At 40.2% G+C, this 144,179-nt stretch overlaps 1 protein-coding gene, 1 long non-coding RNA gene and 1 pseudogene across 7 annotated transcripts; 2 read left to right on the top strand and 1 right to left on the bottom strand.

Moving 5' to 3' along the window:
• Positions 1 to 27,546: 27,546 nt before the first annotated feature.
• LOC120249153 lies at positions 27,547 to 59,917 on the bottom strand. Of its 3 annotated transcripts, XR_005532783.1 has the most exons (4): positions 59,854 to 59,917; positions 28,952 to 29,059; positions 28,341 to 28,501; positions 27,870 to 28,252 (listed from the first exon to the last, which is right to left on the bottom strand). It is a non-coding gene; the product is annotated as an uncharacterized LOC120249153 (long non-coding RNA). The 3 variants fall into 3 exon arrangements; XR_005532781.1 differs by lacking the exons at positions 27,870 to 28,252; positions 28,341 to 28,501; positions 59,854 to 59,917 and adding exons at positions 27,547 to 27,667; positions 54,269 to 54,722; XR_005532782.1 differs by lacking the exons at positions 27,870 to 28,252; positions 28,341 to 28,501; positions 59,854 to 59,917 and adding exons at positions 27,547 to 27,667; positions 51,564 to 51,732.
• On the top strand, positions 59,477 to 134,941 carry AGFG1 (ArfGAP with FG repeats 1). 4 transcript variants are annotated; one of them, XM_039257629.1, is made up of 13 exons: positions 59,477 to 59,903; positions 76,590 to 76,683; positions 101,789 to 101,904; positions 105,105 to 105,267; positions 106,480 to 106,633; positions 112,761 to 112,880; positions 114,977 to 115,186; positions 116,698 to 116,878; positions 119,871 to 119,950; positions 120,158 to 120,250; positions 126,713 to 126,871; positions 127,852 to 127,937; positions 128,534 to 134,941. In XM_039257629.1, exons 1-13 carry the CDS (start codon positions 59,737 to 59,739, stop codon positions 128,591 to 128,593), a joined length of 1,683 nt encoding a protein of 560 aa, XP_039113560.1. In that variant the 5' UTR covers positions 59,477 to 59,736; the 3' UTR covers positions 128,594 to 134,941. The 4 variants fall into 4 exon arrangements, with proteins under 4 accessions (XP_039113560.1, XP_039113558.1, XP_039113561.1 ...); XM_039257627.1 differs by having other exon boundaries at positions 127,846 to 127,937; XM_039257630.1 differs by lacking the exon at positions 112,761 to 112,880 and having other exon boundaries at positions 127,846 to 127,937.
• LOC120249154 lies at positions 89,550 to 89,661 on the top strand (annotated as a pseudogene).
• Positions 134,942 to 144,179: the final 9,238 nt, after the last annotated feature.

Raw genomic sequence — 144,179 nt, 5'->3', positions numbered from 1 at the left:
TTTTTTATTTTAATTCCAATACATTTACCATGCAGGGTTACATTCGTTTCAGGTATGCAATGCAGTGATTCAACAATTCTATATATGACTCAGTGCTCACCACGATAAGTGTGCTCTTAGCCCCCATCAGCGCTTTCCCCCGTCCCCCCACCCGTCCCCTCTGGTAGCTGTCAGTTGGTTCTCTGCAGTTAAGAGTCTACTTCTTGATTTGTCTCTCTTTTTCTTTGTTTGTTTATTTTGTTTCTTTTTCTTTGTTTTTATTTTCGCTTTTAAAGATAAGGTTACAATCAAACTTGTTACTCAGTTATTTTGCTGTGAAGCTTGGGTGCCTATTTAAATTGATTCACTTCAAGTTATCTGCCCTCTGTACTAATTGCTCCTGGATAATGAAGACGCTGGTGTTCCAATTTTAGAGGTGAGATATTGAGACTCAAAGAGGCCAAGTACTTTGCCCGAAGTCCTCCAAGCAATGACGTCAAGCTGGGATTCTGAGCCAGGTGCCGGTGACCTCAGCTAACAACAGGCTCTGTCCATTCCATGTACACGTGGCCTGGACCTGAAGCCTCACTCCAGCCTGACTCCCATCTTGCCAGTCCCCTGCTTGTTACTCAGCTCTCTCTCCCATATCTGGGCCTCCTGCTCTCTTCGCCCCTAGGAAAGGGGGTCTGGTTTTAAGTTTCCTTTCCTGGCTTCCACCTTCAGGGCAGAAGCTCTCTGTCTCTTCCTCAGGCCCTACCCCCTTGAAGCCCCAGGTAAGGGACCTATAGTCTGGTGGAGCCTGATTCAAATGGGCCAGTCTCCCCCTGAGCCCAGAGCTGACAGATGAGAGGTGTTAGAGGCCACGTTTCTGAGATATCCTCATGACTAGCCTGGGGCTGAAACCTTGACCTGGCCAGTTGGAGAGCTGAGTCACTAATGCTTTGTTCTCTCTACCATTCCCTGACCATGGGTCCAGTACCTGGGTTCATGCCACAGACCTATCATGTGTTCTGTAAATAATTTATAATATGAATGACTGGTGACTCCTTACCTCTGTTGACATACATGGTTGATAACATACTCATAACAATGTTATAAGGTATATTGTTTCCAGATTATTTACTTAATGTACAGAGTATGTGTTCTGCCCCTCCAGGAGCCTAGACTTTCTGAATACACAAAGAGTAATAGATATACAGAGTTAGAATCAAGTCCCAATTTTCATGGACTGGGTGTCCACAGGAGATCAAATAACCAATGATCGTGTGGGTGCAGTTGCTAGAGACACTCAAACACTGTATTAAACTAGATTTCATCCATCCAAAAATCATTAGTTGTCTGTCTTATCCTTATAGATGCTCAAGAAAAGAGATTATTTAACCTCTCTCGGCAAAGATTTTTTTCCCCATGTAACTAACCTGAATGCTTCTGTAGCTTGAGGCTGCTCCTCTACCCACAGAATGGGTGGGAAACATCTGGCAAAAATAAGAAATCAAAGAGCCCTTCAGATTTTAGCTAATAATTACCAAATTACCTTTTAGCCACTTTTTTCTTTACCAGGATATGTTGTTCTAAGTTTTACTATTTTTATTATTGTTATTTACACTTCCTTAGTTCTTTCTGTTTCTTCAGTCTGGTCCTGCCCATTTCTCCTCTTTCCTGTTCAATTGCCTCCTCTTCCTTAATCCCCCAGTCTTGCCCCAGACCTTCCAAGATAAAATCCAGACTCGTTAGGGTACCTTACAAAATCCTTCCTGGTTTGGGTGTGGTTTGCCCACTACCCCTGTCCTTCACCACTTTCTCCCTGCCCCAGATCTGCCAGACTGACTCTCTCTCTCTCTCTCTCTCTCTCTCCAAAACATGTGTTCCCACCCTAGGACTTGGCATTCACAGTGTATATCAGTTGGAACTGAATCCGGCCAGAAGCTCTCTGTCTCTTCCTCGGGCCTTACCCCCTTGAAGCCCCAGGTAAGAAACCCATAGTCTAGTGGAGCCGGATTCGAATAAGCCAGTCTCTTCTGAGCCCAGAGATGACAGATGAGGGGTGTTAGAGGTCACATCTCCTATCCTGTTCCTGAGAAATGCACAGATTTCGAGTCCTTCCCTCTTGGTCCTCAGGAGTCCTTTGGATGGTTACTTACGTGTGAAACCTTTCTGCTACAGCAGTTGAGAGTCCCACAGGACCACCCATTAAGGCCTGCCAGCATGCATCCACGAATAGTGGATTGCATAAAGTACTCACTGGCACAGAGATTTAGAACATGGCTCTAAATCAGGTGGCCAAATTTGAATTTGGGCTCTGCATTTTCTTGTTCTGGAGTTGAGGGAGCTACTTAACCTCTCTGACCTCCACCGCCCTGTCTGATGCCTCCCCCTAAGGCCCCTAATGAGCATTCAGAAAGCGTGATCGAGTTCTTTCATTACTATTTCTCCTTACCTAAAGCAAGGGTCAGCAAACTACAGCTTATGGTCAAATCCATTGTTGGCATGGTCTGTACCGTCCCCAAGCTCAGGATGGTTTTTACATCACTAGAATGTTGTCAAAATAAGAAAGAAATAATAAAAGTATGTGGCAGGGACAGTAGGTGGCCACAGGGCCTAACCGATTGGCTGCCCGACCCTTCCAGAAAAAGCTTGTGACCCTGTTCAAAGGCAGAACTTCCTTTATTTGATTGATTAGAAAGAAACTTTTTTCTTTGTTTTGCAAGTTTATTTATTTATTTTGAGGGGGAGGGACAGAGAGAGAAGAGAGAGAATCCCAAGCAGGCTCTGTGCTGGCAGCACAGAGCCCTACCTGGGGCTCAAACCTACAAACCATGAGATCGTTACCTGAACCGAAATCAAGAGTCAGACGCTCATCCAACTGAGCCACCCAGGCACCCCAAGAAACATTTTGCTTAATTAAGAAAATAGTTACTAAAGTCTGGGATGGTGATGCCTCCCATTTTGGTTTTCTTCTTCAATATTACTTTGGCTATTCGGAGTCTTTTGTGGTTCCATACAAATTTTAGGATAGTTTGTTCTAGTTTTGAGAAGTATGCTGGTGCAATTTTGATTGGGATTGCATTGAATGTGTAGATTGCTTTGGGTAGTAATGACGTTTTAACTTTATTTATTCATCCAATCCATGAGCATGGAATGTTTTTGCATTTCTTTGTGCCTTCTTCAATTTCCTTCATAAGTTTTCTATAGTTTTCATCATACAGATCTCTTATATCTTTGGGTAGGTTTATTCCTAGGTATTTTATGGTTTTTTGTGCAATTGTGAATGGGATCAGTTTCTTGATTTCTCTTTCTGTTGCTTCCTTATTGGTGTATAAATAAATGCAACCGATTTCTGTCTGTTGATTTTGTACCCTGCAACTTTGTTGAATTCATGGATCAGTTCTAGTAGGCTTCTGGTGTAGTCTGTTGGGTTTTCTATGTAGATTATGGGGCAGTGGGAGGAAGGCAAACCATGAGAGACTCTTGAATGCTGAGAACAAACTGAAGACTGATGGGGGTGGGGGTGAGGGGAAGGGGGTTGATGGGCATGGAGGAAAGCACTTGTGGGGATGAGCACTGGGTGTTATATGGAAACCAACTTGACAATAAACTATTTTTTAAAAAAGAAAGAAAATAGTTACTATTATTCTGGGGAAATTTTGAAAAAAAAAAAGGGGGTGACTAGGCCAGTCGGCTTTGAGGAATAATGTCCAGATGGGCCTCACCCCAGACCCCAGAGATGCTGGATTCGTCTCTGTCTTGTCCTAGAATTGACTCCCACCCACGTGTGACTTACAACACACAGATTAGCTATGAATGTGCCTTAATGGCAGCTCTTGGAAACACTGAATGGATTACCAGGTAACAATTCATCTTGGGGGATTTCCAAGATGACATCTGCAGCTTCTGTTGTCAGCCTGGGGGGCCAGCTCATTCTGAGAAGAGTGGAGGCCGGGAGGGAGGCACTGCCTCTACATCTCCCCCTGCCTTCCTGAGCTCTGCCTCCTCCTGGGATCTGAGCCTGGACACTTGCAGGTCAGGACCCGGGTTGGTGGATGTCCATCGCACCAGATTCTGTCTTGATCCTGTCCGCTCCTATAGACAGCCCTCTTACGGACAATTCTCTGGTCATATGTGTCCTCGTTACTTGAATGAGAAATTCTTCGTGAACTCATGTTCAATAGGAGCTGAGTCATCAAAGTGTTTTACATATACAGGTGCATCTGCTCATAGAGTCCTGGGTAAACCCAATGGTTTATTGTAAATGCTAACTCCGTTCTTCCACAAGGTTTTTTCCAGTCACTCCATTGGGACCCTCTCCGTACCGTTTCCTCCCACAGCACCCACCCCCTGCCCACCTTTGCTCATGTGTCTGGGACTGCTAGAGAAACCCAGTGTTGTTACCTCCTACTTCAGTGTTCAGTGGAACATTTCCTTTCTCGCATCGACATTCACAGGCAGATTCCTTAAGATGCTCAACAGCCACTAGGTCCTTTGATTTCATCGGAAGGCAGTGGTGATTACGAAGAACTAAAGATGTGTTTCGGTTACAGTGGTGGGGGGTGGTATGAAGGAGAGATGTATAGAAGAGGGATCTTAACCTAACTTGTGGGTCAGGGAAGGTGCCCCTGGAGAAAATCGCTGATATCTGACGTCTGACCAGGAGGGGCCACAAATGTGGAGGAACGAGAACAATGCAGGGAAAGGCAAGGACACATTGAGAGAATCCAAGTTAGGAAGGTTCTGGACTTAGAGGAGCTGAAAGAAAGCTACAGCTTGTGGGCTGTGGACAAAGGGAGGAGGGAATGGCTTGCAAGGTGACGGCAAGGTATGAGGAGGACATGGCAGGACCTGTGGAATGCTGGACTCTGCCCTGAGAGCAGGGGGTACCGCAGGGCAGGGGTGGGGGTGGGGGAGGGGTTCCATGGGCCACAGTGTGGAGACGGCTTTGGAAGGGGATGAAGATGGAGAAGGAAAGACAGTGAGGGAGATGCTGTGACCAGAGGAGGGTGGGACGGGCCGGACGTAGGTAGAGCGAAGGTGGGGGAAAGAAATCGTGGGGTTGAGCATTTTCTTAGCAGGGACTCTAAGGTTGGTAAGGGAGGGGTGAGAGCCAGCCCTGCACCAGGTTCTGAGTGACCCGGCGTGGGGGGTCACCGATTTGCTGCTGGGTTGTTCGGGTGAAGACAACGTTGGGGGTCAGTTGTGAGGGATTGGAAATGCCTGTGCATAGGGTCATGGAGATGCCACGTAGGCTGTGGATGTGCCTGAGACCCAGAGAAGGACCAGATCGGGGGAGCCCCCACAGGACTCGCCATAGGAGAGGCAGAGCTGTGGTAGGAAAGCCAGGGAAGGTGCCAAGAAGAGAGAACGTTTCCAGAGAGAACGAGCAGCTCTGAGAAGGCAGGTCTTACAAAGAGCTAGAAGATGAGGAGGGCTGGATGTGACGCCTGGATTTAGCAACTTGGGGATCTGAAAGAACCTTCTGGATGGGGTGATGGGCTCGGTTAGAACCAGGCTAAGCAATAGCAGTTACATGTAGACTTCTCTTAGATTCTCCACCCAAGAAGAGCCCCCTCTCAGGTCTCAGAAAGAGGTGGGTGTCTTCAGAAATCACTCTGAAATGCTAATGGACCCACCAAGCTGGGCATCTTGCATCTTATGCCTTAGAAACTGGCCTGGAGAGGAAAGAGTCCTTGTTGGATTTTAATCTCCTCTCTTTTATAGTAAAAACTATGAACCCGAGAGCTCTGCCCTCTACCCTTAGCTTCTATTTACTTTAAAGAGAAATCAGGAAAAAAAAAATTCCCAGAAGAATGTAGTGCAGAGCAAGCCATACTTTGCCTGTGCCCATTACGCAGGTATAATCACTGCTGCCCATCAGAGACCCTTGAGGCAAAGACCAGATTTACACTGTCACTGGGGCCAAGTGTCCTTTGGTCAGTGAGTATGGGATAAGGAATAAAAAGAGAGAGGGTGTGGGGGGCACCTGGGTGGCTCAGTTGGTTAAGCATCCAGCTCTTGATTTCAACTCAGGTCATGATCTCACGGTTTTTGAATTCAAGCCCGAGTCTTGCTCTGCACTGGGAGCATAGAGCCTGCTTGGGATTCTCTGTCTTCTTCTCTCTCTACCCCTCACATGCTCACTTTCTATCTCTCTCTCTCAAAATAAACAAACATGTAAAAAAATAAATAAACATTAAAAAAAGAGAGAGAGGCTTCTTTTCACAGAGATAATAAAGACAGACATAGGAAGTGTGTTTAAAGGGGTATGAGAGATGTGCTACCCCAATATCTCGCTTATCTGCTGGTCACTAACATGGCCTATGGCTTTGCCAGCAGCGCTTTGCTCCTCTGAGGTAAGGGTTTATGTCCCATTAAAAACAGGTGCTTCTCAAAGCACTTTCTCCTCAAAGGCGGAGAAGGCATACGGGTGAGTAGGAAGGAGGCATAGTCCTGAGTGAATGAGAATCCAAAAAGGGACATAGGAAAGGCAAGCCTGACTTACTTCTCGAGTTTGCTGAGAGGCAGCCAAAATAGGGTTTTTAAAGGCATAGTCTGAGCATTCACGGTCTTTTGTCAGTAAGGTATTCTACCGGGACTGCTTCAAAAGGATGTCCAGGCTGTGCACTGCACACCTTCAGAGGCATTGTCTATACTGCATCCAGGGCCCCCTGCTGAGATCCTAATTGCAGTTTTCTGCCACTTTTGCACCTGTATGAGGTGTATCAGTAAAAAGTACACCCCTTCAGTGCCAAGAGCATCTTTATTCCTTATTTATAGTATGTAACCCAGGACAACACATAATTTAGTGTTCAGAAGATGGTTTTTATAATGTTGATGGTCAAAGTGTCTCAAAAAAAAGAAACCCCAATAGAACAGAAGTTTGGGGCCAACAGTCTCATCCAGGTCACGCTTGGGCCAGTGAATAGGAGAATTTCAGATTCTGGTGCTTGTCAGGCTATGCCAGAAACCCACCTTGCACCTGCTTAAGGGGTGGGGAGGAGGGGGGACAGGTCACGGTTAGAGATCTGAGGTCCTGCTCCCTCCCTGAGAAAGTATGTGAGCAAGACAAGCAGTCTTAACATTGAGATTGAGAGTAACCCAGCGGATGGGTTTATTTCTGCAGATTCGTGTGTGTGTGTGTGTGTGTGTGTGTGTGTACAGTGTGAGAATGAATGAACAACACAGAAAAGGATATGAAAGGTGATTCAAAAGGCAATACCTTGAGTATGAAAAAGCTGGAAAAGCATCCCACGCTTCTACTTCATAGTCTAAATTGCAGTTTATGGAGGGGCGCCTGGGTGGCTCAGTCCGTTAAGCATCTGACTTTGGCTCAGGTCATGATCTCACGGTTCATGACTTCAAGCCCTGTGTTGGGCTCTGTGCTGACAGCTCAGAGCCCTGAGACTGCTCTAGATTCTGTGTCTCCCTCTCTCTCTGCCCCTCCCCCGCTCGCACTCTGTATCTCTCTCTCTCTCTCTTAAAAATAAACATTAAAAAATTTAATTTCAGTTTATGGAAAATGTCCAGCTCCATTACAAAGTAGAATTTTCTGAGAACCCTTGAATGTGGATTCCAACAAGAATTGTGCCTTTACGTTATTTCTTTTAAATTTTCAAAGCTCTAGGTTGAGTAGTCGGTACTATCGTCACAACATTCTGGATTATTTTGGCCAGACCAGCATGTTTGCTCTCCCTCCCCCACGAATGCTGAGATCTGTGTGCCTGAGAGCTGTCAGAAGACTTCACTTTCCTGGGGCTTTAGCGGGAGTTGGAAAGGATTTTGTCAAATTGTGGTAGACACCAGAGGGCGGTATGTGCTCAGCCGTCAACCGCGCCAGGAAAAGGACACTACCGCCTCCTGGAATTTTTGGCTTACGTCCCGGAGCTAAAAGGAATGAATAAAATATGTTTGGGAGAGGCAAGCTTGGCCCTGAAGTCTAATCAAAGAAGAGGCTGGATGTAAAGTCAGCCTGTAGGCAGCCTATCCGGAGCCGGGAGGAATTCTTGTCCTTGAGTTCAGGACACTTGGGAAGTCTGTGCCGCAGTCCAGGCTAAGGATGACTGTCATCAGGACTTGTCCTCTGTTGGGACATTCAGAAAACAAAACAAAACAAAACAGACTGCAGAGAATCAGCAGCTGTGTCGATCACTGATCACAAAACTTTATTCTGAGAAAGCCCCTCATTCCTTCTAGGAAAATGTACCGTGTGTTTATCTGCTACGTGCCAGACCTAAGTCCTGAGTCTTGAGTCACCTGGCCCCAGCCCCTGCCCTCCTAAAGTTCACTCTCTAATAGAAGGGAAGGATGCATAAATAAGGACACGAATCAAAAACCTCAGGCATATATTTTCATCTATTAGCTTCTTTTCTCTCCGAGCCAGGCCCAACCAGCACTAGCTTACATTATCTATTCTTATTCTGAAAGAGAATGCAAGTCACACACATTCGTGATGATCGTCGTGGCTGCAGGCCACAGTTTTAGAGATGCCATCTGGCTCCAGGGGCTCCGACTGCACAGTGGAGAGTGGGGATCAACCTCTTACTGAACGCAGAGAGGGGATGCGGGGCATGTGTGTGGCCTTGGCCCTAGAGCCGATCCCTGGCTCGGCCCGCTTGCGCTCCACTGATTCAGGGGTGTATTTGACAAAGCGAACAACACGTGCCCCCCTTGGCGGTGCCTGTCCTCCTCCCTTTAGCCAGAAGCCAACACAGACTCCTCTAAGTGCCATGCAACATGGCACTTCTGTGGGCAACCGTGGCTACCTCAGATCCCTGCCTGTAGTACCATGCTTTGGCCCCCTGCCAGCATTGTTAGTATTCTAGAAGCTCTACTGCCATTAGTTATTTTGAAAAAGTGGGCTTTGAGGAAATAAGAACAGAAAGGCTCTATCTGTTACATAAACTATTACCCCCTTCCTCATATACACGGATCACCCATTAGATGGCAAAGCCCATAAACCTTCCCCAGAAAAGACTTCTTTATTATTATTATTTTTAATATTTATTTATTTTTGAGAGAGAGGGAGATAGAGAGTGAGTGGTGGAGGGGCAGAGAGAGAGAGAGAGAAAGACAGAGAGTCTGAAGCAGGCTCCAGGCTCTGAGCTGTCAGCACAGAGCCTAATGCAAGGCTCGAACTCAGGATCGGCGAGACCATGACCTGAGCCGAAGTCAGACGCTCAACCAACTGAGTCACCCAGGTGCCCCAAGACCTCTTTCATCATACAGTGACTGTTGTCATGACTCTATCAGGCCCTTCTTATCCCTACTGAGTCAGGGCAGCATGTTAAAGTTTGGGGCACATCACCCATAGCGTGTGGCTGGCCTTCCAGAAAAGGTCAAAGGGCATCACAAAAAGAGCTTTTTGGCCACGTTCCCCTACGTAAACCTTGACTCGTGTCTGACAAACAGCCTGATGGAAGTGCTCCCCTCCCCTCTGTCCACGTGTTGACTGAGCCGTTTTGCTGCTAATCCTTTCCGATAATTCCAGTTGCATTGCTGAGTTCTTCTTCTTTTTTTTTAGATATATCAATCCTTTTTATTTTATTATATTTTTTTAATTTTTTTAAATGTTTTTTATTTATTTCTAGGAGAGAGAGAGAGAGAGAAAGCGTGAGCAGGGGAGGGTCAGAGAGAGAGGGAGTCACAGCCTCTGAAACAGGCTCCAGGCTCTGAGCTGGCTGTCAGCACAGAGCCTGATGTGGGGCTCAAACCCACGAACCGCGAGATCATGACCTAAGCAAAAGCCGGATGCTCAACCGACTAAGCCACCCAGGTGCCCCAATATATCAATCCTTTTTAAATTTTAAAAATTTTTTTTATTTATTTCTCAGAGAGAGAGAGAGAGAGACAGCGTGAGCAGGGGAGGGGCAGAGAGAGAGGGAGACACAGAATCCGAAACAGGCTCCAGGCTCTGAGCTGGCTGTCAGCACAGAGCCTGATGTGGGGCTCGAACCCACGAACCGTGAGATTATGACCTTAGCCAAAGTCAGACGCTCAACTGACTGAGCCACCCAGGCACCCCAGCATCACTCAGTCTTGCATCTCTGGGCTCAAGGCATTAGCAGGTCACAGCCTGGGCACAGGGAACCATCGTACAGTGAAAACTGTGCCTGGCCAGCGACACGTTCCGAACCAGAGGCGGGACTCTTAGCTTTCGTGTCACTTCAGAAGAAATGGGAAAGATGAGGATGGAGAGTGGATGCCATGACTGAAAAGGCACCTTGATTAGTTGAATAAACTGGCAATAAGAAGGAAGATATAACCCTAAACACATTTTTTTTCCTGTTCTAGCTCAGTTTTGGTGTCAAGTCCAAATTCTGTCAGATACGCGTGTCTTCATCTGTCAGCACCATGTCCCTTGCCAGGAGTCTTCATTCCATCCATCAGGCATAATTTCCAGACCTCGTCTTTCCTGTCAGAAAAAGTTTGATTCATCATTTTCCTCAGGCCTCGAGAGAATTTCTTACTTTAGAGAAGTGTCAGAGAGAGTGATTTCGTGACAAAAATAAATAAGCATTACAGCTCTTTATCGGTATGTAATTTAAATAATTACTTAATAGGTAATAAACAGTGACTTAATTTTGAGTAGGGAGTGCATACACATGACACAAAATGTAGAAAGTTCAAAGGTGGGTACAGTGGAGAAACCTCCATGGGTGCTAGGGTCTTACATCTTCCTGAAGACAGTCTCTATATAAATTAGCAGAGATTAGTCTTCATTTGTCTTTTGAGACCATCTTTTTCTAATTTCTAAATTCAGATGAATTCTGGCAGCAGTATATTAAACATACGTTCTGGTAAAAAAAAAAAAAAAAATGCACCACCACGGTTGTCCAATTAAGGCTCTGATGCCTCCTGGGTGGCTCAGGTCATTTGGGCTCTGGACTCTTGATTTCGGCTCAGATCACGATCTCACAGTTCGTGAGTTCGAGCCCTGCATTGGGCTCCACACTATCAGTGCAGAATCTGCTTGTGATTCTCTCTCCTTCTCTCTCTGTGCCTCCCCCTACTTGTGCTCTCTGTCTCTCAAAAGAAAAAAGTAAACTTAAAACCAAAAAAAAGTTCTGAGGCTAGACTACATAATTTGTTTGGTTTTTGTTACACTGCTGTAACAGAAATGTGACTGGATGGTGAATCAGTCTGGAAACATCTTAGAGACCCTGAAGCCTGCTACAGCACATTTCCCATGACCTCCGATCCAGTTCATCATTCCTTACTTATGAGTATTAGTCATTTCCCCCTTGAAATGAAGAGAGGAACCTCAAACCTTGAAAATGAGGGAATGGAGACTTTAAGATGAGGTCTTTTGTTATTGTACCTGGGTGGCTCAGTCATCTGACTTTGGTTCAGGTAATGATCTCACAGTCTGTGAGTTTGAGCCCCACATTGGACTCGCTGTTGTCAGCACAGAGCCCACTTCAGAACCTCTTTCCCCCCTCTCTCTGCCCCTCCTCCACTTGCATTCCCCCCACCCCCCAAAAAACCAAAACTAACAAACAAGCAAACAAAAGCAGGGATAAAGCTAACTGGGATCCAAATGGCCATACTCCAAGAGGGGACACTTGGTCATTGGGAGCACATCGGGTGCTCCAGGAATTGGCTGGGTCTGGGAGGACACACTGGTTAAGCTCCCAAAACTTAGAGTTGAATGGAACCATAGCAGCTCGGTCAGGTGGTGTGATCTCAAGTTCATAGGCCATGGTGGCCAAACCAACACAGTGGCTCTGTCCAGCTTTTGCCCCCACAGCATCACTTCCACACAAGAAATCAGTTACCTCTTTTTCTACATTATGTTCTACCTCATACCAGCCCCAAGGGAAAGCTCTCCAGTCCCAAGAGTGGATCAAGTTCATCTTTCTCTTCTCATATAGCATCTGAAAGACTGTCCTATACAAAGTAGTGTCCCATAAATGTTGACCAAAATGAGGAAATGGGAAGAACCAAATTTCTTCTGCAGGATATACCCTTATTTTATTGATGTATCATTTTTAAATTAAAGTTCTTCACTTTTTTTTAAGGAAATTTTTTTTAATGTTTTATTTATTTCTAGNATTTATGCAAGCAATGTTCTTAGAGAACCCAAAATTTAACTAAGGAAAAAAATGCACCCACACAGCAGAGATTGCAAATAGCTGGCCCAGACTTTGGAATAAAGCAATGGGGGAATTGGGAACATTTCATTGCCGTTTATGAAGGAGTCTACCATAAACCATGAATATAATTTTTTTAAATATTTTTTATTTATTTCTAGGACAGAGAGAGAGAGACAGTGTGAGCAAGGGAGGGTCAGAGAGAGAGGGAGTCACAGACTGAAACAGGTTCCAGGCTCTGAGCTGGCAGTCAGCACAGAGCCCGACGCGGGGCTCGAACCCACGAACCGTGAGATCATGACCTAAGCGAAAGTCGGATGCTTAACCGACTAAGCCACCCAGGTGCCCCTAAAGTTCTTCACTTTGATCTGGACTCAAAGATACCTGGATGCTTAATTGTTTTTGTTTGATACTTTTAGATGTCAGAAAGAAGAGTCTGACTTCCTTGCTAAGGAATTGGCTTCAAGAAAAGATGCATCTCAACTTTTAAATCTCCCATCTCGGCACTTTGAGAAGGTCATTCTTGTGTGCCCACTCCCCGGCTGTGTTGCAGCCTAGAAACTATAAGGTGACTGTAAGCAACTTGGTGACCTCAAGTTCCACAAATTCTCAGCTTCTTAAAATTTTTCTTATGTTTATTTATTTTGAGGGAGAGGGAGCACAAGTTGGGGAGGGTCAGAGAGAGAGGGAGACACAGAATCGGAGGCAGTCTCCGGGCTCCGAGCTGTCAGCACAGTGCCCGACGCGGGGCTCAAACCCATGAACCGTGAGATCATGACCTGAGCCGAAGTCAGACGCTCAACTGACTGAGCCAGCCAGGTGCCCCCTCAGCTTCTTCAATCTTAATGTATCAACACGTTGTCTAATTTCTCAGCTGCTCCTGTGGTCCAACTGTTTATCTGACTGAAATGTTTTATTTACAGGTTGACAGTTCTTGGTCCCCCTAGAGGGCAAATTTACCCCTCACATAATAAGGACTCCCCTCCTCATGGCTACACTCTATCTGGCTGGAAAGGGATTGTGGAGATGGGAAGGAAGTCCTTTTATTCAAGTTTATCAAGGCCACAAAATAGATCTAGGTTCGTGGGAGATAGGATTCTTGGTCCTTCATTGCCTCACATTGACCAGCCAGAAGCAAGTGGGGACCTACTGGGGAAAAACTATGGAGTATGAAGATCTGAAGTCTTTCAAGTGTTCTCCGGGTCCAACATGCTGGCGCAGTAGCTCAGCCAAGGTACTCCTGCTCTTGTAGGAGTGGGCAGTGTGGAAAGACAGACAACCACACGAAGCATAGCCGACTCTGCCTCCTTCGATCCCTGGGGCCCCAGGAATCCTTGACAGTTACCAAGCAGCCTTAAGGTTCTTAAGGTTCGAGTTATTCCATTCCAGCTGCGTTTTGACTCATCTGGTTCTCTGTTCGGAGGCAAGCAAAGGCAAAAACAAACCTCCCTCAACCCCACTGAAAAGAGACGTGGGATTTCTTGTGGTTTTATTTTCACCTATTGTTCTCCAAGCAGAAGTTCCATTACACAGAAGCATTTCCCTGTGCCTAATCTGGTTTGCATCTCAACAATTCTGGAGTGTGGAAACCAAGCCCAAAACCTTGACCTTTAACCCTCTGCTAGGGGGGAACTCTCAGTGCCTAGAGCAGCCTGGTGCCCCCTGATTCTCCCCTCCTAGTTCTGCCAGCACTGCTCCAACCCAGACAGAAATGAGTAGGGGTGGAGGCATTCTCCCTGGTGACCAGGTGGAGTGGGAATTCTGTCTTCGGGGAAGCAAAACGGGAGAAGAATGAACATGTGTGGCCCTTGTTTCATTCTGGTGTCTACTTTTTAGCTACTTCCACTCAGCTCACCAGGAAGGCTTTCCCTGACCCCCACAGCTAACATGCTCCCCTTCTGCCCCCTCACTATCAATCTCTATACTGTCGTCTGGCTCTGTCTTCCTTTTCTAAGTTTATTTATTTTGAGAGACAGTGAGAGTGAGAGAGCGAGAGAGCAAGAGTGAGAGAATAAGTGGTGGAAAGGCAGAAAGGACTGATAGAATCCCAAGCAGGCTCTGCACCATCAACACAGAGCCTGACATGGGGCTGGAACGCACGAACCATGAGATCATGACCATAGCTGAGAAGAGTCAGACACTTAACCAACTGTGCCACCCAGGCCCCCCTGGCTTGTCTTTGGTACCTGTCTCCCCAACCAGAATGTGACCCCAAGCATACGACTGGGCTGACTCACTGCTGTGCCACCACCCCTGAAACAGTCCCTGTCCCATTTGTAGGCACATAAGAATTATTTGTTAAATGAGGAAGCATTGCTAATGCCAGCCCTGTGTCAGTCCCTGTCTGTAGGCCATAATTTAACACAGGTGTTAGCATCATCATTTTACAGGTGAAAAAACTGAGGAGTGATGAGATTCAGCAAATTGTTTAAGGTCACACCGTTCATGAGTAGTGGGTGTGGAATCTGAACCAAGATTGTCTCCAGGGTTCTAGCCTCCAGGGTTCTAGCCCTTCTTTTATACACAAAATTAAAGAAATACATAGAGTCCAGCATGGTCAGTCTTCAAACGATCTCAACTTTCCACACGGGCAGAATTTAGGAAAATGGAAGGAATGGAAATACACATGGAAAACCTTCCTGAGGGTCACATCTCAAACTAACCAAGCACAGGGCCACCTAGGTGGCTCCATCAGTTAAATGTCTGACTCTTGGTTTCGGCTCAGGTCATGATCTCAGGGTTTGTGAGTTCGAGCCCTGCATCAGGCTCTGTACTGACAGCATTGAGCCTGCTCGGGATTCTCTCAATCTCTCCCTCTCTCTCTCTCTCTGTCCCTCCCCTACTGACACTCTCTCTCTTTCTCTCAAAATGAATAAAATAATCTTAAAAGAAGGTAAACTAACCAAGCACAGCCTAGAACAAAATATTCTGAACTGAAGTCAAGTCACTCTCAGTACCTCAGAGAGTTTAATTATTTTACTTAAAGTTCTTCAAGTGCCTCACAGGTGTTGATGGAGGCTCCAGAGTGTGCCGGGCTCTGGGCTGAGTGCTCAGATATGAAGAGAACAAATGACAGGATCCTTGGGGTGCCTGGGTGGCTCAGTCAGTTAAGCATCCGACTTCAGCTCCGGTCATGATCTCATGGTTTGTGGGTTCGAGCCCCGTGTCAGGCTTGGTGCTGACAGCTCAAGCCTGGAAACTATTTTGGATTCTGTGTCTCCCTGTCTCTCTGCCCCTCCCCTGCTCATGCTATGTCTCTCTCCCTCAAAAATAAACATTAAAAAAATTTTAAACAAAAAGACAGGATACTTGCTTCTCTTGGGTTTACTGTCCTCCAAAGTAGACAGACCTCAGTCAAACACATAACTTTGTGATGATAAATGAAGAAGAAACGTATGGTGTGCTCAGAGAACAGGGGCAAGAGAGGCCCCTCCTGAACTGTGGGGCAGGGAGGCCAGCCAGGGCCCATGAGCCATGGAAATGGTTTTGGGATGGAACTAAATTTATCCTAGGGATTATTGTAGTTAACGAAAAGCAAATGATAAATAGCCAGGACGTACCACACAAAATTACGGAAACAACGACAAGTGGAACTACAAAGGAAGGGTTAGATGTACGGGCTGGAGCTGTATATTTGGAAGTCCTCAGCTTATAGAGGGTAACTGACATTGGAAGTGATGAGATCACCTTGGAAGAAATTACACCTCAAGAAAGGAAGGGAGCCCCTTAACGCACTGGGCTTTAAGGCCGTAGACTATTTAGTGGTTGGGAAGGGGAGGAGGGACCAGCAGCATAGATAATCGAAGGAGTGTGATCTCACTAGAGCCCAGGGATGAGAGACTCGCTAGGGGGTTGCCTGTGTGGAGCCAGCCCTGCTGGGGGCAAGAGAGATGAGGCCGTTGGTGACCTTAGGGAGAGGCTTTTAGGTGGAAGGATGTAGTGAGGATAAGGAGATGAAGGGACCAGAGGAAGGTGACAGTAAAGACCCGCCATATGCAAACCTGGGTCCACAGGCAAAATGTGGCTGCAAGCCCGGTTTTGCAAAGTTTCATCGAAGCACAGTGAGATTACCTACCTAACATGCCCTCTGTTATGGGCTGAATTGTGTCCCCCCAGAATCCGTATGTTGAAGTCTTAGCCCTCAGTCCCTGAGAATGACTGTTTTTGGAGATGGGGCCTTCAAAGAGGGGAGATGAAATGATTAAGGTGGGTCCCAATCCTATATGAATGATGTCCGTAGACAGAGAAAGAGATTAGGACTCAGACAACACAGGCAGAGATGAAACACTGCCTGAACATGGAGAAGAAGGCCATCGATAAGCCAAGGAGGAAAGCCTCAGAAGAAACCAGCCCTACCCACACCTTGACCTTGGACCTCTGGCCTCCAGAACCCTGAGAGAATGAATTTCTCATGCTGAGGCCACACAGTCTGTGGGGCTCCATTCTGGCAGCCCTGGTGGACAAATACAGTGTGTTCAGCTGGCTTTGTGCTACAATAGTCGCTAACAGTTGGGTAATTGTGACGGGGACTATATGCAGAGCAAGGCGGAAAATATTCGCGAGCTGGCCCTTTATAAAAATTGTTTGCTGACCCATGTTGCAGACAATAGCTTCAAGGTCACATAGCTGGTACATTCCAGAGGCAGGATTTGAACCCAACGTGGCCCCGGGGAAGCCCGTGCCTCCTGGAGCCGCCGCCTCTTCTCAGCCAGGAGGGCAAACGCTGAAAGGGTGAAGTCAGCGTGGTCCTTTCTTTTCTTCAGTTCATGCTCTGTCCTATGGGCAGCTGTTGTGCGGAAATGCTGAGTCATAAATAATTCTTACATTAATGCCAAGGCAGCCGGAAGGGAAATGTCAGTAGGAAATGGTATTTCAAATAAGTGCAAATTTCATAATTCAGCCAATCTTTTAAGACTATTTTTCGTTCAGCGGTTTTTCCTTAATTTGAGTTGTGGTGAAATGTTAAATGTGGAAGAAACGTGCCTTCATGTGGACATTTGGCCCAGATACATTCATGATATAAACATGAAGGCATTCTCCTGCCCTTTTAAATGGGCCACATGGACCAGAGCAAAGAGAGGGACAATCGGTCCTATTTATAAAACCTGATCCTTGGATCTTTAAATCACCCAATACAATCACAGTACTGTGACATCCTCTGTTGCAGCTTGTACTTGAAAGCCTCCAGGAAGCTTCGATTCCTTCTAAACAGAAGGGCTCATTAGTAGAATGTTATCCTTTCAGGAACAGATCACACAAATCTGCCTGCCCTTGCCATCAGCTTCATTCCCAGGAAAGCCCTTCCCAGGCAGTGTCCAGAGAAACAAGGGGTGTATAGGTGCCAGTGGCCACAGGGCCAGGCCGGTGGGTTAAAGAGAGAAGCCAGTCAGGTGAAGAAGGCTCCCCCATCCCCGCCCCCACCCCCAGCACACTGTGGCCACCAGGAAACAGGCCAGCTGTTCCCAGATCTGCTTTTTCACCAGAAGCCGGAAATCCAGATTTGATCTGAAATTTCTCAATTTCTAGATCTTGGCAATGAATGAAAATTTAAAAAAAAACCTATGCCAGACATTTTTTGTCTGTGGGCAGGATCCAGCCTGGGCCCCCAGTTCATGACTCTTGCCCTGGTCAGCCCGTATTGCAAAAGTGAAGGTCGAAATTGGCCTGAACTCATTTGTGTTCATGTTTATGAATTTCCAAACCTTGCTTCAGCAAAGGTCTGCACGTGTGTATTTTTGTGGCTGTATCGGACCCACCCTGTCTTGTGACCAATGTCTCTCTTCCCTGTATTTCTGGATACTGCAATTCGTGCGGATCTCTGAGCCACTGCTGTTGGAAATGTCAGCTTCTGAACTGTGTGTTCCCAGGCCAGGAGTCGGGCTAAGCGAGGCCAACAGGAAGGATGGGACTGGATTCTTCTGTCACCCTGACAATGTTTTCTAAACCTGGAGTGAGGCTTCCTGACTTGATCTCTGCCTCTCTTCATCCGAGAGTTGCCAAGAAACAGGAGAGGGGATCCTAAAAATACAAGTTTCGTCATCTCTCTGTTCTTTCTCCCCAAAGCTTTTCTCCACTAAACGCCTCTACGCAACTCCTGAATCTCCATTTGTTTTTCTCGTCTGTTCGTTTATTCATTCACTCAGTAAACATTTATTAAGCAAGTGATATGTGCCAGGCACTATGTTACATGCCGGGAAAGTCAAGATAAGTCAGACTCGGCCCCTGCCACCGAAAGGTTTATGGTGACACGGGTTCTCGGGTGATCCAGAACTGAGGCTCGAGTTTGTCTTGTGACCACAACTCCTACTTACATAACCCCTCTCCCTCCCCACCCCCTCCCAGAGATGGTGAATTTGGCTTGGGAAGGTGGAAGTGGACAATAGACGCCAAAATTGAAAGAGAAACCTGAGCTTCCTTAGGAGAATAATTTATCATCATGGTAGATGCCTTTAAACCAAATGATTTGGCAAAGGCGTTATTATACTTTTTTTAAAATTTTTCTTAATAGATTTTATTTTTCAGAGCAGTTTTATATATATTCACAGCAAAAGTGAGCAGAAGGTACAGAGATTTCCCATATATCCCTATCTACAAACACACAGCTAACAACACCCCCGACACCAGAGTTGTTTATTTGCTACAACCCATGAACCTCCATCGATACATTCTCCCCCGAGTCCATAGTTGATATTAGAGGTCTCTCTTGGTGTTGTACATTCTGTGGCTTTTGATAAACACATGACGACATTGATCTACCATTATGGTGTCACACAGAACAGCTTCAGTGCCCTGAACATTCTCGGTGCTCTCCCGATTGGCATTATTTTTGAAACTTTGAAATGCCTAAGAAGGGGCTCAGTAAAATGTCTGTTACCCAAGGGAAGGGTGATTGGGTCAAGTTTAGGGAGTGAGTCGGTTGTTTCCTATCCGAGTTCAGGGGGTAAGTTCCAGTTTCTCCTGCAGGAATATGAGAGATTCACTCGAAATAAGTTAAAATCATTGAATAGCATCAGGCAGTTAACTGATGAAACAGCAGCAAGGCAATCATGAAGCCATCACGAAGCCACTATCCCCTTTTTTTCCCTCCTGTCACATTTACTGTCCTGAGCACGGGAACCCTCGGTGATTAACACATCGAGAACACCACTTCTTTGTTCAAGAAAGATAATCCTAACTGTTAATTTGATTGGAAATTCCTTATTGCAGTGAGGAACAGCTATATTTGCTAAGCAGATTTACCAGAAAAGGAAGACATCTTCAGTCCAGGCTCTACTGGGCTTATATTTTTGGAAACCTTAATGAACAAAACTCAATAAGACATTTGCAAAACTGCTTTGATATTAAATGGTTGGATTCATGTCCTTAACTGTTTATAACTGCATCAATTTTTATTTTATTATCAGAATAAGTGTCTGTAGATTCATAGTTTAAATGTTCTAGAATTGAAGTCGATAGGGGAAATTGAGGTAGTAAATGCTGCATTAACAATTCCTGTGACCATAGCTAACAGACACATGAAAAGATGCTCAACATCCCTCATCATCAAGGAAATAAAATAAAAACCACAATGGAATACCACCGCACACCTGTCAGAATGGCTAAAACTCAGGAAACAATAGATGTTGGGGAGGAAATGGAGAAGGGAACAGTTTTGCACTGCTGATGGGAATGCAAACTGGTGCAGCCACTCTGGAAAACAGCATGGAGGTTCCTCAGAAAATTAAAACTAGAGCTACTCTATAACCCAGCAATTGCACCACTAGGTATTTATCCAAAGGATACAAAAATGCTGTTTCGAAGGGGTGCATGTACCCCAATGTTTATAGCAGCGCTATTGACAATAGCCAAAGTATGGAAAGAGCCCAAATGTCCATCAACTGATGAATGGATAAAGAAGGTGTGGTATATACGTCCAATGGAATATTACCCAGTGATCAAAAAGAATGAAATCATGCTGTTTGCAACAACATGGATAGAACTAGAGCATATTATGCTAAGCGAAACAAGTTAGTCAAAGACAAATATCATATGATTTCACTCATACGTGCAATCTAAGAAACTCAACATGAACATGGGAGAAAGGAAAGAAAAATAAGATAAAAACAGAGAGGGAGGCAAACCACAAGAGGCTCTTAAGTACAGAGAACAAACTAAGGGTTGCTGGAGGGGTGTGGGTGGGGGAGGGGGAGGGGCTAGATGGGGGATGGGCATTAAAGAAGGCACTTGGAATGGGCACTGGGTGTTACACGGAAGGGATGAATCACTGGGTTGTACTTCTGAAACTAAGACTACGTTCTATGTTAACTGGAATTTAAATAAATAAATTTTTTAAAAAACCTCACAATTACTGTGACCTAATTTATACCTGGGCAGTCAGTGAGCTATCTTCTCTCAGCCCCAAACCTAGCCATCCACACCCTGCTCTGTGATTCTGGGGCTGGACCCCAGTTTTGCTCTGGAGTCGGTTCCCTGGAAGGCTCTGCCCCCAAGATGCTGAAGGAGACTGCAGGGCTGGCAGAGGGAGGACTTGCTCCTTCCCTACCACTTCCTGCTCCTCTGAGCAGAGTTCTGGCAATGCTCCTCCCCTCTGACAGCAGCTTCCGAATTCAGTCCAAAGTACTTCCACCACCCAGAGAGCTGGTCTCATCACATTCCCTCAGGAAGCCATCTTTGGTCCTGGTCTGAGTTTCAGCTGGAGGGGGAGGGGGTTTCCTCCAACATCCCAGAGTGAAGAGTTGCAACCTCTCCTCTTTCCTTCCAAGCCCTGGGGTTGATGGCTGCTTCCTCCAGTTACCGCTTCCATGACAGTTGATGGCTATCTCTCTATATGCCATTTCTGTTATCTAGTCAACAACCCTGCGCTGAGTCAACAATTAAGTTCTCTCTGTTCAAATGTCTCCTGATTGGGCCCTGACTGACATCCACCTAAAGTTTGCTGTGTGCTTGTGTTCATTCAACTAGCACGTAGTGAGTTCGCTGTGCACCGGGTACTGTGTTAGGTGCTGGGGGATTCCGTGAGGACCAGGTCAGACAAGCTCCCTGCACTCATGGCGGGGGGGTGAGGGGGTGGGAGAAACAGACACTGCCAGGCTGACTGCTGTGCTCCGAACCCCCAGCTCCCACCACGCGACACCCACAATGATCCAGCCCCTTGGTGTTTGTTTTTACCCCTGTGCTTGTCTCTCCTAGTTATATTTCTGATTATTCAGTGAGATAGTTTATAACTCAACGACATGTAGTGCTCAAAGGATGAGCTTTCTTTTTATAAAAATTAAATTATGGCGGGGCACCTGGGTGGCTCTGTCAGTTAAGCTTCTGACTTCAGCTCAGGTCAGTGGGTTTCAGTTCAGTTCAGTTTAGTTTGTGGGTTCGAGCCCCATGTCAGGCTCTGTTATGACAGCTTGGAGCCTGGAGCCTGCTTTGGATTCTGTGTCTCCCTCTCTCTCTGCCTCTCAGGCTCTGTCTCTCTCCTTCAAAACTAAATGAATGTTAAAAAAAATTAAAAATAACAACAAATAAATTATGTGAAGGTTACTATCAACAGTGATGCAAGTGGATAGATATTACATGCCTAAGAAGGGCATCTTATCTCTGTGTGTCCTTTCCCCAAATCCACAAATCCAGTCTCCTGAAAAAAACATCAGATATTGGGAGACATTCTACTGATACCTGGCCAGTACTTCTCAAGACTGTCAAGGTCATGAAAAGCACGAAAAGACTGAGAAACTCTCAAAGACCAGAGGAATCTAGGAGATGTGACAACAAATGCATTGTGGCATGGGAGTTCAACCCTGCCTGGGACAGAAAGAGACAATGGACAAGGTAGCAAAATCCCAATAAAGCCCGGACTTATTATTAGTTACCAATAATATATCATTGCCGGTTCCTTAGCTTTGACAAATGTAGACGTTAATGACCTGGGAGAAGTGGGACCAGAGGTACTCAGGAACCATCTGTGCTATCTTTGCAACTTACTTGTAAATCTAAAATTACTCCAAAACAAAATGTCTGTTTAAAAAAAAACAACAACTAAATTACATGCTTTGGAAGATTTGATAATTGTGCGTTGCTTTCAAACAATGCTGTTAAATTAGACGTGGGTAAGACCTAATTGTAAAAGATAAGGAAAATATTTTAAAGCTTGCTTTCCCAGTTCCTTTATGTTCATGCTCTGCTTTAAAGAGATGGAAGCCAAAAATAAGAGATGAGCCTATGATGCTGAAGCTGAATTAACAAACTCCTATTCAGGATGATGACCTTGTCTCTAGGTTAAAACTCAGGCAAATGGGAGGCTCCCAGGTGGCTCAGTCAGTTGAGTGTCTCACTTTGGCTTAGGTCATAATCTCATGGTTTGTGAGTTCAAGCCCTGTGTCGGGTTCTGTGCTGACAGCTCAGAGCCTGGAGCCTGCTTTGGATTCTATGTCTTCCTCTTTCTCTGCCCCTCCCCTGCTCATGCTCTGTCTCTCAAAAATAAGAAAATGTTAAAAAAATTTTTTTAACTTAGGCAAATGAACATGAATTTACTTATATTTTCATGAAAATATGTAATATACATATATCTCATTTTTTATGACTCCCCAACTTTTGTGCCTACCAACTACTGGTCTCAATTGCATTAAATAAGACTGCTTCTACTAAAAACTAAAACAAAATAATTGCAGGGTGTGGGTCTCAAAAAACTAGGCATGGTGTAATGGAGAGTGACCAGGCAAGGATGGGCGTCTTTCTTAGGGAGGTCAGAGAAACTTTCTGAGGAAGTGACATTTGAGCTGAGGTCAGAATATGGCTTAGGGAATTTGGGTTGTTGGAATTCAGTGACGGAGAAAGGCACACAAATAAATAAATGCAGCAGTGTCTTGAGGTGGATGCGCTGACATAGAACAGTGGGGACAAGAAGGGGGCTCCTTCCTAACTGGGGGTGTCAGAAGAGGCTTCATAGGAGGTACTGCCGCACAGCAGTACTTTGAAACGAAGGCATTTCCCAGGTAGATGTAGGAGGGCGCAGGGCGGTTTTAAGCAGTGTGGGCAATATTAGTAAAGTACAAGGGTGTGAAACAGCCTGTGGTATTTGGGAAACAGGGAGGAACAAGGTCAGATTTACATTTTATTTTATTTTATTTTATTTTATTTTATTTTATTTTATTTTATTTTATTTTATTTTATTTTATTTTATTTTATTGAGAGAGAACAAGAGTGTGGGAAAGGGAAAGGGAGAGAGAATCTTAAGCAGGTTCATGCCCAGCAGAGCCTGACCCAGGGCTCAGTCTCACAACCGTGAAATCATAATGAGCAATCGAGAGTCAGAGCTCAACAGACTGAGCCACACAGACACTCCAGATTTACATTCTATTTATCTATCTATCTATTTATTTATTTAAGTTTATTTACTTTTGAGAGAAAGAGAGAGAGAGACAGAGCATGAGCAGGGGAGGGGCAGAGAGAGAGGGAGACACAGAATCTGAAGCAGGCTCCAGGCTCTGAGCTGTCAGCACAGAGCCCGACATGGGGCTTGAACTCATGAACCATGAGATCATGACATGAGCCATCGTCGGATGCTCAACTGGCTGAACCACCCAGGTGCCCCCAGGTTTATATTTTAAAAAGAATTTAGAGGCAACTGGGTGGTTCCTGGTGCCTGTTTGTGCTCTGTCTGTCTCTCTCTGTGTCTCAAAAATAAATAAAACATTACCTTTTTTTTTTAAAAAAAAAAAAGAGGATTTAGCAGCAACTGCACTTTGCTACTTCAAGTGTGGTCCCAGGTCCAACAAGCATCAATACTGCCAGAGAGTTTGTTAGAAATGCAGAATCTTAAGACCTTTCCAGACCTACTGAATGGACATCTATCTTCATTTTAATAAGAATCCCAGATGATTCAGATACAACATTATAGTTTAAGAAGCATCATCTAGAAGATGCAATGGAGGGATGTGTTCAGAAGTTAAGAGACAATTTGAAGAAATTTTAATAATCTGGCCAAGAGATGAAGATGTCCAGTGCTGAAGCACTAACACTAAGGAAGGAGAAGAACAGATTGTTATACAGGTTTGGGGGATGGAATTATAGGACTCGAAAACTGATGTAGCTGGCATGAGGAAGTAGGGAGCTCACATGACCTTCACAGAGGGTGGCATTCCAAAGTCAGGGGTGATCCCATTATATGTACACACAGCCATTACTAAAAATTAAATTATACACATTGATAATGAAATAAAAGCATACTAAATATAAAGGTAATAAATTTTCAAAAATCATCACTGTCTGTTTTACTATGTCTTACTATTATCTAAGCTCTGAGGTTATTTGTGTTTACTCTGTGTGTTTGATGGAAACGCTACATAATGATGTAGTGCTTCTCTTCCTCACTTCAGGGTCCGTGATGCCACACTAATCCCTTGAAACCTGCCATGTTGGGAACATTTTACACTATGGAAATGGGAAAAAGCTACAAATCAGGATTTAACCTTGATACTTTGTTGATTGTCTACATTAGGAACAAAACTAGATCAGAAAACTTTTACTATAAAGGGCCGACAGTAAATATTTCAAGCATTCTGGGCCATACAGTTCCTGTCCAAGCATTCAGCTCTGCCATCAGAGTGGGAAAACAGCTATGGACAATACAAGAATGAATGGGCTTGTGTAGGACTTTATTGACAAAAACAGGAAGCCTCCTGATATTTTGTTTCTGCTTTTGCTTTTTGCCCACCAGCCATAGTTTGCCAACTCCTGGTCTAGACTTAAGAAAGTGGTGGAGAAATTCTTAATAACGTAAGTTAAACAGGAAAGAATTTCATGTCTGTAGCCATTACTTTGGGAGTAGCATACAATCTTGAAACTTCTGATTCAGCTGAGAAGTCATCCACATCATTGATGAATGCGTGAAATTCCAAGATATGTCTTCCTTGCTTCATATTAACTGTTATAAATAAAAATAATCATATTACCAACATCCATTGTTGGAGCCACACTTTTCCATCTGTTCCACCATATGATGGCTATGCTTACGAGAGGTCAGTAAAAATCAACAGAAGCATTGGTTAAGAATTTACAATAAAGATTATTATATGTTTTATTGTATTTGTAAACTTTGTGTCATGCATTCTTTATAGAAGTAAAAGCCCTAATGCATGCATGTGCATGAAGGTTCCCTTTTTGTTTCCTGGAGAGCTGGTTGCTACGCATCTATCGGCACACCATTGCTCAGGTTCTGATTTCGGTGAGAAGGTTGTGGGGTTATGGGATACATAAGAGCAGTTTTGCAAAGTAAATGGAGTCCTGTTTTCGACATATTCCCCAGTTGTAATATGCTGCTTTCAAAAGGTTAGAGCAGAGCCCACTTAGGGCCCAACCCCACATTCCATGAACAACCCTAATTTCTTACCAAATCTTGAGTGGAATCAAGGCATTTTCTAAAGCCATTGAGTATCTGCTCACATCCCCGTCCCCTACTGATATATATGGGGACACTATGCAGGCTGTTTACTTTCAACCCTGAAGATGTCGCCTCTCCCATAGAGCACGTGAAGACAAGACATTGATCCATCTCATTTCTCTCTTTTTCTTTCTGTTTAAAAAACACCAAACTCTTAACAAAATTTACCTTCTTAACCATTTTAAGCATATAGTTCACTAATGTTAGGTATGCTTGCATTGTCATGCAACAGATCTTCAGAACTTTTCATCTTGCAAAACTGAAACTCTATATCCATTAAATAACTGATTGAACTTTTTAAAATATAATTAAAAATTTATTATAATTCATAGACTTAGACTCAAAGGTAATTCCTGGAAACAGACTCAGAGATATAATGAGGCCCAATATTCACACACACAAAATATATATATTTTTAATATATATATTTTATATATGTGTATATATATTTATTTTATAATATAAACATATATAGTGTATATAACATATATATTATGTTATAGTATATATATGGAGTATATATAACATATATATTATGTATATATGTATATATGTATATATACATAGTATATATGTATATATAATATATAGTGTATAAAGTATATATATTTATTTATATATTCTATATATGTAGTTTATATATATTTTATCATCTATACCTACCTATTCAAGCACTGTTTAACTAAGTCCTGGCTTTCTTTCTTAAGTTACTTCACTTTTAGGGCAAAAGAGCTTGGGTCCTAATCAAAGATTCTCACCAATACATAAGGTACTCTTGCTACTAATGTTCTGTAACTCTCTGTTGACTGACTTTTCTTTTTAAGTTTTGTTTATTTCGAGAGGGAGAGAGAGAGCACAAGTGGGCAAATGGCACAGAAAGAGGGAGAGAGAGAGAATCCCAAGCAGGCATCATGATGATAACATAGAGCCTGACTTGGGCCTTGAACCCAGGAACTGTGAGCACATGACCTGAGCTGAAATCAAGAGTCAGACCCTTAACTGACTGAGCCACCCAGGTGCTCTGGCTGACCTTGTTTTGTAGTGTAACTGTTAGCTGGTATCTATGAACTTACTTTGTAACTGTATTTTTACTTTTGACATAAGACAGTATCTAATTTTATTTTGAGCACCTAATTTACGGCAGATACTGGGCTAAGTCTCTTCACTGTAACATTTCATTTAATGCTCACAACAAGCTAAAGAAATAGGTACTAGTATGTTCACTACTTTACAATAAGGAAACAAAAACATAGAATGCTTACTGACAAGGGTCACGTGACCAGCAAGGGTCTGGGGCAAATTTGGACCAAATTTGGAGTTTGAGATCTTCATCATGAAAATACAGATTGTCTTTTCTGTACTCCCAGATCTGATTTCCAGATAGAAGCACCAGCGTTGACTTTCAACTTGAGGTTTAGCAATCTAGGGATTGCTGGTCCCAGGAGAGAATAGGGATCATTTCTTCCCCTTTATCACTGCCCCATTCAGCCCCACAATCATTTCCTAAGACAGGGACCCAAATAAGTTGCTCAATCCTTTTCCTTTGCCCCTCCCGCATGGTGTTCCCAGGGTGGTTGCACCCCTGAGCCCTGCACCCTGAGGTAGACTTCTTTCTGTCCTGCCAATGAAGCTTGGCGGGGGGGGGGGGGGGGGGGGGGGGGCAGGATATTGAAATGACTGGCTCAGAAATTATTCTGGACTCTTTTCTGGGAAAATGAAGGCTGCTTCTGGGTTTCCCAAAGGGTGTTTTGCAGAACAAGAAGAGTTTATGTGGAAAAAAAGTGTTCTGAGTCATTTATGTGGAACACTACAAGTTACAGTTAATCGTAAAGTTAAATGTATTTTAATGAATGCGGAACATCTTAGGACCTCGAATGGGCCAGGGTAGATTGTGACCCTCTCAGGATGGGTGGAACATCAGTCTCAGAATCTCTTTTCCTACGCATATCTATCCCTCACGACTATTGCTCTTGGGAAGACACCTGATAAACAGTTCCCAAGGATGATCCCCAAACGGGATGAAATATAGCTTCTTTCATAAGTCTGACGCATTTCTCTTCTTTAAGGCAAGAGTGTTTATTCTAATATTTTAGTCCAGGTACAGCACAGTAGGGAAGGGAGAAAGATCTCTTGCTCTATCTTCTTAGTTTCTCCAGCTGGGGTTCTGTAAATCTGGCTAAAGACAGATGAACAAGAGAAAATAAACAGAAGTTAATTAACCTGTGCATCATGCGCAGGGAGTACATGGTAGTACTTGGGAACAAGTAACCCAAAGGGGCTTCTATACCATTGTAGGACAGACAAAGGAAGGGGGGTCTTGGCTTCTGGGAGGGGAGAAAAGTTATGGCAAGGCAGTAAGGAAAAGTATGGTCAACAAGGATTGTTTAGTAACATTTATTATGGTGCCTTTCCACTGATAGTTCTTAAGGTTAGCACAAAATTCCTTCACGAAAGGGAAACTTGTGCCTTGTTTTTAAAGCTTTTCCTTCTTCTTCTGGTTCTCAAAATGATTCATATGCCAAAGAGGCAATGTTTTAGGGTGGCAGATCCTGGTGCCTTCCCGCATTTTCCAGCTTCCAATCCTAGGCGAACTTTAAACCAGTCATTTTCGCCATAAAGTAAAGTTGGGCGAGGTTCTAAACTGAAGCTTAAACTGGTCTCATACACAGTCGGGAATGTCAAATCCAGAATCTGTAATCTGTTCAGTTGTAAATGATGATAAAGGAATCTACAAGTTCGTTCACACAGATGTTATTACTACCTGTGAAATAAGAGTTATTCATTTACTCAGAAATCCCTAGGTACTTAAGCAAACAGAAAGTATTTCTATCTATTAGCTGTACCTGCACCCTGTTACCGTGTGTACTCCATGCTGGGGAGAGTTTTATGGATAGTCCCAGGAATTCGTTGGGGACCCAGGAAGGAAGCATTTTCTATCTCCCAGTAAGCCAAAACCACAATGGAAACAATGTAAATGTTTCCTCTTATCCAAAGAATGTCCCCTGTTGCACTTTAGAAAGTAAATATGACAATATTGTTAGTTTGGGAAGCATGAGGGAGAAAAATGACAAAAAAAAAAAAATGGGGGGGGGGTAGAAAAGTCTCTGCTGCGTACCAAAAATCCTGAGATTCAGAATCATGGGATATCAGATTACTCTGGGTATAAGACTGTAACTCTTCATCTTGTAGATAGGGAAACTGAGCCATGGAGAAGAAGCGTGTACAAGGACGCCTGGTTATTTTGTTAGAACCAGAAGGAAGGAAAGCTGGCACATTTCCAGCTTACTTTTCTGTTAAGCTCTGGCCGCTGGAGGCAGCCGGCATCCACATCCTGCTTGTTAATGTGGGTCAGGTCCAAATCCACGTGCCAATCAGAATTGCTTCTACCTGTACTAACAGCTTTTCACTCCTGAGGTTTGCGAGCCAATTTCTATGGTACATGCTGACCCTGGCGGCTCACCTTTCTTCAAGCCTTTGGTAGTGCGATGTAAAGGCATCAGAATCTCTTCACAACAGGAGACAGTCCATTTTGCAATCCCTTTCCTAAGTTGAGTTAATAGCTGAGCTCCTGTGGGATACAGAACAACAGAAATCCTATTATTTAGTGATCAGAAATGGCCCTAGTCCTAGTTTTTCATTTCCTTTGAAGGAGCCAACATGCTTTTCTTCTTTTTTCTCTTTTCATTTTTATATAGTACAAGATTTAGGAATTGTTTTATGTTGAAGATATCTTTTATTGGCAAAAGGGGCTTGTTTTTTAGGTAGAAAATATTTGCAGCTGTTTAAAAAGCAAGCAAGATTTGAATGGGAATGTATGTGCCTATTTGCAAACTACTTAAAATAGATGAGATAAAAAGACATAACTTGTAACAACTTAGTAGCTATTGGATTTCATGTATCAGGTTAGGCAATCCATCAATCCATCAATCAACATAAAATTATACACATAAAAACCGGAAAGGTTATCTGAGTAATAATAAGTCACAAAAATTATCATACAATACCAAAATGAACAGAATTTTGTTTTGTTTTCAAAGTTTTTTTTTTTTTTGAGAGAAAGATAGAAAGCAGGAGAGGGGCAGAAGGAGAGGGAGAGAGAGAGTCTTTGGCAGACTCCACACTGATAGCACAGACCCCAAAGTAGGGCTCGAACTCATGAATCTTGGTATCATGACCTAAGCCAAAATCAAGAGTCAGACGCTTAATTGACTGAGTCTCCCAGGTGCTCCCACAATGAACAACATTTTGGAAAAAAAAAAATCAGCTCTGTTGAATGAGGTATGGTTGCAAACAATGAAGTTCATGCATTTAAGTTTGATGGCCTTTGACAAATACATATATTTGTGTAATCGTTGTAACCATGATGACAGTTAAGATAATGAAATATTTTCAGCCTGTCGGTTCTCTCATATCCATCTAAGGGTAAAGATCTTTCTTTTTAATATATTTTTTATTGTTTATTTATTTTTGGGAGAGAGAGAGATAGAGTGCAAGCAGGGGAGGGACAGAGAGAGAAGACACAGAATCCAAAGCAGGCTCCAGGCTCTGAGCTGTCAGCACAGAGCCTGACACGGGGCTCAAACCCATGAACCATGAGATCATGACCTGAGCCAAAGTTGGATGCTTAACTGACTGAGCCACCCAGGCGCCCTTGGCGATCTTTTATCCCCTAATTATTTATTTATATTTCCTAAAAACATGAATTCTCTTGCATCACCATGGGACAATAATCAAAATCAGGAAATTAGCACTAAAACAATGTTATTATCTTATCTGCAGACTTTATTAACGTTGTCAATCATCCCCACAATGTCTAATTTTATAGCAAAACAATGCAAAATTTAAATCTAGTCATTCTTTTTTTGTGGGGTGGGGGGCAGGGAGATGGTGAGAGAGAGAATCTTAAGCAAGTTCCATTCTCAGCATGGAACCCAAAGGGGTGTCTTGATCTCAGGACTGTGAGATCATGACCCGAGCTGATGCCTAAGCGACTGAGCCACCCAGGTGTCCCTGCATCCAGTCACCTTGTCTCTTCAGTCTCCTGTGATCTGAGACATTTCCCCAAGCCTTTCTTTCTCATGACATGGGTACTTTTGAAGAGCACAGGTCAGTTATTTTGCAGACTGTTCCTTCACTCAGGTTGTCTGACGTTTCCTCGTGACGAGATTCAGGTTACGCAGACGGGGCTGGACCATAAGAGTGATGCCAGGTTCTCTGACTATCCTGGCAGGAGCATGTGCTGTTGATTCATCGCACTGTTGCAACGTTAATTTGGGTCATTTGGTTAAGGTGGTGTCTGCCACATTTGTCCACTGTAAAGTAACTGGTTTGTCCTTCATAATTAAAAAGAGTTTGAGGTGGAATATTCCCTGATATCCATCGTATGATTCAGTACCATGTCCTCATGAACAGTCTTCTCTGAAAACAGTATAATCTCAATTGGGCAGAGTCAAAGGAATGGAAGTTGTTCTTTGCTAAAGTGTCGGTTGCTCCCTACACCCTGGGGGAAGGAGAGGATTTAAACAGTGTTTGAAAGCTGGTATCAGGAATTTATCTTTCCAAAAAAATATTTTAGGGTCTACCTGAGGTTCTAAGGACTGGTCTTCAACCCTGGGATCTACTGTAGTTGGCCATTAGCACTGAGGTTTTGATACCGCAGTCTTCAAGGGTTAAGTTGACATCAACTTTGTGCTTAGAAAGTCAGGAAAGCTTAGGGGGCCTGGGTGGCTCAGTCGGTTAAGTGTCCGACTTGAGCTCAGGTCATGATCTCACGGTTTGTGAGTTCGAGCCCCGCGTCGGGCTCTGTGCTGACAGCTCAGAGCCTGGAGCCTGCTTCAGATTCTGTATCTCCCTCTCTCTCTGACCCTCCCCTGTTCATGCTGTCTCTCTCTTTCAGAAATAAATAAAACATTAAAAAATAATAACAATAAAAGAAAGTCAGGAAAGCTTATATGTTTTAGTAAGAATTTCAACAAGAATTGTTAATGTGCTGAAAAAAAATTCCATTTCCTATTTAAACTTGAATAAAACTTTCTGATCAATCAATATTCTCTAGAAACTCTATAAGAAACTCTGTTCCATCTTTGACAAACATATTCCTAATACCTAGTGTTTGTTCCACATTTGTTTCTTATGCTTTTCCACATATATGTGAAACTGTATTAATGGACCACTAGATTTTCACCACAATAATTTCCCTTGTCATTTAACCTTCTGGGTTAACTGTTTTTAAATGAACATTCCTGGCATCAAATCATGTGGTAATTAATGGGCAGGAATGAAGTTCATTCTCTAAAATCATCTTCTACAATATTTATTTTGTTGTTTCTTTAGAAGAAGTGTGGGAAAATGTGCTACACATATTTCTCAAAGCTGGGCTGTTACCACTTTAACAAAAAACAAAACGTCCGGATTCTAAATGCTTACTCATCGCCCAGGAAAGCTTTTACAGCTTTACATTAACAGAAGTGCTGGCTCCCCCCAGTTTCAGATGTCTTCATTTTATGTTTTGTTAAATAAGAAGATTTATTGGAGGGTATACATCTGAGCATTAAGTATGACTGAGAGTCTATAGCTTCCTGTTCATTTACACCCACTGACAGATTAGGAGAAGGATAGAAAAATTTTTTTCTCTAACAAAATCAGATGTGGAGAACAGAGAAGCAGCAGTGAATGGGGCGGGGCGGCGGGGGGGGCGGAGAGTCTGCCGGATGCTTATTTGGTATTCTCACCCTTTGTGCCCTTCCCTGACTCTCACATTGACTATGAACTGCTCTCTCATTGGCGCTTCCCCACGGCCTTGACCAACCCACCCATTGTCCTATGGCTATGCTTAGCCTCCACTACACTGAGGACTCTAATTCTTATTTGTGTCTAGGACACCTAGATAGGCTCCTGAGACATGTCAGGCAGTTGAATGGACAACTAAATGCTTCAGAGGTTTGATTAATATCATATAATATTTGATAGGCAGAAAGAGACTTAAAATAATTTAGTGCAATCCAACTTTTAATGGAAGAGGAAAGCGACTCCATATATTTAAATGAGTTGCCAACGTCACCAACTATTTAGATGATAAAACAGGATTAGGACTCATCTAGTACTTTTTCTCTCTCTTTTTCTTTTTTTTAAAGTTTGTTTTTATTTATTTTGAGAGAGAGATAGAGATTAAGTGGGGGAAGGGCACAGACAGATGGAGACAGACTCCATACTGTCAGTGCAGAGCCCAACGCAGGGCTCCAGCTCACGATCTCATCTGAGATCATGACCTGAGCCAAAATCAACAGTCAGACATTTAACTGACTGAGCCACCCAAGTGCCCCAACATCTAGTATTTTTTCCAAAGCAATATGTATGAGTAAATTTGAGTCTTTCAGGACTGGACAAAAACAAATTAGAGAGAGTGTAGAGAATCACCCTCCCCCCCCTCCCCTCCGTGTTCTTTACCTAGTGTTGATATAGCTGAGGTCCCTGGAAAAATTCACCTTTTGGGAATAACAGCCTTGAAGGTGACAGACAACCTCTGTCAACCTTCGTGTCCAAGCAGTGTTCCCCAGGGAGTCATCTGGAACCTCCTCCATCTGAATGACATTTTCCATTTTAGAATCTAGTGCATAGATGACTCTCTGGTCATATTATTTCTGAATCCTTGTTCTCAATAATGTCTCCACTTGGAATGTGTTCTACCTACTGAGAATTTTCCAAGACATGGATAGATCAGACAATGTTTAAATGTTGAGTAAATAAGAAAGTTGCAGAAGGATTGAGTATAGTATATGACAACACTCATGTAACTTTTTTCTCTACTTTTTAGTTACGTACAATAAAATGTATGCTTTTGGGTATACAGTTCTGTGGGTCTTGAAAAACTCATACAGTTATGTTATTTTCACCACAATCAAGACACATGAGAATTTCATCTCCCTGCCCCCCCTAAGTTTGCTTCTGCTGCCTCTTGGTAGTCAAATCTCACCCTATCCTCCCAGGTCCCTCCATGCCCTGGCATTCACTGATCTGTCAGCTGTCACTATAGCTTTCTCCAGAACATACTCTCAGTGGAATCATAGAGAATGTAACCTGCTGAGACTGGGTTTCTTCACTCAACATAATGCCCTTGAGATGCACCCAGTTGCTGCATGTATCAAGTTATTTTTTTCATTATTAGATAGTATTCCACCACACGGATAGAACTTGTTTTGTTTATCCATTCCCAAGTTGAGAGGCATTTAGGCTGTCTTCAGCTTTTGACAAGTAAAGCTGGGGTGAGACATTTGCACACGAGTTTTTGTGTGAACATAGATTTTCATTTCTCTCAGGCAACAGCACAGAAGTAGGCTTACTGGGCCGTACGGTAAGTATATATTTAACTTTATAGGAAACCGTTACAGCAGTATCCCTGTCTGGGAGCTGTACCTCCTTGCCAGCACATGGCATTGTCAGGCTTTGTATTTTTTAGTCATTTTAATAGCTATAGTAATATTTCATTGTGGCTAAATTAGATTGTTTTTCTAATTACTAACAATTTGAATCTTTTCAAGTGGTTATTTGCCCTTAGTATATCTTCTCTGGTGAACTATTTCCCCAGTGATTTTGCCCATTAAAAAAAAAAAAAAAAAAGAACTGGATTGTTTGTTTCCTTACTGTTGAATTTTGAGAAGTCTTTATATAGTCTATGTAAAAATCCTTTGTCAGATGTGCAACTCTTAAATACTTTCTCCTTTTTCCTTTTTTTCTCTTAAAGTATCTTCTGCAGTGCAAAAACTTTTAACATTGATGTTTAACATTGATGAAGTCTAACTGATCAATTTTTTCTTCTGTGGATGATTAGTATTCTCATTGTACCTAAGAGCACTTTGACTAACGTATATTGTTCTCAAAAAAATCTTCTAGCTTTATATGTGACGTTTAGATCTATGATCCATTTTGGATTCATTTTTGTATAAAATGTGATGTAAATTATTAAACCACAAAAATGCCACTCAACATAAAATAAATATGAAGGATACACGGAGTGGGAGAGAAGACCACAGAATTGGGTAGAATTTACAAAGAAGTGTTCAACGTGAGCCATACCATTTTATTTCCATAAAATTAATGATTCTTGGAGTTATACGTACATGTAATTTTCCCCATTTCCCTAGCCTAAGTACAATTATAAAACCTGGGCATTATATGTAAAACAAATGTAAGACTCTGGGGGGTGTCTGGGTGGCTCATTTGGTTGGACATCTGACTCTTGGTTTTGGCTCAGATCATGATCTCACTGTTCGTGAGCTCAAGCTCCACCTCAGGCTCACTGCTGTCAGCATAGAGCCGGCATCAGATCCTCTGTCCTCTCTCTCTGCCCCTCCCCTGCTCATGTTCTCTCTCTCAAAAATAAATAAACATTTTAAAAAAGATTTCTAAAAATTAAAGCACAACACAACAAAAAATTAAGACTCTGAAAGTTTGGGGAGAGGAAGGCAGGCTGACTAGGAACTTCAGTTCTCCTGGAATGACATAGTGCTAAATCTCTGGGTTTTCTTTCTGTCCTATATATATTCCAGAGAAATCCACAATTATATCTGGAGATTTCAACACTCTGCTCAACAATTGATAGAACAACTTAACAGAAAATCAGCAATGAGAGAAGCCTGGGTGGCTCAGTTAGTTAAGCCTCCAACTCTTGATTTCAGCTCAGGTCCTGATCTCATGATTCATGAGATAGAGCTTTGAGTACAGCATGGAGCCTGCTTGGGATTCTCTTTCCCTCTCTTTCTACCCCTCCCTTGCTTCAGTGTCCACTCTATTTCTCTCTCTCTCTCAAAATAAAGAAATAAATATTGAACTGTTAAAAATTAAAAAAAGAAAATCAGCAATGGTATAGAATTCAACATTCATAGTCAACAGGATTTCACTGGTATTTATAGAACTCTTCACCTAATAACATCAGAATATGCATTTTTTCCAAGTACCAATGGAACATATACCAAAATAGATCATCTCCTGGGCCATAAAGGAGAACTCAAAACATTCAAGAGAATTGAAATAATACAGTGTGTTTTCCAACCACAGTGGAATCAAACTAGAAATCAAACATGGAAAGAAAACATGAAAATCTCTGAATATTTGGAAACTAAACATGCTGTGAAATGTCTCAAAGGAAATAAAAAGTTACACTGGCCTTAATGAAAATAGAAATAATATAACATAAGAAAATTTGTCCTCATGAAGATTATGATTTTCTGTATAGAAATTCCCAAAGAAAAACCAATCAATCAGTCAATCAATCATTTCCTAGAACTAATAAGTGTATTGAACAAGGTCACAGGATACAAGATAAACTTACCACAATCAATTGCATTTCTATGTACTAACAATGAACATGTGGACACTGAGATTAAAAACACAATACCATTCACAATTGCTTTAAAAAAGGAATTACTCAGGTGTTAATCTAACAGACATGTATAGGACTTTGTGGAAAATCACACAATGCTGATGAAAGAAATCAGAGATCTACTTCTTTGAGAGACACACTGTGTGCATGGATTGAAGATTCAACAGAATGATGATGTCAATTATCATCAAATTTACATTCAATTTTAACATAATTCCTATCAAAATCCCAGCAAGAACTTTTGTAGATTTAGAGAAGATTATATTAAGATGTATATGGAAATGGGGCATCTGGGTGGCTCAGTTGGTTAAGTGTCCGACTTCAGCTCAGGTCATGATCTCTTGGTTCATGGGTTTGAGCCCTGCATGGGGCTCTGTGCTGACAGCTCAGAGCCTGGAGCCTGCTTCAGATTCTGTGTCTCCCTCTCTCTCTCCCCCTCCCCTGCTCATGCTTCATCTCTCTCTGTCTCTCAAAAATAAATAAACATTAAAAAAAAATTTTATATGGAAAGGTAAAGGAACGGAAACAATTTTGAAAAAGGAGAATAATGTGGGAGTAAGTAGCCCACCTGATTTTAAAACTTATTGTACAGCTGCAGTAATCAAGATTTGTGTGGTGATGGTGGAAAGCTACACTTGTAGATCAATGGAACAGAATAAAGAACCCAGAGATAGGCCCACACAAAATGCCCACGTTATGTCTGATAAGAGTGCAAAACAGTTCAGTGGAGGAAATATAGTGCTGGAGCACTGAGACATCCAGAGGCAAAAATATGAACCCCAACCTAAGTCTGAAATCTTATAAAAAATTAACCCAAAATTGGGGTCATTGGGTGACTCAGTCAGTTGAGCATCTGAATCTTGATTTTGGCTTAGGTTGTGACCCCGAGGTTGTGGGATTGAACCCCACTTTGAGGGGTCCATGCTTCACGTTCAACATGGAGCCTGCTTGGGATTCTCTCTTTCTCTCCCTCCACTCCTTTCCTCTGCTTACACTTTCTCTCCTTCTCTAAAATAAAAAAGTAAAAAAAAAAAAAAAAATTAACAGAGTGGATAATGGATCTAGTTTAAAATGTAAAGCCAAAGAACTTTTTGAAGAAAACACAGGAGAAACTAAAGGATCTAGAGTTAGGCAAAGAGTGCTTAAACTTGATGAGAAAAACTCAGTCCCTAAAGAAAAAAATTAACAGATTGGACTTTGTAAAATGAAAAATTCTTTCTCTGCAAAAAAAAAGAACTAGCATATAGTATATATAAAGAGCTCTCAAAACTCAACAGTAAACATAGAACACCCCAATTAAAGAAAAAGCAAATGACATAAAGGGACATTCCACAGAAGAGGATATACAGATGGCAAATAAGCATATAAAAAGATATTCAACAGCAGCAGTCATTGGTGCAGTGCAAATCAAAACCACAGGGAGATATCATTAAATACCTGCCTGGATAGCTAAACTACAAAGTAGTGACAACACAAGATGGTGGCAGGGACCAGAGTAACTTGATCACTCATCAAACTGCTGGTGGAAATCTCATAGCGTACAGCCTTTCTGGAAAAGAGTTCAGCAGTTTCTTGAAAAATTAAACATGCAACTATCACAACCCAGTGATTGCACTCCTGGGCCTTCATCCCATAGAAATAAAGGCTTATGTTCACACAAAAACCTGTACATGAATACTTGGAGCAATAATAATAATGGTTATTAATAATAGTCCAGAACTGGAAACAATCCTGATGTCTATCAGTGGATAAATGAGCAATAGTCATGGAAGACTCTTTAGCAACCTCAAAAAAACAACTACTAGCACACAGAACAGTGTGGATGAATCTCCAGAGAGTTAATGAGAAAGCAAATCCCTAACGGTCACATCGGTATGGTTCCATTTACATAACATTCCGGACACGATGACAGTATGGAAATGGAGATCAGATTAGTGGTTTCCAGGTTTTAAGGAGAGGTCATAATGGGAAAGATGTTTAGTGTGATTATAACAGGGCACCATCAGGGATCTTTGGGATGATGGAAATGAATGTTCTGTGTCTTGACTATATCAATGTCAGTATCTTAGTTGTGATGTTGTAGTATAGCTTCGGAAGATGTTATCATTGGGTGAATCTGGGGAAAGGTTACATTTCTTATATTTCTCATAACTGCATGTGAATTTACAATGATCTCAAGATAAAAAGTTTAATTAGAAAAATGGATCTGAAGCAAAAATGGCAACATGTATTTATTAAAATAGTACATGAGTGCATATTATATAATTTTCTGTGTGTTTTATGTCCAAAATTCCTTTGTTTGAAAAAAAAAAAAGTACTTCAAGACTCAGGTCAAATGTCACCTCTACTCAAGGCTACTGTCAGTTAGAATTACGTTAATTGCTCTTTCTCCAAGGCTCTATGGGGACAGAATCAGAATGAGAACATCTTATGTCTACCACTGGCTATTCATCTTTCCTCACACCCCTTCTTAGCCCTGGATTTAGTCCAGGGCTTTGAATATAATTGTTATTCTTATTGATACTGTTATTATTATACATTTAGTTGTGTTCTAGGCTTCTAAGTTAATAGGAAAGAAAAAAACCCCACATGGTTTGAGTCTTCGTTTGATAGAGAAAACAAAACAGGCCAAACAAATACGATAGAAGTTGTACAGAAATTCAAAGAAACCATAAGTTTCTCATGTGAGGAAAGTACCCACAGTGCACTTTGTCACAGCTGCCACTTTGCCCAAGAGGACAAGATATGGTCTGTGGAGTGGAAATTCTGTTTTTGCTCCTTTGCTGCTGGCTTCTCCGCCTTTGTGTTATTCCGAATGCTTTTGGTGTCAAGTAGCAGACGTTGAACTTAACCGCTTAAATGGCGAGTAGCTGCCTTGGCCCGCAGGACTGGGGAGCCGGACTGGTGTTGTGGCCGAGGTGGCCGCATCTACGACTGTAGTTTTAGGTCCCTAGGCTCTGCCCTCTTTGTGGGCTGCCTTCACGGGTAGGCCAATGTCGAGACGTTCTGGGCCTCATGTCTCTCCTCAGACAGAGGAGACTTAAGGAAAGCTCTCTCCTCACCTGGGTTGCTCGCTGGCCCATTGCTGAACCAGATGCTGACAGCAGGGTTGGGATTCTGAACATACCAACCAGGTGCCCTGCCCATGCCAGGCACTCAGCCGCTCTGATGACCTGACTGTTGTGCTGAGCAAAACTGAGATTCGGGAGCGGCGATGGAAGCTATTTCCCTATCAACCCTCATGCAGGTGGCATTTATGCCTCTCTCTTTCTGCAGATTTACCGTTTTCTTTCTTTCTTTTTTTTTTTTAATGTTTACTCATTTTCAAGAGAGAGAGGTGGGGCAGTTTTGGGGGGGGTGTGCAGAAGATCTGAAGCAGACTCTGGGCTGACAGGAGCGAGCCAGATGTGGGGCTCGAACTCAAGAGCTGTGAGCTCATGACCTGAGCCAAAGTCAGATGTTCAACCAGCCGAGCCCTCCAGGGGCCTCGGCTCAGTTTTATTTCTATTGGTGCCAAGGGTTCTGAACTGATTTGAATTTAAGAGAAGGGAGGAACTTCTTCCACGCGTTTTCTGTCCATAATGATCTATGCTAAAAGGCCCCAGGCTAGGGCTAGATGGGGAATGTTACCCACTAACCGTCACAAGGAGGGGTCCCCAGGCTTGGGGAGAGATGACTCAAGCAGACCTCTGATTCCATGTGGATAGCAAGCCAGAGAATGCCTGGCAGGTGACAGGCAGCCAGGAATCTGTCACCAGGTGACAGTCCCTTAGTGGGGTGGGTGAAGTTGGTGAGTTTCCCTAATAGCAGACTAGAGGCCAGAATGTCAGTACGAAGACTCTCAGGGGGCAGCCCCAGACACAGTAGTGTGTTTCTGGTATGTGTTTAAAAGCACAAAGGTTGAAGGTACGTCCAGGGGGGACAGGAAACCAGCCAGAAAGAGGGCTGGGAGAATGATGCATTCCTGCTTTAGGATTTAAAGGGAATAGCTAAGGTCCTGCATCTTGAAGTAACAAGATACTCGAGGTCTACGCGTCTGCTAATGAACATCCCAGTTCCGTGCGGTCTCCTTGGATTAGCAGGATAATGTTACTTTCAGGCTCCGCTGTGTTTCACTACATGAAGCCTTTTTTGTAATTAAAGAAAAACAGCTACAACATTCAAAGTGAACTTGCGAACTTGGATTAAAAGCAGATAAACAGAGGACCCACTGAAGGCTGGAGACAATGTTATTTAATGTCTGCCATTAATATTAAGAGATTATTTTCTCTAATTATCTCACTTACTTATTTGACATAGCTTGAGATATTTATGGGACTGACCTGGTAAAGACTTAGTGGCGATAGAAAGTACTGTGAGCTCTGGAAATAAAAAAATAAAAGAGAGAGAGAGAGAGAGAAAGAGAGGGAGAAAGAAAAAAGAATTGGGGCACAGAAAAAATCATTTTTTCTCTCTTCTCTCTGACAACTTCTAGAACACATGAGGAACTATTAATAGTGCCGGTTTCTGAGCAAGGGGGCTGGAGGCTGGGCAGGTAGGGAGAGGAAATTTTGCTTTCACTACTGCTCTGTGAAATAGGCACTTTTTTCATTCACCATGAGCTGAAATGACTATTGCAATTTGTAGAAAATAAGTAAAACAGAAAGAAAGGAACAGAGTTCATTAAGTGTATTCTGAGTTTATGGAGAAAGTTGGGACTGGATTTTTCCATTCTCAGTTGTGTTATGACCGTCCTATTGTCTTGCCTGTGAAGAATTCGTGTTTGAATTATCCTGGGCAGCCTCACTCAGTAGAGGAAGAATGTAAGTAACTGATTTTAATAACAATAAAGGACTCAGATCCTAGACTGTATCCTTTGTAAAGATGCTTCACGTGCTAAATATCACCAGGAAGTCTCCGCTAAGCCTTAGCTGCACTATTGTCATAAATACCCCAGGAAATGCCCAAAGATCAGGCACAGCTCATTAGGAAATGTAACAGAGTTATAACTGAACGCAAGTGACAGATTTTAATTCAGCTTAGCCCAATAGTGCAGAAAAGTCCAACCTGGATTCTGTTTGGGCGGGGGAGGGGATAGGATGTCATAATCAAGGCACAATTTCAAGGAAAGAATGACTTCTTAGCGGGTTACAGAGTAAATGTCTTTAAAGTTTCACATGGGCATGTACGATTCTGCTACCGACATCGAAAAGTTAAACAAAATTCCCTGTATTTAACAAGGATTTGCGTGGAATCTGGCTTGCTCCTCACACTTCCAAAACATCTGAGCTAACCTGGAATTTGTAACAACTCTTTGGTCTTCGAAAATATAAACTCAAATTAGATTCCCCAGACCAGAAACTCAAAGCAAGCAAAAATATTATGACAAGTGATCACCTTAAGCTAATGTATTTGTAATACTGCTTACTTTTTTCATGCTAGTATTTTGGTAACAGTTCATAAGATAAATTGTTTTACCTGTTTTTCCCCCTTTAGACTGTCACTGAAATCTATATTACATTGAAATCTACACTGCTGATGAGAACAAGGCCAGGGCTAAATTCTGCAGAAAGCTGGAAGTTGAAGAGCCAACCAGGAGCATCTTTTCAAACTTGCAAACATGAAACATTTAGTTATCTTTCTCTTTTCCTTTTATTTCATCTTTCCTTCCCTTACTCTACTGCTCCATTCTATCTTCTCTTCTCTTTTCCTTTTTTACTTCCTAAAAAAAGAATGAATGCTGGATATGATTTGGGGTGAGGGCAGGTGATAGTATCTATTGAATACTTTTGAGATGGTTGCTACCGAAAGGTTTTCACTTAAGGTTTTGACGTTGAAGATCTACCCTGCCTATAAAAACTTCTATTTGAAGAACACGTAGAAACAAAAATATAAGCTTCTGATTAACAACAGGGCTGTAATAATTTAGGCAAGTGTGACGGTTTCTTTTCCTTTAAGTCTCTCTAATGTTATTTACTTGATCTGGAGACCTACGAAATTCAACGGTCTACCTCTTGAAACGGTCTACCTTTTGCGATAACTACAAAAGGCGCCTTTGTTTCTCTGTATGAGGTTTCATACTTTCTGAGGTTGGGACTAAGAACCAGAGTTAGTAGGAAACTATTTTAAATAGTTAATTTCAGAATAATGTGTGCTCCTTGGAGCCATGTAGTCAAAGAATTGGCTTTGCTTGGGGCTGAGCAAACAGACAGCAGGAATAAAAGCTTAGGAGAAAGCCGAAACCAGTTTCTCAACCTTGGCAATAATGACATTTGAGGCCAGATAATCCTTTGGGGGGTGGGGTGGGGGCTCATGCAATGTAGGATATTTAGCCGCATCCCTGGCCTATACCCAACAGATAGTCTTAGTGCCTTCCCCTCCCCCAAGATGTAACAACTGAAAATAAAATGTCTCTAAATATTGCCAAATGTCTCCTGGGGGTCACAATTGCTCCCCATTGAGAATCACTGACCCAAATTCAGCAGAGTAAGTGTTTAATGGACAGTCTCTGGGAGTTATTTCGGAAACTTAAAAAAATTAAAAACTGTAACAGAGTATAACTGTACACGCCTCTTCATTTTCCTTGGTCATTTGCCTAAGATGACCTGTCACAGCCTCTCCCAGGGGACACAGACCCGCTCCAGGAATGGGTTTTGATGACCTAATAGATCTTTTCCTGTCTCAGTATTCTGGCTAATGACAGCATAATCAATGTGCTGATGCTGAAAACATGCTGAAGAAACAACGGGAACAGAGTCAAATTCTCCTGAAGAAAGATTTTTTTTTTAGTAACCGGGGCCAAACACAGCATTGCAGTGTACATTTTTCATAAGGCAGAAAACGTTAGAGATTCGGCCCTTTTATTATGGTCCTGTCCAGCCCATATCCGCATCTAGATGGAGCTCAGATATAGTGACAAAAGCAGAAATCTTGAAATATGTAACCAGGTGGCTTAAAAATCACAGCCAAATCTATATATTCAGTTTGGCAGGAAAACACCTTCTTTCTTTTTTTGGGAGAGATATCACACTATGCCTCCCAGATTCTGCTGAATTATGAAATGCAGAAATTGAGACGCAGGGACAAAAAAGAAACCACTTTTTCCCTTTCTTCTTATCTTTTCCTTTTTTCCCCCTCCATTGTGGTGTTCACAGATATAAGAAAAGTTGATTCAACACATCTGGATTGTGAAATCAAGCACGAGGCATGGATGTGTTGGTACAAGTATTGCGTACTGTCAATGTTCAATTGAACACTGAGAATCAAGCAGCTGCCCTCTCTGTGGCTTGCAGAACTTTTCACGTTGTACAAACCTGGGACAGGTCTTTTGTTGTAAAAGCTGAACATTATTCCATGAAATGCTTCCTTAGGGGGTGGCTGGTCAACTGGCTACCCCGGTCATGTAGCATGATGTGCCTGGAAACGTCTCCTTCTGCTAGGAGAGGTAAAGAGGGGGTCAGAGAAGGGGCCAGCCAACTGATAAGAATTTCACTTCATTGATAATCATTATTATTATTTTTGAGAGAGAGAGAGAGAGAGAAAGAGGGCACAAGTGAGAGAGAGGGGCAGGGAGAGGGAGAGAGGGAGAGGGAAACCCAGAAGGGGCAGAGAGACAGAGAAGTGAGGCTCGTGCTCATCCGATGTGGGACTTGAGCTCATGAACCGTGAGATCATGACCTGAACCAAAGTCAGATGCTTGATGACTGAGCCACCCAGGCGCCCTCACATTTTGAAAATTATTAATGTTTCCTCAATCTCAGTAACAGAATTTACCATTAAAAGCCTGACCTTCAAGCATCCTACACTATGAACAGATGAGATTCTCTCTTCTGTCTGCCTCCTGGGTTTTCCCATGTCTAGCTTTAACCCCGGTTGTTTCCTTTGTCTGGGTTGGTCTTTCTTCCCAGGGCCAAGTGCCCTCCAAACCCTGCCCATCTCAACTGCCACCTCCTCCATGGAGTGTTCTGTCCCTCATTCATTGAGACCAAGGAAGTCGCTCAGAGCTGCCTTAGCACATTGTCTTCCTATTCCTGGATACTTCTCCCTTCCAGCAAAGGATCTGTCTCTGGTTCCTTGCTCTGTTTCTCATACCATGTGGCTTAAGGGCACTGTATCCAGTAGATAACATGTTAACTGACTCTTTAGATACATATCCATGTCTGAAGTTTATTCAACTCTAAGTGTGTCTGTCTGGAGGTCAAGATAACGGGGTCAAGCTCCCCTCCAACCCCATCAGTTGAAGAAACACAAATATGGGTTTTAGTTCAACTTGCTGGACTAATGTTGCAATTGTTCCCTGTGCAAACATGTGTCAGCATTTTTGCTACCATTCTGACTACAGATCTGTGATGAACAAACTCCCTAGTAATCACAGGCTGCTTCTTGAAATGGGGCATGTTACTAAAGACACACCATTCTTTTCTTTCTATGTTGTATAACAAGCCAACTTGCTCATTCATATTTAGAAATATAAAAACAATTATGTCACCCAATCCAATCCCTTTACAGGGATGCCACTGCAGGAGAGATGTTGAAATGATCCCATGTCCAACCTTTCTGAAAGATGAGAAAGAACATTCTAGAAGTGAATTCTCACAAATCAGGAAGGACGATGTCTAGAGTTCCTAAACCCAATGGCTTGTTATTTATATAAATTGATATTTGGATTAAAGGAACTATTTGAGCTGAATATTTCTAACCACAGAAGGAGAGTTAGATTTCTTTAACTTGGCCTGGCTCTGAGTTTCTCTGTCTTCCTCCTTTTGAAGAACTGAATGTTGGCAAAAACAGTTTCATGTTTTCTGCCAGTTTGTGGTCATTGCCTCTTTTTCAGTATTTGAGATTTGGACAAAATTTATTCTGTCTCCCAGATATTGTGCTGTTCGTTGGGTCTCAGATAGTACTGGGGAAAAGGTAATGGTGTTTGGTGGGCAGAGTATGGAAGGACACCTGATTGGGGTCCTGGTTCTACCACTATTGGCAATTTGGTTTGGGGAAAGCCAGTTAACCTCTCCTCTCCCTCCAGTCCCTTCTCTGGAAAGTGACGACAATAACAATACATACCTTCTAGAATTATTGCGGGATTTTAATGAGATAATGCAAGTGAGCATGTATCAGAAAGTTGTTCAATGTCATGTCAGTGCCAATGCTGGTGTCACCAGACTCTCTGGTATCCAAACCTGACACTCATTTCAACAATATTTGGTGTTTATGAACACCTTCTCCGCCTGTGGTACAGGGAAGGCAAGCAAGAGGGGCTGACCTTGCCTTTGGAGGGCACTTAACCTAAAAATGAAGTCGAGGAGACATGTGAGTTTGGTCACCATTGCTTTGTGAATCTGGAAAAGCAGCTTATCTCTCATGAGTCATGGTTTCTTCAACTGAAAAGAATAGTAGTAACACCTACTTTTCAAAAACAAAGAAGACTGTACACATGAAGTATTGAACCCAGACTCTCCCTGTGTAGTTGCTCAGTAAATGGTACCTTTCCAAGGGCATAAGAGAAACACCAACCCAGTAATCAAGGCTTCAAACTAATAAACAAGAGCCAAGAACCAACCATTCCATCTGGTTGAAACAAACAAACAAACAAACAAACAAAAATCTGGCCAGGCTTCACTTAAGATTGAAATCTGGCCTGAGGCTTGAAGGAGAAATAAATTTCTGCATTTGAAGATAGTGGTGGCAATGAGTAATAAGTGCCTGCATTGTCTGGAGCACTTTACATGCACTGACTCAGTTAATACTCACCAGACACAGTCAGCATTTTCATCTACTTTGCAAATGAGAAGATCGAGGCACAGAGAATTGAGGTGGCCAACCCAAAAATCCCTTCTCTGTCCATGAAATGCTGCTAACCTTTGATTTACCCCGGAGATTCATCTGAAAAGCTTTCCTTAGTCACCTCTCATCAAGTCTTAGGAATTACGTGTGCTTTTTTAAAAGGTTAGACCTGCCATTTTGTTAGGCCTGCACAGGAGAATGCCATTGTGTTCGTGTTCAATTAGTCACATCGGCATTTAGGTTGTGAAAAGTACTTTGGCAAAGTCCATTGAAGGAAACAAGAAAGGCCCGTCGGTCTTTAAAACACAAACTGCTACAAAAATGTACATTTTTCTTAAGAAGCATAAAGCCTCAGTACATAGAGTTTGTAATGCGATTTTGTGTGAGATTCCTCCCCCCCACCCCCCACCCCACCTCTCAAATTCAGAGTTTTATGGAGATGATCTCCTTGGGGTTCAAGTATCGGGTTTTCTTTTAAATAGAATCATGATGTCTTTATATATCCCAATATTGTTGGCATATAGATTCAAGATGGCTTCCTCTGCAGAAGTTAATTGGCTGGGACGATGGTTATTCACGGGTAATACATTCCCTGCCTTACTGTTACCCTTGGGCCTGGCGTTTCATTAACAGTCCAGAGAGCGTGTCTCATGAAGGCTTTCTGGGTCCTCATCACATGAGCTCACCTCTGCATGCAAAATTAGAGCCACTGAAACATAGTTCGCATAAATTATTCCATCATTCAACCACAAAACCAGGTTTCTTTGGGCAAAATATTTCTGACTCTTAAGTAACTTCCCTGTATGCACATCTGCTTCCCAACCAATGAAGGCAAGCCTAATGCTCTGTTAGAGGGATCTGGGCAACGCTTTGTTTTTCGGCCCCAAAGATCCAAAGGTCAGCTAGGAACATCTTTAGTTAAAAAAAAAAAAAAAATTCTGTAAAAATGACTTGCTGGAAATGTTATCAGTTTTTCCTCCCATAAAGACATGTAAATACCACCAGTGAGTAATACACGAAGGAGAGAAATAAATGCCATCATTTGTGTTTAGCCTTTCTACAATGTTGATTTTTCCCTCTGTTTCCTTACTTCAACAACCATTGGGGATGTTTTTGCTACTGATCAGTACTCATCCCAGAACAAAGGCCTTATTCACTCATTTGTTTATTCATTCAACCCTTTATGCATCTCATATATATATATATATACATATATTTAAAGTTTATTTATTTATTTTGAAAGAAGCAAGCAAGCAGGGGAGGGGCAGAGAGAGGGAGAGATAGAATGGCAAGGAGGCTCTGTGGGGTCAGCTCAGAGCCCGAGGTGGGGCTTGAACTCAGAACTCACAAATTGTGAGATCATGACCTGAGTGGAGATTAAGAGTCAGATGCTTACCCAGCTGAGCCAACCAGCTGCTCCTATGCATCAACTATTAATTGAGAACCTCTTGAGTGCCTAGCACTGTTTAGGGCACTTGGAATACATTTGTGAAAAAGAAAATTAGTGGAAAACATTCCTGCCCTCCTGGAGCGTGCCTTCTCACGGGAGATCGTTGCACAGTAAACAGTAAACAGGGCAAGTATGAAGTGCCCCGGGAAAAGTAAAATTAAAACTCAAAACAAAAAGGAGGAGAAGGAGGGTAGGCTAATGGGGATGGTGTGTAGGTTAAACTGGGCCATCAGGATACTCCCCGTGGAGAAGCGAGGGAGGTGGCCAAGCAATACCCAGTCTAAAGCAGAGTGAGGGCCCCAAGGAGGAGCCTGGTGTCCTTCTGATGGAGGCAAGAAGGTCGGAGTGGCTGGGGCTGAGAAGACAGGGGAAGGAGGAGCCTTGTGGACAGGATGACAGCTGGGGGTGGGAGGTGGGGTGTAATATGGGATTTTGAGTGGCAACAGGACATGATCTGAATTAAAGCCTCAAAAGACCCCTCTAGCATTTGGTTGAAAATGGACAGTGGAGGAAGGTGAACATGGGAACAAGAAGACCAAATGATTTCTTAAACAGAAATCACATCAGAAAGCATGAAAACCTCTTTGATCTGCATCATTTGAACCCAGATTTTGAAGTAGAACACAAAAGACACCATACCCCCTCAGTTCAGCCCCTCTCTTGCACGCCCCTCTCTTGCACGCCCCTCTCTTGGAAGAAAATGTGGTCACCCTCCTCAGCACAGGCTGCAACTTTCCTAGCCTGTGGCTTCTTCCACTTTGGCGGAGCACTGCATTTAGGCTAACTTGGTAGCTCCCTTCGGGGGCTGTACACTTATGCCACAGAAAGCAAATCATCAGTCAAGGGGTACCAAGGCAAACATAGGGCTGGAAAGTTCCAGAAGTAGTTCTGGAATGCTTGGTGATGCAAGCAAAGATCAGAATCAAGAAAGAGGGCCACCCCTGGGCTCTACAGTCAACATGGTCTAACCCATAGAGCGGGCACATAGAGCCGCTCTCCTTTGATATTTAGAGTGACGAGATATAAAGTACCACACCGTCCCTACTCTGTCATTGCCTTTGAATTTCATGAGGCAGCTTAGACATGCATCAATTTTTTTCTTTTTATTTATTTTAAAATGTTTATTAATTCTTTTTAGTAATCTCTACGCCCAATGTGGGACTTGAACTCATGACCGTGAAATCAAGAGTCGTATGATCCTCTGACTGAGCCAGCCAGCAACCCCTATTTTTTTCTTTTTCAATATCTAACAGTAGGGATGTAGTCCAGAGAGAGAGAGAGAGAGAGAGAGAGAGAGAGAGATCACTGTTATAAAAGAAGGTGTCAAACATTAAGACGCAAGACTTATGGGCAATAATGATGTTGGGCTTGAAACTTCTAAAGGACTGTCTTTGTAACCAACGTAAACGTAAGGAAGTCAGCAAGATAATTCTTGGGGCTCTCTTCATTATTTCACATGACTGAAAATGTAGGAGCACAGCTTTAGAAGAAATCTCAGAAGACATCACCGTCCTGGAAAGGGAGGTCTCTGGGCCTCTGCTGAAGCCAGTAAAGCCATCAGAAAGTTTAAATGGGACTGCGGGGACATGTCTACTCACAAGGGACAGGAAACAATGTTGGAAGGTCCTTTAGCCATAGAATGGCAAACAGGTTGCAGACCGCATTGCCTCCTGGGAGTAACTTCTGGAGTGCTGAGTTTTGAAGGATCCTGAGGTGTTGGTTTGGACATGGTACCATGTGGACCAAGGATGCCTGCCCGAGGTGGAGGGGGTGGGAGTGGTGTGCATGGACCACGTGTTTATCATTCCTGACTGGCTGGTCGTCTTGCCTTCATATTTGCCTACATTTCAATCATCTTAGGGGCGCCTTGGTGACTCAGTTGGTTAAGTGTCCTGCTCTTGATTTCGGCTGGGGTTGTGATCTCACAAATCGTGGGGATCAAGCCCCTTGTGGGGCTCCATGCTGGACATGGAGACTTCTTGGGATTCTCTCTCTCTCTCTCTCTGCCTCTCCCCTGCTCATGCTCTCTCTCTCTCAAAATAAATTAAAAAATATGAAAAAATTGGAAAAAAATAAATCATCTTAGAAAAATGAGGTGCTATTCTATTTTTAAGAGGTTTGCAGAGGACATTATATAAACTTGTTTCCGAAATGGAAATGCAGAGATTGCCACTTAAAATAAATCCTCCTTGCATTATCCGAAGCTTTTGTTGCTTTGATGTAAAGCTCTTTTCCTTTGTCTTGACCTTGGTGGACATTGGAAGAGCGCCACGTCCTGGGAGCCCACGGTGGTGTCCTGGCCGCCACGTGCCTCTGTGGGAGAGACCTTGGACTCTCTAGTTGCTCTAACCAGCGACTCCTTCAGTCCAGGGTGTCCCTTCTCTCGGCTCCCTCACCCCCACCTTTGTCACCCCTGCTGGCAAACTGGGGTCTTCGGACTGAGACAGAGAGAGCCTCAGGGACCTGGTGTGTCGTGGAGAATCTGCACCCTTTTCCTGCCTCTGCCCACAGATCTTTTGGGGGCCTTTTTTGCTTTACCTCTCAGAGGCTGCTCTCCCCACTTGTCAAACGAGACGGATTTTAACCTAGGCACACGGACTGGCCTGAGATTATAAGTTATATGTTCAGCACGTAGTTCAGGTATGGCGTCTTTTATCAGAGGCTCAGGATGAGCTGTCACCGCCACATTGTTAGGAGTCACAGGCATAGGTGATTTCTAACATTCTTTCCATCTGAAACATGGCTTGTGAAAATCCCTCCTCGTGTTCGGATCACTGTGTCTCATGCTCACAGCTGCAGAATGGGGCAGAGCCCTTTTCCATTTCTTACAGAGAACGGGCCCGTCTTAATATTAAAGGACCGATATTAATCAAATTTGCAGAAAATGACTAAGGCAGACCAAAAACGTAACCTGGGTGAGAAAGAGGAAGTAGCATTGTTAAAATTACCTTGAAAGCCCATGAGTATGAAAAAGGACACATCGGTCTAGAAGATTCCCTTGTCTTTTGAAGGTCATGCATCAGAGGCAACGTCCATGTTAGACGGGAGATGGTCCTTGAGGGACCTGGGAAGCGGTGACGGTGGCCGACCCTATCCCAGCTGTGGTCCAGGGGAGCGTTGGTTTCACTGACTGTATTTGTTTTTAGGGCTGTTAGTTTCACACACTAGGTAGCTGAAAACAACAAGAATTCATTCGCTCACAGTTCTGGAGGCTTGGAGCCCAGCATCAAGGTGTCAGCAGGCCCACGCTCCCTCCGAAGGCTCTAGGGAAGAATCCTAGGACAGTTTCTGGCTATCGCGACAGCGTCACTCTGGTCTCTGCCTCCGCTGCTCACGGCCTCCTCCCTGTGTGACTGTGTGTGACCTCTCGTCTTCTTGGAAGGGCACCAGTCACTGGATTTAGGGTCCACTCTGAATCAGGAAGATTTCACCTTGACCTCTGCAACTCATCACATCTTCACAAACCCTATTTCTATATAGGATCACACACCTGATGTCCCAGGTGAGTGGGGGACGCGATTTAACCCACCACGCCAAAACTGTTGGAAGTTTTTCTAAAATCAGATTGTACTCGTGTGGTACTTAGGATATTAAAAAAATAACAGTAATAACAAAAAAGCGTGTTCTGGGAAGCCAGTGCGTACGTATACACACACATAATATTTGCTCACTTGGTCCGGCTGAATTGCAGGTGAGCTCATGGATGGGAAGACAGGAGACTATAATACTAATACCTAACAGTTGTAGAGTGCTTACGATCTTCCAGACACTGTTTTAAGTGCTTTTGCATGTTAAATCACTTAATCTTCACAGTGCTCTTATACAGCAGGGGATAATATCATTCCCATTTTACAGGTGGGAAAACTGACGTACAGAAAAATTAAGCGACTTGCTCAAGCTCCTGGGGGAAATCAGGATTGTAATCCAGATGGTCTGACTCAGAAATTGCACTTATAACTGTCCTGCTGTACTGCCTCTTTGTGTGTGCAAAGCACACTAGGAAATGTAGGTGTGATTAAAAAGAACTTCTCACCACTTCCTAAACACTTGCAGACACACACACTCCTCCTCCCCCTCCCAAGAGAACAGTAATAAACGTGCACGTAGCTTCTATGGTTAGATGCATTTGGAGCATTTAAACTGCCGAAATCCATTGAACTAGATGCGGTCAGATATTTGTTCGGAACAGATGAAAGCGAGTATGGACTGGGTAAAGTACAGTTCTTCCTGCACATCACCGACGGCCTTACAGGTTCCCCAGACCACAAGTGGTTTCGGCCAAGCGTGACAGTATGACATCATACTGGTCAAAGAGTAGCCACATATCCAGGGTGGGGTTTCACTTACAGCAGCTTCTAGCAAATGGCTGCTACACTGTACTTGGGGTTGACCTGGCGCCTTACAAGCCAACACACACCGAGGGAAGAAAAGGGAATTCATAGGCCTATTTAAAAGAAGAAGAAGAATGATTGCAGTGCTTACATAAATGCCAGGTGCTGTACTGAGTATCTCGCCTCCTGCGATCCTTACCACAACCATCTGATTCATTGGTAGCCTCAGGGCTGGGACGGTGACTAATAATAAAGTGGTAGGTTATCCTGCTGATAAAAATGGCAATGAGCTTGTTCCTGTAAACTTCCTCCAGGGGCTTCCCAGCCTCCAAAGTGGACTTGGCTATACGGTGCTGTGCATACTCGGACAAATCCGTCCGGCAACAATCACCTAAAGGAATATTAAGGACGTTTTCACTGTCGGAGCTTGGCGTGTGTGGCTTTTCAGATAATTTTTCTTATCTAAATAACTTCTGGAGAGGAAACAGGTCCTTCGAGCATACAGCTTGAAGCTCTGGGCAAAGGAGGCATCCTCCTAAAGCAGAAACTTCAGGCTAAACCAGCTCAGTTATGGCCCCGGGCGTTTGTACCCTCAGAGGCCAAATCATGATCAGGCACGCACCCACACCGCCTGACTTCTCTCCTGTAGGATCCGCTGAGTTGCTTAGAGCATCCCACAGACAGCGCAGTGCTGACCCTGGAGAGTATTAAATCGTGGGCTCTGGAGTCAAATGACCACCTGCAAATCTCACCTCCCTCCCTTCCCAGCTGTGTGACCTTGGCAAAGTCCTCGACTCGGGAGTCTTAGTTTCTTCATCTGTAAAATGGGCACAACAATAAAACGTAGCACCAGAGGCTGGGCGTGAGGATGAACGGGGTTACCCTCCAGCGTGCGCTCGGCATAGGGCTTGGTGCCCAGCGTCAGGAAATGTTAGTCGTCGTGACTGGGATGCGAACCACGGAGTTCTGTGCATTGCCTGCCTTCTCCAGATGAGGTGTGGTGGTGGCATGGCTCAGCGGGCCTCCGGAGACGTGTCTCTTATTCAGTTCACCTCCTGTTGTATAAGGAGCCATTCTGCCAGCATTCGGTGAGAAATAGAAAAGGAAGATGAGTCTTTGCAGAGACCCACTTTTCAAACGTCTGCGTCCGACCCCTTCCAAACAGAGGGCTGATGGGGAGGGTCCATTTGCCTTTACTGTAAGTCCCACAGGCCCTTGCTGGTGTTTCTTTCCTGACAACTCGAGCAGGTTTCTCTCCCCACAGGGGCCCCTTTCTTTCCCCCGAACCAGAAGGGAAGGTCCCCTTTCTCTCCTCAGTAATGGGCAAGAACAAGGTCCCATTGACAACGTGAATGGAGCGTTTCTTACCCCGAGTCTCTTCCTGCTGCGAGGGCAGAGATCTTTTCTCTCTCCCTCGGCTGTGAAGACCATGAGTCCAGCTCTCCAGAGGCGGCCAGGGCAGGGCAGCTCGGGATGTCCGATTCCGGGACCATCTGATGAAGGAAGGGAAACTGCCCTGTTGCCCAGGCTCTGCAACAGGCCATTTTACAGGCACGCCATGACTTCTGATTCGAGCAAGTCCTAGAATTTTCCCTGGGACACCTGCCTCTGGACGTGCCTGCCCCAACCACCCAGTAACGTCCCCTGCTTTTGCGCCACCTTCCCTTACCCGGCTTCATTTTCTATTAGAGCGCTTAGCATCACCTGGTCCATTTCTGTCAACGTGTTTTTTGTGTGTTCTCCCTCTTGTGGGGACACCCGTTCCGGGGGAGCGGGGACTCTGTCTTGTTCACGACCAAACCCTTTGTGTTTGGCACCGTGCCTGGCAGACGGCAGGTGCTCCGTGGATATTTACTGAACGAATGAATGAAGTCTGAAAGGTATTCTCGTTTTCCCTCTGCAATCCAGAAGATGCCTTTCTGATAAACGGGGAACTGAAGTCTAGTGGCAGTTGTCCTGGGCTTCCAGAATGGCCAGGAGCAGTCAGCCAACCTGGCGTGATCCTTTCAGGGCTTGGCAAACTAGAGATGCAGTTTATGACTTGATCCCTGCTCTCTGGGCAGACAGAATTCAGCTGCTAAGGCAAGACTCACAAAGGACAGAGTAAAGTGAACCCCAGCAGAAGAGAAGGTCTCCATCACCTCGGACAGCTGTGGGGGAGGCGGGTGGGGGGACAGGTCACCGCCTCTCTGTTTATCCTGGCATCTGTAGGGAGAAGGAAGCCAGGTGGCTGCCTGGTGCTGAGGGACTAGGGTCCTTGGGGTGTCTAGTTTCTTGGCGCTCTCTGCAGTCTACCCAGAAACCACACTAATGTTTCCAGGAAGTATGCACTGACTACGCGTCGTCTATAGGTTTTTTCCCCCTCTTTCTCTCTCACTGCTTCTTGCAAATTAAAAAGAGAATCAGAAAGCATTGTTAAAAATAATCAAACCACAGCTAAAGGAGGCTGCTAGCAACAGAAGAAGGGGGGGAAAATCCCAAACGAGTTGAACATTATTCCGCCCATGCTTTATACACGGGGGCCCTGTGATTATTCATTCTGTGAATCCCCTGCGGGGGTCTGGGGAAATTAATGGGGCCACAATTAGTTGCCTTTGCATTACTTAAACAGGCCATAAAAATTAGCATTGGTTTCTGTGGCCACCAGGTGGAAAAAGTCAGGCCGTGAGGAGGGAGGGTGTCAATAAAAAGGAAAAACCCAGGGCTCCAGTTTTCCCAGACTGTAAATGCTCACTGGCATCAGGTAACTCCTCTCAGAATCGAAATCAGCTTGGGGCATCGGGGGTCCCGATGGAAAGGAAGGTAGGAGGGCCCGAGAATCAGAATCAAGGCTGTTGAACAACAACCCAGACTTACCAGCCCGAATCTGGTTGCCTCGGGGAGGACAAGGAGCTTCTGAAACGATGGTTCTCCAAGTTGGGGGCTGGGGAGAGACCTTGGCCCTCAGTCCCAGAGAGGGCTCCTGCCATGTTAATATTTCCAAGGCTCCCAGTAGATTAAAACATGACAAGGTGTCAAAATGGGGCCACGAAGACTGTGGTGTGTTTAAAAATACTGATGCTTAACACATTAGGCCTTTTAATACGCAAGCAAATCAAGGAAACCAGACAGTGGTGCTATTTGCAAGGCGAATGAATCCAGGACTTAAAGGAGGAACTCGGGATGTGCCGCAGGTGGTGAGGACGCACGTGGGACATGCGTGTGCCTCTGGCAATGACTTCTTTCTATTCTGTCGGAAGGTCGCCTTGACCCCGTGGGTAATGCCTTGACCCCGTGGGTAATTCACTTAGAGATTATCGTCCGATCTAAATTTGAGTTCTCCTTTTTTTTTTTTTAATGTTTTTTATTTATTTCTAGGAGAGAGAGAGAGACAGCGTGAGCAGGGGAGGGTCAGAGAGAGAGGGAGTCACAGACTCTGAAACAGGCTCCAGGCTCTGAGCTGGCAGTCAGCACAGAGCCCGACGCGGGGCTCGAACCCGCCTCTCTGCGCCTCGCCTGCAGGTGCTGACCGTGGGGTGGGCAGCTCCGTCCCCCGCTCCTTGGGGCCTCTCCAGGACATTTCCTGAGTCGCCCCTGGGGATACGACCGGAGGTAGCCGCCAAGCAAGTCTGGGTTTAGATTCTTCCTCTCCGAGGTTTGATTTCAGAAATTTGCAAGCTCTTTCACAAAACTGTGGTAGCTCCGACAGAACTGGAATCGTTCCGGGAGCCAAAACAGTGGACACAACAATAAACAGAACCCTGGACCCACGGCGGCGGCGGCGTAGGATTGAAGGAAGCTTTCTTCTCTGCCTCCCACTGCTGCGTTGATTTATTCATTCAACCAATATTTACTGAGTCCCTTCCAAGAGCCAGGCTCCATGCTCAGGAGGAGTAATGATGAGCAAACACAGCCCGAGCCCCCTCCTGGGTGAAGGCCACCATGCAGTGGGGGGCTAGGGACCCTAACTGAAAATCACAAAGCACTGTAAATAGCCACAGCAACAAGTGCTCTAAAGCACAGGTACATGGTACCATGAGTACCTATTATGGGGTCTGGCTTAGTTAGGCGGGACAGGGAGGGGGTCTCTGAAAACCCAGACATTGAGCTGGATCTGAGAGATGAGAAGGGAAAGAGAAGGAAGTCTCTTTTTGGAAGCAACAGTGCATGTGCAAAGGCCCTGAGGTAGGACAGAAGAGACTATAGAACCCTGAGAAGGAAGTGGGGCGGGGGCAGGGTAGTGGAGACTTAAGGTGGTGCCTGGGGCACATTGGAGCTGGGGCAGGGTTGGGGAGACCTAGCATGGTCTGCAGGAAGGAGGCCACTTTCACAGGGCTTCTGGGGCTCCTAGATTTTCTTTCAGCCTTAGAGCAATTGGAGGTCACTGAAAGGCTTTACGCAGAGGGAGGAGACCGGGGAAGCCTGAATCGCATTAGCATTTTGAAAGCTCACTCTGGCTGCAGCGCTAACACTAACATCTCTGAAGGTAATTTCTGCTTCTTAAGCAGAGTCAGTATTCAATTACTGGAAGCAGTAGCTGGTGCAGCGTGGCCCAATCTGGGTTCGAATCTCAGCTTCTTGCTTCATTTCCAGCGTGGCCTTGGGCAAGCCAGCATTTCAGAGCCTCAATTTCCTCAATAAAATGGAGATAATAATACCTCCTTTCGCGTTGTTATGAGGGAGAAGGAGATTTAAGTAAATAAATAGTCTGGTCTGACACGCGACAAACTTCCCTTGGGATTTTTAAAAAGTGGAAACCTGCGTTGATATGACAGAGAATATGAAAAGGCCAAAATTCTGCCCATCACATGGACTTTCAGCTTTACTTGAAGAAAATATTTCGGACTTCACTTGAACTTCACCTTCCTACAGATGGACAGTCTGGAAATGCCTTCTCCTGCTTCTTTAAACAATGGGATCGTGAAACAACCACTTATTAAACTCCTTGTACAAGGTGCTGCAGCCACGCCTTCTGATTTTGACATTTATCGGATGATAAACCGTTGAAAGATGAAGCAAGCCATTGGCTGTGGGTGAAGTGCATTTGTTGGTGATGAATCAGAGTGTGCCGGGTGTCATATTTAGCCAGAGTGGGGCTGGTAAGTACGCCTCTGTTTTGATCAGTCCATGTTTGGGCATTCCAGGGCTGGCATCTCCTGAACACCCCAGGCCCTGCTGTATTGGCGCTCCAGTGACCTCAAGTCAAGGGTCTGGTCCAAAAGACTCAAGGGCCAACTTTAAGAGGCTCTTCCTGGCCAGTGATGAGACGATGTGAGCACCCAGGATGTGAAATATATCGACTGTGTTTAAATTTTCGAGTTGGTAATGACATTGACAAAATTCCTGATCATACACAAAAATATCAATCACCGTTGCAAGGTGATAGGAAACCAATATATTATTTTGAAAATCTGTGAACAAAGGCAAGGAATCAAACCTTGATCCTTTCTTTTCTTTTGTGTTTCTGAATGTTTATTTATTTTTGAGAGAGAGAGAGAGAGAGACAGAGCGGGAACAGGGGAGGGGCAGAGAGAGAGGGAGACACGGAATCCGAAGCAGGCGCCAGGCTCTGAGCTGTCAGCACAGACCCCGATGTGGGGCTCGAACTCATGGACCGGGAAATCATGACCTGAGCCGAAGTCAGAGGCTTAACCGACTGAGCCACCAGGAGCCCTAAACATTGATCCTTTCTGATATAAACTGTGCCAGATAGTAGCTGAAATATCTCACCTGATTAATGGAGAAGGAATGACAGCGTGAGGCTATCACCACTGTGTAACCCATAATATGTTAATGAATCTAGACTTTTGATCATCAATGGCTGCTAATATCATAAAAAGATAGAAAGGACATCCCTCTCCCTCCCCGCCCCCATTATGTGCCTCCTGACAGAAGAACACAAACAAAATTTTGCCAAGAAAACAAACAAAACAGAAAACAAGTGAATTAAGCCCAATCACACATTTTTTAGGAAATAGAGAGGGTAGGGGTGTTAAATAACAAAGCTTATGAGAAAGGACATAACAAAGGGCCCAGTTCCTAAAAAAAAAAAAAAAAAAAAAAGGAATGAGAAGGATCAAAGGAGATAGAGGGGCAACCCACAGACTTTGCAACTCATATATTACCCAGTTGCAAGGTGGGGATTGAAATAAACTATAAAAATCTTTTTTTAAACTACAATGAGAAACTTGAACTCTTGATGGGATATTTCATGATTTTAAGGAATCATTCATTAACTTTCTAGGTGTGCTAATAGTATTGTGGTTAGGCTTAGAGGAAAAAAGGAAAGAAAGATCCTATTTTGTTTTTTACCAGCCCAAACTAACATATGTGCAGATGAATGGCGTGATATCTGGAATTTGCTTCAAAATAACAGGATGGGGGAATGGGAAGATGAGGAGGGTAGAAAGCACATTAACCATGAGCTGGTAATTACTGAAGGTGGGCCACAGACTCATGGGAGTTTGATATTTTCCTTAATAGAAAGTTAAAAAAAAAACCAAAGACTGATCCGAAATCTGTTGATCACTTTAATATTTAGCTATTATTAATAGTATTATATCAACAGGAAGTCTCATTTGGGTGATGGAGGTCTGGGGGCTGGTGGGTTCTAGTCTTACTCTCCTATTCGGCAGCTGAGCGATTTTGGAACTTCCCTTCTCTGGGCTCTCCCCGTGCTCCCCTGGGAAACCAGGAGCAGAGATGATTCTAACATCTCGCCAGCTGTTTGCTTAGAGGGATGAAGAGCTTTGGGTCCTCCAGTCTGACTGTCTGGGTTGAATCCCAGTTTCCCATTTGTATCCTACAGTAAATTTGCTTAATGCCCCAGAGCTTTAAAGATGGAAAGAACGATAATGCTCATCCCAAAGGGATCCTGTGAAAATTAAATGAGATACTGAATGCATTCACTCCATGAACATTGGGCACCTCACTTCCAGCTCTGGGAAGGGCGGAGGGTGGAGTAGTGAAGAAAAGGCTGGGGCCAGGCTGTTTGGAGCCCAACGCGGGGGGGGTGGGTCCCTTACAACACCCAGTAAACATTAAATAAGAAGCAGGATTTCAAATACCTGCAACGATGAAGAAAACCCAACACAGCTATTTCACAGAGGGCTGCTTGGGGGGGGGGGGGTGTCGCAACATTAACGGGGTTGGTTGGGCTGAGGAAAGCTGCCTGCCATTCAGGCATCAATCAGTTGATTGCATCTCTCTCCACCGAGGATCCACATTGGCCATATCTGAGGATTCGGGGTTGCCAAAACTGGGGGGTGGGGCGGATCATTCTGGTTAGGGGCGCGGTTCAAAATCCTCCAATGCAGGGGCGCCTGGGTGGCTTAGTCGGTTAAGCATCTGACTTTCGCTTAGGTCATGATCTCGCGGTTTGTGGGTTTGAGCCCCGCGTCGGGCTCTGTGCTGACTGCCAGCTCAGAGCCTGGAGCCTGTTTCAGTCTGTGACTCCCTCTCTCTCTGACCCTCCCCTGCTCACGCTGTCTCTCTCTCTCTCTCTCTCCTAGAAATAAAAAAAAACATTTTAAAAAATTAAAAAAAAAACACACAATCCTCCAATGCAATAGGACAGCCCCCTCACCGCATCATTATCAAATCCAAAATGTGAATAGTGGCAAGGTTCAGAAACCTGAATATGGAGAGAGCGCAGGGCAAGGGTCCTGGGTCCGCAGGCAGCTTGCGGCGCCTGGGTACCAACCGAAAGCCAGCGCCATCGAGGAAACCAGGATGGTGAGAGAGCTGGGTTGGGGTGGACGAAGGAGAGCCTTTCAGAGCCGGGTGAGTTCGTTGGAGTTCTCCCCAAAGCAGTGGGCAGCCCTTGGAGAGTTTGGGGCAGGGGAGGAAGTTAACCCAGGCAATGCGCTCAGCACATAAAGCGCTCTAATGACCCCAGTGCATCGCCACCAGCACCTGTGTAATCTATGCTCCTTTGCCCCAGCCCCCTTGCAGGCCTCAGCGCGGCCGCAGGAACTAACTCCTCCTGGCCAGCAGAGGGCGCCGGCCGCCACTTGGCCTCCGGCCGCCCGGGGCGGGCCTCCTCTTGCCGTCCCCCTTCCTCCTCTTTTCCCCTCAGGAGAAGTCGGGAAGGTGGCGGCGGCGGCGGCGGCGGCGGCGGTTGTCCCGGCCGGGCCGGTTGGTGTGGCCCGTCAGCCCGCGCTCCGCAGCGTCCGCGCCGCGCCCAGCGCAGTCGAGCCGCGGCGGCCAGGCCAGGCGCGGGCGGCGCGCGCTGACGGAGGGCGGCGGCCGCGGCCAGGGCGGCCCGTGGGACCGCGGGCCCCCGGCGCAGCGCCGCCCCGCTCCCGCTCCCGGCCCTGCCGGCCTCCTCCCTCGGCGCCGCGGCCATGGCGGCCAGCGCGAAGCGGAAGCAGGAGGAGAAGCACCTGAAGATGCTGCGGGACATGACCGGCCTCCCGCACAACCGAAAGTGCTTCGACTGCGACCAGCGCGGCCCCACCTACGTGAACATGACGGTCGGCTCCTTCGTCTGTACCTCCTGCTCCGGCAGCCTGTGAGTGCCGGGCCGCCGGGCGGGCGTGGGCCCTTCCCCGGGGCTGGCGGGGGGAGCGGGGGCGCGGGAGGCCGGCGGGGGCGCCCGCTCGGGCCGGCAGTTGGGGCGCGGGCTCGCGGGGAGGGGCGGCGGAGGCCGGCTGGCGGGATGCGCTGGGCCCCTGCTGCTCGGCTGGGGATGCGCTTTCGGTTTCTCCGGCCGAGGGTCCCGGCCCGGGGCAGCCTTCGTGGGTGGGGTGTGGGCGGAGGTGAAGTCGGGAGGGGGCGCTCGGGGCGAGCATCTCTGGTCCCCGGGGAGCCGGCGCCGTCTCCCTCGGGCCTCTGCTCTCCGGGGCGCTGACCTGATGGGGTTGGAGGGGAGAGAGGCCGGAGGAGGCTGGGGAGGGCGGTGCGGGTCTTTTGTGTGCCCCGCTTGTCGGCGGCTGGGGCGCGGAGATCCCCCGGCGAGGCACCTGTCGGGCGCCGGTGGAGAGGGGGTGGGGGAGAAGCTAGGGTGGGAAAGAGCTGGGGCGCGTAGACTGGGCTCCCCCCCCGCCCCCCACCCCCACCCCCCGGGTCGAGAGTACCTACCTAGGTCACTGGGAGAAAGCAGGCACTTAGGAGGAGCGGCAGGATTAAAACGTCTTGATGGCAGAGATTTGAATCCCCAGGGGAAAAGTTCGAGAGGCTTAATTGCGAGAGAGGGAGGCAGAGGAGCAGATGTGAGGCTGTGGGGTTTTAGTTTCGTGGTCAAGAGAGTCTTGAGTTTGGGGAAAGTTTTAACGGAAATAAGGTCCTAGACTAGAAGCTGTGTCATTGTACGCGCGTTGGTATCTGTAAAACTTCTCCATCGATGTCAGTGTCTGGGTGTGTACAGAAATGGGAGATGGGAAGACGGCATTTTTTCAGAAAAATGGGACACTGCCGCCTTGAATTATTGGGATGATTTGTATTCTTCTTTGCTTCATTAAGCTTGATTCTGACGAGGATTTTGTTACTGTGAAATTTCCTTTGGAAAGTTTGCAGATGATTTTGGAACTCCCAAGTTGCTTTTAGGTACCAAGTATCTTGGGTTTAAAGTAAGTTATTGGCGAGGTGGTAGTCACTAAATAGTCTTAGAACCTTTGTCGTACTAAAACACCTACTTGGGTTCTTCATTTGTAGCATTTCTTCAAATAAAGTAATTTGGACACTGCAGTTCCCCCCCCCCAAAAAAAAAACCCTTTGTAAGATTAATACTGAGTCAGAGTACATAATATATTAGAGAATGCAGGATGTGTTTTAGCAGTGCACAATTTGCTTTTTTCCCCTTCATGTTGGGCAAGAAGGCATTACTAGTCTTCCATGAATGCTAATTCTTCAACAAACATTTTTTGGGTGCCTACTGTGTTCTATGTGAAGTCTTGGGGTGTGTTGATGAATACAGCAAAATCCCTGTACTTTTGGTGTGTACGTTTCAGGGGAGATGGTAATGTAAGTAATTAAGTGAGAGAAATGTCAGGGGTAAGTATGCCAAAATAGTATGATAGGAGAGAACTTGTTTGAAAGATTACTTTTAGATTGTGGTCTGGGAGGCACGCTGAGAAGTTGATGAGTAGTAATAGGGCTGAATTATTACTCCACAGAATCAGGGGACTGGGTGGGGTCTAGGAGACAGTCTGGTTCATGCTTTGCACCTACAGATAAAGTTAAGTGACCGGTATTGGGCAACTTTGGTTCTAAAAATGAAGGCCGACAGTCCAGTGATTTAAACGTATTTGAGTTCTGTTATGTGCATAATAATACGTATGTTCTGCTTTTACTACACACAGGATCCTTTGGTACATTTGAAATACCTGATTTGGAAAAAAATGTATTTACTATTCTGAATTTCTGACATTTCTCGGTCGTCCTTCATAAGTGTAGCAGGGCAACATTTAGTTTCGGCAGCAAATGTTTAAGGTCAACAGATATTTACAGATTTCTTCCTAAAACCCCACATTTCAGAAACATTCTGTATAGAAGGAAACCTCAGTCTAATGACCATTGTTAAGGACTTTGACCTGTAATGGGTAGGACTTTAGTTCTCCATTCACCGCGGATTCTACATATGTTTATTGCTCACTTGGGCTGTGTCATGTACATTGTGCGAGGAGGCACTGGTGTTACTTGGATCCTACTATCTTTAAGGAGCTTGTATTCTAACTGTAAGCGTAGTGATGACTGTAATATGTCCTTTCTCTAAAAGCCATTCATGCAGTATGTAAATGGATAGAGAAAGCTTCACAGGAGATTTGATTCCTGAACAAAGACCTTTAAAGACAAGATCCATGTGGCTGCTGCCTCACGTTGGAAGAACGAGTACTTGTGAGCTAGATAAACTGGGTCTTGAATATTGGCTCCATTTATTAGCTGTGTGGTATTGAAAATGTCACTCAGTCTCTTTGAGTTTGTATTTTTTTGTCAAGAATAGTGAGGATATTTGGATATAGATTAGTTTTCAGTATTAGAGAAAATATGTCTAACATCTCATTCGGTGCCTGGTACCTAGTAGCCGCCCATTAGATAGGAGGCATCAGCATGGGGGAAAGATCATTCCCTGAGTAGGGAACAGTATGTGAAAGACATTGAAATGAGAAACCCTCTTATAAAAATCTATCAGTTTGGATTTTTCAGATGTGACGCAAAACCTTTGTTCTTAAGTAAGACTTTTTCCAGTGGCTTGATGATGTTGCCCAGGTTTCTCTCACCCAGAGATGGCTGCCCCTGCACCGGTGGCAGCATATTGCCTTCAGTCCTATCAGTGTCCCAACTTTTCCAGAAGGTCTGCAGTTCTCTTGGTCACGTAGCTACCTTGAACCAGTGCCCTGATTGGACTTATATTCTACAGTAACTTCACTGGAACAACAAGGATCCCCAAACAGAATTCTCAAATCAGAAATCTGGGATCCTTGGGAAGGAAGGAATGGATAGATGCAGGCTCTAATGGCTCCTGCAGAAATGTTGAAAGGACAGTAGCTCCTAAGGATTTCTGTCCTTGAAAAGCAATGATGAAGTAAAATAAGTTGAGAAGAATAAAGCAACTATTGAGTTTAATACTTATTATATGTTTGCTAGTTAGGTGACTTGGTATACTTGGAAGAAGATGCATTCTGAAATCAGATGCTGACACTGCTACTGGCTTTGTGACTTTGGGAAAGGTATTAAGCCCGGCCACCATGTGTGGGTGGTCCTGGATCCGTTTGAAAACCTTGATGTGCCTAGAAAATGCTGATACACAGTAATGGTGCCTACTGTCATGAATTCTAAATTTTAGAGGTTAGTCATGTACCTTTTATCATTCATTTAGTGGTATCTTTGTTTAAATTGAACAAGCATCTTGTTTATATTACTAGACTCAGAATCTTTTCATTTCTGATGATTGTCTTAGGCTTGTTTGATGCTCATTCAGAGTGTATGACTGAATTCAGATTGTGAAACTTTAAATATAGATGCAGCTATACTAATTATTACTGAGCTAGAATGGAGTTGTTGTAACAGATTGATTTGTCAGTTTCTTCCTGGTCCTAGCCACAGAAATATTTAAAATTATGAATGGACACTCCATTACAGCCAACAGTCAAACATTGCCTTCGTGTTAAAGAACTTCTGGTTGATTTAAAGACTAGTTATAAATCTAGTGCCTGATGCCCAGGTGGCTCAGTCATTTTAGTGTCCAGCTTTGGCCCAGGTCATGATCTCAGGACTCCAGAGTTCAAGCCCTGCATCAGCCTCTTTGCTGTCAGCATAGAGCCTGCTTCGGATCCTCTTTCCTTCTCTCCCTCTCTCTCCCTCTCTCTCTCCCTGTCTCCCTTCCTTTCTCCCTCCCTCCCTCTCTTCCTCCCTCTTCCTTCCCCACTTATGTGCTTTCTCTCTCAAAAAAAAAAAAATGTTGGGGGGGCACCTGGGTGGCTCAGTCAGTTTAACATCTGACTTCAGCTCAGGTTATGATCTAGCGGTTCATGAGTTCCAGCCCACGTGGGGTCTGTGCTGAGAGGTCAGAGCCTGGAGCCTGCTTTGGATTCTGGGTTTCCCTCTCTCTGCCCCTCCCCTCCCTGCTTGCACTCTGTCTCTCTCTCAAATAGAAAATAAAACATAAAAAATTTTTAAAAAGACTAGTTTTAGACCAAATTATTTAATATTAGTATAATCAATAAATAAGAATTGTTCGTCTTTAAAAAATAATCCATAAGTTTTTCAAGAGGGTTTAGATAAGATAAAATAGTATTTGAGAAATACTTTGTCTCTTAATACCAGCTATTTTATTTGGACAGTGTATTTAAAATGGGAATTTCAATAGAGATGTATAAATATAGCCTAATATTAACTTATACTATATTAATCTTGTGTGAATTTTGACTTCTGGTGAATATTGGAAGAATTTAACTTTAAAGTTAGATAAAAAGGCATTTAATTTGTTTTTATACAGTTATTAGCATTAGAGGGGATTGCAATCAAATAGTCTTTTGGAGCTCTGTTTATAATATTCAGGACCTTATGAGATCACAGTGGGCAGTGATTTATATCTTTAATTCCTTTTTCATTTTTTTAGTACTCTAATATTCAGTGAGATATTTTGAAAGTGTACAATTTCAAATTAGTATAAGTGGGAAGACAATTGGATACTTCAGTTATGAAGGACAGAATTTTTTAATGCAAATATTCAGTAGGTTGGAGATACAACAATTAAAGTATTCATTGAAATAGAAAATGTAGTAGTAATAACTATTAGTAACATTTATGGAGCGCTAGCTGTGTGTCAGGCAGGAGTCTGGTAACAGCATATGAGGAGAGTACTGTTATGTTTATCCAGAGCTGTTGAATATAACCACTTGGCAATCCAGTTGGCATGGTATTTGGTAAATATATAGTTTAATTGAAGATTATGTAAATAATGACACGTGATCATTATGTCCATAAAAATGACTTTAAATTGTAAAATTAGCATACATTTAAAAAAATTAATGTTTATTTTTGAGAGAGAGCAAGAGTGTGAGCAGAGGAGGGGCAGAGGGAGCAGAGAATCAGAAGCTGGGGAGCAGAGGGAGAGGGAGCAGAGAATTTGAAGCAGCTCCAGACTCTGAGCTGTCAGCACCGAGCCTGACTTGGGGCTCGAACCCACAAACTGCGAGATCATGACCTAAGTGAAAGTCAGAAGCCTAAGGGACTGAGCCACCCTGGCGCCTCTAGCATACATTCTTAGTGCTTGGTTGTGATATTTTGGTTGATGTTGGGATCCAGAGCTAATGCTGAGTCCACTACTGACAAATGTAAATGTGTAAAGGTTTCCCATGGATTATTGTAAATTGTTTTTAATTCTGTATTTTAGGGATTTATATGGTGGATTTGAACTTTATTGGATTTTAAAAGCAAGGATAGTTTATGAATGTGTCATGCATTTTTGCTTCATTGCTATGTTTTTTTTTTAAAAATTAAAGAAACTTTAATGTGTTTTCTTAACTTTGAATTTTATTCAGAAACTGCTGTTGTGTGTTGTGAGCATAATGGGAATATGGTGCTCTTTTGAATTTGGCCTATCTACACTGCCATGAATGAATTCCCTTACTGTTTTCTACCTCTGAATTGTAATGAAAACCTCCTATCCTATGCATTTAAGATTGATGGTGATTAGATTTATTTAAAAAGTCAATTATGTATGTATGTGTGTATATGTATATGTGTTTTTATATACTTAGGTTTTTTTTTATTTTAACAGAATTGTTAATTTGTCAGAGTTTTTTGTGACACCTAGGACTTTTCTTTGAGTGTGGTTCCACTGATTAGATTCTTTGTCCCTTTGCTATAACCCAGACTCACCTTGTGTTGTTTATAATATTTAGAATTTTAAGTTACTTTTAAAGCAAGTTAGTGCTGGATTGTTCTAGATCTCTTTTTCAGTCTTTTACAATTCTTGTCTACAGTTAAATAACAAGTTTTCATAGTGACTCAATTAATTAAGTCTCCAAAATACTTCACTTTGTTTTTATGGAAACTGTTCTCATGTGTCATTATTTTACATAATCCTTAATTAAACTATATATTTGCCAAATACCATGCCAGCTGTATTGCCAAGTTATTATATTAAATGACTCTTGATAAACATAAAACTCCGTTGGAAGGAGCAGGAGAGAGTGGCCTCCTAGCAGTGAGTGTCTGTTGTGCAATAGGTATTCACTGTAGGTTGTTCAGCAGCGGGGAAAAACATGGATTCATCCTACAAGTCGACTAAGGGGACTGCTCTGGAGTGCTGTGAGCATCTTCTGTCCTGGGAAGACTAATAAGCATATGTGGTATAGTGGCATCATCTTCTATGCGACGTGCCTGATGCTTACCTTCTTGAGAAAATCCTGTGGAGATATTCAGGACTAGGTGCTGTTACCTTCCCCTTGCTCCCCGTGACTCATTAATGTGTTTCCCACTTCATACAGTCAGAGTGATAACTGGTTAGGAATACTCATCGTGGATTCCTCTCCCGTGTATAAGAAAAGGTAAAGCATTCATAACTTTGAGTAATTAATAGCAGGTTCCTTGTGACAGCCTTTACTGGCCCACACCGGAGAACTCTTGCCCTAAAGACACCTGAGTGGATGTGATTAGAATGAAGTTCATTAAGTTCACGGTAGGGATGGGAAGCTTGTTTGAATTGTTCGAAATACAAGGAATGACAATTTTTCTTAAGTTAGAACATATTTTTTTCAGACTCCTGAGTAAGATATAGTCTCCTTTTGATTGGAACCGTACTCTTTTAGAGGGAGGGAAGTCATAAATACACCTTGCTTTTATTCTGGTTGCTTCTTTTAAGAGGTACATTAACTGCAGCATGCTCTAAGGAATCTTACCAGGATGAGAAGCACGTTTAAAACTGCAGGAACTAGAAGCGTTATTAGCTTAAAGAAGTAAAGACTAGTGGATGTGAGGAGCTGTGTGTGTATATATATATATATATATATATATATATATATATATATAGTCCCTGTCTTTGGGTAATTTTAAGGCCTATATGTGGAAGAGGGAATAAATTTATTCTCTGGGAGGAAATAGGAGACAGTGTATGGAAGTTACAGAGAAGCATACATGTTTACAAAAGGAAGAGAGGATTTTTTTTTTTTTGTAATTGTCAGATTCTAAAAATTCTGCACTGTGCTACCTCTTTGATGGGGAGAGTATTAAAATCACTGCAACTGATAATGTGGGAAGACATGAAAACTCTTCCTCATTTCTGTCTTCAAAACTTTATCTCCTCAGTGAGTCTTGGTAGCTCTAACTGGGAACTGTTGTGTTCAGTAGGTACTTCTATACAAAAAGATCGCTAATGTCTAGTAGAGAGACTTGATACTTTTGAAATTTTAAAAATTCCTCAAATTTTTTCATCAATGAAAACAACCTGTAAGTGTAGGTGAGTTAAATTTAGTTTTGAAGAGCAAGAACTGTTTATATCCATTCTTTTTTATATTTAGTTTTAATTTTTATCTAAAGATAATACGCACGTAATTTAAAAAGGCAAAGGCTTATAATGAACAACAGTCACCTGTTCCCTTCTTCTATTTCTCATTGCTCTAGACAGTGACCATGGACTCTTGTCTGTGCCCTCCTCCTGTGTTTACCATAGTATTTCTAACTAACATAGTTATAGCTATTTAATTTTTTTTTCCAGTTTTAGCTTTATATATTGACTTTTCTGCTGTACAAAGAGGAAGATAAGGATTTGGTCCTCTTAACACTTCTCTCTACCTTTCCATCTACGGTCTCCACCTCTTCCAAATAATGTTCTCACAGTTGTTGGTTAAATCATTATTCAGCATTTGCCTTACTGCAAGTATGTATGTATTGTTCTCAGCTGAGTCCCATAGTATATTACTACTATTATTTTCTTATACAACCTTTTCCCCTGAAGTTTGTAATTGTTTAGTTCTCTTCATTTGTTTCGTTTTTCATGTCTGTATCATTAGTATATCCCCAGATAAATAATCTCTGGCTGAGCTATAAAACTTCTTTCAGTATGATCCGATGCATCAGGTACCTCCCTCTTTCTTTCTTTCTTTCTTTCTTTCTTTCTTTCTTTCTTTCTTTCTTTTTTAATTGATAAATCTATTCTATTCTGGGCACTTTTGTCATCTGGCTTGGACATGCTGCTCTCTAGACCTACTATGTAGTGGTCATCCTGGGACTTTTCTTCTGCCTTTATTCTGGAAATTTTTTTTCATGCTTAACCTGTGTTAGACCCTCTCTTTCCAGGAGCCCCACATCATTAGCCTCCTGATAAAGGTCAGTGAGAGATCGTGTTTTGAGAGCTGTATGGCTGTAAATGTCTTATTCTTCCTTGAATTTTAAATTGATAGTTTGTCCCATTCATAAAGGTGGAAATAGTTTATCCTTGAAGTTTTAAGGTATTGCTTAATTGTTCAGATCCTTAGTATTGATGTTGGGAAGTCGGATGCTATTCTTACTACTGATTCTTTGTGCCCCATTTCCCTCTTCCCTTTTTGGGGAGTGTGTATGATTTTTTTTTTTTTTTTTTTAAATCCCTGCTGAGCTGAGCCATACATTGAAGTATTTTGGTTAGGTCTTTTGTTCATTATTTTAGCCATTCTTTTGGATTTTTTTGGTTTGGAAGTGATACTTTTTTTTTGTTCAGAGGTATTTTCTCCAAAATTCTTGTTGGTGACTAAAAAAGAACCTGGCTGCCATTTTTCTAGGATCCAAGTTGAGGGAGAAGACTAGGGGCACATAATCTATCATTCAGTTTGTGGAGTCCCAGTTAAGCCCCCAGTTTTTTAACCTGGTACCTAATAACAGTCCTTAGCCATGCCCGAGTCCATAGTCTATTTGGATAATATCTACAGATTACATTTGCCTTCAGACTTCTGCCTAGGGCCTGGAGGGTTAGTCTTGTGGCTGTAGCAGAACTGGGAGTTTATTTTTGACCCTATGTAAATCTCCCTGTACCCCCCCCGCCCCCACCCCCGCCCAACCTGCCTCTGGTTCCTTTTGTGAATCTTTTAGTTCTGTAGCAAGAATCAGCTTCTAGTTGGCTTCTCTCTGAAGAAGCTTCTGCTTTGCTTTTCTTCTGCACAGTTACTGCTGTTATATTCACTTTTTATCCTCCAAATTGTTCTTAGGGAACTATAGTATACTTTTGGCCTCCTTCTCTTTATTTTCTTTTCCTCTGTGAGTTAATGCCATTTTATTCCTTTGCTTTCATTTCAATGAGGTTTGTGAAGACATTCTTGGGTTTTGTCTACTTTTAACTGGAATACCTTAATTAGGTTTAAGTTGTTACTTGAGTATTATTTTTTTAGATGTTGCCCTTAAGTGTTACAAGGACCTTTTACAAATTGTATTTGTGACTTTCAAACCCCCCCTCCCCGCCCGCCAAGCAAAAACCAGATGTGGTTTTTACATTTTGTGTGTGTGTGTGTGTGTGTGTGTATTTTCAGTATTTTGAAGTTGGGTTCTGGATAGACTAATATTTTGGAATATCCAGTACATATTAGTGCCTTGGCATCAACAGTTTGTAGAATCTTGATAACCTGTTAAAGTCTTCTTCCATCTGCTGTGGTTTTTAAATGTATAGTTTTTCTGAAATGAAACATTATTTATACGTAATATTTTTACTACATAACTAGGATTGGGATAGATCTAAATTTCAGATTAACTGTATTATTTCATATCAATAGTAGCAACTGCATAAATTTCCACAGCTTATTAAAATATTTTAACCAGCTTTCCTCCCAGGGGGAGAAAAACAATAAAACTAAATAAGGGCTCTTGTTCACCCAGCACACATTGTTATTTGAGTTGAACAAATGTCTGTTAGCAAGATTGCTTGAGGCATAGTTAAGAGCAGCATGCTGGACATGTGGACATGTGGAATGAGTCACCCCATCTGGTTACAGTCATGCCTGGGTGGTGGTCGTTAGAACTGAAGCTCCTCGGGACCTGCGTATGACTTAATTACACCGTGAAACATAGTGGGCTCCGCCAGTAGGTGACTTTGGAACTTCTTGAAACCAATTAACTGGCAAACATGCTTTCAAAATATCAATACTGCTGTTATTAAGTGAGTCATTACCTTTTTTTTTTCTTGCACTAACTTGGAGGCTTAAAATGTGTATTTTAGGATCTGGAATGGGTGGTACTTCAATATTGGCACTATAAAAATAATGTGGCGTACTTGCTCAACACTTTCATCCAATAGTTATGACTAATGTCATTACAGTAAAATGTTTTATAAACAATGAATTCACATGACAGCTAGACTGGGCTCAGCAAGAAAGGGAAATGGCACCAGCTTCCACAATCCACCTTGAAAGTAACTAGATAAATCAGTTTTCATCAGATTTCATTCATTTAAATGATCAAACTTGGTAGATGGAGAAGAAGGTAGGTTCACTAATGAGAAAAAATTTAATTAGTGTAAAAGTTGTGGTTACTATGAATAGTAACATGGAATCAGGACTATCATGTTTTATTTCTTAAGTTAGTGTATATCACTGTTAACATTTTTGGTGTACAGTTCTGTGAGTCTTGACATATGTATACATTCAAAATGTGGAGCTGTTCCACCCATCCCTGAAGACCCTTCTTAACCCTCACCTGTTCCTAATGCCTGCCCAGCTGCCTGTAGTTTCCCCAGCACTAGCTTTCCTTTCTGGTCATGTCAGATAAATTGTATCATAAGTACATAACTTTCAGATTGCCTTATTCACTCAGCAGAGTACACAGTACCTTTAAGATTAATCCAAGGTACTTACAGATCCAGTAGTTTGTTTCTCCTTATTGCTGGGTAGTTAGTATTCCATTGCTTGTGAATTTATCTATTTCCCATTTGAAAGATAGTTGGGTTTCCAGTCTTTGATCCATATGAATAGAGCTGCTACAAATATTTATATACAGATTTTGGGGTTCTAAATTTTCATTTCACATAGGTAAATAAGGGTGGGATTGTCAGGTCATTTGGAAAGTATATGTTTAATTTTAATTTTTAAAATGGCAGTTTTTCTTTTGATTTTCCCCATTTAAGAAAAATGTTTATTTATTTTGAGAGAGAGAATGGCAGCACAAGTTGGGGAGAAACCGCTTAAGTGGGCTCCATGCTAAGTGTGGATCCCAAGTGGGCCTCGATTCCACGACTCTAGGATCATATCCTGAGCAAAAATCAAGTGTCAGATGCTCAACCAACTGAGCCACCCAGGGACCCCTGATTTTCCCTTTATATTATTTTGGAAGCTGGAAATTCCATGTACTTTTATGATCATTATTGAAATTTTATTCTCCATACTGACATTCTAGAGTTAATAAGTATTTTAACCTTCCCCCAGTAACACAAGGACTTTAAAAATACAAAGTACCCTCACATAAGGGGTACTGTTGATGAGATGTTAAATTTGTCTCTGTTCCTCCTCATAAATTGGATGTTTTAAAATTAGGTTATTTTTAATTTTTTTTTTAAGGTTTACCTACGTGTTTGCCAGTTTCTTTGCATCTTGGGACCTTCCTGGGGTCATTCTTCTTAGAGTGTATACAATATATATTTCTTTAGTGAGAGTCTTCTGGGGGTCAACTCTTGGTTTTTGTTTATCTGAAAATATTATTATTTTGATCTTATACTTCAGAGGTAGTTTTACTGGGTTCACAACTTATTTTTGCTTACTACTTGAAGAGAACGTTATCTTTGGTTTCCATTGAGAAGTCTACTTTCAGTCAGATTTTATCTTGATCTTTTCTTTCAGACAGCTTTTAAGATTTTCTGGTTTTGAAGTTTAAACAAAATATTTCTAAGTGTGGATTTTATTTATCTTGTTTCTGATGAGCTGTAATTCCTCTATCTGTAGATGCATTCCTTTTATTGGATCTGAAAAATCACAGCCATTATCTCTTCAAATATTCCCTCTTCCTTATTTTTCCGTGTTCTCTTTCAAAAGAGTGTTGATTAGATATGTTAGACCTTCTAACATCCCTTTTTTTTCTTTTTGTCTCTTCTGTCTGCGTACATGTTTGTGCTCTTTCTGGGTGGTCTGTTTCCTGTCTTCCAATTCACCAGTTTTATTTTTTGGCTTATCTAATCTCTCTACCTGCTTTGTTGAGTTTTTAATTTCTACATTTTTAAGTTTTCATTTTCTAAAAGCTCTGACTTAAAGTTCCTTGGTTATTCTGGTAAGTACATATATCTTGTTTACTTTTATGCCATCTTTTATTTATTTTAACGTTTCTTATATACTGTATTAATTTTCTGTTTTGTATTTGATCACTCCAATATCTGAAGTCTTTGGGGGAGGTGGGTATAAATATGTTATTTGTACTGACAAGCTTAGTAGTATGTTTTGTTGTGTGATGATTTTTATTGTAACCTCATAGTTTACTGAGCTTAAAATTTCCAAGTCCTCCTAGCAGAAATTGGAAGTGCATTCCTCCTGAGAGGATTCTGCTGAGAACCTGGGATCCTACAACCTGAAACAGTTTTATTTCTCTTCCAGGGTCTTGAGTTGAACAGGTCCGTCTCGGTTTCCGCTCTCTGATCTGCTCTTAGCTGTCTGTTCTTGATTGGTATTTGCCTCCTGAGCAGCACTACATTTTGTGGAGAACAGGGGTCACTTTTCTGGTTTCAGCTCAATTTTTAACGTTTTTGCCTTTTTCTTCCTTTTGGAAAGGATCCTTAGAGAGTTTCTTTCCTTTCTAGAAGGCACAACAATATGTTAACAGGGATTTTGTTTGTTTGTTTTTGTTTTCTAACATATTTTTGTTTTGTTTTAAAATTTATGGAGTATCTGTCCTATTTTAGCAAAGGAGACTTTTCAGAATATCCAGTGTGCCATACTACTAAAAGTAGAAATTGGATGAGATTAAATATGCAAAATGCCAGTATAGATACTTAATAAATATTAATTTCATTGTGCCCTATTAACTTAACTTACATTTTGCCACCAATCTGTATAAGCATGCTTGACATAATAAAGTTCATATCTTTGTGGGGGTTTTTTTTTTGTGTGTGGATACTTCCTATAGTGTTTTCTAATTTAAATTTAATATCTAGTATACAGATTTTAAACTGGTATATTTATTTTGTTCTTTATCATTTTATAGAAGAAAGTACTCATTTTTATTTTCTGTTCTTCTGAAAATAATGATGTTAAGGGAGAATTTAGCTTTGTTGTTGTATATGGGGTAGAATGTCTTGCAGAAGATTAAACCTGTAGTAATTTATACTCAGTAAAGATCCAAAGAAATTCCAGTAATTTCTTTTGCTTGGTGATTAACATTTGGCATATGTAGAGCAGTGATTCTCAACTGGAGGCGTTTTGTGCCCCGGGGGAGCTTTGGCAACACCTCGAAACCTTTTTCGTCGTCCCTACTGGTTGGAGGATGTGCTGGTATTCAGTGGGTAGAGACTGGAGATTCTGCTGTGTGTCCTGCAATGCACAGAGCAGCCCCGTCACAATAGTTTCCTGGCCCCAAATGTCAATAATGAGAAAGTCGAGAAAACACAGATTTAGAGAAATAAAGTGAAGATAAAGTGTTAATGCTGGTGTATTTGGAAGGAAAAGCTTTCCAGGGTATTTTTTTCCTTTTTTTTTTTTTTTTAAAGAAAAACTGAAAGAAAGCCTTAGAAAGGAAAACTGCTCTCTCCTTCCCGTATTTTCTTTCTCTAATTCTTCAGCACTGGCATTCACATCCATATAGCAAGGACTCAAAGTCCAAACTTTTTGACTACTGCTACTAATCAGTTAGACTTTCCATTATTTCTTGCTGTTTTTTCCCCTATTATAGAATAATACATATTCATGTGGAAAATTTGGAGAGAAAAGGAAATTATAAATGGAAAAAAAAATCATCCAAACCTATCATTTATATGCAAGGACTGTTAACATTTGGGGGTATTTGGTTTGTCTGTTTTCTTTGTAGATATTTTTTATGTAGCTCTGAGAATATAAGTTTCATCCTAAAAAATTAAAACATAACCATAAGTATGCTTAATGTTTAGTGTTATTGTCATTTACTTAACCACTTCCCTTTGATATTGAAGTGTTTCTGATGTTTTCTTATTATGAATAATGTTTGATGAACATTTTGTATGTAATTAGTTAGCTATGTTTCAGATTCCTTCTTTAGGATAGATACTAAAGGGTACTAATGGGTCAAAAGGTGTGAATGAGGTTCTTCGTAACAAATTGGTGAATTTATCCTACCATATAGTGTATGAGACCACCTATTTTCATTTTGGACTTCATCACTGTTTTTAAACAAACAATTTCGTTAATTTTTTTTTTAAAGATTTATTCATTTTTTTTTTAGAGAGAAAGAATATAAAAGCAGTTAGAGAAAGCAATATGAACACATGTAAAATTTCCTTGGAGCCACTCAATTTATGTAATTATTATGGCCTTGCAAAATTGTGTCTTCCAGTTGTGCAAATTGACTCCTATTTTAAATGCACTGAGTCAGCTCACTTAAAGAAGTCCTAGAGTAAGTGTTCTTGTTAAGTGGAAAAAAATGTCCTTTCATAGTTTGGTTATGAGTTCATTGTAGTTTTATTTGTTTCATAAGTTCAAAATTTTGTCACTTATTTAAGTAATAAGAATGCCTTTATGTATAAACAGACCCTGTGATACCATAGGGTCTTGAGATCTGTGAGTGAATTAGCTATACACTGTATGTACTGGTTTCATGAGATTATGTCTGTATAATAGAACTAAAAATGAGTTTTAGAAGAAAAGAATCAGGGGTTTCCTCATTTAATGATTACAGAAATATAGGAGTATAATTCTTTGCTTGAAATTTTCTTATCTAAAACATGCCCCCTTGTAAACAGTGTTTGACACTTCCTCATTAGGAAATTATTCCTTTGCCTTTTCCTTCTTTAAAAAGGATACTGTAAGGGAGGTGGAAACGTAAAGGGTTGACTGGCACAAGGAAGGAGTTATTAGGGAGTAAGGATGGACCAAGTTGCCAAGTGATAGGGAAGGAGTTATAGAACTTAAGAGAGTAAGAAGTTAATTTGTTCCTAAGTTATTTTGGAACAAGGTGGGATATACATACACATTATAAATTAATAAGCTTCCCTAAAAACGGTGAATCTGGTCTTGTTCTCATCATACAAATGAATTGGAAAACAGAGGGTATTGCTTTAAATGAATAATCACTTTCCTACATTTTCACTTTTGGAAATTTAGGAGATATTTGTAAAGCCTTAATTTGTGATTGCAATTTACTTGAAAGTAATTCATGCTGTAGTTGTTTTCTTATTAAGTTTGAAAGTTTTATGGGGATGAAATTGCTATGTTCAATTTCTCCTACTGTACAGTCCTTATTTTTGCATCTTAGAAACTTAACCAAGAGCTAGAAGTAAACGAATTAGTTTAAAATTCTAACAAAACAAAAACAGCAACAAAACCCAACTTAATGTTTCCCCAGCTTCAAAATATGAAACAGATAAAGGGCTCTGTCATAATTCAAAGCATGATTTGAAAGATGTTCCATCTATCTCTGACTGTTCGTCAGCAAGTGAGAAGGAGCAGGATGTGAAAATTGTGGAGCTTCGTTTAATTCTGAATTTTCCTTATTGTTTTGGCTTATAATAATTGTGAATTTATAGAATTATTGTATAATATTTAATTATTCAAAATGTTTCCAGGTTATTTTGGAAGACTTTTGGTTCATTTATTATTTTACATCTTTATTCATTCAGCATGGATGACTGCAAGATAATTGTGACAAATTATGTAAAAATATTAATAATCTGCTCTAGAACCTAGATTCCAAATGAGGCCTTTACCAGAGGACATGACTCAAATGTAATTTTATGAAACTTTGCATAGATTACTTGTTACTTTGCGTAGATTATTTAACCCTTATTTTTGTGGATTGAGTAGGTCACTGTGTGATAGTTGTGGCAAAATGTAAATAGTTTTTATTCTTCTTTGAGTGCATTTCTATTCAGTTTTTTATGTGCATCGTAAACATCGAGAAACTTAGAGTTAAAGTCCTTTGAAGGCCATCCATACAGAAGAGACTTTTAAGTTCTAAAAGAACTTAACAGGCGTTTAATCATGTGTCCAGGTATTTCTTGAATCCCTTTATGTCTCTTCAGTTTCTTCTCGAGCACTTACTGCCTTCTAAGGTGATTGAAAATATCCTTTTATTTATAAATTTTTATTTGAATTGATGGAGAGGTGGGACTTCATTCTTACAGGTTAATCATTTACAGTTTTCTTGAGTAAGTTTTCAATTTTCAAATCAGCCTCAAGCTTAAAGGTAGTAGCTGTTTGATTAGAATATTTGTAGAGCTCCAGACCTCTAACAGACCATTGTCATTTTCTTAGGAAGTATGAAAACATTTAAATGATTAATTACGTTTTGAATTCTTTACCATAGAGCTCTTACATAGTCTTCTCCTTCCATTAGAAACACACTAAAGCAACATTTGTGCCCAAGAAGCTCATGTGTTACAGGTATTATGTATTCCTAACTAGGTAGTTACCTGAATTTATCTTTAAATATATTATTTAGTATGAATCTACCTTACCTTGACATATTTATTGTGGGGATTAATAATTTAAAATAATTTTTAAATGCTTTTCAGTTTATGGAGGGAACTGTTCCATGTTTAGACGCACTAATTAAAAATGTTTTACATTGATGAGTCATTTTTAAGATATATAATAGTAAATTTGTAAAATATTTTATCTTTTAGGAGAGGGTTAAATCCACCACACAGGGTGAAATCTATCTCCATGACAACATTCACACAACAGGAAATTGAATTTTTGCAGAAACATGGAAATGAAGTAAGTGTTATTACAATTTTTAACTTTCTTGTTGGCAATCATTTTAATAAGGTTTAATAAGTTGTTTAGAATGTTGAATTTCACTGTTGAGGGGCGCCTGGGTGGTTCAAGTTGGTTAAGTGTCAGACTTCTGCTCAGGTCATGATCTCAGGGTTCATGAGTTTGAGCCCCTGAGCATTGGACTCTGCTGTCAGCACAGACCCTGCTTCAGATCATCTGTCTCCCTCTCTTTCTGACCCTCCCCCGTGCCTGCTCTCTTTCTCTCAAAAATAAAAAAACATTAAAAAAAATAAAGATGGTGGATTTCACTGTTTAAAAAAGTTATTTTTGTGTTCTATATTTCGATACTTAGAATGTACTCATTTAGTAATGTACTTAGAATTAGTACCTATTGCAGAAATACCTTTATCCAGAGGTGAAACATGTATCTACAGTTGATCAGTATTGAATGTAAAAGTCATTTTTGGAGGATGTCTAGTATGGGAGTAACTGTTAGTGTTTACTTTAAAAGACCAGATGGTTAAACTTTTGTTAGGCCATTGTGTAATCAGCTTTTACTTGAGGTCCCCTCCTGAACTTGGTTTTGAGCAGGTGCTGGGTAGGGAGGGGCCTGGCAGTGCTGTGGGACAGTCCAGCATGCAGGGGTACCTAGTAAGAACTTGGAGAGGAGCTTTTTCCTTCTAACTCTGTTTTGATGGGCCTCCAGCAATTTCATTCTGTTTTGTTTGCTTTCTTGTTTTTAGTTCTATTTTTACCCTGTGTTCGTGAAAGTGGTGATCTAGTATTGACCAAACTATAAAATTGACCAAAAAAATTTCATTACTTCATGGAAAGGAAATAATTGCTTTAGTTATACTAACTATTCTGTTTGCATATTTTTGATAAAAGAGAAAGAAAAATGTTGTTTTAATATTTTATTCATTTTAAAAATTTTCGTGTTCACCCTTGGAAGATATATGTAAGCATATTGTACTCTGCCTCTCTTTCTTCCTTATGCAGGCAATATCTTAAACTTGCTTGCCTACTTGTTGTGCACATGTGTTTTTGGCTCTAAAACAGTGAAGAGGTATAAATTCAAGATTGTGAAATATTTTTAAATACATGATTCAGAGAAGTGAGCACACTTTGAAGTCTCCAAATTTTGCTTATAAAAAATTATTTTGCACAGTCAAGTTTCAGACTGACATGGGAAACTCTAAAGCTAGGGGAAAGGACAGAAGGTTTGTAATGATAGTAAATATAGAATAATACATTTACTGACTAAAATACAATTTGAATTGTTTATATAAAGTTTGGGATTAAACTAGCAGTGCAAACTTTTAATTATACTTTTAGAATGTTGGCCTAGTATGCAAAATTTTAGATATCAGAATAGGGAGTCAGAAATAAAAGAGTATTTTTGTTCTTAGATTAAAAATCTAATGATCATAGATAAAGTCAGAGTAATAGAACTAAAAAGGTGACAGTTTATGGAGAAGTAAAAACAAACTGCACCTGTCAGTAGGTAGCCAAGGTTAGGTGAAGACCAGTCTCAAAATGGAAGGAACTTTTAATTGTGGTAAGAACACTTAACATAAGATCTCGTCTCTTAAAAAAATTTTAGGTGTCAACACAGTGTTCTTATCTGTAGGCATAGTGTTGTACATTCGATCTCTGGAACTTACTCATCTTGTATAAATGAACTTCATATCCACTGAACAACAGCCCCCCATTTCCCTTCCCAGCCCCGGTCACCTGCCATTCTGCTTTGTGCTTCAATGAGTTTGACTCTTTTAGATGCCTCATGTGAGTGGAAGCATACAGTATAGGTTCTTCCATGACCGGCTTATTTTACTTAGTGTAGTATCCTCAAGGTTCATCCATGTTGAATATAGCAGTTTTTAAGGTGGATATCAAAATAAATTTAGAATATATGCAAGGAAATAATTTTAGGCAACTCATAACGAAAAGTAGAAACAAAATATAAACAGTAGAGATGAATGGTTTCATGGATTTTAAATCCTAAAAAGAGCCATGGAAATTGATAGGCCACTTAAAGCACCGGCCAGGGCTGTCACTGTGCGATGTGCTGTGGGTGCAGTTCCGGGTGTGGCTCCATGGCTTATCGAACACAGAGCTCACAGGCTAATTAGGAGGCATGTATGTAACAGTCAATAGCAGGTGTTAGTTACTCCGTGCTAAGAGTAAGAAGTTTCAGAAGTAATCTGGAAGGAGGGATTCAACCTGTGGGTGAAAAGGAGAGGATTGGGAGAATCTCATAGAGGTCAAACATTAGGCCCCGAGCTGGCAGGAAGAGATACTTGTTCGTTTTTAAGTTTATTTCTTTATTGATTTTTAAGTAATCTGAACACTTGATGTGGGGCTTGAACTCATGACCCTAAGATTGGAAGTTGCATGCTCTTCTGACAGAGCAAGCCAGGAGCCCTGTGTCAGGAAAAGATATTGAAGGCTGAGCAAACACAGTGAACAGAGAGAAAGGGAAATTTACTATAGTTCCTACCATTAGAAAATCTACCAACCTTTTAAATACTTGTTAAAGAAGACACATGTACTTTCTTGTGTCCCTAAGAACATCTTAGAACCAAAGTCTTGGGCTAGGTATTTATAATTCTTAACAATATTAACAGTATCTGTGTTCTTAAAAACTTAAGAGATGCTTAGAAGGTGAGGATTGATATTATGAAGTGCAGAATGGTTAGTACAACCAAAACTTTATATTAGACTTCTAAGTGTAGGTGCTTCATTATCAGTTTCTCTTATTTAAACATTTAAATATTAAGTATAACATAGAGGAAGTATGCAAATGTTAATTTTTCATTTTAAAACATGTTGCCATATTCTGTGTGTCACTGGGTTTGAGTGACCTTACTCAGTCACTATATTTTGGATTAAAAAGGCACGGCTATCTTACATCATGTGATGAATGGGTCATACCTGAAGAGGAGCGTTCCCTCAGTTAAAAGAGAGTATATTGACTGGTGGCAGTCCTGGGCTCTCCTCCCTCCTGGGGGTTAGTGTTCTCAGGGGCATGTTTGCTTGTCGTGATCAGGGTGTTGCAGGCTTGAGCAGGTAAGCGCAGTGGTTGCTGAATGCTTCACAGTCTGTTGAACAGAATTAACGTATGTTCCACATGTTTGAATGTTCCTCCAGACATTTATATGTGGGAAAACCTGCTTACAGTCATCTGTGTGTATAACTTAAATCTGTTTTAATGCTTGCATTACAGTTGTGAACAGCTTGCCAAAGAATCATGCTGCCAGGTTCAGAATAAAGAGTAGGAGGGGACTGCCCACTTACGGGGCAAAGGGCATGGATTCAGAGAATCGTTTTCTTCACCATCAGCGCAGTGGCCTAGCACATGTGCATATCTAGGGAAGATTTCACTTTTCATTCAGAACTATATTAAGAATTGTTCAGTGGTTTTCGAAAATCACAGAACTGATGACAGTACTACTTATGGTATTTGAGTCATTAATAAAGTACATCTCTCTTGGTCTGCAAGCAAGCAGTGGTAAGCAGGTACTGTCATTACTGTTTATAAATGTGTATCAAGGACATGCTTAATATTTATAACATTATATCATTAGTTTCTACAGATGTGGTTTACAAAGTACTTGAGTATTATTTTAGTATTCTCAGACTCCTACAATGCCGTGAGTGGAGCAGATGTGTACAGTAGTACCTTATAGAACATAATATGCCAGATGTTAGTAAAATATTTTTCAGCAAAGTATTTTGCATTTATTATTTGCAGAAATACTTTTGCCATTTTCTTCCGACGTAAAATATTTTTTTAAAAAATTTCCATGTACTGTATTTATCTTGTAACACTTTCTTTTCTATCATTATGCTAACTTAAAAAACATCTTCAGTTGATTCCTCTGTATATCCTCTTTTATGATATTGTGGGTAACTTATGGTCCTCTAGTTGAAGAAATTTCACTACTGGGTAAAATCCTGATTATCATAGGTAATGAAAGGAGGGCTGGTGATTAGTGCTTTAGAAATTCAGTAAAAAGAAAATGTATTGGTAATTTTATTTTGAAACATCAGTTTTTCTTTTCTAGTAGCAAATTAACTCTCCTTAATTAATTATGTTTTAGGCCTGAGAGTAAAAGAGTTACTACTGGAGCTCCACAGGCATACAGTCTACATGTGGAAATAAAATCATGTAGTAGACAATATTTAAATATTTTTATGCTTAGATTATGAAAAATAACCCCCCAAAATAAACTACTGCTTTAAAAAAAAAAAAAAAAAAAGAAAACTTTCTAAAACAATTGGCCCATAAAGGTGCTCTTTTCTCTCTGTTCACATTTATGATGGAACATTTTTCATTTTTAAGCAGAGATTAATAATCACCTGCTGTGTACCGAGGACTGTCCCTGGGTGCTAGAGATAGAGTGATAAGCAGAAGTGGACAGGACTTGCCCTCGTATAAAGCTTAGAGTTTTGTGGGGGGAGACAGACAATAAAAATCATTTTGTGTCAATTTCATTTTGGTTTAAGAGTGAGAAAGGGCTTCAGTGGGAGTTGTGGATGCTTTGGGAGTGTGAAGACGAGTATTTTTCAGGAAGTTATACTTATGACTAAATAGACCTTATTTTAATGAGATAAGCTGTTGAGAGCTTTTGGGCAATTAAATTGCATCTTTGGAGAGATTGGGGCCATTTATAACAGGAAACAAACACATACAAAGAATATTTTTGTTTCTAAACAAATTTTAAATTCTAAATTCACTGCCCTGAGAGTTTTGCTGGAATATGCAGTTACCATTTTATGATATGTTGTATGTACACAGTCTATTATGAGGTTAAACAGAACACTACTGGTTATTTCCTAAATCATTCCATCCTGTAAACGAAGTAAGTGATGGTGATTCTCTATAGAGAATAGTGGACTCTGAAAAGTGGAAAGCCAGTATCAGAAAGAGTTTGTGGGACATTATCAGAACAAAGACCATAAACTTTTGAATGAATTGTGAATCAGTGTCTGAAGGTATCATGTGGTTTCAAAGTGTTGTGTTCCTTTCTTTAAAGTTTTGCTAAAAGCTAAGCGATCTTAACCCAAACTATAACTCTCTAGGGAAATAGATAAAATTGGGGCTGGACTTGTTAAATACTTCTTGAAGTACAATGGTCGTGTGCTGAAAGAATAGGATTTGGACTCAGCAGACTGAGAATGTTGGATAGGATGCCTCTGAGAGTCCATTTCTACCAACTGTAAAAGAGTGACAGTAATACCTTTATATAGAAAGGCTAAAATACTTTGAAGTTGGGCAGTCTGTGAAAGTTCCGAGTGTAGTTCTTATTAAATGTAGGTATTCAGATGTTTATTGAATCAGAATGTAAGATAGTAGAAGTTACATAGGAAGGATTATCCATATTTATTTTTACTCCTTGCACAGAATTGTTTTATTAGAGGGATTTTTTTAGTTTTCATAGTATACAAAAGTGTCGTTTACATTAATATTTGGGTTATGTAGGTAAACTCTTGGAACATTTAATTTTTATGCTGATCTTAAATAATAATAGCAAAAATTGGCTGTGGTTTTAATAACAGCATATTAAATGTCATGATTGAGTACAGAGCTAAGTTACAAGTGCGTTACTCCAGGATCTATAATTACCTTGTTACTTTTAGCAGGTTTGGTAAGCTGTTTCTCTAAAGGACCAGTAAATATTATAGGCTCTGTGGGTCACCTCCATACGGTCTTGTTTGAATGGAGCATTTTTAAAATATAATCCTTTAAACAAATGTGGTGCAAGAGGCCAGGGGCCCAGTCTGATCTGCAGATGGTTGGGTGGTTGGAGACTTCTGCTCTGCGTCATTCCAGAGTTTTCGGGTCTCAGTATAAATCCTTTTATGACTTTCCTAGTTAATCTTTTTCTTCCTTCATTTCCAGCAGAAATGTTTAAACTGTTGTGATCTCTGTTTTGTTTTCCATATATGCTATCCATATTTCCGGTTTTCTTGCCATTTTGCTCATGATGGTTTTTTTTTTTTTAATTTTTTAATGTTTTACTTATTTTTGAGAGAGAAATAGAGACAGCATGAGCAGGGGAGGGTCAGAGAGAGAGGGAGGCACAGAAACCAAAGACAGGCTCCAGGCTCCGAGCTGTCAGCACAGAGCCCAACGTGGGGCTCGAACCCACGAACCATGAGATCATGACCTGAGCCAAAGTCAGACTCCCAACCGACTGAGCCAAGGCGCCCCATGATGTTTTATTTATTGTGAATCTTTTTTTAAGGTCTGTCAAATTTTTACTCTCCTATGAAGTCTTCCAGGAGTATTGTAGCTGACAGGGAGTATATAAACCCCCACTCTACTTAAAAAAAAAAAATACATATATATATATATATATGTCTGTATATATACACACACCATGGCATTCACTCTAAGATATTGCGCAATATATATTTTTTAATTCCTTTCATATTTTTTCTATATTGGTTTTACTACCCTCAAAACATTGTAGACATTTCATACTTTTTCATTGCACTTAAAATCATTGAGCGTATACAAGAGTATATATCCAAGGGAGTTTGAGACTTTGGATCCATGTGAATTTCATTCGAATTACTTGTAGTAGTTGTTAAAATTTATTTATTTTTACTTTGTGTGTGTGTGTGTGTGTGTGTGTGTGTGTGTCGGAGAGAGAGAGAGAGAGAGAGAGAGAGAAACTCCTACGCTTTACTCCTCGGAGATTCTGACTATGAATGTATAATGAGACAAAGCTCATTTTTAGCCAGAGCCCCGTTGTGATTCTGAAGGTGAGGACTGCAGACTACCATTTGAGAAACCACTAAAGCAACTAAGGCTCCAGACTGAGACTCAGAATAATTTGTGGTCTGGCTTTAGCACCACTAATAAATGAATCTTGCCACTTTTGGCAAACTACTTTTCCCTGAGTTTCATTTTCCTTTGTAATCTGTGAGAAGTACCTGTCTTGTACCTTTGGTTTGAACATATTGTAACAGGATTTTTTGAATGGTGGCTGAAAACCCAGAGTATTGTAGAGGGAGCTAGGTGCCAGTTTGTAACTAATGCTCTGAGCATATAGTTAACTTTTTCTTCTGCACTGAGATCTTGGGTCACATTATAATTTCCTTCTAGCGTATTTGCCTAAGCCGTTCTAGGTTACTCTCATCTCTCAGCTGTTTTGTTTCTTTCTTGCTATTAGTGTATTATTATTTTGAAGACTTACTTGGATCTAATTGAAAATAGAAATTATCAGTCTTTTTTGTTCCTTTTAAAACTTATTATGGAGATATTCATATATCTACACAAGTAGAATAATATAATTTCCACCCACTCCTGGTCTTGTCTGTTCTTTACAGATATAAAGATAAATAGATATATATCTGTGTAGATATTTTAAGTTTATTTATTTTGAGAGAGATCGAGACAGGGTGAGTGCAGGAGGCACAGAGAAGGAGAAAGAGAGAATCCCAAGCAGGCTCCACACTGTCAGTGCAAAGCCTGGTGCAAGGCTCAAATCCACAAAGCCGTGAGATCATGACCTGAGCCAAAACCAAGAGTCGGGTACTTAACCAACTGAGTCACCCAGGTGCCACCTCCCTTTAGTATTTGAAGCAAATCTGAGACATCTAATTTCATCTGTAAATTCATCAACTAATGTTATCTCTGAAAAACATGGACTTTAAAAAATATATAACTGCAATACCATTTTTGTGTCCATAAAATTTAGATCTAGTTATCTAACCAAGGTTCAAATTTCTTTCATTTCATAAGTTTCATTTTTTTTTTTTCCCTTAAGAGTTTGTTTGAATCAAGATGTAGCTAAGGTCCACATGCTGTGAGTGGTTAATAGGGGTTTTGAAACTGTAGCTGCTGATAAAGGGTCAGAGGCTAGATGATCGCAGTCTGACTAGGCAACTTCTTGGACTGTATCGCTTGGACTGTGGGATAGAGCCAGGTTTGCATCATGAGAGTGGGGACCTCAGACTATTGGGATTGGATACCCTGTAATCTGAGGGCCCTGCCATTTTAGATCTCTGGGAAACCTCACAGCTCAGATGACTTTAGACCTAGCAGTCAGACCTGCTCCACAAGCGCCCTGTGGCACACATCTGAGTTCTAGTCCTTCACCTGTGTGTACTGCTTCAGCCTCACCTGCCATGCAGGCTCCTCACAATTGACATTGGTTCTTAGTACAGAGCAGGAAGTCTGCTTGGCTTCTGGGACAGCATCTGGCATTCATCTTGGCAACAGAGGATGCCATCTGGTTGTGGGGTGCTTTATGAACTGGTAAGAAGAAAGTTGAAACAGGCTCTCAGCCCATAGGTTTTTGGGACTTGGTAATGACATTGAAGACTTTTTGGTTCTGTTTCATGAAATTGAAGTCATCCTGCACAGGCAATATCAGCTTTGGGTAGGAGTAAGTGAAGGCCATGCCCAGCAAGAACTTCTTAGAGATTTAGGTGATATCTTGTCCAGTCTTCTGGAGTCCACCTGGGCTCCCTCAACTCCCAAAGGACAGCCTCATACCAGCCTGTGATTCTGGGATCTTTGCAAGGATGGGGTGGTGGTGAGCAATTACCGTGCGTTGCAGCTTGCTGCCAGTGAGCTCACATGCGTTGTAGGTGAGGGGGTCTCTGGTAGTGTGAGTGCCGCACTGTCTCTCAGAACCCCTTCTCACGGACGCCCATGGCAAGATCCTCTCAAAGCCCCAGCACAACGGCCAGATCTGCCTGTCTTCTGCCCCCTCCACCTCTCGACTTTTTATTATGAAACATTCAAACATACATAAAAGTTGAAAAATTGTGCAGGTAGGGTAAACATTGTGCTGTGTTGCTTTAGCACACATCTGTGTATCCATCCATTGGTCAGTCCCACTTACGTTTCTCACATGTCAGAGTAAGCTGCAAACATTAGTTCATGTCACCCCTTAAATCCTTAGGAGATCATTAATTGGAATTCAGTATTTTTTAAACATTGAGGTATAATTGACATAGTTAAAATGTAAAAATCTTGGGAAGAGTTTTAATAAATGCATCCAATTTGGTAACCCAGAGCCCCGCAAAGATAAAGAATATTGACATTCCTTTTAATGTCTCCCCTCTCCAGAGGCAACCACTGTTTTGATTTTTATTTATGTTTAATAAAGTGTGCTTTTTGTGTAAAACTTCTTTTGAGGGTTATGCATGTGAATATATGTAGTTTGTTACTTTTTTGTTACCCAGTACTGTTTTATCCCATGAATATATCAGAATTCATTTTTCTTTGTAAGATCTGTTGAGGGAGTATTTTCTTTCATTCTGTGGCTTTCTCAGTTATTTTCTTAGTGGTCTCCTTTGACAAGCCAAAATTTGTCTTTCTGATGAATTTTATCAGTTTTATAGTTTCTGCTTTCTCAGCTCTGTCTTAAGAAATCTCTGCCTACTGTCATCATCATAATATATTTTTTTTTAGAAGCTTTGAAAGCTTTAGTTTTTACAGTTATATCTATGACCAGTCTCAGGTTAATTTTAGTATATGGTGTGCTAGAGGTTGAAGTTCCTGTTTTTCTGTGAATATATACAGTTGTTCCAGCTCCATTTGGTAAAAACACGTTCTTCAGTGGATTACCTTGGAGCCTTTGTCAGGTACCAAATGACCATGTACATATGAGGATGTTCCAGGGCTCTTTGTCAGTTTCATTCATTTATTCATTGGCCCTTATGCCTGTACCACACTGTCTTGAAGTCAGTCTTGAGGTCAGGTAGTGCAAGTCCTCTAACTGCCCTTTTCTTTGAAGATTCCTCTACATATTCTGGGTCAGGAGCTGGCAAACTGCTTCCCCCCCCCGCCCCGCACTAGCCAAATTTGACCTGTTGCCTGTTTTTAAAAGTCCCATTTGGTGATGTACTATTGTTTGCCATGGAGACCAAGCCTGGCCTGTCCCCTTACCCTGTTGGCAGCTTCTGGTACCAAGTGTTGGAGTCTGACGTGGGAGTTGATGACTTAGTCATCTGTGGCCAGCTGCTCTAGTTGAGATGACTGGGCTCTTTAGAAGGACAGAAAGAGGAACACTGGGAACTGGGTGTCACTGGGGCCGAGAGTGAAAGTGACCGCTGTGGTTGTTAAGATTATCTGTTTCTTGTTTCAGTTTTGATGAATTGTATTTTTCAGGGAATTTGCCTGTTTCTTCCAGGTTGTCATATTTATTGACATATAGTTAACAAGAGCCCTCTTTTAAATGTGTTTAGGTTCTATAATTTTGTTCTTTGTTACTTCCTTTCTTCTGTTTACTCTGGGTTATTTGCTCTTTGCTTACGATAGAGCCTAAGATCACTGATTTGAGACCTTTCTTTTCTAATCTTTTAAAGCAGTACATTTCTTTCTAACCCCTGCTTTAACTGCTTTGCATAAATTTTGACCTGTTGTATTTTATCATTCAGTTTAAAATGTTTTCTAGTTCCCCTTATGATTTCTTCTTTGATTCATGGATTATATAAAAGTGATTATTTAATTTCCACATATTTGGAGTTTTTCTAGGTCTCTTACTCTATAATCAGTTTTTAATTTACTTCTGTTTTTGTCAGTGAACATTCTCTATATGTTCTCTCAACACTTTATTCTTTGAGACCTGTTTTATAGTCTAGCACATGGTCTGTCTTGGTTAACATACTATGTGCACTTGAGAAGAATGTGTTTCTGAAGTTATTGCGTAAGCGTTCTATAAATGTCAATTATAAGTTGTGATTGGTAGTGCAGTTCAGATCTTGTAGATCTGCTTTACTGATTTTGTGTAGGTAATTTATCAGTTATAGATAGAGCAGTTAACAAATGATTGTGGATTTGTCTCTTTTATTTTGAAACTGTTGTTAGGGGCCAACATTTATTATTACTGTGTCCTCCTGATAAAGGTGACATTCTGTCATTATATAGTCTATGTTTGATAATACTTTTTTCTTCTTTCAAAAGAGTATTATGTCATCTTTATATTGTTGCTCTATGGTGATAGGCCATTTTGAAGCTCTTTATCTTTTCTTTGACATGTGACTATGATGTACCCATGTGTGTTTTTTGAGAGTGTGTGTGTTTATCCTTCTTGGCATTTGCTAAGCTTTGTTAATCAGTGAATTTGTCTTCATCAAAATTATTTTAACATTGAGAAAAATTGACCATTTTTTCTTCAAATACTTTTTTCCTGCCTTATTCTCCTTCAACTCTATGCCTGAGACTTTACCTGCATATATATGCTAAGACATTTTGTAATTGTCCCACAAGTCCCTGAAGCTCTATTAATTTTTTTCTCAGTCTTCCATTCTTTAACTTTCTATTAATTTATGTATTCAAGTTTACTTAACTATTATTTTCGACTCCAATCTCCAGTCATCAGATTGGATGGTTTCTGTTTATCGCCACCTGACACTTGTGTTATCTCCATACTCTAGTTTTTTATGTGGAGTTACTTTGATATTTTCCAGTTCTGGAATTTACATTTGACTCTTTTCTGTAATTGTTCCCTCTGCTGATATTTCATAGTTTTATTTATTGTAAGTTCTTGCACACGGGGATACAGCTGCTTTAAATCGTTATCTGCCAGTTCCACAGTCTTCGTCATATCAGGTCTGTCACCACTGATTGCTTTTCTTTTGATTGTAGGTCACACTTTGCTGTTTCTTTGTATATCTAGTGATTTTGAGTTATATCCAGAATATTGGAAATGGCGCATTGTAGAGCCTCTGGATTATGTTTTGTTTCTTTTGTTTGCTTTTTACTTTAGCAAATTCTGCTTCATATGGAGGATACCAGTTAAAATCTCTACTTCGTTCTTTTAGTCTTGAATTGCTTGGAGTCAGCCCCGCACATACCTAGGGCAAAGGTGAGCCAGAGATCTGGGGAGAGTTTTGTGGTTCCAACTCTCTTGAGTCTCTCCTTACTTGGATTTGCTGCTCACTTTTTAATTTCTGTAGTTGCTGCAAACTCTTCTTTAAGACTTGGGGACTTCTGTGTGAGTTTTACCAACTGATTGTCACTGATCATGTCCTACTTTCTAGTGATGAGCTTTATAAAAACAGCAAATACCTAATTTCCTTTCCAAGATTCTGTTTGCTGTGGTTGTTCCCTAAGTTTCTTCTAGTAGTTTTTATAATGTACGTCGAGTTTATAGTTGTTATCTGCTGGAGAGCTGGGTTTTATTGTGAGCTGTTCTGACATTACTAGAAGCGGTACCTGCTTTGCTTGCCTGTTAAATCTTTGTTTTCTGTAAGTTTCCCTTCTAGTTGTTTACCACTGTTCTCTCTCCTTCTCTTCTTCTGTCCACCTCCCTTGCCCTCCCCCACCCCCCTTCTCCCTTCTCCAGCCCAGTGGTTTGTTCAGTAGTTTCCCACTGTTTGGATTTTGCTGATCGGATCCATGTAATCATAGTTACGAGTAAATTGGTAGTTGGATCTAGTAGCTGCTTAAGATTCATGTTTCGTTTGGAGAAAGGGAGACTCGGTGTTTCCCAGGTTGGATGGTGTGTTCATTCATGGAGAGACATTTTGGTGCATGGTTATGTTAGCGGCTGTTCTTGTAGTTCTCTGTTCCTACATCCAGTAATTTGGGGTAAAGTGATTTCTAACTAAGTGATTTTCCAGGTGCAGTCTGGGGACCTGCTGGGGATCCTTGAGACCTTTTCAGGGATTCTGTAAAATCAGACATTTTTAATAGTGGTTTGAAGACTTGATTTGCTATTTTTACTTTCATTCTCATGAGTATATGGTGGAGTTTTTCAGGAGCTATATAACATAAAAATGCAGAGGCAGGTGAGAAATCAGTTATTTTCTATTTAATCGGGTATTCATGAAATTCGTAAAGATGTAAAACACTTTTTATCACTAATGTTTTTGGTTTTAGAATGTATACCTATTTTAGCTTTGCGCAGTGGCAGTATCGTAGCCAATGAGGTTTATCCGAGATACAATTATTGCTAATGGAATGTATAGCTATTTTAATAAATAAAATTTACAATTTACATTAATGTGCAATACTTTTATCATTATTTTTAAAGTACATTAAAACTACTCATAAATATCAGGTATAATGCACATAAAGCTATATATGATGCTCAGTATTTAACGTTTTTCCAAATGAGTTCCAGAATATCTCCCAACAATGACCAATTAGGGTTTCCCCCCCCCCCCCAAATATTATGAATTTATGTATTTGGCGTGTTTTAGTCTGTTGTAGTTATTCTTATTGGCGGTCAGATTGTCTCCTTTGGACATTGAGATAATCTGTTTTGAATGTTTATTTTTTTTTAATGTTTTATTTATTTTGAGAGAGAGAGAGGAAGAGAAAGAGAGACAGCATGAACAGGGGAGGGTCAGAGAGAGAGGGAGACACAGAATTGGAAGCAGGCTCCAGGCTCTGATCTGTCAGCACAGAGCCCGACGCGGGGCTCGAACCCACAAACCATGAGATCATGACCTGAGCCGAAGTCAGATGTTTAACTGACTGAGCCACCCAGGCGCCCCAGAGATAATCTGTTTTGGAAACCTACCTAAAACTCACCTTTTCAGCAAATCTCATTTTTCCTTACAAGAGCTTTGCCTGAATATTCCTTTTCCTTTTTATTTTCTTTTTGATTAACCCATGTACTCAACAAATGTTCAAAGACCACTAAATGTTTTTTCTTTTCCTCGTGATTAATTTACATAGACTGTGGTATAGATCACGTTTACTTCAGAGGCTTGTTTTGCATTTGAGCCAGTTAGTCTCTCTATTCCTCAGCCAAAGGCTACATTCCCAACCTCAGTCAGCTGCCTGGCAAATGCATGCTTTGAGTCACCAGGACAACCAGACAATAGCGTGTCAGTACAAATCCATTACTGTCGTTCAGCCTTAGGTTGAGTTAAACAGTGAGTAGTGTTCCTGTTAGAGGTGATTTACTGGCATCGATGCTATCCTTCAACCATTGATAATCCACAAACAGTTCTTATTGCATATTGTGACAAGTAAATAAAACCGTACTTAATATTCAGTTCTGAAGGAAATGTGATTAGGTCACCTTTCCCATTCTGCTCTCTCAATACCTTGTTTGTTCTCGTTAATATTCTGGAAAATGTAAAAACTGAAGGGGCACCTGGGTGGCTCAGTTGGGTAAGCATCTGACTTTGGCTCAGGTCATGATCTTGCAGTTCATGGGTTCAAGCCCCACATCGGACTCTGGGCTGACAGCTCAGAGCTTGGAGCCTGCTTTGGATTCTGTGTCTACGTCACTTTCTCACCCTCCCCTAACTCGTGCTCTGTCTCTCTCTCTCTCTCTCTCTCTCTCCCTCTCAAAAATAAATAAACCTTAAAAATTTTTTAAAAATTGAAAACTTACTCTGTAGAGAGAAAGAAACATAAACCTTTGGTTAATCTTTCCTTTTTGGCAGTCTTGCTTATAATATTCATAACTGTCTTTGGGAATGAGAATGCTGTGCTTTACGAAGATTTATGAAGATTTGCGAAGGCTTCACAAATTAAGTGTAGAACAATTGGAAACAAGACACTGGTGGAAGTTTTTTTCTCCTTTTTAGATAATGATTCTAAAATTCATCTAAAAAAACAAAGAAGTAAAATTATCTGGGAAGAATTTGTAAATCAAAGAGTGAATAGGTTTGGCTCCACTTAGACATTAAATATATATCTCTGTGTATCTAGGCAATAATTTGCAATATAAACTTGCAGTAATTACACCAATCTGAAACTAGAATAGGCACAGATCTATAGACTAGATCTTGAGATATACTGTAATCTTTATATATATTAACTGTATAAAGTTACTATAAAGTAAACACATTTCAGCAGTTGAGTTGGAAGGAATTGGTTATTCAGTAAATGGAAAGTCAGAGGGTTAACTGACATAGTAGACCAAAATTAATTTCAGAAGTATTTTAGGGCTAAAATTTTAAAGCACAAAGAAGGCAATAAAAATATAGAAAATATCTCCTAGTATCTCCCTACAAGATATTTAATCAGTCCCAAAGGGAAAAATAGTGATTTTAGTATGAAGAAATCTGGCATATGTCAGTTAACTTCCTCTAGGAATGGGACTGATTGACATCATGTGTCTCCTGATACAGTGCATGGAGAAGGATACATCACTTAGGTTGTATTCCTTGCCAAAATGCATAGCATAAATTTACTCATGAGAAAACCTGAATAAAGGAACATACTACAAAATAATTGGCCTATATTCTTCAAAGATGTCAAGGTCATGAAAGACAAAGATGCTTGTAGGAACTGTTCCAAATTAAAGGCAACAGAACATTTTTGGATTCTCTACCAGGAGAACCTTTTCCTTTTGCTATAAAGGATAGTGTTAAGATAATTGGCTAGTCTGTGGATTAGAGAATATTAAAATGTAAATTTCTTGATTTTGATAATTTTGCTTGTGGTTATATAAAATAATGTCTTTAATTTTAGGGGATTGACATTTAGGAAGAGAAGGTTCTAAACCATTTAAAGTTCAGAAAAATTTTTCTCTATCTGGAGAGTGAATGATAAAGTAAATGTTAACATTAGTGATTTGGGTAAAGGGTTTAGAGGAGTTCTTTTTTTACTATACTTACAACTTTGCTGTAAAACCAGTTAATCATTTTATAACTAAAAAACAGATGAACTAAATTGTAGTGTTTAAGGATGTAAACACTTGAGGGTAGATAATAAAAAAACAAGTGATTACTATAAAAATTAATAGAAAATATAGCTATTTAACATTTAAACATGTAAGGACTTTATATGCTGAAAGCAGTGGAAAATCACAAAGTAAATATTGATAAATTTAACTAGCTAAAACTGGGAAGCTTGTTAAAAGCAGCATACAAAATTAAAAGAACAATTGTTTTGTTACCCATACCGGGTAATTTACTTAAGTCTTATTAGTTTGAGAAAGGAGGGCAGTTGATAATCTCACTCGGAACCAGTGTGACTTCACTAATATGATAAATTTTACATTTATAAAGCTTTTTATAATATGCAAAGCATAGTCATGAATAAATGTGTGTTTAGGGTTGGGGAGTGCTTACCAAGCTCTCATGCTCCTTGCTGAAGGAAGAAAGGGGGAAGACTCCCTCCTGCCTTGGGAAAACCACAACATAAAGAGAAAAAACCACACAGCTTATTGGACCAGGAATGGACAGCTACCCCTGGGGGCCAGTGACTAATCTGATCCTCCCTCTTATAAGAAACTGAATTAAGGTTCACAGAGGCTGGATTCAAATGATGAATCACTTAAACCAAAAAGACAGGATGTACTTGGGCCATGTGCAGTCTTAACAAGTTAAGCAGAAAAAAAGTGTACCTAAGATAAGCAAGAACAGGGACTCAAATAGACATAGTGTGAGAAGCAGAAGTGATCAGCTGTGTGTTGGGGGGATGGGGTGGTGTGCCGAGGGGCTTAGGAAACAGATTCTCAGACTACCTAGGTCCCAACTGGCTTTTTCTTTTTGCAGCCCAGTTTCCCTTAAAGGTTTTGTTTTCTTGGCATTCCTGTCTGGTTCCCGTAAACTTGTTTTATCTGAGCTAGTGTGGCTGGGTTTTCGTTTCTTGCAGCCTCTCTGGAACACAATTTGATATTAGAGGTATTAAGTGAAATCAGGCCTGGGAATGTGCTGTGCACCGTGTACACTGCCCTTTACTTAGTTGCCACCGCAGGTTTCTGAATTACAGCTGCTGCTCCTGCACAAACCACAGATGCTTGCAAGTAGGTTTTACTGCTCTTACCACTGCGTTTAATTTTTCTCTAGTGTTTAAGTATTTGCTGCTTTTATCTTTTCTGTTTCTTTGTACTTGTCAGTTATACAGAAAACCAGTGTCAAGTACCTGTTAATCCTTACCTGAAACCGAACTTGGGTACTTTTTCTCCTTTATTCTCTAGTGAATGGGCCCATAGAATGAACTGGGCCTTAGATAGTCCTCATTCTTGGAAAGTACTTCCTCCAGGGAAAGGCTTCTTTCATGTGAGTTTCATCTCTGTTATTCCCCATGCCACATTATAATACCTGCCTCTAGTGCAGGCTTTTATTTATTATCCTCGTTAAATCGTTGTTATTTTTAGATGCTGGGATGGTATCATAGAAAGTCCATAGTTGCAGTTAAAGTCAGGGGTTGGCAGACCTTTTCTGTAAAGGGTCAGATAGTAAATATTAGGTTTTGTGGACTGTACAGTCTCTGTTGTAACTACCCAGCAAAGCGGCATAGACAGCAGATCAACAAATGGGCGTGACTGTGTTCCAGTGAAACTTCAGCTGCTAACACAGAAGGAAGGCCAGATTTTAGCTTGTGAGGTGTATTTTGCTAACCTCTGATCTATACAGAATGTGAGAATTTGGATCTGTGAATTTATTAACTTCTGCATGATTAAGTTACTATGCTAAATGTTCTAGGTCAGCCTGTATATTTTAGATGAAATGGGGAAAAAAGAGAATTTCTTCAGTACATATATTTCAACACTGCTTTGAAGTTGCTTTCGTCCATACGCTAGGTTATTTTTTTAGTGTCTGCTGTGTGTCAGGCTCTGAGAATACAAATAGTGGTGAATCAGAGAGGAAGTTCCTGCTTTATGAGATTTACATTTAGAAGCTGTGAGATAAAGGGCATGAAAATAATATGTTGTAGTGATGTATATGTGAGGTTTGGTGTGGGAGATGTTACCCCCACTGTGGGATTGGAGTTGAGGAAAGACTTTCTGAGGAGGCCTATGTGGCTGGAAAGAGTAAGGATAGTAGAGGAGTCTGGAGAGGTAATCAAGGGTTGGCTCCCATGGGGCCTAAATAGGATTGATTTGATTTTTTATGTTAAGGAAGGATTTGATTTTTATGTTAAAGAAGCCATTATAAGGTAGTTTATGCTTAAATTAAAAAAAAAAAAACATATGTCTGGTTCACAAAGGCTCTGGTGCCTTAGTGATCTGCACATAAAGCTTGTGTGTGCCCATTTTCAGTGAATCGGTTGCATATGTTCTAATTCTTGGCACCTTTTTTAAAACCAAATTTTAAGATGGAATATACCATACAATCTGAAAAAGAACTGTTTCTCTTGTATAAGGTGTATGGATAGTGTCTTCATTCTCTAAGCATTGTTAATTAATAAACATTCTTCAGATAGGCTATAACTGAGAAATACCAATCAGATAGGCTATAACTGAGAAGTATCAATCAGCCTAGATATATTAGCCTAGTCATGCTAATGGAGGCTGGATGAGTGTAGGAAATGTTAATAATGTAGTTTTCAGTATTTAACTTGAGTCATGACATATATTTGAGATATTTTTCTGATTTGGGATGTTTAGGGCAAATTAATGCAAGAGTGAAATAATATATTGCTGTTACATGGTATCTCTCTAGTGAGCTTTTAGTTGTATTTCCTTTTAATATTAATTTCTGTACAGTTTTTCTTTGTGCTTTCAAAGCGTGGATATTTGTTCATGAATACTTGTTCATGAATACTTAAGTTCTTTAAGCCTCCAGTTATTTGTTTCTGTATTTTATGGGCAGTATTACCAAATGCTGTAATTTTATCTTACGGAGTCAGTAATCCTCCTCCTCCTCTAGGAGTGAAAGGGCAAAAGAGTCTGAAATAAAAGGTTCTTTAATTCCAGAGCATCTTTCCGTCCTTTCCTTCTTTTTTTTAAAAAGTTTATTTATTTTGAGAGAGAAGAGAGCGGGCGAGAGAGAAATCCCAAGCAGGCTCTATGCTGGAACTCAGAACCCATGAGATCATGACCTGAGCCAAAATCAAGAGTTGGATGCCCAACTGACTGAGCCACCCAGGCGCCCCTCTGTTCCTTATTTTTTTATCTTTTTACCTAGAGGTTGCAAACAGAGTCCAGTCACAATGTTTATTCTTTGTATCCTTCTTATGAAAACAAGGGTTTGTCTGAATAAAGGTAAATTGCCACTCACGCAAATTTCTGCTCTGCTTTGCTGTCCATGAGAGGATTATAAACCCTTATCTATTTTCCTTCTCAAGCCTGGTGCAGCACTGTTTTCTTATCCTTCCTTTTTTATATGAGTAATTGAGAATTAGTATGGATGTTTCCTATCTTTGGCGTCCATAATTGAGTTTGTTAAATTGCTTGCGCTACATATATTTATTATCATGATTTGGGTGCTGTGCTGGATGGCTTCCGTCTGCCCTTAAAGCTCTGGTCTTTACCCCACTCTGGCTCCAGGCCGCTCGTTTGTCTGGATACACAGATGGGCTTTCTTGACTCCTGGCTTCCAGTTGGGTTTAGCTGATGGGGAACATTGTCAATGGCTCAAAAAAAGAAAGAGGGAGAGATTAAAATATTTACTTTCTTCCGTGTGGGATTTCTTGTATCCTTTCTGCATCCTTCCATTGAAGGTCAAACTCCCGTCAGTTAGCCCTCTTCATTTTTAAGGTTACCTCTTCCTCTTTTCCCTTCCCTGTCAGTGGGTGGGGTTGGGCCATTTACTAACGAGGGGGAACTGTATTCTCAACGTGGGAATTCTTTACAGCCTGCCTGTGCTTTGTAAATAGTCTGTTAAACTTTTTTTCTTCAATTTTTTTTGAATTGAGTATGCCACCTGTTTTCTGAGGCAACCCTGACCGATAAATATGTTTTAAAGCATTTTAGATTGTGTCAGTGACTGTTAACGAGTACAATCCTAAAGTGGATTAGCACTAGAATAAGGAAAAATTATTCTGATAATTTCATGGACTTACTCTGTTGGCTGATGTGTAATTTTAAAATAAATGACATGTGGTTTTCAGCATTATTGGTATATTTATTGAACACTTAATGTGGCACAACCCATGATTTTAAGCATTGTGGGGAATTTGGAAGTAAATGAGACACGTGCAGTAATTCGAATATGAGGCCATTGGTAATGAGCCTCATGTGAGAGGTACAAAGTGCTATAGAAATGTGGAGGAGGGAGATTTATTTTTTAATCAAGACCACTGATTCTGCAGCAGGATAGAAGGGAGACCTGTAGTTTTGTGTATTCCTGAGGAGACCTACTTCCCAGTCCTTGCCTACCTCATTATTCCATAACCCGTCTCGGAAAGTAGTAATAACTAGTGCTAGTTAAAGTTCATTATATATACCTGTTCTGGAGTCCAAAACACAGACTAACTCCTTTAGCCTTCCACCATCCCTGTGAAGCAGGTTCCATTACTAAACAGAGTTGGGATCCAAATCCAGGCTATCAGGTTCCCCTTGTCCAGGAGCTGAACTACCCCAGCCATTACATTATTCTATAATTGGAACTCATTATCCACCTCCCTAAAAGAGATTATCAAAACTAATTCCATCATGAGTGCAGTTCTTTCAGATGATGGCTTTCAGGTATCACTGTTGCTCCTCAGTGGTGTTTCTGGTCCCCCCAGCACCATGTTTCTTGTGCCAGTAGATTTTGTCACCTGCTGTGGCTTCTTGTTGCAGTCATACCCCCTCATTCATTACAGATTTTAGCCCCTTACGTACTGTCTTTTTTCTCCTAGTGTTAATTATTTTTTCCAGTCTCACTGTCCACATAGATAATCCACATGATTATCATAATAATAATTTGGCCTCCTGAATTCCTTGACCTCCTACCTGCAATAATCCTTCATCTTATTTTAGATTTTTTTATTTATCAATAACTGAACCACCTCTCAGAGATCAAGTTCAAGCATCCCGTTCTCTGACTACCTCCATTTCTCTCTCCCCAGCTCATTTCCTCTACTTTCGAAATCCCAGTTGCGGTGCAGCCTTCGGGACTACGGCCCACTGACGCTAAATCCTTGTGTCCTTGTTTTTCTTATCTTAGATTTCGTGGTCTGTTATAACCATTCCTTTTTCACTTGTATTTTATCTTGAAAGCCATCACTCAACTACTTTGTACCTAAATTGCCAGATGAGGCGAGAAACACAACTGTTAAGACTAATTTCACTGAAATACTCATGACCATGAGTCTTCAGTGCTGCTTGCTATGTTAGTAATTCACTCTCCCACTTTCCTTCTGCTTTGAAAAACTGTCCCATTTCAGGTGATCCTGTTTATTATTTTACTAACAGAACAAAATGAACCAAAGAACTGTATACTTTCCTTTCAGCAAATCTAGAAACCTGAAAGAGCAATTTTAGTAGAATGGCTGAAACAGAAGCCAGCTTTCCAGGGACGAAAATGTGAATGGGTTTCAAAGAGATAGACATCATGGTGTTTTCCCAGATGTGACCCAGGAACATGGTTTCTGTTAAATGAATCTTGCCCTATACCAGGATTAGTGATTACATAATTTTGAGAAATACTGGAAACCATATGTAGTATATAGATGGAGAGAACGTTTCCATTTGCTGGCCTAGATTTTACTAAAGCATCAGTTTGCAAACTTTGACCTATTTCACAGTTCCCCAAAGGGTTTGCTGAAACACACATTACTGGGTACCACCTCTTCTTGAGGTTCTGATTTCATAGGTCTTGGATGGGTCCTGAAAGTTTGCATTTACAAGTTCTTAGGTGCCGTTGATGCTGCTGATCCAGGGAATTGGGAAATCCATTTTGCGAGCCGCTTCACTTAGGTACGACTTCACCTGCCAAGAGTGGCAGGTGTGGTTAGGATCTTGAGCAATATAGGGAATGGTGTGGAGCAGCACAGTGAGAAGTACGGGCTCAAAATTTGACCTGTCAGAGAGCAGGGACGGAACTGCAGCAGGTAGTACGGAGTCTCGAGTGATGCCTGCTGACTGCTGCCGCGAGGTGTGCCGCCAAGCCCTTCGTCTCTGCTCTGTAATACCTTGACGGATGAATGCCAGGACAGTTAACTGAGGGATCTGTCTTCGGCTCATTGCCTTTTTGTTTGTATGTTTATTATTCATTCACTATTTGTTTTTATTTTAAAAAGTTACATATGGTAGGGACACCTGGGTGGCTCAGTTGGTTAAGCATCCAACTTGATTTTGGCTTGAGCCGTGATCTTGTGATTTGTGAGTTCTGAGCCCCATTTCGTGAGACAGAGCTTGGGATTCTCTGTCTCCTCCTTTTTCTGCCCCTCCCTTTGCTTACGTGTGCTCTCTCTCTTTCTCTCTCTCAAAATAAATAAATGAACTTAAAAAAAAAAGTTGTATATAGGAATTTTTAGCATGCAAAGCCTAAATGTCATTAAGTGTCTTGAACTAATTGTGTCAGTTACGGTTAATAATTCTTTGGCTTTGGGCAAATAATTACCATGTCTCTTGTTTTCTCATTTGGGAGTTTTTAGGATAGAAGAATTAGAAACTTCCAGTCCTCCTGTTATAAATGTAATTGCAAAACCACAGAATCTTTCAAAATTACATTTTCAGAGAATCAGGTTTCTGACTAAGGAGAGTCCCATGTGGTTCTTCTTAAGTTGCTAACTAGTGGAGAAACTGGCCCTGTACAGGACTGACGGTATTTCTGGCAGGCAGTTGCATTACCATTGCTGGGTGTACTTCTTGGGCTTTGCCACGGAAGATTTTTATAATGAGATTGTGCCTTAGCCGAGGGCTCATGCGTGTCACCTGCACTACCTTAATGATGTCACAGTGTCTACTGAGCCCGGAGGAGGAGGCGACCACAAGAAGAATTGTTTTGAAGCATGCTTGGGGTATGGAGAGAGGAAAACGGGGAGTCCTTTCTCTGGTTCTTCTGTCTCCCTTCCTCATGTCACTGAACAGGGAAGCTTGAGAGTAGTGCTGCTTTTTATTCTCTGATTGCTCAAGGTTTTTTGGGCTTTTTGAAGCTAGATACCATGTGCTTTTCACAGTGTTAATTGGTTAATTTTTTAAATGATACAATTTTGGAAACTTGTGGACTGGTTTCTGATAGCTTTACTGAGGAATCATTAATTACAATAGCTTGTATGTATTCAGAGTGTATAATTTTGATGAGTTTTGTGAAACCATCATTATAGTAACAACATACTATACTAACAACACGGATGACAGCATTTTCATTATCCTGAAGAGTTTTTTGTGCCTGTTTGTAATGTTTGCACTGATCTGCTTTCTGTCACTATAGATAAATTTAGATTTTCTAAAAGTTAAATGAGGGGAATCCTACAGTATATACTTAGGATAGGGGATCTGACTTCTCAGCATGTAGTTGCTTGTATCAGTAGTTTATTCCCTTAAATTGCTGAAGAGTATCCTATTTGGATATTCCAAAATTGATCCAATCAACCTGTTGATAAACCATTTGGGTTGTTTTCACTTTGGAGTTACTATCAATAAAACTGCTGTGAACATTTGTGTACAAATCTGAGTGTAAACAGGTGTTTTTATTTTTGTTGGGTAAATACTTAGAAGGGATGGCGGGGTTATATGGTAGGTGTGTATTTAACTTTTAAGAGACTATAGACTATCTTCCAAAGTGGTTGTACCTTTTTTTTAAACCTTCTTGGGAGTTCCAGTTATTCCACATTGTTACTAACACATGATATCGTTCATCTTTTTATTTTGAGCCATTTAGTGGTATTTATGGGTGCCTATGTAGTGGATCTCAGTATCATTTTAATTTTCTACATGAATAGTGATACTGGGCATCTTTCATGAGGTGCCTGTTCAACTTGCCTGCCCACTCTTACTGGTTTTTTATAGTTGAGTTTTAAGAATTTTCAAATGTATTTTGAATTCAAGTTCTTTTACATTCTTACCACATTTTAGATCACAGAATCTTAACACATTTTGCAAATACTTTTTATCAGTTGGCTTCCCTTTTCATTTTTTAAGTCTTTGGAAGAGCAATAGTTGTTTTTTGGTTTTTTGTTTTTGGTTTTTTTTTTTTTTTTTTTTTTAATTTTATTTTTAATAATCTCTACACATGACATGGGACTCGGACTCACGACCCCAAGATAGAGTCATATGCTCTACTGACTGAGCCAGCAAGTTGCCCTGAAGAGCAAGTTTTATTTTTATTCATTTATTTTTAATTTATTTTTAATTTTTTATTAGAGAACGCACGCGCGCGAATATCTTAAGTATGCTCCATGCTCAGCACAGAGCCAGACGTGGGGCTCGATCCCAGACCCTGGGATCATGGCCTGAGCTGAAATCGAGTCAGACACTCAACCGCCTGAGCCACCCAGGCACCCCAAAAGAGTAGCTTTAAATTTTGAAGTCCATGTTACCGATTTTTTTTCCTTATGGTTGTCTGCTCTTTGTGTCCTATTTGAGTTCTGCATCATTTCATTTCTTTGATTTTTTTTTTCTAGAATGTTAAATATCTTAGATTCTTATTTTTTGGTCATTAGTGGGGAAAAGAGCGTGGGAGGTAATTACAAAGCTAGAGTTGTATCTGCTTTGTGTTTTTGTTATTATTTAAATTCAAATTGTTTATGATTCTAGTACTTTTTGTTTTGTTGATTTTTTTTTTTTTTTTTTTTTGAGTAACCTCTTCTCCCAACATGGAGCTCAAACTCACAACCCCCAGATCAAGAGTCACATGCTCTACCAACTGAGCCAGCCAAGTGCCCCTATTTTGGTTGATTTTTTTTTTTTTTTAATTTTTTTAATGTTTTATTTATTTCTAGGAGAGAGAGAGACAGTGTGAGCAGGGGAGGGTCAGAGAGAGAGGGAGTCACAGACTGAAACAGGCTCCAGGCTCTGAGCTGGCAGTCAGCACAGAGCCCGACGCGGGGCTCGAACCCACGAACCGCGAGATCATGACCTAAGCGAAAGTCGGACGCTTAACCGACTAAGCCACCCAGGCGCCCCTATTTTGGTTGATTTTTAAATTTGTCAAAGATCCATGAAATTGCTCCTGGTCTGATTCGTCTGTTTTATGGGGTGAGGGAACTGAGGTTTATAAAGGTTACACAGCTTTGCTCGTGGCTTACAGTTTATGATCATTCTAAGACCAAAAAGGCCTAGATCCATTCAAATCCCATTTCATTAATTGTTTCCCTGTGAGGTGTTTTTCTTTATGATGCTGTTGCTAAGATTTTACTGCGTACTGGAATATGTTAAAATAAATTTAGTTCATTCATTGCTTCTTCATTTCTATTTGTGGTAATATTCTCATTGAAAGCAGTGGTTTTAAGTAGGTTAGCTTTTTGAAAGAATAATAATTTTCCCTTAAAATTTCATTAAGTGAAGATGTTGAATTTAACATTTCTGTTTTTGTTTTTGTCTTTTTTTTTTTCCAATTCTTTCCAAAGGTCTGTAAACAGATTTGGCTAGGATTATTTGATGATAGATCTTCAGCAATTCCAGACTTCAGGGATCCACAAAAAGTGAAAGAGTTCCTACAAGAAAAGTATGAAAAGAAAAGATGGTGAGTGAATAGTTTGTATTTAGAACAAAGGCTCCCCAAATCACATTAATTCTGGGTACGATTAATCTGACATAAGGAAGGAAGAAAAGAAGGAAAGAAATAGGTGGTTATATAGGAAGTAAGGAAATAGGTGTGTAGGTAGATAGATACTCCTTATATTTTGGCATTTGATTGGATTTGGTTTTGAAAAGCCTTGACTTCTACTTAAGTCATCTGTGCCTAGCAGCAGCCCATTCCTTATTCCCAGGCCTCCTACCCTTTTTTGGAAAGCTAGGGATCCTTCCTTCTGATCTTTCTCTAGCCCTGCTAGCTTCTTAAGACATTCTAGTTTTTATACAGCCTTTTTCCTTAAAATCTTCATTCATTTTGCACATAATTATTTAGTATCTTTTATATACTAAGCAGTGTGCTAAAGTTCTTGTATAGTAATCCATCCACTTCATGCATTTCACAGTAGGTCTTTGCCCAAAATATTCTCACTTCTCACCCAAGAAATCATTTTACTCCCTGGTTAAGAAGAGAGCATTTATGCTCCCCTAACTAAATCCATCAGATGTTAATTTTTAAAAAGAAGTTAAAACAGGTTGGACTTATGGCTAGTACAGCCTTTTAAAAAGCAGAGCAAGGAACATGTCTGTAAAGCTACTGTTCATCTACTTTGGACTCTTCATGTTTAGCTGTAGAGCACAATTTAATTTAATTTTTTAAGACCCATTATTCAGTAGTGTGTATTTCCTTGTTGGGGGCTTAGGAAAATAAAGAAGAGAGTCACAATAGAGGGAATAGATAAGGAGGAAGTGAGTGGCTTAACCCAGGGAACCCTGAGGGTGTACTTGCTGTGGTTTATGGGTGAGATATCTCTGCCTTCATTCAGTGAGTACAGTAGAGAGAAGTAGCTTTAATTCCTTTGCTCTGTGTTCTCCAGAGGAGACTACTTCTTGCAAGGCAAGATCAGCTGTAACACGGGCTACATTAAGCAGCTCTAGGTACTTTAGGTATGAATGCAGATAAAGGCATGCTGGTAAGATTTTAGCTGAAGACCGAAGAAAATCTTTGAGGGTGGGGTGATAGTAGAAACATGGTGGCATAAATGATTTTCTTAAAATGAAGACTATAATTAACCTTCTGTCATTTCAGTTCTTGATTTCCGAGACCGTGTATCCTGTACTTAGACCTTTCTCCTTACATAGCTATAGCCTAATTTTTTATTTTCCCAACAGTTATACCAACTCAGCAAGTTAGTTTGACTAGAACATAGCTAAGATTTTACATAGTTTATCTTCAGCTAGCAAAAGAAAAGTGTGTATGAGTAAGAGTTGTTAGATTTAAAACCATGGATTTCCCCCTTGCATTTATAATGATGATGAGGAGGAGGATAAAATTATTAATTACAGCTATAACACAAATAACTGTAAGCCTCCCAATAATTACAATTTTTGTGTTTTTTTCTGTCCTGAGAAACAGGATAGTGATAACAAGAACAATAGAAACACAAATTTCAGTGCGGGGCATGTAGAGGGAGTGGCCAACACTCAGGTGGGCTGGGTCCTGTATATTTGAGACACTTCTGTGTGCCTGTGACATGTAATGAGAGAGCAGTGCGGTGGGTTTTTACCATGATACAAGCACTGTCCAAATGTAGTCTCCCTGAAAATCCTTACATCAGGCAACTGTATTTAAAACATTGAAGCTCTTGTCTTAGATATAAAGGGGTTTTGAAACTGTATGACCAGTTTTCAAACTCACTTCCTATGCAATAGGAGCTTAACTTCTTTACTTTTAGTCAGATGAATGTTTTGAACTAAATACGATTATCTGGTTTTATCCTTTGATAAGACTTCACTGTACTCAAAAATTGATACCATCAGTGAATATACCAAATTACGGGAAAGCAGTTGTATTGTTTGTCACTGTCATATAATAGATAATAGCTAACACTTGTGTAGTTAATACATGTGTACCAGGAACTGTTCCAAAGCACTTTGCAGATGTTAACTCAGTTTATACCTGTTGGCAACCATGTCTCCTTTTTATAGATGAAAAATTGGAGGCACAAAGGGTTGAAGTAGTTTGCTCTAGATTTCACAGCTACTTAGTGGTAGAGCTGGGATTTGAACTCTGTCTCTAGAACACATAGGTACTCCTTAACCGCTTTGTTTTCCCTATGTCCCCAAAGTGATATGGGAGTAGTGTTGGGGAGAAGGGTAGGATGAGATAAAACCCAGAAATTGAACAAAAACACATATGTGATCCTAGCCCTAGAGATTAGCATTGCCAGTGTTCGGGCATTATGTTCTTATTGCCTCTCTTTACTTTTCTTTATTCTCTTCCTCCTGTAAATCCTGTACTTACATGAACGAGATCAAACCTGAAAGACTCTAAAGTCTTAGGGACATCTTTCCCTGTCCAAACAGAATAGCTATGCAGTATTCTGTTAAAACAGATGTTAGCATAATCCCTTTGAATATTTCTCTCCTGATGAATGTTTGATATATGGCCAGTTTTATGAAATTTTAAAGAGTGTTCTGATAACCATGCATGTACATGTATCTGTGTACACCTATCCAGTTAATCCGTAAGGATAAGTTTCTGGAGGTTGTACTTCGGGACACAGCATACCTATTTATTTATTTTAGTGGGCAGTAACAAAATTTATGAAATTTATGCTCAGAGCAAATGTGAATGATATTTTAATTTGCATTTTTATTAGGTTACAAGTGTTTTCATTTCTGTGCCTCCATTTGTGAATTGTTTCTGCTTATTTAGAAATTGAGTTGTTGATCTTATTCTTCTAGATTTGTAGTGGACCTTTGTATTTTAGACTATTTAATGTAATAAATGTTTTCTCTTTCTTCTGCTCTCCTCCCAAATGTTATTCGTGATCTTATACTTTAGCTTTTAAAAATTAGAGTTTTAACTGTACATCATGATTAACTAACCGTAAGTCCTCTGTTGTCAAAAAACAGTTATTAATTTATCTTTTTATAAAAATTATAAGTAAGTAATTGAAACCAGTTTTGTGCTTAGTCTTTATTAGCCTTTCTGTGTACTTCAGTTAAGTGCAGTCTTAAGCTATCAATTCTAAGAGGGTTTTGAAATAAGATTACTGTCAAAATAGCCTTACAAAAAATTAGAGTTAAGTACAGTAGTCCCTATATTTTTCTCAGTTAACTGCCTGTTGAATTTTTCATATGTTTTAGGTATGTCCCTCCAGAACAAGCCAAAGTGGTGGCGTCAGTTCATGCGTCTATTTCAGGGTCGTCTGCCAGTAGCACGAGCAGCACGCCTGAGGTCAAACCACTGAAGTCTCTTTTAGGAGACTCAGCACCAGCACTGCACTTAAACAAGGGCACGCCTAGTCAGGTGCGTGGTCTCCGTCTTTGTAGAGGCTTCTACTTCAGGAGGATTGAGTATCACGGACCTGAAGAGTGCTTTGGGACAGTAGCGTTATGTCCTCATGGTAACATATGGTAACCTAGTGGTGTGGATAATACAGAGAGTCTTGGTTAAGTGGTTGGGGTGTGCATCTTTTTGCTCTTGCAAATTAGAGTCTCTTTGAATGCTCCCCAGGCTCGTTAAGGCACACAGACAGGATCGCTGTTAATAGCTACCTGTCCTATACCTGCATTTAGTGAAACAGGACTCTGTGGGGACCATCAGAGTTAGAATAGTATAGTCTCTTTGATGTACTTTTACAAGAAAGGATTTCTTAAGTAGTAGAATTTTTCCCCTGCCAGATCGTGAAGCATGTTCATCATTGAAACACAGGTGGCTTTGCATTACATACCTTACTTTATTATTATTATTTTTTTAACATTTTTTTTTTTAATGTTTTATTTATTTCTAGGAGAGAGAGAGAGACAGCATGAGCAGGGGAGGGTCAGAGAGAGAGGGAGTCACAGACTGAAACAGGCTCCAGGCTCTGAGCTGGCAGTCAGCACAGAGCCCGACGCGGGGCTCAAACCCATAAACCGCGAGATCATGACCTAAGCGAAAGTCAGATGCTTAACCGACTAAGCCACCCAGGCGCCCCAACATACCTTACTTTAAAAAACTAAACACTGAAGTCTTTAGTTGACTGAGCTGTGACCAGTTTGTCACTCTGGCTTGACAGCGTTTGTCCTACACAGGAATGGTTCTGAGGCACAGTATTGTTTGAATTAAAGTCCACCCTTTTTAATAATGCATACCAGGACATCTGGATAAAATTGTTCAGTTTTCACAAGAGGTTTGAGTCCAAGCTGAAGAGAAAGGTACTCTCCCCACATAGAAAGGATGTGTTCCTTGAAAGTCGTATCGCTCTCTTAGCAGTAAGTCTTGCTTGTGTTCTGAGGTGTAACAGCTGTTATAACACAGTATTTCTTTGTCTTTGACTCTGTATTTAAAACTGAGAGATAATTTGGAAATAGATGTTGAAAATTTGTGCCTTTCAAAAAATACCAAAGGATTCAAAACTACAAATAAAAGACTGTGTAATCTTTAAACTGTGTTTTAAGCATGGTGAATTGGAAATAGTGTTATAAACATGTGGCAGGTTTGACTGAAAGCCCTTTACAGTTAATGTGTGCTGTGCAGTCCCCTGTTGTAGGTCGCTCTCAAGGGCAGCAGCAGGAAAAGAAGCAGTTTGACCTTTTAAGTGATCTTGGCTCAGACATCTTTGCTGCCCCGGCACCTCAGTCAACGGCTACAGCCAATTTTGCTAACTTTGCACATTTCAACAGTCATGCAGGTAAGTAGTTGTCCTTGATGGCTTTTTGCCAGACACATATATTTAGCACCAGGAGACCTCCATTCTTCTGGAAACTTACATATCGGAAAATGTGTTCTGTTGAGGGTGTGGGCCCTCGTGGCTGTTGAGCTGTCATATGTAATCGTGTAGTCAGGGCTCTTTTAATCACAGAAGAGATTATACTCAATGTCACATACTGGCTGACCTCTTTCCAAAGAAAACTGGGAAAAGACTTTTCAATATTTTTTTACCCTTTTAATATGGAAAATTGCAGATATTCAGACATGACAAGATAATATAACCCTCATCTCTTCATTGCTCATGGCTAATCTGGTTTCATTTATCTTCTACTCATTTCCTCCTCTTACCGTGTTGTGAGGCAGTTCTGGACATAATAGTTTATTCTTAAGTATTTTATATTTCTAAAACAAGAACTTTGTTAAACATCACCATTGTAGTGATATGACTCCCTTAAATAATAGCAGTAACAATTATTCATTAGTCACTATTTAGACTTTCTATTCTAGTTATAGTTATACTGAGAGAGAGAGAGAGAGATGCACACACACACACACAGTTTATTCAAATCAGGTCTCAGTTGTGAAATATATCACTTATTCTGTGGGTGGGTACTTCCTCCATGCCACTTTTCTCATCTGCAATTTATTTGTTGAAGAAATCTGGTTATTTGTCTTGTGGAGTTTGTAGCACTCTGAATTTGTTGATTGCACCACTGTGGGGTCCCTTAACAGGTTTCTCTCGCCTCTGTGTTTTCTATAAATCGATAGTTGGATCTAGATGCGTGATCTGTCACAGGTTCTTTCTTGGAGGGAACAGGCCTGTCACTTAAGGTTTAAGAAGCACGTAGTAATACCAGTTGTTTCTGTTTCTATAATGTGAGCTCTTGGTGCTCAGTGTCTGGATCCATTATGCAGAATGTTGATATACTAAATTTATCATCCCTTCATTTATGAGCTGAAATATTTCTTCAAAAATCTTTGATTATCCAATGGTATGGTTAGTATAAGAAAGTTAATATGTGATTGATTCTGGCCAATCAGATATCAGAATGAGTTGATTCCCTACCATATTTTAATGATCTGTTTTTCCTTTTGTATGATTATGAATTCATAGATTTAACATTTGCTACGTCTCAAATCTGTTGTCATTATTATCTTTATTTTTTAAATGTTGATTTTTGAGAGAGCACAAGCGAGGGAGGGGCAGAGAGAGAGATACAAGGAGAGACGGAATCCGAAGCAGGCTCCAGGCTCCAGGCTCCCAGCTGTTAGCAGAGCCTGACTCAGGTCTTTTTTTTTTTTTTTTTTTTAATGTTTTATTTATTTCTAGGAGAGAGAGAGAGACAGCGTGAGCAGGGGAGGGTCAGAGAGAGAGGGTGTCACAGACTGAAACAGGCTCCAGGCTCTGAGCTGGCAGTCAGCACAGAGCCCGACACGGGGCTCGAACCCACGAACCGCGAGATCATGACCTAAGTGAAAGTCGGACGCTTAACCAACTAAGCCACCCAGGCGCCCCTCAGGTCTTAAATTCATGAGCTTGTCAGATCATGACCCGAGCTGAAGTTGGATGCTTAACTAACTGAGCCACTCAGGTGCCCCCATTATTATCTTTATTAATCCTTAAATTATCTCATCTTTAGAGTAGCAGTGTCTTTAGGTTGGCTGTAGAAGATATAACTTCTTTTTTACTCTCAGATTTAACATGTTTGTTACAAAGAGTTTAATGCAATTCACCAGAAATTAGAAATTATAATTTTATTTTGTGAATGAATATAAAAACCTTGCCGTTACATAGGTAATATTTAAAAATTATTATTTATGTAAAGATGTAGTCATTTGTGTCTCTAAATTTAATAGTAACTAATGATAATGGACAGAGATATGGCAGAATGTAGTGATAAAAATGGGAGTTAGAATGAGTCCTTATAGTTGTTTGTTTATGCTTCCTTCTACTTTTTTAGAAGGTCTGGTCTAAATGGTCTAAATGCCTACATTGTATTTATATCAGAGGCCTGTGTGAGATACCTTTCGGATGCCAGTAAGCTTTGATACGTAAGTCATAGAAAGTTTACCTATTACGCATTTGTCCGTGGTTGAGTAAGCATCAAACCAAATGTAGAGTACTAAAATTACGAATTGATTTAGGTCATTTCATAGCCATTTTATTTGATCATTTGAAACTTTGCTTTATATTTTTGAATGTATGTATGGGGTATTGGCTAACATTATTATTTCTTTGTCACTGATTTTCATAACTTTAATTATATGATCAAGAGAAACTCAAGACTTTCTGAAACATGTATTTTACTATTTAAGGAGCACAGCAGAAACCGGTACTTACAGAATTGATTTCCTTTTTGTATTTTAGAACTTATTGTACCTTTTACTCACCAGTGAGATTCTGATGCTGTCCCTTCTTTTTCTTTCAATTTGAGGACCTGGCTTATAGTTGGATCATAATGATATAAAGTATATCATATATATGTACATATACACACCCAAAATGTACTGTTTAAGATAGTTTGAAAAATTACAGAAAAGCTGCTCTTCAGCCACATTTCTTTCTAGCAAGCATTAAGGGAACTTTTTGTTTTAAATATTAGAGTACTTTCTAAGGGTGTAGTGTAGAAGAAAGTTATGGTATAATTTGTGTACATTTGTCTGTTGCGTGTGTTTGCTTTAAAAGGTAGGGTGTAGAGCGTCTCCATCTTAGCAGAGATTATGCTGAGAAGGGTAGGAATCAGGAAGCTTACGTTGTTGTGCCTGTGGTAGGTTTCCCTTCTCCTGTGGTAGCCGAGCAGCGAAGGGTCCTAGAAACCTGGAGAGGCTCTGCCCCCTTCCCCTTCCAGGTGGGCAGCCAGTCTCCTCGGAGCCCACAGGAGTCTCAGCTCTCTGGCCCCGCCATTGTGAGTGCTGGCAAAGGGATCAGTGAGTGTAGAGTGAACCTTCTGTAATTCATGAATAGTTTTCATTTATCTTTACACTTACTGAAAAATGATCTGAAATGATTGATAAGTAAGTACTAAGCGCTTTTGTAAGTTTTCAACTTACTTCAGGATCCCCTTGTGTGTTTTTTGTTTTCAAATGCAGTTTGTGAATAGTCACCCTTCTGGGAATTGATGCTATGCTCTTGCGGACTTGTTGGCCAAACGTGTTAATACAGGTCACTGCAGCCCCACGGACTGTGTCCCGTGATGGCGCGCGTCCCCTCAGTCACTCCCTTGGGATTCTCCTTGAAAATAATAGCCATTATTTTATTGTGGAATATGTTTAAAGCAAGGAAAAGAAAGAAACCTGTAATGTTATCAGATTGACAGAAGGAAGTAGATCTTAACAATGTTGTCTCTTTTCCACATGTGGTAGAAATGGGAGGAAAGACGCGTCTGTGAGGATATTGTTTGCTCGCCATGTCGATTAGGTCAGGTTGCCTAAGAGGAGTAGCTTTTACGAATGCACACGCAAATCAGCTTATTTTTAAAACTTCATTTGATTCAAGGAGAATAAAATATACACACAAACTGCAAGAGGAAGCTAATAGAGTTACTCATTTTTCCATTCTTTGTGTCTCCAGCCTTTGCAAGAGCCCTGAATCTTTATTTTTCCATGTATAGTTCACGAATACAAAGTCATTGACAGTGGAGTTCTCACCCTGAAATTTTCATGTTTTCTTAAAAAAAGTTTTTCAGGTGAAAATTTTCTCCTGTACAGATTGATATGACAAATGGAGCCTTTAATTTTAAATGATAATTATTCAGAAATTAGTTAGCATTATTTTATAGGGAAACCTGTTTTTGCAGATCATTTAATGGCTTAAAACCCAGAAGTCTTCACCCTTCATCTGAACATTGTGGCTGACATGGTATGTGAGGACCTGTATCAGTGGTGAGGTTATTACTATGTTCAGGAAAAGTCATCTTCTACGGAAATATTTGTGCAGTTAGAAACGTAATTAACCTACAGAATTTAATAGTTTTTTTTTGCTTGGTAATAAACATATCACAAACCTAGGAACTGTAAACTGTAACTGATTTTTGCCACGCCTTATACTAGGGATCTCAAACTTTTCATGGTCTTTGCAGCCAGTCATCACCAGTGAGTAGTATCCTGCAGTGTGGAAGGAGCCGTGTGCACAGGAGTGTGTCCCAGTCCCCTCTTGCCACATGGCCAGGCAGGCTAAGGATTACTAGACACATTGATTTTCTTTGAAGAGAAGCAAGAAATCTTGTTTATTTAATGTGAGATGTTGCCTTTTTAAATGTTGGGGTTGATGAAAAAGAATTTATGTGGGTGAAACAACAAAGTGTATTTGTTAGCTGAATTCATGGTGAAGGCGGTCAGTTTTGTCTCTGGTCCCTACGTTTATCTCCCTTTCTCAGGGGTACCTGTTTCTCACTGAAGGGGAAAGATCATTCCCAGCCAGATTCAGGCTGATTAACTTGATGCCTTAAATTCTAAACTGAGACTACTTCTTTGTACTTTTTTTTTTTTTTAATGTTTATTTATTTTTGAGAGTTAAGACAGAATGCAAGTGGTCGGGTCGGGGGGCAGAGAGAAAGGAAGATCAAGAATCCAAAACAGGCTCCAGGCTCCGAGCTGTCAGCACAGAGCCCGACGTGGGGCTCAAACTCACAGACTGTGAGATCATGACCTGAGCTGAAGTCGGACACCCAATTGACTGAACCACCCAGGCGCCCCAACCTGTTTTAAGTCTTAATGTACTTCATCATAAGCATTTTTGAACAGGACTACATCTTCTATCTTCTATGTGATTTTTTTCTTTTTTTTAAATGGCTGCATTATGTCCTTTGGTGTTTTATAATGTAAATGATCCCTTATTGCTGGCCATTTGAGTTTTAAATTTTTTTCATTATTTTAATGAAATTACTCATCATTTAGCTATTAGATGCAGCCATACTCATTTGCAAGATTATTTCTTTACGAAAACTTTTTGAAGTAGAATTGCCTGCAAAGGATTTAAAGTAGCTGACTTACTATGTTGATGGTATTTAATCTTTATCTTTTGGGCGTGCTTTTCATTCTTACCACTTAGCATTCTCTTTCCTACATACCAACCACTTCTTCTCATTGTAATCTCTATAAAAATCTTAATTCAGCGTCTGTTGTAGCCTTTAAAAAAAAAAAAACCTCTCAAATAGTTGTATTTAGTTACATATTTTAAGTTTAGGGAAGCCTAAAAATTTATTCTTAGGTTGATGACCAGTGGGAAATACCAGTTGGGCTTTTTCACTGAGTCTGAAATGCACTAATGTTACAAATTTTGCTATTGTCATCATTTCTCAAATTTTAATATGTATTAAAAATAGGCTTTTTTTTTTCTTAAGAGAGAGGGTGAACAGGGTAGTGGTAAAGGGAGAGGGAGAGAGAGAGAATCTTTCTAAAGCAGGCTCCATGTTTGACTTGGGAGACCCACTTGGGGCTTCTTCTCACAACTGTGAGATCATGACCTGAGCCGAAATCAGGAGTCAGATGCTTAACTGAGTCACCCAGGTGCCCCAAAATAGCAGGCTTCTAAGAGAATGTGAACATCTTCGATTTGGCAATCATGTCCTTATTAAACATTTAAGGTTTTATTTTTTCATTTTTATATGCCATGATGTGAGATAGTTGTAACTTAGAAATAGAAAACAAAAAGAATATTAATTAAATTTAACCTTCTTTGTATTATTATTTTAGATTCGCAAAGCTGATGAATCACTCACTACCATTTTAAATCTGAGTTTTCCAGAATGTAATCTATATCCTACATCTCAGTTTGCTTTACTGTAACTCATGTATTTAATACTCTTAGAGCTTCCTTAATAGAGTCACTTTTACAGTACTGTTCCTGAAATCAGTCAAAGGGTGTTGCGTACAGTTATTTCATTGTACAGAATGTCTTGGGAAATTTTTGGATACCCTTTAATAAATTGTTTGATATTGGGTTAATTCCGCACTGGCCCGATTTAAAATTGGATTTCTGAATGGATTCTCATTTAAGTGAGTTACGAGACAGAAACTTTTCATAAGATTCTTAAGTTCATTTGTCGTATTTTTCATTTATAATTTTCATATTCATTAACATATATATTGTTCCTTACCATTTACAGCTCAGAATTCTGCAAATGCAGATTTTGCAAACTTTGATGCATTTGGACAGTCTAGTGGTTCGAGTAATTTTGGAGGTTTCCCCACAGCGAGTCACTCTCCTTTTCAGCCCCAAACTACAGGTAGAGCTTCTTTGGCGTTGTGCTTAAATGTTTTCTTTGAGACACAAAACTCTCTAGATGCGGTTTGAAAAATTATTCTAAACTTAAATTCTGTAATTATTTGATTTAAAAATAGTTCTATCTTACAAAGCTCTGGGGAAACCTGAAATCTTTATTTTTTAATGTGTTCATCTGTTTTTTTGAACTCCTTGGTGTGTTGTCTAATTCATGGTGTCTGTTCTCTTCCTTTTCCTGCATATGAATCTTCCTTAAATTTCTTATGCACTGGAGCATTACAATACTAAAAATTTGTTAGGTTCACAGAACACATTGATTTAGGCTTTGAATACAGGAAGCTAATTGATTGCTTCCATAGAAATAAAAATATAAGTAATTTTCAGGGCAGCTAGCTTGAGAAAATAAGTACTGTAAGTCTGTTAGTCAAGACTAGATTATTTCACAGTCACTTTAATCAGACTTGGAAGTAGTTTTCTGTGCAGGAATTGGTCTTTAGACATTGAGTACTCTCCCGTGAACTAAGTATTGTTTCCAGAATGTTGTTGAACCCTTGTTTAGATCTTTGTCTGATTATTTTTCTTTCAACTTTTAACTCTGTGTATTGTCTTAAAGCCTTTTCTTTCAATTTTCTTTTTCTTTCTTCTTTAAATTCCATCATTTACATAATTTCTGGCTGTCCAGCATTTAGAATGCTTTCATCTAGCTGCAGTTTTGGTGAATTTACTTCAGCTTTTCCTCTCCAGGCTTCCAACAGTAAGTTGTGTTGTCAAGTAGGCATCTTTTTTACTAATTTATATGTTTTGTGCGGTTTCATGGATTTTTGAATTATAGAATGTTATTCATCTTTTAATAGTAATCATTCTGAAATTCTCACTTCTGTTTCTTCTTCACTGTTACTAAGCTCAGACTTAGAAAACACAATAGTATACAGTAAAAGAATTGATTTAATAATTCAGTTTTTAATAATTTGAAATAAATTTCATCATACAAATTTTGAAAGCTTAGTATTGTGTGCTTTGTTCCCCAGCTACTTGTAACAGACCATAGTCTTAAATACCAACACACATTACTTAGTTTTAATTGAAAAGAATTGGAGTTTAATTCTTGAAAGAAATTTTATCCATATTTATTTTAGAATGTCTGTAATATACTGACTGATGGGAAAGTCTTTGTGTTCTTTTTTAAAATAAGGCTGTATCCTTTCTGTTTTTAAAATATCTGTAACTGTGCTTTGCTGTTACTTTAATATGTAGCTATGTGTATATACTGTCTTGATTGCTGAAACTAATGTGTAGGTATAAAGAACTAATACCAACAGTGTAGCATACAATGAAATATTCTCGCTTTTGATAGTGTTTTAGGGATGTCTTTAATAAACAGAATAGTCTTCAGAAATTTAGGATATACAGTAGTGACCATTAGATGAATTATGATCTATAAATCCAAAAAGATTATATATTGTGTGCTATTATTTTTATTCCTTGACTTATATAATAGGGCATGATTTTACTGGTCCTGTATATATATTACAGTATTAAAGTATGTGGAATTAAATATTCGCTCTTTAAGTAAAATTACCTCTAGAGCACAAAGACCACTTTTTAAGAAATTGTAGATCAAAATAGTGCATCTCTACTCTGGGATTTGTTTCCACCAAGTCTCCATTGGAGCTGGAAGAGCTATAGTGTAAGATACTTTGCATCTTGCTGATAGAATCCGTTTAGGGAGAACTAGTAAAAGATCATACTCTGTGTGTGTGTGTGTGTGTGTGTGTGTGTGTGTGTGAATATTCTGTAAACTGAGTCTCAGACCCAGTAGCATGGAGTTACTCCGCTGTGAATTATAGTCTTCACTTCGGAGTAGTTAATTACACATAGAAACTTGTGACCCGACATGTTGCCAGGATCTTTGAAAATCTAGTTCCCCAAAATATAGTCCTAGTTAGATAGATGAATAAAGTTGAATACCGTTTGCCAGTTATTCATTGTAAGAATGTAAGATTGCTTATGGAACACTTAAGGAAGAAATGATCATATAATCTATCAAAGGATTTTGGGAAAAGTCTAGAAATTTCAAGTGTTCTGTTTATTCTGTTACAGGTGGAAGTGCTGGATCAGTAAATGCTAATTTTGCTCATTTTGATAACTTCCCCAAATCCTCCAGTGCTGATTTTGGAACGTTCAATACTTCCCAGAGTCATCAAACAGCATCAGCTGTTAGTAAAGTTTCAACGAACAAAGCTGGTCTACAGACTACAGACAAATATGCAGCACTTGCTAATTTAGACAATATCTTTAGTGCTGGGCAAGGTATTAAGCTTTACACAAAATAAATACAAATTTGTATATTACACAGTCCTCTAAGTTCGGTTGTATTTATTACAGTTTAAGGTTTTACGCTTTTCTTAGTTGTAAAGAAATTTTGTCTACACTAAATGTTCATGACCATTTGGCACATTTTTGATGTGAAATGATAATAGGTCTTTTGGAAGGCCTAGAAGACTAGAAACTATTTGTAAACTTCTAATTTTAAAGAAAATAATTGACCAAATTTAATTTTGTCTTAGAAGGCATGCGTCAGTGCTCTGAGGTGATAGAGGGCCAGCAAATCCTATGAGTAATGCTGCCTGAAGGGTTATTTGGTTGTTTTTAGAATTATTCATTTTGAACTATTTTTACTATTTATATTTTGGTATTTTAAAAAAAAACATTCATTTTACAGTATATTTTTATACCTGATTTTGACCTTAAAGCCAGTAGTTGGCCTCCCAGAATGCAGCATGTGGCGGGGAGCAGTAGTGATCCGCTTTGGGACTGGACCCTGCACCCTAATCTCTAACCGCTCTGTCACCCCTGTACGAGGGCACTCGTAGTATCAGGCCCAGGTGGGTGATCACATCACAGTCACGTAGAACAGTGCCTGGCACGTAAGTGCTGTGCAAATGTTTCCTCGTCCTACTGTCTCTAAGTTTTTTCATGGACAACCCTGGGAGAACGATACTATTAATGGATTGTTCACATTGGATGTGGCATTATATAAATTTAATGACTTGAAGGACACTTGAATGACACGTACCTGTTTTAGAGATGTTAATGTGACACTTTGAGAATTTGTTCTTTGTGCATAATTTAGACATTGGTACAGATTCTTAGTTTTGTTTTATTTTTTTTTTAATTTTTTTTTTAATTTTGAGAGAGAGAGTGTGCAGGCGGGGGAGGGGTAGAGAGACAGAGAGATAGAGACTCCCCTAAGCAGGCTCTGGATTGTCACTGTGGAGCCCAATGCAGGACGCAGGGCTCAGACTCACGAATGGTGAGATCATAACTGAAATCAACGGTTGGATGTTCAACCGACTCACCCACCCAGGCCCTCCCCGCCTTTGTTTTTATTACAGAAACTGTATCCTGTCTTTACCACAGTGGTATGTATAGCAACTAATCTTGTCTAACAGTTTGTAGATAGTTTATTAGATAAGACTACGGAATCCTGTCCATTTATTCGCTTAGCATTAAATTAGTTTTAAATTTACATGTGTTTTAGGGCACCTTGGTGTCTCAGTCGGTTGAACATCCCATCCCGACTCTTGATTGTGACTCTGGTCATGATCCCAGAGTCGTAGGATCCATGTGCAGCATGGACCCTGCTTGAGATTCTCTCCCTCCGCCCCCTCCCCCCCGTCCCTCTCCCCTGCTTGTGTGCTCTCTCTCTAAAATAAAAAAAAATTTTTTTAATTACATTTACATGTGTTTCATGGCACGTGTGGTTGATAAATTGAAAGCATAGCTAAGTTTTCGGTGTAATTGTTTGTGTTTGTTTGCAGGTGGTGATCAGGGGAGTGGTTTTGGGACCACAGGTAAACCTCCTGTTGGTTCTGTGGTTTCAGTTCCCAGTCAGTCAGGTGCGTCTTCAGACAAATATGCAGCCCTGGCAGAACTAGACAGCGTCTTCAGCTCTGCGGCCACATCCAGTAATGCGTACACTTCCACAAGTAATGCTAGCAGGTACCTTGTCCTTGTCTGTGTTCCTGCTTTGTGTCTTCTTTTTTTCTGTTTGTTTTTTAATTCAGCTCTGAATAATAATGTTGAATAATGGCAAGGGACATATTTTTTAAATTCTTGAGTATTTTTGTAAGTTTGTAGAAATGGAGTTTAATTTGCTAATTAAAATATGATCCTTGAGTGATTGCCACTTTATCTTCTTATTTAGTCAAAGGTTTTGTTACTTTTTTTCTTGAACACTAAAGTGCAGTTGAGAGTATGTACACGTCTCAGAATGGAGCGTTATATACAGATTTAATTATACTGAGCAGAGAATCCATTTAGCAAGTTACATACTTTTAAGGTACGTTTTCAGTCATGAAGACTAAACACTGGAAGTAACATGTAGCTTTAGTTGTAAATAAACATTTTTAGATATGTTTGCAAGAGAACCCAAGACCCAGTTCTATATGTCGTCAGTGTCCCACTGGTATCAAGGGATAGACGCATCCATTACTGTGCTCACATCTGTCTGGAATGAAGGGATTCTTGGCAGCAGGAAGTCTAACACATTTTGACAGCAGTAGATCTTTAAAAACACTTCTAATTGTGACTTCTTCATTTTGAAGTCAGGAAACAGACCCAGAAGTCTGCACTTAGCTGTGCAGGGTTTCATCCATCTGTTTGTTTTCTGGCCTGCAGATTGTCTCTTTCTTTTGTTACCGGAGGATTTCTTTTCCTTTAGCATCTTTTCTAGAGAATAGTGGGAGGATTGTAACACTAATGACTTGAATTCTCTAGCAGTTAATTTTCTCTATGTCAGATGGGAAAAATTGAATCCAAAGAACAGTTTAGAGTATTTATTATTTTTCTTTCATTACAATTGTCTATGTTAGATAACATAGTGGTGACCGATAGCAAGGTAACCATAAAGTCTGGAAACACAGGCATTCATAACGAATGGTTTATTGATACATTACAGTATCTTAGTGGTCCACAGTGTGCCATGGGACATTTGGGGTACCTGGGGTGCTTTCAGGGGGTCTGTGAAGTTAAAACTCTGTTCACAATAATTCTGAGAGAGGTTATATGTGTTTTCAGTATTTGACATTTGTATTGGCACAAAACCAGTGGCAAGTGAAACTTTGGTAGCGACGTAGCACAGATTACGGCCATGACACCAGCAGTCCTAGTCATGTAATAGTCACTGTATTTCTTGTACCACATTCAGTTTCACTCATGAGTAGTCTTGATTTAGTGTTTCTTATGAGTATTCTTTTAATTTTTTTATTGAGGTATAATTGATATTTAACATTGATTTCAGGTATACAGTATAATGATTTGATATTTGTGTACACTGTGAAATGATCGTATTAAATGTAGTTCCTGTCCACATAGTAAATGTGAGGTAGTTTCCTCACACAAAGCTAACTTTTAGGATTTATCTCTTGATAACTTTGAAGTATGCACTACAATGTTATTGACAGTAGTCACCATGTTGTACATTACATCCCTGTGACTTACGTATATATTCTTACAAATATTCTTGATGAAACAGTAAAAAAACCTAACTTTATTAAATCTTTTTTTTGTTTATGTTTATTTATTTTTGAGAGAGAGACAGTCCGAATGCAGGTGGGGGAGGGGCAAAGAGAGAGGGAGTCACAGGCTCCAGAGTCCGAGCTGTCAGCACAGAGCCTGATGCGGGGCTCGAACTCACGAACCGTGAGATCATGACCTGAGCTGAAGTCAGATGCTTAACTGACTGTGCCACCCAGGCACCCCTTAACTTTATTAAATCATGACCCTTAAATAACGTCTTCTGAACTTGCGGTGTATTCAGGTAAGGTGTGCATCAGGTAATTCTGATACATATTGAAGTATGGTAGGTAGCTTCAGGAAAATCAGCTTGTGTGATTGAGCTGTGGAATGAGCAGCCACTTGTTTTCTGGAACCTTGTTTCTCCATATGACTGATAAAATCATGGTTATTCAGATTTGGATATTTGGCAGACATTTTCTCAAAAATGTAATAATTGAGGTCTGTCACTTTAAGGAAAATAACTGATACAATTCACACTTTCAAAGCAAATATTGGGATTTTGGAAAATTTATTGACTCCATCATGAATTTGACAGCTTTACATTACTTTTTGATAAGATGAGCAGTGATAGTTTTTGATTTTGTATAAGGAAATGGCCAACTTTTGGAAGATTTGTATCAGATATTTTCCAAATGATATAAAATGAATAGAAGATTCATTTAAAGTGAAGCATCGATTAGTAGATGTTACTACAGTAGAGCACAAAGGAGGTCATTGATATGATTTCAAATTCCATTTTGTAGCTTAACCTTTAGGAAATTATCACTGTCATTTTGGGTATGACACCAAGGAAAACATTCACAATTATCTGAAGAAGCTATTCAGATTATCCTAGTTTAGCTAGGTGTCTATGAGAGCAGTTTTTTCCATTCACTTTAACATAACATACTACAACAGATTGATCTTCTGTTAAGCCCAGCCATTGAAGGGATTTGCAAAAATATTATTGTGACTCTTAAGTTCCTTTGGTTTTTGGAAAATACAGTTCTTTATCCTAAAAATGCTACTTATGTTAGCGTGTAATGGCTCTATGGTTAATTTTTAAAGTATGAGATTTTTTTTAAATTTCCATTTTAATTTCTGTACTATACGTATTGTTAATATAACATATTTAAACAAAGACTTTTCAGAGTTTTCAGTAACGTTTCAGGGTGTAAACAAGTTCTGGAACGCCTGGCTGGCTCAGTCAGTAGAGCACACGGTTCTTGATCTCAGTCCTTAGTTCAAGCCCCATGTTGGATGTAGAGCCTAGTTTAAAAAAAAAAAAAAGTGAATGAGACAGGACTCAGAAGTTTAAGAATGGCTGTGAGACATGATGTGTTCAGTATTACCGGTTCCACATTTTATGGCCACCCTATAGATTACCTTTGCTTTAAAAAATAAATAAAAAGAACTCTTTCTGCATTTATTTCAGCAATGTTTTTGGAACAGTGCCCGTGGGTGCTTCTGCACAGACACAGCCTGCTTCTTCAACTGTGCCTGCGCCGTTTGGAGGTACATGCTTCTGGCTATATACTGGATTTTCTAAAGAGCCTATGTATATTGTAGAGCATTTTCTTAGGGGTACTGGAAGGCAGGCGGAGCAACAATTTATTATCCAGAAGCTCTAGTTTTCTAGTCTTCATAAATGTATGAACAAATACTTTAAATGACTAAATATAAATATATTAGAATTTAATAACATTTTCTAATTTTTTAAAGCTACACCTTCCACAAATCCATTTGTTGCTGCTGCTGGTCCTTCTGTGGCATCTTCTACAAATCCATTTCAGACCAATGCCAGAGGAGCAACAGGTAAGAAATAAATATAGATGATAGAACAGAAAGCTTTGGAAAAGGTATTTATTGCAAAGACATCATGGGAAGAACATCAGAAAATAAAGCTCTTCTTTGTTACTGTAGTGAATGGGAAGTGGAATGAAGAGTTTGTCCATAAAGACATACACTAGCTGAAAGTTTCTAAAAGCCTGGACTTTAATAATTGTCAGGAACCCTAGAAGTTCTCTAGCGCACACCCCCCCCAGGTCCCTATTCCCTGCTTTCATTCTTGAGGTGAGGAAGCCCAGGTGTGGAGGTGATACCTGCAGCCACCTGTGACCAAGATGGGACTTTTGAACACAGTGATTCTGACTTACTTGGTGATCGGGTTTTGGAATTACTGGTTATTACTCACTCAGTCTTAATAGAAAAAACTTTGAGAAGTTTTCTTGTTTCTTATTTTCCTCTTCATGAGATGGCAAGGAATGAATGAGCTTTGTTTCGTGAGGCCTTAAAAATCACGTCTTTTCTAATGCTTATCTCTTTTACAGTGTTTGTGTTTTTTAAGTTATACAAACCTAAATTGATTTAGGGCATGTTATCCTAATATTTTCTCTTGATAGTTTTTTAATCCTCTTTATTCCTTCCCTTTTTTGTTTTTGGTTCATACTGCATATTTTTTTGTATTGTACCTCTTTGACTTTTGCCATATCATCCTGAATACCAGAACTATTTGCCAGTACCATGGAGCCTCAGCGCGTGTATGTGGTATTGCTCGATACCCCGTACATCTCAAGTTGGCCAGCCTTGTTTTTGTGTACGTGTCCCAGAAAATTGAGAACTAAAACTTTCAGCACATAACATATATTGGTGTGGAATGTGGAAAGAATAAGGTGCTTGCAACATAATTCGTGCCATGAGAATTGGCATTTACCAGTAAATCTCTGTCATAGGCAAGATTAAGAATTGTGATATTAATGGAGTTTGAACTATAAACTTTCCTTTTAAATAAATGTCTTCAGTTACAATTTGTTGATATCTCTCTTGATAGATGTTCAATAAGTATTTTCACACATAATTTTTTTAAAATGGTTTGTTTTTGTTTTAATTCAAGTGTGCCTAATCAGTGATTATTTTAGTTTCTATGTGTTTCAGACAAAAATATTCATCAGTTATGACATATATGTAGTATTTCTATTTCTTAGCATATTATTTTGACTCGGTGGAATGAATTTGTAAAATGTCTCATGTCACATAGGGATTTGTGCATTGTCTCGTTTGATCCTCTTAACTCTCATCAAATAAATGTTTTTAATCCCTCTTTGACAGCTGAGGGAACTGAGGCTCAGAAAAGTTAAGTGTGAATACGTTTTGGGTACAGCCAGACTTCTGTTCAAACCTTGATTTAGTATTTACTTGCTAGGTGATCCCAAGATATTTTTTTATATATTAGTTGTGTAATGACTAAAGATGATAGAAAGATATACTAACATTTGTTGAGTGTTTAAAGTTATCAACAAGATACTGTTGCAGTGTTTATAGCTATTATAACCCCATTGGAAAGATGGAAATTCAAATTGCTTTGACTAAAACCTGTATTGATCTAACTTCTCTGAGCCCTATTTTCAGTCTTTTCTATAGAATGTGAATAATATTCTCCTGTTGGCAGGGTTTTTGTGAAAATTTAGATGGTACAAATCATCTTTGCATGGTCTTTGCATTATCCTATGTGCTAAATCTTTCTTGTTATTTTCCTTTCATGACTACCTTGAGGTTAATTTTGTCATTAGAAGTAAGGGCGTTTTTTGTTTTTTGTTTTTTTATGTAGAGTATGAAAGTCCTTTAAAGTTAAGGTTCTACATAGGATGTAGTTGTACATTAACATAAACATATAGTATATGTTCAGATAATATAAGGTAGTTTTAATATCAGGCTAAGAAAAATTTATTGAAAGATAAATCTATGTCCACAAATTTTTATTTCAAGGTTAAAAATAATTCTTTATAATAACCACTTTGATTTATCACATAGATTACCTTCATTAAATTGATACAGAATTGATGAAAAGTAAATGTTAACTACATAGATTTCCATTGAAGTTGAAATATGAACAACATTTTGACAAATATACTATGCTTAGGAATTTCCAGTGTTAAAATTAATCTTCTTGAGGATATGTTTTTTGTTGCTTTCAAATATATTGTTAAATTCCATTTGAAGTAGCTTTTGAAAGACGAATTGCATGATAAAATGTAAAACATTTTACTGATAACATTTCTTTCTTAGAATATATGTTTTAATAATTTTTCTTTTGCGTCTATAAAGCTTTGGGGCTTCAATTTTCTTCTGTCATCTTACATAGAAAGTTTCATTAGAATATTAGCCAGTATGGCCGAAAACCTCTTTTATTTTAGGATTCTGTAATAGCATTTTTTTAAAAACAGGGCTCTTGAGACCTAAAATTCTCTTATAACTCTTAAATCTCTCCTTTGCTGTGGAATGAAAAGTCTTTATTTCCCTAACTTCATTGTAATGAATGAATTATTTAAAAAAAAAAATTTTAGAGAGAGTGCAGGGAGAGGGGCCGAAGGAGAGAGAGACTCTTGAAGCAGACTCTACATGCAGCGCCAGAGCCCAGTGCAGGGCTTGATCCCACAACTCTGGGATCATGACCTGGGCCGAAATCAAGAGTCGGACACTCAACTGACTGAGCCAGGTGAATGAATGAATACAGATTTTAAAGATTTTTTTTTTTTTTTACCCCCAAGTAGAATAACTTAACAGAGATACAGAGCCGAAAGAATCACTGTAGCGTCTAGGCTAGTGTCCTTGTTTTAGACAAGGTATGATGGGTTTGCCTTAAAGGTTCAAAATTAATTAATGGCAACAATATTTGAACCTGGAACTCTTCTAAACTAGCACAATTTCCACTGGTTCCACTCCTTCCACTCATTAAGAATATACCCAAGAGAAGTTAAAATGTACATCCACATAGAAACTGGTGCACAGATGTTCCATTGCAGCATTATTAGTAATGGCCAAAAAGAGGAAACAACTCAAAATGTCCATCAACTGATGAATGGGGAAACTAAATGTGTTATAATCATACCATGGAATGGCTTGATAATAAAAAGTAGTGAAATACTGACAAAAAATAATGAAGCAAACATGCTACAACATTAGGCTAAAACAAAGGAAGCTAGTCACAAAACAATGTATAACATGTGATTCCATATATATGGTGGTAAATCCAGAGTGAGCATTTTAGCATTCCAGGACTAGAACTCGAGAGGGCATCATTGTTGCAGACTGAGGTTACAGCAATTAAAATGGGTTCACAGTCACTGTTGACTAAAGGTCAGTTTTTATTACAGTGTATTTTGTAGAGCATGTCTTTTGAGATGTTATCAAATGCTTCATGGAAAAGGGTTCTATGCCCAAATATATATATGGCAAATATTGGTATAAATAGTTTAACCCGTATTTTATTGTAGAACTCAAGGGACTTAGTGTGCTTTAAGAAAGGAGATAAGCAGAAAGGGACCTAACTTATTTACTATAGAATCCTTCCCCCTGAATTACCTCTTTATTTTTGAATTCATAACACAGTACTGGTATATATTTTAAAGTGATTAGCAAGTAAAATACATTCATTGAGTATCTACAGCACTTTTAAGAAATGTATTGTTAAACTTATTTTTACAGCAGCTTTGTAAAGTAGGTACTGTGATCCCTGTCCCTCTACCCGCTGTTTGCAGATGAGGAAACTGAAGCCTGTGGAGGTTGCATAATCTCCTGTAGTTAGAAGATGACAGAACCAAGACCCACAGCCACAGTCCTCTCTCTTGCTCTGTTTCCCCAAATTTAACTGGTGAAGCATGCTAACTTAAAATGCACAGACATGTGTTTTCTTTAGAAACAATTCCACTCCAGATGGTTGAAACAAATGAAAAGTTCTGTTTTCTGTTCATTACATTTATTTATATGTACCCTCTCTGGTCTCAGTTATGCCAGGTAAGGTTTGCATAACAAGATGCACTTTTCTCATCTCTCTTTTCAGCCAGTACATTTTCAACTGAAAGTTGCACTTACCTTTCTAATGTACTATCTTGAATACTTCTTCCCTTTCATAATACATAGTTTGTTTGAGTTACGTATTTTTAGTTAGTGTACAGAGTTGTAAATAAAACAAACTTCCAGGTGCTCTCTGCAAGATCAGACTTTTTCAGTTCAAAAGGTAGATTCTAGATCATTTTAGACGATACTGTGAATAGCATTTTGGGGTGTAATTCATGAGACCCACAAAGTCTTTTTATGGACATAGTTGTATCTTGACATGAAAAATATGTTAGAATTTATTTAAAAATGGATCTCAAAAATGTTTTTCATTTGATATTTATTTTTCTGGTATTTATTATTTCAATCTCCCTTTTACTTCAAACAGGTTAAATATTACAATGTCATGAATATAGTTGAAATTTTTAAAAACTTGGTGGATATGTTTTTATATGTATTCTTATACTACCCACTTTGTAACAGTGTATTCTAATTTTAAAACTTTTTAATGAAACAGATTTGTTTTGACAATAGCTAACCATAAGTTAATTGATACTGGTCTCTCTGTGGCTCTCCGTAAGGCCTTTCTGGAGCAATGCATTCTCAAGTGTTCCCTCACGCGCACTTTGGTAGGTGGCCACAGCTAAGTCCTAGATTTGTGTGGCAATTTGTCTACCTGCTTGTGGAAGCTTCTGCTAGTGTTCTGGATCCCTGCATGTGGAATTGAGTTTTTTTCCATGTTTTAAAATGGAGTGGGCATGGATGTGTGGCATCGGGGTTACATTATATCTAAAGTTACATGAAAACTGTAGTGATTTGTTTTTTAATGCTGAAAAGCATTATTGCTTACCTCCATGGTCACGTTAGAATGTTAATAGCTTTTTTGATTCTTTTTCTTGAGTTTGATTTCATAGTACTTTGACACCTTTTCGATACACAAAACCATTTTACCACGTTATTCCATGGAGTTTGGTTTTGCTTAACTGTATACAAGTTTCGCTTTTTAGTGCTTCCTTACGAGTAATTTGTCAAAGTCTGTCAGTGCGTTGTTGTCTGTTACGAAGCCCTTCTTGTTTCCCTTGCAGTGTGCTTACTATTCTTTAATTCAGTTGCTTCCTAGTGGCTTGTTTTTTCTTTTTTTCTCATCAATAGTAACTTCAAAAAATTTGGCATTCTAATTCGGTTGATTGAGAAAAAAATTGCCTTGTTATAAACAATAGGATTATGAAGATTACTTTGTGCAGTATCTATAATGTGACTTTCAGGGTTTTTTTAAAAATAAAATATAAATGTGTCTGACATTTTTAGTATTAATTCCTGTGCCTTAAATCTGAAGTCAGATTGGTAAATTTTTTTAAATCAGGGAATTCAGTGAATTACCATGTTTTTGATAGCATCATGCCAACAATATTTCACTATTGTAATTACTAGTATTCTGTATTAAAAGCACTGTTATTGGCTCTTCAGAAGGTTCTGTATTTAATCATCACTAGTAGTAAGTAATACACTATTTTCCTCCTTCCTGTGTTACTGTAATGCAAATGAGGTTATAAGTGATTTATAAGTGGGGGGTGGTGGCAGCCTCACCGCATTTGTACTGGTTGTTCACACGGATTTCAGTGCAGTATTGATCACGCTGCTCATTCTCCCTACATCCGTCTCTTCAAAGGACGCATATTTCATTTCCTTTTCAATCTTAATGCATTTTGCCCTGATTTCTGTAACTCAGCAGTCCTAACCTGAAACCCCTTGGCCAAGGCAGTCTGTCTATCTTCCAGACAAGAAATGGGTGTCCGTTTGTTTCTTTTAGAATTGATGTATTGGGAACTTCGCATATTCTTCTAATTTTGTTGGTAGTTTTATCAGGGAAATCCCTCCCCCTCCTGCCCTTTCTGGGCTTTGGTTACAAAGCTGCATAGATTTTGAGTGGCCTGCTTCTAACCCTATTTCTCCCATAAGTCTTGTTATTTTTAGTGAACTCCTTTTTAAGGGTCTAAAAAAATGATTTTTCAGAACATATTTGATTACATTATAGTAGACAGTTCAGTGGATAACATTAAATTTGGGGCCATTTCACTGTATACAGCAAATGAAGCTAAAAAAACGTATACTAGGACACATGTGAATTGCATGATGATGGGCTTTAAAAAGTTGACTGCTATTTAGACTTGAACTTTATATAATTATTTTGAGAAGTTTTCTTATTATTTCAAATGATAGATTCATTCTGTTCATTGGGTTTCAGGAGAACAAACTTTTATAGATTGTGTGAAATTGTATAGTGCTAAAGCTAACTGCTAACTTTGTTAGAGTTTTGGAATTTAAAATGCCTTTAATGTGCATCTTAATAGTTGTCAAGGTAAAGTATTCCGTAATGTGTGGTATGAGACACAAAGCCTGCTTTGTTGTATGGAAGTGATCGGCCCTTGTTTTCTCTGCCAGCCGCGACCTTTGGCACCGCGTCCATGAGCATGCCCACGGGGTTCGGGACTCCGGCGCCCTACAGTCTTCCCACCAGCTTCAGCGGCAGCTTCCAGCAGCCTGCCTTCCCGGCCCAGGCTGCTTTCCCCCAGCAGACGGCTTTTTCTCAACAGCCCAATGGTAAGCTGGACACCGGCCTAGCTGCGAGTCCGCCTCAGGTGTCCTTTCTGTATCTTAACGTTGTACGTTTGGACAAAAGGCCTGTCTAAAGAACGCCCTGGTATTGGCATTGCCTGCTAACGTTTACTACACAAGTATAGACACCTTTGGTGATTTGAGCTTTGGAAAACGGAGTGATTTGGTAAGGTTTTGTAACCAGGTTAGAGATTTCGGAGAAATCAGAGACTCTCTAAAGACTACTCTTCTTTCTCCTCTCCAGCGTCTGTCTTATTATTTTATCTTTGTATGTCCTCATGTTCCTCTTGATTTTAAAAGCCCTTGAGTGTTTTTGTTTTGCGTCGAAAACTATCGTGTGTGTCTTGTTTTGTATAAATTATTTATTTTGGTGACAGACCAAATTTCCAAAGAGGTAGCTGCATTGTGGTTAGAGTTTGTTACTTGTTTTCAGGAACTTTCACTAGAGACGAGACAATTTTTGTTGTTGTTTTTACCCATGAAGCTCTTTTGCTAAAGTTTGAAAGTCCATAGATTTGAAGATTATTCTTAAATTATAATTGTATATTTTCTTTTTGTTAAGTCAATTAAGTTTGGTCCGTGGCAGAGCCATAATGATAAAATATTCCCTAAGGAATACTGTGCTGTTCACACGAAGTCATTGTGTTGCACTCACAGCCCCTCTCTGATAGTCCGTCCCAGACTCATCAGTTAATTCCATCCTTTGAAATGCCAGCAGTTTACGTAGCTGAGAAAGATTAGAATTAACTATTGCTGAGGAGCTGTATGAAAGCTCTTTGAAGATGTGCCACAGGAAGTTCTGTCTCTGGTGTTTGAAAGAGCACAAGACTCAGCAGTTTAACATTGATTCCTTCCTATCGCTCTGGTGGGAATGCCTCTGAAACTCCTTGTGAACTTTTACAAGTATCAGATTGTCTCTTAAAGGCACGGCTTATAATTGGTGGTTCTGTTTTAACAAGGTGCAGGTTTTGCAGCATTTGGACAAACCAAGCCAGTGGTAACCCCTTTTGGTCAAGTTGCAGCTGCTGGAGTATCTAGTAATCCTTTTATGGTAAGTGAGATGCAGTTTTATGTACTTTTCTAAGTTGTGTATTATTTTCAGACCAGGAAAAGGCAGGATGTGACTCTGCTGGATGCTGTTACCCTATTGATGCCACATTATGAGATTTTACAGATTGAGGCAGCTGTCATGTACCATCCTTTTGTGATTTAAAAAACACCCATTAATCAGTTGCAGATCAAAGCACGGACAGCAAATAAGCCATTTTATAACATGAAACTTGTCTACTTTCTTGTCAAAATAGTATTTTATGAGTGGTTGTAAGTTTAGTGAACAGAATGAAAAGGGCTTGAAGTCAGAGATTTGGTTTGAATTATAAATGCATTTTCTTAAGGGCCAAGTCCTTTCTTGGGACTTGGGAGAATTATATTGAAATAATGGATGTTAGAGGCCATTACAGAATTCCTGACACCTGATAGTTGTATTATAGTATGTTGCTAATAATAATGAATAAATATAATTGCCAGTAATTACAAAAGAATTTCTAATGTAAATACTGTTTAATTAAACCAGATTTAGTCAAATAAAGTTCATTTTCCCGCATACACCACCCTTACATGTCTGTTTTGTCTTATGTTTTCCTTTAGACTGGTGCGCCGACAGGCCAGTTCCCAGCCGGAAGCTCGTCAACCAACCCTTTCTTATAGCCTTATAGAGAAGAGACACTTTACTGGAACGAACTTTTACGTGGTCACATTACATCTCTCCGCCTCTTGCACTGTTGTCTTGTTTCACTGATCTTAGCTTTAAACACAAGAGAAGTCTTTAAAAAGCCTGCATTGTGTATTAAACACCAGGTAATATGTGCGAAACAGAGGGCTCCGGTAACAACTTTTAACCTGTGAATTGGCAGAAAAAGGTAGCGGTATCATGTATATTAAAAATTGGCTAATATTAAGTTATTGCAGATACCACATTCATTATGCTGCAGTTCTGTACATATTTTTCTTAGAAATTAGCTATTTGTGCATATCAGTATTTGTAACTTTAACACATTGTTATGTGAGAAATGTTACTGGGAAAATAGATCAGCCACTTTTAAGGTGCTGTCATATATCTTGGAAGGAATGACCTAAAATCATTTTAACCATTGCTACTGGAAAGTTACAAAGTCAAAATTGGAAGGTTTTATTCATTCTTGAATTTTTCCTTTCTAAAGAGCTCTTCTATTTATCCATCCCTAAATCCTTAAACTTGTAGAGGGGATACCTGTCTGCATAATGAAGCTGATCATGTTTTTGCTACAGTTTGCAGGTGAAAAAAATAAATATTAGAAAATATGCTATCGTTTTTGTGTTCTTGCTGCAATGCCTTTACCAAAGTGGCCTTAAAATATGAGTAGTGAATTGAGAACATCTTGAATTCTTAAATTAGAATTTCAGAAGACTTCTAGTGACTTTTATGTCTAAAAGAGAAAATTTTATAAAAGGCCATGTAGAAAATTTATTAAAACTAATATGACTGCTATATTCAGGAATATGTCAGTGGTAAAGCATTTCAATGTAGCTTGTCAGATTCACCGTAATCCTTCTAATTTCTTTACAACTTCTTAATTTTGTGAAAATTTGTATATATGAAGAATTTGCATGTATGTGTATTTACAAATTTTTTTAAGTATCTTGAATTCTCAGACTGCGGAAGTCCTATTTTAACTATTGATTTTTAAACAAAAATACTGTCTTTGAATGTATTGGAAGCAGACATGCATTAACTGTGACATGATTGCACCTCAGTTTTTTTTTTTTTTCCTTTGGATAAACTGATATTATTAAAATAGGACATTTATTTATGTTCATTTCTGGGGGGAAACAAACTGGAACCCAGTGTTACCTTAAAGTTATAGAATACCTTGTTTAAAAAGGCATTGATACTAATGTTTAGTTGTATCTTTTGTTAATAGTCAAGACATGAACGTGTTTAAATATTTATGTACAGTGATGCCTCATTCATCAGGACGTAATCTAACAGTCTCATCAAAACTGAACCCAGCTGAGAAGCTTGGAATTTTAATTTTTATTAAATGCTTTTGAGCAATGCACATAAGCCACAGTCTCTATGTGTTAGAGCTCATGCATTTGTTTTTATGTGAAATTTTGATTATTTGATTTCCCAGCTCATAGCATACTAGCAATTCAGAAGTGATGGTTTGAAAGGAGATAGAAGAACCATGAACAACTGTCACCCATCTAGTGTAAGGATGGGCCAGCTAGGCCAGCCCCCATCTTCTGGCAGTAGTCTGTTACTAGGACTCTGTGTCATCAAGAAAAGGTAACATTACATATGCAGATATGTAATACATGTTTGAAAAGTTTCATCTTACAATGATTAAACATTTTTGGAAAAGCTTTGGTATTAACGGAAGTGAACATGAGTTTCTTCAGACATTTTATTTGTGTTAAATACCTTTTCTAGTGACTACATGAGTCATTGCGCTATCGTAAAGTCTGTGTAGTGTTTCAGACTTGTTAAGCGCTGCTGTCCCACGTGTCTGCAGTTCCGTGTGTGGTTGATGAGCAGGAAGACTGGGAAATCTCTGCCCCTTTTCGAACATTATGCCTCTAAGAATTGAGTGAGTGTGGCAGAGTCTAGGTGTGTGTGTGGGTGTATACTTGGAATACCTGCAGTTTGGGGGTATTCTCCCTCCAGCCCCCTTTTCATGGAGGGAATACTTAAGAAATGTCTTCGAATTTCTATGCTTTAGACTGTATTGGGTCCCAGTCAATTCATATGTACGAAGTCATGCTATATGACTGTAGGCCATTCCCGAAATAACCTACCAGGCTTTCCATCTGAGAAATAAGTAAATTAAACAGTTGTTATTAAAATAATTTTAAAGACTATTTTCTTTTCCTGGGTAAATCTTGAAGTTTGTAATTAAATGAGAACTCTCAATTATTGACTTACTACTTTAAATGAGGGCTTATAAAATCGAAATGCTTAGCTTAAAAAGTGATCTAGCTTTAACGTGGATTTAAATCCACTTCTGTTAGACTTTCATACTCAGGTTTGCTTTTGGTTTTCTGTAGACCATCTGAGTTGTGTTGAGCGCTGAAGAGAAAATCCTCGGAAGCCAGGAGGCTGGAGACCAAGTTTTCTGGCTTTACTGGTTCAGTCAGATCTCTCCTGTCTCTGCTCGGGAAAGAACATTTTCTTGTAGGGTGGTAGCCATTGTTGATACAGTGTAAAGGCATAATTTATTTTCAGTTTTGTGACCACAGAGATGAGGTAATCACTTTCTTCCTTGAAACCATTCCTTTTGTCAGTTTGAGGAAGCAAATCCTGTGCTCTGCCCCTGAGTTGCTCTTGCTGCCAGCACACACCTTCCATACAGGTCCTAGAAGTCGGAAAGTGGAGAGGAGGGCTTTCGGTTCAGTTCAGCCGTGTCGGTCTCAGGACCGCAACTCTTAAAAGTTTTCGATGCCCAAAGAGCCGTTGTTTCTATAGCTTGTACCTGTCAGAAATTACTGTATCAGAAATTAATGCGGAGGTACTTAAAAAACGTGTTTATTCATTTATAACAATAATAAACCCATTGCACGTTAACAAATGCCATTTTTTAATTAAAAAAAAATCATTGTCTTCCAACAACAGTTAATTAGAAGAACACCGTTTGATGTTTTGCATCTCTCTTTACTACCTGGCTTAAGCAACAGTGAGCTTCTCCCACCACTCTGGCTTTCCAGCTGTGGTGGCATCACATAGGACGTGGGCCCTGGGAAAGCCCCCTGCGCCCCTCTGAAGGCACGCGTGAAACAGACCTGTAACATCTTCATGTTGTGATGAAAATGGTTCTGACACTTGGCTTCTGGGGACTTTTCAGAAGTCCTCCAGCCATACTTGGAAGAGCACTGCCCTGCCCTTGCAGCGTCTCTAGGCATGCTGCTCCTTACTCTTCTAAGTGTTTTTCTCTGCGTGGTGGGGAGAATGGGAATTGGAGTTGAAACTGCAAACATTTTTAATACCATTTTCTGGACTTCCTCCCATTTTTATTTGAAATCGTTTTAATAATGATGAAATGGGTGAATATCTCCTCGAAGGACATTACTAGTTCAAATGTGAGGGTATGGATGTTTATTTTGGAATCATTTACAATTCTGACCACTTTGAAATTGTGTCATTGATTTGGGGGACTATCAAATAGCTATTTAAAATTTTTTTTAAATACTTGGTGGAGGAAAAGTTCAAAATGAATAGTTTCTTTTCTCTCATGTTTAAAGTTAACATTTTAGCTATAGTTAAAGAACTTTTTTTTAATGAAAAGTGGATTCCTCTCACTACCCTCCAGGAAGGCCGCGGTTACAATTAAAGGGATGTGTTTACTGCTTAAGAAAGAGGTTTGCGATGGTTTTCCCACCAATGCCTTTTTATACCTTGTTCAGTTTTAAAGAGAGCACTTTCTGTTGCTTCTCACTTGAACAAAATGTTTTGAAATTCTGTTGAAGTGACTTTCTGAAAGATGGTTTGCTGTAATTAGTCACCACCAACTCTGGCTGTGTGTCTGCTGTTGTCTGCATACTGTAAAACGTTCTTTTTTGAGAGAATACTCCATTTCCACCCCCAGGCGGGCCCTTGGCCTTGCTTCCTGGGCCTTCTTCACCCATATGTTTGTGTTCCTTCATAGAACTTGTGTGCAGAATGCCTCACCTCATCTTTGGCCTCCAATGACAGACTGACGTCTATCAGAAAATTAATCCCTAGGAGACTGTTGTGAAGAGGATCCGTTTTTTAAAAAGTAATGACTTCCAAATAATGTGTCATGGAGTGTGGTTTATTGAGCCCTTTCCACGTATGAGCCACTTGCCAAGTGCTGTTCATGTAGCACGCGATCCCGAAAGTGGGTGCGGGGAGCAGCGCACAGGGCGCGTTAAGCTGACAGCAGGGCTGGTGCTCTGGGGAGCGAGTGCTTCATTGCTGGATTGAAAGGCTGTCAGATTCGTGTGCAGGTAGCCTTTAAAAAGATTAAAAAAAAAAAAAAATTCCAAGAGCGTTCATTTCTATATCCCATATACCTTAATACAACTTACTTAATTTGGGTTCCGTTCAGAATTTGATGAAATCAGCATACTTTACAAATCTCTAGGCTTTTGAGTAAACTTTACAAGTAAATTAATGAGGTCATTAGTGGAGCTTGTTTTAAACTGAAGAGGCATCTGAAGGAGCAGAGCGATTCCTGTTTTATGAAGCATTCCAACGTGTATTGCTAAGGTTTGTGCCCTAGACAGTTTTAACATACTTTCTAAAGGATGCTGTTACTGAAATTTATGTAAGATTAGCCTGTTACGGTAAATTCATCCTCACTCGTTAAGGTTTTCTTTGTATTTTTAACACATTTTAATATATGACCAAGAATTGGCAGTACTGTGCTGGTGAGACCTCTTCCAGTCTCCTGAGCAAGTGCCCTGTTCTGCACTGTTGGCTGATACTTGTGGTGGAAATCGACTCACTGTGGCTGCCGCCACCTCTCCGTCTGATGGCACAGGCTTGGGCGTTAGATGGACACACGGCCGGCACCCAGGCCTTTGCAAGCCAGCTCCAGCCCAGCACTCCCAGTGCACAGCCCGCCCGGTAAATCCGCTGGTGATCGTGTCCAGTGTTGAGAGAGGCTTTGTTTTCTGTTGTGAACTCAGCAAGCGCACGGACACTCGCTTGCGTGTAGAAATGTTCGGGGCCCTGACGCATTTCATCTGGAAAGACCCCAGTATTGTGAACCCTGGTGTTAAAAGTCCAGTTACTGTGCAGTGGAGGGGCCTGCGCATCCATGGCGTGCACTCCGAATTCCGTCTGTGGTCTGTGTGACCGGCACAGTGTCCTAACAACTTGGACGTTGAGTAGTCTTAAAGGGCACGTGTTCTCCGGGCGGTCATTAGCCTGCTCCCCCCAATTTCCTTAGTCTCAAACGTGCAGATGGGTTTTAAGACCTTTAAAGTGGCAGATTCTATGTCTGTAAGAGGTGATCTTGCACCGCCTTGCTGTTCGGAATTTGGAGTCCTGTAGGATTTGAATTTGTGGTGTTCCTTTCCAATGAAGACTTTTGCCAACAGTGTGTTTCTTTTCTAACTTGTGGCCTCTATATTTTCTACTTATTTTATGCCCCGGGATCAGAATTCAACATGTATTTGAATGTATTTTTGAAACCTGTGCTCGTCCAACTCAAAGGGCTGTGGAGTTTAATGAAAAGAGAATGTTGTGACTCAGGCTTTTGTAAAAAGGAAACGTGATCTTGGATAAAACATTTAATTAAGCGATGAAAATGCCCGTATTTTCATTGGTTCTCTGGAATCTTGAGTACGTGTCATCCTGGCTACAGTGTAAGCAATGAGAGTTAAGATTTAAAGTCTAAATTCTCAACATTGTCCCTAAATCTTGAGTGGAGAGCTAGAAGAAGCACACACCCAAGGAGCCTTCTAATTTTGACTAAATGACCATGAAGTAAAAGGCAGCAAAGGATGTAAACTGATGCTGTATAGTCAATGTTTCGTAGAACGTTGTGGGTACAATCAGGTTTTTTAAAGACTTTAACTTGTTTTATATGTTATAGTACATGCTTATGATTTTTAAAAATTATGCAATATATATAAAGGGTATAAAGTGAAGAATTTACATCTCGTCTCCTTCCTCTGACTTCATTCCCACACCACAGGGGAATATCGTTTCTTGTATTCTTGTATAGTCTTTGAGAAATGTTATCATTTATTTCATATGCCTCTATTTACATATATACTCCTCGCTGTCCTCCCTTATTTTAAGTGTACAATTTTGTAACTTGGTTCTTTTTATTTAATTTGGTTATCTTTACATATTAGCACCTCCAGCTCTAACACATTATTTCAATGGCTTCAGGGTTTCATTATATGGATATCCCTTTTGAAGAGTATTTGTATAGATTTTTCTACTAAAAACATTATTAAATTGAGAATATCCTTGTGCATATATGAAGATACGTCTTGACTCTGCCTGACTGGAAACTCAATAAAACAGACCTCATTCAATTTTGAGGCTTGCCAGCTGTTTATTATCTTGTGCTTCCATTTAGGAAATTCTTCCATGGGGGGGGGGGGTGGTATCCTTTAGATTGTCTTCAGATATTTGAAAAATCGTATGCTTTTTAATTGAACTTTGAAGGTTGTCTTGCAGTCAGTTCTTTGAAAGGTTGTGCACGTTCATACCCATTTTGCACCTTAAGTTTTCCATTGTCCCTGCCCATGACTCCAAAAGTTTCTACAAGTGTGTTTTGGGGCTATTTTCTGTTACTACTTGTTGGTATTGTACCGTTCCTTATACATTGATTTCGAATATACTTTATATTTAAGGAGAAAAGATACAAGTTTACTATAGCAAAGCCTATTTTGGCACAACCGCATATTTATTCTTCAAAATGAGTACCCCTTTGCCTTAGAAAAGACTTAGGTAATAGCTGGCAGTTCTGATTCTTATTCCTCAAAAGGATAGAATCCAGAGAATTTCTTAACATGCATTTACCATTAGTCAAGACAGGATTTGCTTCCTGGAATTGTTTGTTTATGAGGAATGGTATCAGCTCTACTGACTGGTGGCCAAGGTGCCACAGCACCTTCAGGCTCAGCCTGGGGAGGGGAGAAGACTTTGTGAGAAGTCTGAAAGAAAGGAGACCCTTTTAGCCAGTCAGGCAAGTCTTGGAAGGTATGTTAATATGTCAACATTTATGAAGAGTGATGCAGGAGATGGTTTAAGTGTTGGATGAAAACACAGGCCGATTTCAGTATCCATCTCTAAAACCCTTTAGTAGATAAATTTGGTTAGTAAGTTTCTGTTCATTGTGAAACATTGTTGGAAGAAGTTTTTCAAAATAAAGACTCCTCAGTTTGTGTACCATTTGTGAGTAGCCTCTTTAATTGTTGCATAGTATGTATTTTCTGTAAAACAGCTCCTGCGTCTACGTCCAACTTAAATTTTTTCTATTAATTACACATTAATGTTTCTCACTTTTTTGTCTACACATTGGGAAATTTTTATGTTAGCTCACTTGTTTTTTAAGTTTACTTATTTTTGAGAGAGAGGGTGCTCAGGAGGGGCAGAGAGAGAAGGAGAGAAAGAGAATCCCAAGCAGGCCCTGCATTGTCAGCACAGAGCCAGATGTGGGGCTTGAACCCACAAACTGTGAGATCATGACTTGAGCCGAAATCAAGAGTCAGACGTTTAACTGACTGTGCCACTCGGATGCCCTGCAAAACATCTTTTTAAAAGCACTTGTTTTTAACAACTTTTTTCCCCCAATGACATTTTTTTCTTTGAGATACATGTTGATCTAGCTTGGTTTTAAGAGGTAGTTATTATAATTAGGTTTCACCTACTCTGTTACCTACAGAAATACAACAGTAAATCGTGAACTACTTCCCAGCTCTTTACACCCCAATCTTTATGGTAGTCATCACTATTATTTGTTTCGTATCCATCCTGACCATTCTATACATTTCTGTTGTTTAAATTGTTTTCATTAACCATCACCAGAACCCAGAAGAAAATCGGTATTTCCTTAGAATTGACACCACTATCCCTTCCCTTCCTCCTGGGGGAAAACCAATGTTTATTTTAGGCTCATTTAATGAGAAAAGATTAAAATTCTTTTTGTACTCCCCCCCCCCCCCCTTTTAATGGCATGCTAACAATCTTTACTGAACTTGATTTGGGATCTGCGAAAAGAAATCACCTAGAATCCTTTCCTGTGTTCAGTTCTTAGGTTCTGCCAGTAACTGGCATTTGGGCCTGTGATTTAGATCCTTCAGTTCCTCAACTTTAAAATGAGATCTCTTCCAAATGGTGAAGTAGGATTCCCCTCAGCCTTGAAATACATGGTTAAATTAGTAATTAACCTCGGGAATTGGAATTAAGTGTTTTGGGATAATAGCTGTTGAACTGGTGTTTTGGTAGATTCAAAATACCAGCTATCAGCATCATACAGTCTAATATTATGGCCACTATTTGTCAATTTTGTGACATGCATCTCATATAGTTGATCTCACTGGTCACAGCAACTGTTTTCTGGCAGTATTGGGAACCGAAAAGTGGACATTCAGGTGTTTACTTGGCCAAGGTTATAGTTAGTAAGTGGCAAGAATACAATTCTATCTGACTTTAAAATTCACCCTGTCTCCTATATTCATAACTTCATATTGAAGTTTCTGGTTCCAGCAGTTTTAATAAGAGAGTCAGTTTTTTAAAAACCCATTTCACAAACATTAATGTAAGTTAAAAAAAAAAAAAAGAAAAAAGAAAAGGGGCACCTGGGTGGCTTAGTTGGTTAAGCGTCCGACTTTCATCGCTTAGGTCATGATCTCGCAGTTCGTGGGTTCGGGCCCCGCGTCAGGCTCTGTGCTGACTGCCAGCTCAGAGCCTGGAGCCTGTTTCGGTGTCTGTGACTCCCTCTCTCTGACCCTCCCCTGCTCATGCTGTCTCTCTCTCTCTCTCCTAGATATAAATAAAAACATTTTTTTTTAAAATGAAACGAAAAGCCTTACCCAATTTTGGATTTTTTCCCTTCCATATTTGCTTCTTGCCCATAGCAAATGTTGCATTGTGATTAGATATTTTCCTACAACTATTTTCTTCCAAACTGGAAATACACTATTTTTTCTGCTTGTAAAAATAATACACCTATTGTAAAAAATCTGAAAATATAGAAAAAATTTTTAAAAAACCCTTTAATCTTGTGTAGATATATTGTAAGTACTTCTGGATTCCATTCCTTGTAGAAGTAAATAGAGACCTCTTCCAGAGTGGAATCATGCTATTTTATAATCTTTTCCTTAATGTATCATGGCTTTCTTTCAACTTCAAATATAGATCTACGTTCTGTGCCAATGATGTTTCATTATGTGGGGTTCTCATCTCTGTGGTGAACATTGAGATTGTTTCTAATTTTTCAACATTAGAAATTTTACCTACATTTTTACACACTTAGGATTGGCACCGTTTTCTTAGAAATGGAATTACTGAGGGAACAATGTGTATCTTGGTCATTTATCATTTTTCATAATGTTAAGCAAATATCTTGCTGTGTGTTATTTTTCATTTGTGTTAGTTTTTGGAATAATTTCTTACAAAATCACACTCATGGCTTAGAAGGATTAACATTTTATCCTCTCAACTAAATTGCTATTTAAAGGGGTTGATTTAATTTTTACAAATACCAAAAAGGCACGTGGTGCATTTTTACTTCCATATCCAGTTGCCGGAGGGAATTCTTTTTAATGATTGTTAATTTAGGGAATATGAAATAATGCCTCATCTTATTTTCCTTTTTTGATTACTGGGGAAGTTGATTTTCTTCGTGATATCCTAGCTGCATTTTTCTCATTTATGGATTGTTTTCAAAATTAATTTTAAAATATTAATTAGGTCACCTAAATTTATATTTTTATTCATCACATTATATATTTGGGGATTACAGAGGCACAGAGGAGAACCTTTCTCATGCTAATGATGTCATTTAATTTAGAATGAATAATCTCATCAGTAATGGGATTTCAAATTTATAACTGCTAAGGTTCCTTCTAGTTCCACAATTTTTTTTTTTTTTTTTAATCAGAGAAGAGGATTACTTCTTTAGATCCTCTAATTGAACTGGTCATCATTATTCAGGCTCACAAATGCATCTTTTCTCCCTTCCCTGCATTTGGTACATGCAGACATGGCTATTTTGGGGGTATATCAGTTTCACTATGATGTGGCTGGTGTAGATGTTTATTTTCTGCTTGGAATTTGATGGGCCTCGAGTTTAGATTACTGTTCTTACCAGTTCTGCAAGTTTCTCCATCATTCTGTCTTTAAATGTTACCTCTGCCATATGGTCTTCTGTAGTAACTTTTAAGGTTTAAGATTTTGAAAGAACTGAATAAAATTCTGTATAATCCTAGAAGAATTTTTAAACATTAAAATTGTTATGATTATAAATAACAATTCAGACTAGATTTCCATGAAATTATCACAGAAGAATGTTATGTATGTATAGAACACATTAGTTATGATTTTAGAACAATATAGTTCCTTTCAAGCCTTATTTTCAGTTAGCTATGAAACATACTTGAGTTACTCAGAGAAGTGAGGAGATACCACGTCTTCCAGAGAAATCCAACATCCTAAACTATGGGGATTTTAGAAGAGAGAAACTTCAAAATCCAGAGCCATTCAGAAACTTGCAGTGTTTTGACCTTCTTCTATTTAGACATGACACCTTCAAAATGCATAACAGTTTTGATTTTTTTAAAAATATTTTTTGGCGCCTGGGTGACTCAGTTGGTTAAGTGTCTGACTTCGGCTCAGGTCATGATCTCATGGTTCATGGGTTCGAGCCCTGCGTCGGGCTCTGTGCTCAGAGCCTTTCAGATTCTGTGTCTCTCTGACCCTCCCCTGCTTATGCTGTCTCTCTCTCAGAAATAAATAAAACATTAAAAAATGTTTTAAATAAATCATTTAAAAATATTTTTGAAGTTTAATTTGAGAGAGAGAGGCAGTGCGAGTTGGGGAGGACAAGGAGGTGGGGAGAGAGAGAGAAAGAGAACCAAGCAGGCTCAGTGCTGACAGCGCAGAGCCCAACACGGGGCTTGAACTTACAAAACCACAAGATCATGATCTGAGCCAAAACCAAGAGTCTGTCTGACACTTAACTACTAAGCCACTCAGATGCTCCAACAATTTTGATTTTTTAAGTGATGTTTGAGAATGAAAAGAAGCTATGCCTGATGACCTTGTCATAGTAGCTTCCGTTGAGTGTTACTTTGGTGCCACTTGGCTAATGATTTTTAAACATTGTTTTCTATAATCCTCACAAGCTTGTATGCAGGAACGACTTCCATTTTACCAGACAAAACAGGCTTAGAGATAGCAGTTTACTTGCTCAAGTAAAGTGAATGGCAGAATGGAGCTTTGAACCCAGCTCTGACTCAAAGCAGATGCTCAGAACCACTTCACCATGCCCAGAAGGAGCCCATCGTCTAGACCGCGGAGGGAAGAGGGAGCCTGATGGATAATTATCTTTGCGAATCAAGGGCAGGGACAAGGGGCTCTGGAGAGTAGGAAAGGTCTCAACCCTGCCCATTGTAGACTTAACCAAGGAGCAGTAGCCTTGCAGACAGAACCTAAGACTGAGGGGCAGGGATGAGCAGAAGCCGAAGGAAGCCGGAGGAAGAGGGGTTGGTGGTGTGGGTGCTCCATAATGATGGGGAAGGAGTTATTACAAACACCTTGGCCAGTTATTCCCCAGGGCATTAGAGCATTAGATGGATGGGGTTTAGGGGGGAAGGGGGTGTAGAAATACTTTCCTTTGCAATGTAGTATTAATTTGGAATACTCTAAAGCATACATATTGCACCTATTGCGTTAAAGATGATCATGGTCATTTGCTCCTCAGAGTACTGGCTGGAGACCTCGGCCAGATGTTGGCCGGAAGCTGGTTAGGCCTGCAGAATCTTAACCCCACAGTAGTCGGTCAGCATCTGCCTTTTAACAAATCTTGAGATTTGTACACATATAGAAGAGATCAAAATGCACTGATTTAGGACCTTCCTATGTTAGGTAAATAATTTTTGTATCTAGCTTTTTTTACATCTGTATACATTAAAGAAAATTTTTTTTAATGTTTTATTTATTTCTGAGAGAGAGAGACAGCGTGAGCAGGGGAGGGTCAGAGAGAGAGGGAGATACAGAATCCGATGCAGGCGCCAGGATCTGAGCTGGCTGTCAGCACAGAGCCCGACACAGGGCTCGAACCCATGAACAGTGAGATCATGACCTGAGTCAAAGTCGGATGCTTAACTGACTGAGCCACCCAGGTGCCCCAATCTGTATACATTTTTTATGCTAAGATTCCTCTGGAGAATCTTAAAAAGATAGATTTAAGAAAAGCTCACCAGAAGAAATTATGTAAAAGCACCTTGGAATTAAGTTTCCTCTTAATTCAGGAAATTCAATATATTAAAGCTGAATATATTAAGTTCATATATTATTAAATATGAAAACCTAATTCAGTTTTCAATATATTTCTAGGAACTAGGAGTCAGGGCAGAAGGTATTTTATTTCTTGAAAAAGGACTTAGTATAGACATGTGCCAGTGTTGACCTCCGAACACAGAAGGGCAGTAGCTGATGCTATAAAATGGAGGCGTGTGTGAAAGGGACTTTCTCTTCAGAGAGTGTTTGAGGAAGAGGAGAATTTGAAGGCTCCAGGTTTCACTGTCACCTGACGGCAGGTGGTGGAAGGGGAAGGAGGCTCTGCAGATGACAGAACGCAAGCACCGAAGGACACCCGAAGTGTTTCGGGGTGGTGGCAGCTGAACCATGCCAGTCCCCATTGGAGTGGAGTGGGCGGTGATGATGTGTGTGTCACCTCCCCTGCTGGCCGAGGTGTGGCCAAGGTATGGCCCGGGCTGGCTGGAGACACACAGTGCTTCCTATGACGACTTTAAAGAAATGGTTTTACTTTTCTTGTACCCCAACCATTTACCTTTGAACATTTAAAAGGAGTCACGTGACAGATGTATTGTTTACATTTTTTACAAAAGGAAAATCTGTTCATTGAACAATACCTTACAAGAGCCCCTCAACATCCAAAAACTAACCTCATCACCCCAAGATCATCAATATCAACATTTGGGTGTAGAGTTTTCCCAATCATGATTGTGGGGTTTTTGTTGATATACAACTTATGTAAATATGGTATGATCTGCTCTTACATTTTAATAACTGACAAATACTTTTCCTCATCATTAATGGTATATAAAGTCTTTTTTTAAAATTTTTTTTAACATTTATTTATTTTTGAGAGACAGAGCGTGAGCAGGGGAGGTCAGAAGGAGAGGGAGACGCAGAATCTGATGCAGGCTCCAGGCTCTGAGCTGTCAGCACAGAGCCCGATGTGGGGTTCAAACTCACGAACTGTGAGATCATGATGTGAGCTGAAGTCGGCCACTTAACTGAGCCACCCAGGCACCCCTGTAAAGCCATTTTTAATGGAGAAGGTATCTCTTTAGTCAGACCGTAAATTTCTTAACTAGTTCTGTAGGTTAGGGATCCACACACTTTACTTACAAGGGGCCAGAGAGTACATGTTTAGACTTTGCAGGCCACGTGATCTCTGTCTCAACCACTGGGTGTTGCTTCAGTAAAGCAAAAGCTGCCTTGTATAAATGGATGAGCTGTGACCGAGTGAAGGGAGACTTACAAAGCCAGGTGAGCAGGCTACAGTTTGCCCACTGCCCACTACAGTTAGTGTTCCCTAATCACGGACCAAATTTCAGCATCTTTGCTCAACTGCAGTTCCATAAATTAATCTCTGGAATGGATATTGGGGATGTGTATATTCCAAATAGGAAAAACATTCCTTTACTAAACAGTTAAGAAACATGCTAAGGATGTGAATAGACAAATGCCCCACCTCCCAAAAAGGAACTAGAACCTGCAGATAAGACTCGGGGAAATAGCTTTTCCAGCAGTTTAAATACAATTTAGACAATAAGATACCGTCTTCTGCTTATAATAATTTTAAGACTACTTTAAAATCCCCCATCAGTAAGGACCAAGCAAAATGAACAATTACATCCTCATGGTAAGAACATAAACTTGGTAAAAATCTCTTGAAAGGCAACTTGGCAATATGAAATAAGATCCTTGAAAAGATCAATCCTGATAAGCCTACTCCTGGAAATCTTTTTTTTTAACTTGTTTTTTTTTTTAATTTCTTAACATTTATTTATTTTTGAGACCCGGAGAGCAACAGCATGAGCAGGGGTGGGGAAAAGAGAGGGAGACACAGACTCCGAAGCAGGTTCCAGGCTCTGAGCTGTGAGCACAGAGCCTGATGCAGGGCTCGAACCCATGAACCACGAGATTATGACCCAAGCCGAAGTCGGACGCCTAACCGACTGAGCCACCCCAGTGCCCCATCCTGGAAATCTTTTCAAAGGTAACACTATATATACACATAGATTTATATATAAGGATATTTATACTAATGCAAACTGGAAACACTAGGGGGATGTTTAGTAAATTATTGCATATCTACATTATGGAATACATTTTAGGTATTTAAAATCTAGTTTTCCCCATATTTAATGTCATGTGGTTCAATTTATATACATAAGCTGTCTTAGTTCAGGGTGCTATAACAGAATTCTAATTGCTTTATCATTTGAAAAAGTCACATGACCAGTTCACAAATGAAGAGCTTAACAGGTGACTGAATTTCATGACAGCTGAGAAATTATTTTCCTATAATAAAATCTAAATGCATTTGGCACTTTTTTTGTTACTATCTATTTAAGCGTTGTTCAAGCTTTTAGCACATCTCACTTATCTTTTTATGATTAACTGTGGCTAGAACTTAATTTCCTGAATATCAATTCGTAAAGAACCGTTGAACTGGAAAGACAAAAATATGCTTATATATGAGTCCAAACTTGGTATAACATAGTGTGTAAAACATACCTTTCTGTACTTTAAACCATTTGGAGCAAACTCTTAAAACTCAACATTACCCAACTAAAACACGAGCCAAAGATCTGAGCAAACATTTCTCCAATGAAAATATACAAATATCCAATAAGCACATGGAAAAGAAGTTCAACATCACCAGTCATTAGGGATATACAAATCAAACCACAATGGGATGCCACTTCATACCTACTGGACTGACTATAATAACAAAGATGAACCATAGTCATTGTCAGAGAGGAGGGGACACTGAAACCCTCATATGCTGCTGGTGGGAATCCATAATGATGCAGTGGCTTTGGAAAATATTTTAGCAGCTCTTCAAAAAAGTTCGGCGTAACTATCATATGACCCAGCAATTCCACTGCTAAGTGTATGTATACTCAAGAGAAACAAAAGCATGTCTACACAAAACCTTGTATACAAACGTTCATAGCAGCATTATTCCAAAGAGCTAAAAGGTAGATACCACCCACATGCCCATCAACTGATAAGTGGATAAATAAAATGTGGCACAACCAGACAATGGAATAGTTTTCAGCCGTAGGAAGGAAGTACTGATTCGTGCCGTCACATGGATGAACCGGGGAAACATTATGCTACGTGTAAAGAGCCAGGCACAAACCCTGTTTATGATTCATTTAGATGAAGTGTTCAGAACAGACAAATCCACAGAGACAGTAGCATAGAGTTACCAGGGCTGGAAGGAGGGAAGAATGGGAACGGAAAATGACCCCTAATGGGTGTAGGGTCTTTTTGGAGTGATAAAAA

The sequence above is a fragment of the Hyaena hyaena genome, unplaced genomic scaffold (assembly GCF_003009895.1).
Source record: "Hyaena hyaena isolate Hyena2069 unplaced genomic scaffold, ASM300989v1 scaffold_628, whole genome shotgun sequence".
In the NCBI taxonomy this organism is placed as follows: domain Eukaryota; kingdom Metazoa; phylum Chordata; class Mammalia; order Carnivora; family Hyaenidae; genus Hyaena; species Hyaena hyaena.
Note: the sequence above shows the minus strand (reverse complement) of the source record. Positions and strands in the feature narration are given on the sequence as shown.

Excerpts from the sequence above, each read along its gene's own strand:
- AGFG1 (XM_039257627.1), top strand. The coding sequence starts at position 59,737 with ATGGCGGCCAGCGCGAAGCGGAAGCAGGAGGAGAAGCACCTGAAGATG. Across the intron at positions 112,881-114,976 it reads TTTTCAGCCCCAAACTACAG|GTGGAAGTGCTGGATCAGTA; the intron begins GTAGAGCTTCTT and ends ATTCTGTTACAG. Across the intron at positions 119,951-120,157 it reads TGTGCCTGCGCCGTTTGGAG|CTACACCTTCCACAAATCCA; the intron begins GTACATGCTTCT and ends AATTTTTTAAAG.